The sequence below is a fragment of the Ochotona curzoniae genome, unplaced genomic scaffold (assembly GCF_017591425.1).
Source record: "Ochotona curzoniae isolate NIBS_2020 unplaced genomic scaffold, NIBS_Ocur_1.0 contig_2318, whole genome shotgun sequence".
Lineage (NCBI taxonomy): Eukaryota > Metazoa > Chordata > Mammalia > Lagomorpha > Ochotonidae > Ochotona > Ochotona curzoniae.
The window spans coordinates 5,192,048-5,336,226 of NW_024465419.1; the positions used below are offsets into that span (position 1 = coordinate 5,192,048).

Here is a 144,179-nt window from a genome sequence, read left to right on the forward strand (position 1 = left end):
TATCCGAGAAGGCTCATCTAATTACAAAGTCCTTAAGAGAAAGTCAGACAAATGAGTCAGAGGATGGACAATTGCTTGCTTGCAGATTCCCACTAAAAGCTGGGAAAGAAAGGTTCTCAATTTACAGTTAGCCAGAGAAGAAAAGGATTCCAGTGATTGACCAACAATGGCCTGCATTCTACCAACAGTTAGAGTAAGCAAGGAAATGAATTCTTACTTGGAATCTGAAAGGAGAACATGCCTTAGTCTTAGCCTTTTGGGAACACACCAAAACTTGGGCCCCTATAACTAGAAGACCACAAATTTGTGCTGTGTGGAACCACTGATTTTGCAAACACTTTTTACAGAACCAGTGAAAGATAAATACAGAGATTAAACCAATCAATAGATGGAACATATTTTATAGCTGGCAATATAAAGCCTAAGATGAGTTTCTTATGTTTTAATGAAGGCAACAATTTCTTGAGAGTTGAATATTGATACAAAGTCTGCTAGGTTTAGAGTATTCATTCTGTGGATTTCAGTGACAGTTGTGGCCAACTGACAGATTTCTTTCTTCTGCTTTGTGACAGTCCTCTTCAATTCTGCAAAGGATAGTTTTGTAAACACAGTGCCTCTGTCAACTGAGGTGTAAATGAGTGCCTGCTTTTTTGGAATCTTTGGTGTGTCTGTGTTTAACTGAGCATGGATAAGAGCAGGGAGTGCCAGAGGGGAATGGCCAGATCTCTGCAGAAGAATTCTGTCTTATGCTTGGAGAGGTGAATCTTAATGGTTCTACCTGCTGTTACCTACACATGGGGTAAGGTAGTCAGTTCACCTTACTTACTCTTCTCCATGTGTAAAATTGATAGTATTTTCCCCAATATGCTATTATGACCAAGTAAGATACATATAGATACTTATGAGAATGTCCACTCAATGAAAGTTCAGGAATGGTAGGCTGTATTCTTTTGAAAACTACTATATCACATCTCTATTTTGATAACATGGTAAATTAATCTTACCTTTTCCTGATAGCTGTTTCCACTTTCTCTTTGACATAGAAGTCATAAGTTAGGAGTATATGGATATATGTAGTTTAAAGTAAAAGGTGTTTAATAGAGCATTCTGGCAAATTCTGAGTAGAGTGAAGTATAGAAGCTAGGGACTGCATAGTTGTAAAAGATTGGAATCTTTCCTAGACAATTTTCTTTCTGAATTTGGAAAATTTATGTTTCTATTTTTTATTTGGCACCTATTCCTTAAAAAAGATCAATTTAAATCATAAGCTCTGTTTTTACATGTAAGCAAGATAAAAATAGACATTGAGAAAATTTTGACCATAAAATCTATTGTTTTGTATATTTTCTTTTTGTATTTGGGGAGCTGATATTTTCAACATAAGGAAAAACAAAATTCTAAATTCAGCTTAGCAAGTCTAGCAACCAGATAAAATCACTAATACATGGATACTGAATGTCTGGGATGTTTGTATTAAAGGCCAGTTAATGAGATGTTATCTTGATCATCTGAGATGTGTTATTTTTGCTTTATTTCAGCTCAATAATAAGGCACAGAGCACTTACTATGGCCATAAAATCATGCCAGCAAGGTCCCATCCATGAGTCACAACAAGTTCAAAACAAGTTCACAACAAAGTCACACCCATGAGTCACAAGAAGATCATAACAAGGTCACATCCATGAGTCCATATTCACCTAGGAAGAGAAAATGGCCATGAGTAAGTATAGATAGTGTAAGGCAGAATATAGCAATCAGGATGAAGGGGCCCACTAAAACAGTTGAAATAGAGAAATCTGGGCGATGCTGACAAGTACAACATGACTGGAAAAATATACGTTAGAAAGATAGATTTTGCAGTTTTGACACTGAAGGGAAAAATTCCTTTGAATATTTTGGATGAAATCAACATATTGTTTAACTAGCTGTTTCATTCAACTGTCTACTGATACATTGTTGAATCAAGTCAAGTACAGTTTCCACTATTGGTGTCTTCAGTTGGCTTTCTAAATCTCTTAGTGATGCATCTCTAAGGAATCATCATCCCTTGGAAGTTTTTTATTCACTGACCCTTCTGCCTCACTCTTACATAATCATTTTCAGGTCATGTTGGAATACTTTCTTCTATGGTTTTTCCCCTTGAGGACTTGAGTTATAATTTTTACATCTTTTTATGTCCACAATCCAATATGAAGCAATAGACAAATTGCTGTGTAACTAATCTGTTTTAACCTAGTAATAAGCATAATTTTTCAGAGAAAGATATTTGTTTTGAAACATGTATGAAATACTGTAATAAAAATAAAATCTAAAGAATACTCAAAACTGTAATATTTTATCAGCCTCAATAATTGACGATCATGTTATTCTTGGTAAATTTCAGAGAATCTCTTGCTTCGTATCTCATAGTCAAATGAGGGTAGATGTCTATATTATTTAATATAAATTCATATTTTCAGAACATGGTGAAGATTTTCATACAATACAAATAGCTACATTCAGGAAAAAAGCAGGCTTGTTTTTTTTAATCTAAAAAACCTCTTGAAAATGGATTAAAAAAATCAAAAATATCCAAGGATAGAAAGTATGTTGTGTAGCAATCCATATAAAATAACATAAATAGACAAAAATCCCCTTCACAGAACAAAGTCTTATTTCTGAATCAACAAGTGCTCTTTGCACTTTATTAAAAAAATGTTTTGACATTATAACACCATTTAGTACAGGTTTACTCAAAATAGCGCATTTAGAAGCAAACACAAGCCTTGAAGTTAAGTGGTTAGTTTAATAAAACAGAGTTTCCATAGTTACCACAGGAGAAAAGAGAACAACTTATTTCTTTGGAAGCCAGGAAGGTATTAGGGAGCAAAGCTGAAGCAGACACAGGCAGACTCACTATGTGGAACCCTGCACCTCTTTGGCTTTTGTCAGAGGAAACTTCTGCTTTTACAAAAGATTAAAGTTTTTTTTTCAGCAAAATTTATAGCAGTAGTGCTTGCACCCTCCCTGTTCCTGAACAGCTCAAAGTAGGTTCTGAGTCAGAGGGAAAACTATTTTAATAACATGTGCCTATGGAGATGTATTTTTGCTTACAGTGTTTGTCAATAAAATGTCCTAAATAAGTGATTTAAAATGCCACACCAGCTTTACACACCAGGTGTTGCAATATTATGTCTAACTTTACTATTCGTGATCAACATTTTGTTGAAAGGCTGGAAGAAAGAAATCGAAGCCCATGCTAGCAAGGATGCCTTCCCTTGCCAGCATCATTGTCTTCTCAGTTTAGCACTGAGGTGTGCTGTTTCTTAGTGTTAATGGAGGTCACTGTCATGCTGTCCTTTGCTGTATCCAACCCAAGGAGTTCTTCACACTTGGCTGTTGAGAAACAAAATGATGTGGTTTGTGGTATCTCACCTTCAGCTCGCCCGCCTTTAAAGCAGCAGTGATTAACAGGACTTTCACAAAGTTTCTATGTAGTTACAAGGACAGTTTCAATCTTCTGTCATTTTTTTGCATTAGCTATGATTATGCTTTTACCACAAAAATGCATTTGTTTTAAAGGTAACAATACAGACTGGGAGAATAGCTTATGTTTCATCTATATTTATCAGCACTCACTGTACATTTGTGTCTTCATTACCAGGAAATATTAAGGGACATTGTACCATCTATTCCTGTTTACAGTTTATTATGCAGAGATAGGAAACACTTAGCATGTAAAATGAATGTAGAAATTATTCCTGGATAGAAACACGGACATTTCCCACTCGTTGGCTCTTTCTCCTCCATCACCGGATCAGAGTGTAATTGTCAGTAATCAGGCCTGCTTGCTGCTGATAAAACCACTCTGAATGCTAGCAGCCTTCTTTGTGTGATGACTCAATTATTCCAGAAGTGCCTCATCAAATCTGCCCCATCAGCTGGGCTAATAAATAAGGAGAAGAAACTGGCCCCCCAAAGCAAATTATAAATCCATTTGCATTAACCATTTCGCTGGTCCATGATCTAGGCAGAAATAAGCATGGCAGATTGTGTTAAGCTTATTTGAATATGTTTATAATGTTTACAGCATGCAACTTTTTTCCCACAAGGTGTTGGAATTATTGGTCATGAATGGCATCTCAATGCAGTTATGTTAATTACAGCAAAGCTTTAAGTATCTTTGAGGGCTATTTTGTTACTTAAATCAAGTCAAAGTTAAATCATCCTGTGATGGAGAAATATAAGTCTTGTATAAGTTACTGGAATTGCTTCAGAGTTTAAGGATATTTGTGTTTTATTTTCCCAGATACTGGAAGGACAAAAATACAATAAGGTTTAGCACTGCAAATATAATTATTTTCTACATAGCAGAGTGAGGACTGGAAGTTATTTTGATGCCCTTCAGCTCTCTGTAAAGCAGAAAGTTCATTTTCTTGGTGAAGATCAGAGTTGTTACAGCACCCCTTTCGCTTAGAATTTCATAAAAATTCTGTAGGGCAGACATTTCAAAAGCTCAGGCAAGTCAGTATGATCAACTCAACCATCAATGGGAATTTGGTATGTTGCCTGACAAATCATACTTTATGTTTCTTTTTAAATAAAAAAAAAATCTTTTCTGAATCACAGGAAAGTTTTGTTTATGAAATACAGAGATCACTCCAGAAAGCAAAAGATTTAAAAAGGCGCCATGAAAAGCTCTTTGACTGCTAAATACTGAAGAACCACTCTTGTTGCATACACATTGATATATAAAATCAAAAATTTCCTCCCTAGAGGTAAAGGATGCCACTCTCCCACTTTGCAAGGGGAAGCTGAGTGGGTCTCCTGTCTCAAGGACCTAATTTTACATTAGTGGTAAAAGTAAAGGTGTGACTAATAAATAATATTTCTCTTTGCTTAATACATTTTTAATGAAACTTACTACTTATCTTCCATTGCGTCAGCCAGTGAAGTATATTCCCTAATACCAACCTGAAGAGTTAAGCATGTGATAGTCATTCTTGATAGTGTAAATATAAATTGGCAATAGATTTACATTACTTTGGTGCATCAGCTTCTAACTATGTACTCCTGTATTATGATGGAAGAGCTCAATTCTGTAGCTCACTGATTTGAACCGCCATAGTAAGAGGGTAAATGTTCCTTTAAGGGTAAATGGAAAGCTGAAGTGTCCCTTTGCTTTCCCTTGGACCAGAGATGTCATTAAAATCCAAACAAAATTTGACTGTAACTTATTAATCACGATTTAGGTAACAATCAATCTGGACTTAGAGTTGTAAAGAGTGTCGCTTTCCACTACATTTGGTGGAAATTCAATTGGTGAAAATTCTCAAGTTAGGAAAATGGATAAGAGAACAAAATTATTGGAAGTTGTGGAGAGAAGGCCTCAAGTTGATAGCAACATTAAAATAAACATGCAGACATTTTGCTGTTTACCTATTAAGATGAAATCTGAGTGGCCTTTGGAGATTCTTTCAGCATTTCAAACTTCAGAAGACTCTCTCCTGCGTTTTCATCCTCAGATAAAGGGATCTGGTTCCACTGGTAGGCAGGTTCCAAAAAGTTATTGGTCACAAAGATGACCTCATGTGAGTTATGTGACAAGAGAACAAATGCTAAAAGCCGTTCATGCTAAATCCATCTGCTGTTTCACCAAAATTTCACTTTGAACTTAGTCTGAACATTTTTCAGAAATGCATTATATCCATTTGAATTATCATAAGTGTAAGGCTCTCTATTTGGGGGATACAATTGACAGCTGTATCATTTTTTAATCATGCACTCCACCTATTAAAATATACTATTATTGATACATTGATACATTGAGTTGTATCAAAGGTTTAAAGAAATACCTTTTTTTTTCAGAAGTGCTTTTCTGTAAAGCAGCTTTTAAGAACTGCAAGCACCTAGTTTTTGGCAGACAATGAAGCAGGCAAATGAAGTACTCTATGAAGAATTTAGGTAACAAACCGAGCCAAATGGTGATCAGAGAGCACACTGAAGAACCTGAAGATCACTTCAGGGTAATTCCATCCTGGTTGTCACGTACTGTCATCTTTCAAGATTGCTGTTCCATAAAACTATGAGGTTCAGTGCAAAAGTATTCATACTGGCTGGTAGGGGAAGAACCAACTCTGATACAAGTTCTGGGAGCTTGGACAGATTGCAAATATCAGGTTAACTTGTTTTTGAAAGAGTCATTTTCCATAAATATTTTAGTAAATCCTTAGGTTGTACAAAATGATTCAATATACACACATACTAAAATACGGCAATTAATATAAGCAGCCTTTGGGAGGTCTCTGTCTCTTTGAGACAATGCTGCACATTCAGAGACCAGAAGGATCCAATTTCAGTGGATGATTTCTTTGGTGTCTGCATAGAGTGGGCTTGCCAGTAGCAGGTGGGTGGAGTTATTAATGACAGACACACGGAAGGGAGAGCCCCCCAAAGGGCTGCCTGCTGCCGTTTGTGTTTAGGTGTGCTTAGACATCCGGAGCCCTTGTGTGTCAAATCATATTTCTAAACTTATATTTTGTCAGCGCCCTCTGTGCACTCCCCCAAGCCGATCTCAGCTGTGCTGCCTTAACTGTCTTCCCCAGGGAGGGGAGCCATAGCAGATGGGGTTAGGGCAGAGGGCTGACGCATCTGACAGCAAACGGCCGGGTTGTTGAGTGGAAGCTGTGAGCGTCAGGAAGCTACTTTTCCCCTGAGAACCAACTAACCACTGAAGAAAGTTGAAAATGAGCCCTTTGAGAAACGCTATTAAAAGTAGTAAAAAATTGCAATTGTGCAGATGATGTGCTGCTGTGTGCTTATTCGGATGCTAATGAGTTTGACATTAGGGAACTCAGAGGCTGTACAGCTACTCCCTTATGTGATTCAGTCCTTTATTGGCAATCTTTGAGAAAATAAATGGAAAATGTATTGCTAATAAATACATAACACGATAGGGTATTAGACAAAAAAGCCATTACTTTCAGGATTTAGAAAGAGCTTTGTTCACCAATGTGACCGTTTTCCAGGATCTTTTGTTTTAGGTTAGTGTATAGCAAACAAAGGGAAATAGGCAGGTGGAAAGCTTCAAAACTCTTTCTGAACAGAGGGTGCAATAGACTGGGCCAAAAAAAAAGAGAGTCTCTTTTTTCTCCCAGTTGCAATCAAGCACAAACGAAGAATTCCCAAGCTCCTGTGCTGCTTTTCTATGCTTACATCATATGCAGTAATCTACTTTAGCTATCACTTGGAGATTTTTATCACCATTTTTTTCCCCAGGAACTACAATTGCTGACCTCAGTTGAAGAAGCATCTGCTTACTGTCTGGCCAATGCCTACCAGTAACCCAGAAATCTCTGGTTAAAAAGCTGGGCAACACATTGCACTGCAAAGGGTAAAAGGCAGGACCACAAACATCTTGTGCAAGGAAGGTTGGTGGTTTGCGTTTTACAGCTCAGAACAGCTAGATATGTTCATTTAAGTGTACATTAATGTAGATAGCATTTGTATTAACAAGGCCCTCCCTAGTATGCCTACTAATGTACTAGAATGGACTTCAATTATTTTCTCTCAAGGGCCTCATGACCTCATGGGAATAATTTGTTTCCCATCTTTAGGAACAAAGTGGGTATACCTTTTTGTGTTAAAACTGGACCCAGAGTCAACTAAAGGCAAATTGTCTCCTTGGACAACAAGTAAATACATCTTACAGGGGAATTGGTAGCGTTTTGTCATGGCCTTGTGAGAGTCAACCTGCATAACTATTTGGTGTGTTCCAAATCATCTTTTGTGACTTCTTCATTGTTGTATATCAGTATAGTCCAGATCTTGCTTCAATGTTTGCTTTTGGTGCTTAAGAATAAAAGTTGCTGTAACACTAATGGAGAGTTCCCCTTTATTCAATTCCTCAAGTAAATAGAAGACTGTACACATGAGAGAGGTCTTGAAACAGTTCATAGAAAATAAATATTGTAAAAACTATTCAAAAACCTTTTGTGGCTAAATAAGCTTATGTTTGAATTTGCTTTTTCAGCAACTTTTTAGCACCTTTGCATATATCTCAATAACAAAGCAAAAATATAATTGCCTTGTTTTTAATAATATAAAACTTTATTCTTATAGATAGGTAGTATAAATATTTTCATTCTCTTTGTAGTATCCTCAAACCAAATAATACTTAGCATGTCATATATTGCTAATTATTCACTTCAGTGTTTATTATTACTCTTCTATTGATTTGTCCACCCGTATAAGTCTTCTTTCTTTGTACTTTTTCTCTCTCTCAATAGAATGAATTTCAGGATTTTTCACTGAATCGGAAAAAGACACTTAGTTATTCTGACGGAGCAGGACAAACTGAGTTGGCAAACAAGTTAACTAGAGAAACAGAGGTACTGCTCCACTTTCACTCAGATAAAATCTCACTAAAAGAAGCAAACCTAATGAAATAATTTATGTAAAGTTTGTCCTACACTTTGTGTGATTGCTCTGAAATTTAATGTTACTGCTGTACTTAGGAGTTTTGTCAGAAGCACAGTCCATTTAATACTTACAAACATTAAGGAGGCAAAGTCTTATGAGCCTCCAAACCCTTTGGCATGTTGGTTGGTTATTTGCTGATATGTTAACTGCCAAAGAAAAGTTCACTGTTAAAATAAAGTAAAAATCCAATCTGAATGCATTTGTGGTAGAAATTAGTATGATAAAAGATTAAAAGAAAAAAAGTGGGATATTCTGAAAGCATGGTTTTAAAAGAATGAGTTAATTCCTACTAACAGCAAAAGCGGGGAACTGAGTTGTCCTTAGTAAAAATCTGTTCAATGTTTTCTTATGAAGGAATCTGATTTTCTAACATCTACATAGTTTGCAACAGATTTATCTCAAAATAACAGGAAGAAAAATGATTTAAAAGCCCTTTCCATGATTTACTTACCTGAGTCATCCTTAAATGGGGTAAAGTTTTTTAAAATACAAAAAAAAAAATAGCTAAAAAACATCTCCCTTGAAACATAAAGTTGGCAATTGCCCCCTGATGTCACAAATCTGTGACTTTGAGGCCTTGGTACAGCGACTAATAGAAATCCTTGGCACACACTGGTTACCTAAGGGAATAATAGAACTATTTGCTGGAGTCATTTGGCAAAAGGATGCAAGCATATGGCTTTGGTTTGTATTCAGCATTGCCAGTGGTGCAGAGTTGCAGGAGGAAGTTCACAACAACACTGGATCAGGGGTGAAAATCAGCAAAAATCATCTTCCTCACAGGGCTGATCTCAGGGTGAAGAATTCTGTTCTTGTGTTTTCCAAGAAACTCCAGAAAATTCTCTTTGAAAATCTCTCATCTCTGGGGGAGGTGAATGCGGGTGGCTCCCAGGAAGTGCTTTTTCTGAGGCAACTACCTTTAATCTGAAAGCAGATTGGATTTGCTTTTCCTTCTTGGTTTGGTGGTGTTGAGGTGTGGGGAGATAAGGATGGAATAGGAGGAATTAGGGAAAACAAGGAGAGTTGCTATAAATCCGAAACATACCCAGCAGTTTTTCATCTTTCTACATGGACTCAAAGACAGCACAGGAAGAGAGAAGTAGGAAATGTTTACGTCAAGGATACCGTGCCCCAAAGAAAGGGCAGAAAATTTAGAAAATCATCAATACATCGTCATGTTAGTTTAGATGTTTTGTGCTGAAGCTATTAGATTCTATTTCTAACTACATATAATAATTGTGCTTATTTATTGAGTATAATGTGCTATTGTGATACATGCACATAATGTATAATGAGTGTAATACTCTCAGGGTAATAAATGTATCACCTTAGGCATTTATCATTTCTTGGTGGTAAAACTTTCAGAATGTTCTATTCTGGTGATCTTCCAAGTACATGTTACTGTATTCTGTACTAATTCTGCTGTACAATAGAACCCCAGAACTTATTTCTACCACATAACAGTAACTTTGTACCTATTGGTCAGTTTATCCCAATAGCTCCCTGCCCAGCCCCTGTTAACTCACACTTTACTTATAAGGGATCAGCTTTCATTGATACCCCATAGGAGTCAGAACATGCAGTATGTGTCTTCACGAGTTTCAGCCTACTTTGTGATTGGATTCTTATTCTTTCTGAGTGATCAATAGTATATAAAAAGAAAATCAGAAAACTAAAAAGAAATAATAACAAATAAATAACATCCTTATACATTTTGTCCTCATTTGTTTCTTTGTCACCATTCTCTGTTGCATGCCACAGCTCATTTCCCCCATGATTTTAACTGGGAAACACATGAACATCCTTGCTGCTGTTTTGAGCTGACTCAGTTATGTTTAAGATAAACTGATGACAGCATCATTCAGACCAAGGGTGATCAGGGCAGGGTTCTGCATTCTTCAATCTGGCCAAATTTTAATTGTTTCATTTTCTGAGCATGGCTTTTTAAACTTCCTGAGTGTCTCTTTGTCTTGTGTGTGTGTGTTTACTATATCTATACATGTATGTGTGCATACATAATTGGTTTTTTTAAAAAAGATTTATTTATTCATTGGAAAGTCAGATATATAGAGAGGAGGAGAGACAGAGAGGAAGATCTTCTGTCCGATGATTCACTCCCCAAGTGAGCACAACGGCCGATGCTTATGCCGATCCGAAGCCAGGATCCAGGAACTTCTTCCCGGTCTCCCACACAGGTGCAGAGTCCCAAAGCTCTGGGCCGTCCTTGACTGCTTTCCCAGGCCACAAGCAGGGAGCTGGATGGGAAGTGGTGATGCCGAGACTAGAACCGGCGCCCATATTTAAGCTGAGGGCTTTAGCTGCTAGGCTACGGCGCCGGGCCCACATAATTGCTTTTTCAAGAAAGTATTTCTAAGAATGAATTTTCCTGAGGAGAGTGAACTCTGGCAACACTTCTCAACAGCTACAGAACTTCCTGGGCTCTTGACCATGATCTTCCCAGCACTGAAACATCTTTTTACACCGGGAATGAAACACCAAGAACTGCTCCACCAGTCCGGACAACTCAGGAGAGAAACACACAAAAAAATTTTAATAGGAAGTCACTGTAGATAGAAAGCATGAGAAGGACTTCTAAATTTGAAAGTAGCCACCTACAAGAGATGCCTACATAGGTCATGTTAAAACTGGTGGTATAAGGGTTTTCAGAAATATTCCCTCCAAATGTTGTAACCACTATACCTTTTTCCATAAGTATCAGGAATCTTAAGGGTGGTTGTGAATGCTGCTGCAAATATATATTGAGGATATTGGTACACGGAATTCTGTGGAAAGGAAAAATAAGCTTTAATATAACTAAGGAAATTGTTTTATGCAATTTTTAAGAAGTGATCAACTATTTAGTTGATTTAGTTTTATCATTAGTGAAAAATAGGATTTAGGGTGGAAAATGGAATTCAGAAGGAATGAAAGCGGTGATTGTCGTGTGGGAGTGAGAGCTAAGCAGGGTTTATGAACTATGTGCCCTGCTCCTTGAATCTAGCTTGGCATAGCAGCAATGCCACAACTTTCTATTCAACCCCAAAGAAGGTTTCAGCTCTTTGCAGTGGATGATATGAAAGAGATCACCTTCAAGACAGGACCTCATTTATTTATTATTTATATTTTCCATAGGCTTGATACTCCCTTAAGAAACATATCAACACATGCCAAAACTATAACAGAGAACAAAAAAGAAACAAGCAAACAAAAATCAAAACAAAACAAAACATTGTTCTTTGGGAGTATAAACAAAAGCTCTACACAATAATCAAATTTCAGAATGTCCCTCTTGAACCTATAGATTACATTTTTTTTACTATATAAATTAGTTATTTGAGATTAGGGAAATTATGTAATATTTATCCTTTGGAACAAAGCTTATTTTACTGAGCCATTATAATGGTTTCTAATTCATCCATTTAGTTGCAGAAGACAAGATTTCATTCTTTTTTATGGCTGAGTAACATTTTATGGCTGAGAATATATGTGCCATATTTTCTTTATTCATTCATTCTTGATTCCAAACCTAGCTACTGTAAATTGAGATGCTACAAACACAGGAATACAGATTACTCTCTCATTTGCTGATTTCATTTCCTTTGGTTAAATTCCCAAGAATAGATGGCTGGATCATATGACAGATCTATTTTAAGATATCTGAGGAATCTCCCTACTCCCTTTCACAATGGTCGTACTAATTAACAAGTCCACCAACAGGGAATTAGAACACTCTTATCCCACATCCTCACCAGAATTTATGATTTGTTTTTTGGGTTGATAGGCATTCTTACTAGGCTGAGGTGAAACTTCATTGTGCTTTTTATTTGCATTCACTGAATGATGGTGAACCAGAACATTTCCTCGTGTCTGTTGGCCATTTCCATTTTAGCCTTTGACAAATGTCTGTTCATGTCTTTTGCTCTTTTCCTAGCTGACTGAAAGTTCTCATAGTAAAAGCTAGTTAAGTAGGAGACCATAACTAGGAGACATAACTAGGAGACCTTAAGTACCTACATAGGCTTATAAGTGTATAAAATGCTTTTTTTAAGATTTATTTTTGTTGGAAAGTCAGATATACAAAGAGGAGGAGATACAGAGAGGAAGATCTTTCATCCAATGATTCACTCTCTAAGTCGCTGCAATGGCCAGAGCTGAGCTGATCTGAAGCCAGGAACCCAGAGGCTCTTCCAGGTCTCCCACATGGGTGCAGAGTCCTAAGGTTTTGGGCTGTCCTCGATTGCTTTCCCATGCCACAAGCAGGGAGCTGGATGGGAAGAAGGACTGTCTGGATTAGAACTGGCGCCCATATGAGAACCCAGCATGTGCAAGGCGAGGACTTTAGCTGCTATTAAGATGTTAAGTGAGAACTTTTAAAATTAAACAGTTGTATTTTATTTTAAGGTCATTTTCCTCTTTATCGTATATCTGCTGCTTTACATTTTCACTTTGATTCTCACACATTCTTCCTCCAAATATTGTTCTTTTTCTTTTTGTGAATTTGTGCCATGTTTTTGTATTCATTTCTGCCCCTAGAAAATTGGGCTGTGAAACCTTTAAAAAAGCTTTCTTCACGACTTTATTGTGATTTAGATACTGAGTAAGAATTGCTTTCTCCTTCCTGCATAGACACTATGCATAATATGTCCACACTTACTGGATATGCTGGACTTAGTGATTTCAGATCAGAAAATTAAGGATTGATGGAGTTCCCCTTGAATATGCCCATCTCTGTTGAGTAGTAGATTGATAAAGTCAGGAGGAACTCATTATAGTAATCCCAGAAAATGTTTTCTATTGACTACATTCAAAAATCATAACCTGTGGGAGGTGTGGGAACAAAATACAATATACGTAGACTGTGGCATTAACAGGACCTAGAAAATCTGGAGAAGGACAGCTTTTCAAACAATAAAATTTACTTTTTAAAAAAACATAAATGACCTAGAAACTCTTACAAAATTAATTGGAAGCTTTTCTTAAGTCATAATGAGCAAGTCTCTTTTCTTAGTGGAAAACAAAACAAAGTTCCCAATAATAAATGTAATTTTCCAGATTTCAATATAGGTCATCCATTCACTTTCCTGAATCACATTGCCATAATGGAACTTGTATATGAGCTTTTACCACTTGTGGGGTCTTAACACAGAAATAGGAATCATGTTAAATGCCCTGTGATTTTAAGAATATCCATTAAATATGAAACTTAATTTTCCAGAAGCTAGGCCAATCTATTGACAATACATCAAAGTCCATTAGAACAATCCAAGTTAAGAGTATTTAGAAACTCCCAGATACAAAGTTCTAGAGAATTGGAGACCTGTTGCTGACTTTAGATCCATGAGAAAAGAAAGCCATTACATGAACAGTAAAACTTCACTTCCCTAAATAAAACCACATGTCCTTGGGGTTTCTTATGTGTTGTTCCCCAATGAGCTATTTATCATGACTAGACACTGAACTTAACATTTTTTACCAGATAGGGAGAAAAGAAAATAAGTTGTACTGTACTGGTTGTAATGTTGTACTGGTTGTTATGTACTAGTTGTTATGTTGTAACCTTGATACATTTCACTACTTAGTTCACAAGTTAAGTTGGAAAACTGGGTTTTATGATTCCATTTACTTTGGAAATGTTTATAAAAATGTGTTATACCAAAAAGAGGACAAAAGCCCAGATACAATTATGAGACCAACTTACCAAACATGGTTGAAGAGAGTTCTCATGAATATTTATACATTCCTTCTAGTGATTTTAATGGAAATGTTGCTGTATGTGGTGGTAAGAAGACAGGCAGGGGCTTAAGCCTTAAAACAAAATTATGCTTCAAGCTATTACAAAGAGGGTTACATTTAGTGGTGCTTTTAAAATATTTGCAAGTGTCTAATGACTCTTTCTATAACTGGCGTTTCAGTTTTGGTAAAGTAACTCAAGGAATTCAAACTTATCTTGCTTTTTGGGGGGCTTTTTCAGAGTGACAGGGAGAATCTACTGTACCTGCATGTTAGGCAAACAATAGGCTCAAGTTATGTGGATGCTCCCTTAAGGGAGTGGCTTCCTCATTTGATGGATTTCATCATTTTAACACTCACATGGTACTGATGTCGCTTAATCTAAATGCTGGGCTAGCACATGGATGGACATCTGCAAGAGTTGAGCCACTTTACATGTGACAGAGTTACCCTTGGGAGGGGAGGATTTCACCATGCAGTCAGCACTCACCATCCTGAGTAAACCAAGCCACTTTCATCTCAGACTGTGTCACATCTGTCATGAGCTCAATGTGGTTTTAAAAGAAGAGACGTCAACAGAGGGAAAAAAATCACTTCTGCTTTATTGTTGTTTTCTCTTCTTTTGCAGTTCTAAAACATTCCTAACAATAAACCATTTTGTTTAGACTCAAGCAACTGCTGTTCAACAAAAGCAGAGCACACTTTTTTTTGTTCTCTAATTTAAGAAGCAGTTCAATGATCAGTATGGTGTTTATTTTAAATGATGACAAAAGAGTTCTGGTGGTTTTAATAGTTTGAGCTCACAAGAGCTGTTGTTAATTTTGCCTGTAGTGTTGCAGGTGAAAAAATGCACAATGGATAAATAGTCTATATTGGTTTAACTGAACATAATATATAGTGTGTTCTGGAGTTGTTTGTCTCAATAGACTATAGTAATCAAAAGTAATGAACCTATTATGTGCAGGACCTTGGAGAGCGTCGAATGGCAGTAAAAGTGTGGCACATAAAAGGTTTATTAAAGGAAATTAAAGTCCATCATTGCCACACCTGCTCCCCTATTATAAGTCTATGGCAGGTCAGTGCCTTCAATCACAACCCAGCCTCTGAGAGTGGAGACGCAGCTCCCATTACCATTGCAGTCACACTGCAGCCGGGCTCGTGTCAGGATTTAAGGATGGGGGCCATGGAGTGTGCCTTCTGCCTGCCTCTGATTCTCAACAAGCAAAGCAACTTATTTACATTTAAGAATTCCTTTTGATAATGTGCCTGAGTGAATTAAGCTCAGAGATGATTAGCAGATTCTAATGAAATGGATGGGTTCTTCGGGTCACAGCATATAGAAACATCAGGCTTTGAAAGTCTTTGCACCCCTTTGATAATGTATTTGATTAAATTTCAAATATTTAGAAAAGATGTCTCAGGGAATATGATACTGGTACCCCTCAGATTTCATCTGTGTATATGTGTGGATGATTAAAACCCATATCTTGTTCTCCAGATTCCTGGGGATAAATGTTTGTCCATATTTTGCTGAAAATTTCCAAAGTGTAATCTGGGGACATTTTAGGAGACTGCCTTCATGTTGTTTATTCACACAGGGAATATTTTTCCTGACTTAGGGAGAGATGTGTATCAGGCAGGGCCTAACAGTGCAAAGGAATTAAGTTTTTGTAAATCAGTCTGAAATCTTTTGGTTTGGCACTTGAGTTGTCATTTCCTGGACAATAGCTATTATTCAATCCTTGTTCTCTCTGTGTAATGTCAGAAATATTTGAATCACTAGCAAACAGTTGTGCACAAGAACAACAGCCCTCTCATCACTGTTCTCTCTGGTTACCATCATGTGTCCCTAAAACTGATGGCATGGCAAGGCAGTCATGTCTCCCTGAAACGACAGTATGGAATTCAAGACACACAATGCTGTTCTGTTTTTCCATACTGACCTTCAGAACTACTGATTGCATGATTTGGTATTTTGGTCAGTGCCACAGGAATGACCTCAAGACTCTGTATTCATCTTACAGATGGATGCAGAAACTGAAGATAAAACACTGCATACCCGAGCTAAAGGAACTGCAGGTGAGTTGGCAAGCAGGTTCCATGCCACCCTGTCTCCCCATAGCACTGAAGATGAGCATTCCAGGGATCCGTCCCCACTGAATCATCAGGATGATTATCGTTTTCCCAGTGGCTCTTTTCTCAAATCAAGCCAAAGCACTGAGTATGCTTTCAGAGAGATGAAACTAAAACAAAAGGTAAAGGGCTCAGTGAAGTCCAAATGATGCATGATTATAACTTTCACAAAACATAACCACCCTGAGGTTTGAGCATCATGCATAAGATAAAAGTGTGGCAAGAAAAGAATGCTCATGCAGACCTTTAGATTATAGAAGCAACAATTAATGATCAAAGGAAAAGATTGAATTTGTTGATTGCCAAAGCAGGTTTAAGTCTATGTTATCTTCTTTAGCAGCTCCCAGACTAAACTTTGTTCAAGTAGAATAATGGTGTTTGTTTTTTTAGCTATCCCTGCTGGGAATTTTCAGCAGCTCTGCAAAGTAATGTTTGGAAGGTTTAACTTGTCGGTTATCCCTCGCTTTTTGTAACCAACAGATGGTGATGTAATATTGAAATATAAACGGGCCCTTGATGATCTAAACATCTGGAAAGCAGGATTGACTGGCAATAATACCCCTCAAGGAGAATAAGTTTTATTATAATTATCTGTATTTTTGTGACTCTTAATTCTACATGGAAAATCATAGGCTCACAAGAGTCTCTGAAAACACTTGTAATACTCAAGAAAAGTGGTCCCTCTGCCCACCAACCTACCAGCCCATCATGGAATAACCCTTGCAGAGAAAAAGCCGAGTTAGGGCAGCTCCTTCCAAAGTGGTTTGAGATTCACAGTTACAAGGGGCTCATTATATGGAATGCTTTCATAACTGTGTGTTCATCAATGTAATCAAATAAGTTAACTCTTCTTATTTGAAAAGTCCAGGATCCCATGAATTTCAATAAATACAAGGATAATTCCTTTGGGTTAGAATGCAACCATGGATACCATGAGCTTTAGTACCAACATTGTAGAATAATGTAGCACATATTATGGGACTTTATGCAGACTTCTCTTTCACACTGTACTAGTTTTTAGATTCCGTTTAAATTACTTTCAGTAGGTATCAAATAACAGATAAAAAGAAGCCATCTCAAAGACTTCACAGCACAGATGGGAACTAGTGGTGACAATACCCTACTAGTATATTCACGAACAAACAGAAGAAAATAAGTCCACACCTGCATTCGTAAAGAATGTCAAGGAGGGGTTGATGGTTCCTCTGATTTGGCTGATATGTACTGAAGGCATGTGTAGTAATGTCATACTCTTGTCCATATGCCTGTGCAATTATTGCTAAGAAATTACAAATAAATAAGTTTTTAAAAATTACTTAGAACCACATTCTATATGCTTATATTTAGAAGTGTTTCTACATCTTCCTTTTTTATGCAGCAAGCTTCCTGATAGCATACAAGCTTAAAAAAAAGAATTTGTTTGATTATTTAAGATAAGCTCATGCTTGCCATAAATATCAGCATTCTGGAGACTGTATTTGGATGATTTGAATCTCTCATTTTGATGACTAAAAGGGACCATTCTATTGTGCTTTTAAAACGTGGGTCTTTTCGTTTGCAATCCTTTCTTGTCTTCAAATCCTTTGGCATATGCATATACACTCTTAAATAGAGCCAAAATGTTCTAGAAATGAAACAACTGTTTCTCGTGAAACATGAGTAATCTTTAAAGCCACCTGTTGTCTCTCCCAATATGCTGCTTATCCTCGTGTAGGCAGGTACTATAAACATGAACTTCTTCAGTGCCCATCATTTCAGGCAAAAAAAAAAAAAAACCAAAGCTCTTTTCTGAGTTCTTCCTGTTTTAGAAAGTTGTTGATATGAGCATGTCTGAAGATTATCTCTCCCTTTCTATCTGAAGGCAGTTTATAGAATAAAATCCTAGGACATTCATTTAGTCAAAGCTTTGTCAGTTTTTCCCTGGTATTTATTTAATGTATTTTAAAAAATATAATCCTGGGATTCTTTTGAATAATTTCCTTTCCAAACCAAAACTTGTTGATAAACTGAAAAGACTGGGGCTGTTAAGTTCCATCTGAGCAGTGCAGACCCAGGGGCCACCCGAGGCACCGAACCTAGAATGTGTTTGTTCTGGACCATGCCTATCCGCCCCCTTATCCCTAAAGAATTGGAATAAGAAATGGCAGAGACTCTGAGGAATTGTACAAGATATTTACTGCTGACTATCTTCAGGTATATAAGAATTTCAATCACACAGTTCTGAAACATCATCAACTAATTGAGTTTTCTTTTCTTTTTTGGTTTTTTGTTTGTTTGTTTTTGTTAACAGTGCCAATGGATTCTCTAATCCAGGAGCTCAGGTAAGGTTTGCACCAGCTACTTTTTCTCATGTGAATAATCCTTCCTAATAGAATGATTCGCATTTTCCAAGTACCAAAGTCCTTGTAGTGTGAAGAATATGTCAAGAAGCTCGTTTGGCTCTACGCAGGACCCGAAACAATTCAATTCCATATTCTGGCCAGAAAACAAAACCATTATTTTCTTATAAGGCAGGGCATTTCCCATTTTCTTCCAGAAGCACGTGCTATGCACCTTGCACGGCTGGATTTTGAGCAGATGATGAGTGAAAAACTCTCTCAGATACACATGATGTGCTTCATGAGCCTGATTAGCGAATAACTTAAATCTTAAACTATGCACTTTTTGCTTTAAATACTCACATAGTTCTATCCAGCAGCCAGGTTTGTTTTTTTTTTTTTTTAAGCCAAGATGTTACAGAGTCATGTAGCCAACAGGTTGTGGGTGTGGATCTCTGTCCCTGCATTTCCACCTTAAATATATTCTTAACTTCACCTCAAATAACATTCTGGAAAACCTAGGTTAAAAGGATTTACAGAATACATTCTAGTGCGGTTTTCTTTCACTGAGTCTTTGTTGAGTAACAATTTTCCAAAAAAAGTATCTTTTATAAGAAAAAACACATGCTGGTGATATATTTTGTATCAAAAACAAGATGATGCAGATGTCTCGTCTCTGAATTTGCTCCTACAAACCCTGAAAACCCAAAGCCACTATTTCATCCATCTTTCCAAAAAAGGGCAACAGCCTTATGTGATCCTGAGGGAATTGTTCGGAACATCGAGGATGTGGACCTGAGACTGGTACACTTGAACTTGAGGAGATGTGCCTTAGCAGTTTACATAACTGTTTCCAGGCACCTGTATTTTGTGTCCTTAAAGTACAGGCTGGCATAGCTGCTTCCAGGTTGTCTGATAGGCTTTGTCAGAGCTTTCTTTTACCTGGTTAGTGGAAGCTGTTTCTATCAGAATTCATGCTGCCGCTCTTTTATGTGGAAGTTTGTTACTAGAAAACTGCAGTCATGCTGGGGTGGCCCATTTTATAATTAATAATGGTAGTCTTCAAACTATTTTTATGAGATAATTACAGGCACATATTTGGACAGAATGAAAATGATTTCTTGTCTAATTTCTTATTTTTTAATAAACTATCTTTGACAAATCCAATCCCTAGTTTTGGGTGACTTTAAGTGCTCCACGTGTAACCAATATTTTCAATACTATGGGTTGCTTTTTCGGTTGTCTACTACAAGAACTGTGCTCATGAACACTTGGCCACGTGTCTGTGGGAGCATTGCCAGATCACCTGCTGCAGGAACTGCCAAGTCTTTGTAGGGAATCAAACCCTCAGAGGGAGAAAAGGGCCGCTTAAGAGATCTCTCTAGAGAAAAACAAGTTTTTAAAATTGTTCTTTGGTACAGTTTAGTTGGCGCTGGGGTCTCCCTTTCCCCTCCTCCAAGCTCCCTGCCCTCCTTTCTGTTCTCCCCTCCTGTCTCACAATGTGTGTCTTTCGTGAATTTTCCCAAGTCCATCATGCTGCCGCCGGAGTATACCAACCATGTAGGAGAAACAAGTTTTTATCCAAAACTTATTCAAGTGGCAAGTAACCCAGACTCAATTAGCTTCGGAACCAGCAAGCCCTGTTTTCTTTCACACAATTAATACTCTTTCGAAGTGTAAGTCAACCAGAAATATTTGTTCAAGTCTTCAACAAAATTCTTCATTTTGACCCTTCTGATATATGTTTCAATAGATTTGTTTTCTTAAACTTGGACAGCGGTATTATTCAAAAATCATCATGTTTTTTATTCTCCAAATTTTTTAAAATTTACCTTTTTGCCCAACATAATTTTCTCTAATTTGTTATTATAGTAACTTTAAATGGTTGTGATCATTTCTGAGAACTTCATAACAAAAATTAACTTGCCCATTTTTCTTTGAAAGGACTGGTTTATAAAAATTATTAAGTGAGCATCTCAAATTTTGTGAATATTTATATTCAACTTCATGACCATGATATCATGATTAGGTTAAGTAGGCATCAAACTACTTTTTAGATGCTTTAAGTGGCCAAGATATTTACCCTAATTATGTCTCCATATCAACCTTAAAAAAAGCAGTGTTGAATTGAATCAAAGAGTCTATTTTTCATGTCTTCTTATTTTCGGTACAACTCTATCCATTTTCTGCAACTGTTTTTCCAATTTATTTCAAGATCTGTTATGCCCCATAAGCACAGCTGTGTGTTGAATTCTGAGTATTGGAGGAAATACGCCATGTTTTTTAAGTTATAGTTATTTTGTAGAGAGCACTGACAACTTTGTGTAGTTTTTCTTTTTAGAATATACGGGACATATTATTGCTTCTGAAGCAACTACTAACAAAAATACTAATACAAATTAAGCTAATTTAAATATGCTGTATATTTTTCATAGCCCTAATAAAAATTGATACTGACATTCTCATCTTCTTATTATATTCAATGTCAGCCACTATCATCGCTATTAAAAAACCAATTTATAACTACAGGCACACCTTTAATCATATTCTTCATTAGCATTTCCAGTTTTCCTCTAACACAATGCAGGTTACAGGTGGTGTGGAGAAAGCTCCCTTGTGTCTTTGTAAATCATGAACATTGAATTATCTCTGCTCTTTCCTTTTATTACGATTATCCTTAATCTGTACCTCACGCTATTGCATCTACTAATATTGGTAATTGTCTCATGGGTTGGCAAAATGTTTTATACTCATCCAACCCCCTTCCTTTAATTAGAGAAATATATTCTAGCTTCTAAAATGGCCTTCCCGTGTAGCTACTTACAGAGACAAATGAAGTTAAGGCTCTTCAGTAAATTAGAGCCAAATCTCAGAGTCCTGCCGTTATTTATTGATGCTTACCAATTTGTTGTTTTAAGTTTTGTAATGCATATATTAATTTTAGTGTCTCTATTTTTATGTAATTTTTTACCGCATTTAAAACTTCATCATTTAGCATTTTCTTGGAAATTTGAAAAAGTTAAATATGTTAAGGACTCTCTTACAAGTAGAGGTTTGTTAGCATTTGCTTAGTCTGTGACAATATTTTTGACTAACAGATAAGACAGCTTCTCTTTTTTTCTCTATTACATCATTTACAATAGTCTTTTTCTAATTCAGTGAAATATTTTGTTTTGCTACCAATTTTCTTTCCAATTTTATTGCTGGATTTTTAAAGTATTTCATTTGAGAACTCTTTATTTCAAAATATTTTAAATTACTAAGCAAAAACTGTGAAGTAGCACAAAGAGTTCCTAGACACCTGCCCCCCTCATCAAGGTTCCTTTATTATTGGCAGCTTATTTGGTACGATATGTTTGTTGTGATCATGGAAGCATAGTCAGCTTCCTCCATTATTGACTCCTCATATTAGTATGCCGTATTTCTCACAATTACTGAACCACACCCAAGTTCCCTTCTCCCGTTTTTATTTTTGTTGTTGCTAATGTTTATAATGTATATAAAAGTGCAGTACAAAAAGCAAATTGTATTTCTTCTTTCTAACTTTGTTCATCAATGTAAAGAGAACAGATTTTATGTGCTCCAAGGGTGCAGTTCAAACACCACCACACTTTCCTTATTCCTCTACTTTCTTCCCAAACCTCTCCTTACCCCTCCTCTCTTTATCAATTTTTGCAAAGACGTAATTTTAATCCATCCTAAATTATATTTTAATTCATCAGTTATCATAATATTCAGCAAATAAAAAGTTGGAAAAAGAAAGTTCCACAAGAGTATAAACATGGGCTAAAAATGACAATCATGTCCCGAAGTCATCTTTTCATTCTTACAGCGTTTTTTATTATTATTATTATTCTGTTAGTTGCTACACATCTTTTTGAGACTTATTTCACTAAGTAGAATAGTTCATAGTTGGCAGTATATGTGACATCCATTACTGGTTCACCATCACCCCTTCTATGCCTCTTGCCAATGATGAGACTTGGTGTTGACCTTATGACATGGAAGCCTGAAACTAACAGGAGCATTGCAGGGAGATAACTAAATGTTTTCTGTAATGTAATATAGGGCATATAATGTGTTGGAAGAACTTTTGAAATGAATGAAAACAGAAACAAGTTTGTTCAATTACAGAAGAACTCAACAAACTATACAATTTTGGACAAATTTACACTTACATAGTCTTTGACACCATTTAGCAATAAATTTAATATTGAGCTCTGAGCTTCCAGAAAATGCACTTCCACCACTACTAGCCTCCATCACCAGCCTGACTATCGTGGCTTCCAATCTCGGACTGTGAACCTCCGAACTGCTAAGCCAAAGTCAAACTTTTTCACTCTGAAGATGCTCTTCTCAGATATTTTACTTAAAGTACTGAAAAGCTGACTAATACAAGGTGTATACATAATGATTGACTCTGATATTAATCCCAGGAAATCATTCAGCATCTTCACCAGGGGTTATACAAGCAAAATGCCAAAGGCAGTAAGAGGAAGACCCGGGAACTGGCTGACTCAGAGTCCTAACACTCCTCAGGAGCTAATTAGAATCATTGATTCTCAGGTTCCATCTCAAACTATTAGGTGTTCCTTTTAACAAATCTACAAGGAATTCATGTGTGTAGTAAAGTACAAGAAGCACAAGACTCAGGAACTGTTGGTAGACTTTACTGCTTCCTTAATCAAACCCTTCTCCTGATTGCTTAGTTTTGATGGCAAATACTGGCAGGAAAGTCAACAGTACTGGTTTCTTTGGAATTATCTTGGAGTTATCTCAAAAATGTTAGCGATTGCTTGCATTTTCATTTAATTCACAGTAACCAGACACGAAACAATTTCAAAAGTAATTAACAAAAAGCACAATCTGTTTTTTGGCTAAGCTTTATTTTTTTACCTTGTGTTTGGAACCAATCAGGTGTTTCTTAAATGTTCTTCACATAGAATGTTCTTCACAAATTTTGTGTGAAATAAAAATTATAGAAAAAGTTTAGGGAAGATTGTGGCTTAGCATGGGCTCAGCTGCCCCTTAGGTTGCCCACATCCCATGTTATTGGAATGTCTGCATTATATGCCTACGTGCATCCATGGGAAGCAGTGGACCAACGCTAAGCTACTTGAGTTTCTGCTACCCATGCGGAGATGTGGATTGAGCTTCCACTTTCTGGCTTCAACCTTGTTCAGCCCAACAGTTGAAGGGGTTCAGAGCGTGAACCACCAATTAGATATGTCTGTCTCTCTTTCTCTGTTACTCTGCCTTTCAAATATATTTTAAAAAATAAATGAATATTTTTAAAAAATATTTTATTTTGGTGCATAAAGAGTAAAGCTTATTTAATTTGATGGTAAAGATGGAATATGCAACCTTGAGGACCACTGAATGCCTATTGTTGGGGTCCTACAGGATGATTCCCTGTGTTATTCAAATCCTGATGTACATTTTCTGTAAACTCTTTGAAGTATCCTTGTGTCATTAGAAAGAATAGTTAGGAAAGAACATTTTCTAAATGTTATTTTGTATATCTTCTTGGGATACTCCAGAAGCATCTACATGGTGCCCTAGGAGTATCTATTTTGGATGTCTCAAATAGCTTGTAAAATCTTTGACAACCCTCCTGTGATTTTCAGGTATGTCATTAAAGTGTTGAGGCTCCTTTCAACTTGTTTAGGAACTTCACAGGTTGTGTGTACCTTTTTTGCTCTGTATCTTCTCCCTTTTTCTGTGCTGTTAAGTCTCCAATGAAACACGGGTTTATGTGATAGCATTTCTTCTTTCCTCAGTGTTCCTCAAGGGACTGCAAATGATTTGCATCCTCGGACAGGGCACTTCATTTCTTGATGTTATCTTTTTAGTAAACTAGACCTGTTTGAGCTCCTATTTCTACCACATCTTACGCTTGCAAACATACAAAGCTTCTGATACCTTGCACTCATCTAGTATGATGGAATGTTTTTCTAGATAACACTGCCAGGCCTGGTCCCCAGGTTCATGTTAATCAGCCTCTCAAAGCATACTGAAGTTTCACATCCACTCAGCCTTATTTTCTGAGCTGGACCTTATCTATGAACCTCTCCTTTGCTAGGTTTTCACTTGAGTTTTTCCATGTACACCTTTTTCCTCATTTACATTCATCCTATTGCAGAAGAAAATATTGTTTCTCAAACATCTTCTTGAAGTTTTATTTATTGAATCCCATCCCACTATTATTTTGTAAGAAAACTCTGCACCTGTTCATTTTTCATGTTATGAAACACTCTTTCCTTCTTAGTTCTACCACAGGTTATGCCTGGCAAACTCCTTTCCCTTCCATGTCTCCATATGGAGTTTATCTTCATGTTGTACAGCTCAAAACTAATATCACCTCCTCTGTGAAGAGTCAGTGACCTTCCAGACTGACTAGCATTTTGATCCATTCTGTTCTCAAACTGCATCTGCACTTGTCTGTTTGAAGCACTTATTAATTTGAATCATAGCTATTTTTCTTTCTTATTCATCCACCCATCTGTCTACCCATTCAAAGGAAAACAGAGGCTCTGTCGTTGAGTTTATGGTTTGGTTAGGGACATAAAAAATGGAACCATATTTTCTAAAAACTGTAATTTATCATATACAAATCTGCCTTTTTTATATGCTGCCAACTTCTTAAGGGCAAGGAATTTATCTCATTTCCTGTTGCAGCCCTCACACATGATGTTACTTGAGAAATATGAATTATTTTCAAAACTTAATGGAAGATGAAATTTTAAAAATAAGTTTTCCCTTGTACAAAATAATTTTTAATTCTTTACCAGGTCCAAGAAAATGTACACTGTGACAAAACTATTCATAGACTTCAAAATAGTTATACCATAACAAATTTGTCACTTAATTATATTTTCCAAATCAGTTCATGTTTATTTAATTTGTTTTTTTTTTTAAGAAAGAGATCCCATCTGCTGATTCATTGCTAAAATGCCCACAGTAGCTGCAAGAAGCCTTGCTGGGAACCAGAAACTCACGATGGCTCTCACGTGGAGTGGAAGAGATCCTGTTACTTGTACCATCACCTGCCTGCTTGGGTGCTCGCTAGCTATAACTGAGACCAGAGTCAGGATTTGAACCAAGGCATTCTGAGATAGGATAAAGACATCCCAACTAGTGGCTTAGTGTAAAAACAAATAGGCTGTCTCTCCAGAGACTCTTTTGTCTTCACATATTGTTTGAAATTTTCTTTTACGGGCCCAGCATGGTAGACTAGTGGCTAAAATCTTTGCCTTGCATGCCCCAGGATTGCATATGGCCATACTCCAGTGGCACCACTCCCCATCCAGCTCCCTGCCTGTGGCCTGGGAAAGCAGTCAGGACAGCCTAAAGCTCTGGGGCCTTGTACCTCCATAGGGGACATGTAAAAGCTCCTGGCTCCTGGCTTTGGATCAGCTCAGCTCCAGCCATTGAGGCCACTTGGGGAGTGGATTAGCCAACAGAAGACATTCCTCTCTTTCTCTCTGTCTGACTTTCCAATAGAAATAAATAAATCTTAAAAATACATAAATTTTCTTTCATTATTTCTTCAGAGAATTAGTAGTTAGAAGTTCACTATAAAGATATTTCCCCTTAACATGTAGTTTTTCTCAGGATTCAAAGTGCTTGCAACTTTTTTAGGTTTTTTTTTTTTTTTAATTAGAAAGGTAGTAACACAGAGAGAAAAAGATTCCGAGAGAAAGATCTTCCATCCAATGGTTCACTCCCCAAACAGCCACAATGACCAGAGCTGAACTGATCCAAAACCAGGAGACAGCTGCAATTTGTAAGGGCCTTCTTTTTGTACCAAAACATAGCTGAAGACACATGTGGCAAGCGAGCATGAAAGAGAGAAAAAGAGAGAGAAAGCGGTCACTCACTCTCCTTTGTAACTTATCTTAAAATGATAATCTCAATCCATTCACCAGAGCTCTGCCATTATGATCTAATAACCCCTTAAGGAAACCACTTCTCAATATTGGTACAGTGGCAATTAAACATGGTTTTGGAGGGGACATTCAAACCATGGCAGGGAAGAACAGTTTTAGAGTAGCCTACAATAGGTTGCAACATTTTCAAAAGGTATAATTTATTTTATTATTTGATGATACAGTTCTAAAGGCTCTGGAATGTTCCCCCAACAGATTTTCCCTATATCATTACAATAGTAAAGTCCATCATAAAGTGTATCTTGGCATTGTTGTATGGACAATGGCAGAATCCAGTATCCTATTATCAAGATACAGTAAACAGTTTCAATGGGAGTCCATCTTTGGTCTGGAAATAGAGATGCATACTGCACTGTATCTTCACACCTGGATATAATAGTCTCTATTATATAGTTACTATACATCCATTTAAATGAAAAGCCATAAAACAAACAAGAAGAAAAAATAGAAAATTTGCAACATGAATTTAAATTTAAAACTAAATAAACTTTATAAAATTATTAAATTAGTTAAATGTATTGATATTTATACATACAATGGTACATAAACATACTTTAAAGGAATTTCTAAAGAATTTAGTCAGGTTTTAAATCAAAAATGGGCTTGTAGTGTCAGTCTTTTAATTTATTAATAACTGAATATGTTTACAAAATGAAGTTTTAAAAATAGAAATATAGATTTTTGTCATACTATCTATACAAACCATTTGGATAATGTTTGTGGAAAGAACAAAGAAAATCATCTACATATTAACTCCCAAGAAGGAGTATTCTTAAAATTCATTACTATCTTTGATGTGGAGCATACATTTTTGAAAGACTTTTATAAACCTTTATAAACTTCAAAAGAATTCAATTTTCAGTTGAAAGAAAATAAGGTATAATATTAAATGATACAGATACTAATTAAATAGTCCCTCCCACCTCCACTGATGAATGAAAGTGGGGAACCACCACGTGTGTACCAGTGAGATCAGAAAACGTGTCCAGGCTGCCTAGAAGTGGGAAACGCCAAACCAGTGCAGGGTTACCTCTGTGTGACCGCCAGACACCTGCGGCTCCCCTGAGGAGAGACTTGGAGGATGTGGGCGAGAGAAGAGTTGTTCCTTAGTAGCTCTGGTGCCAGACATGAAGGAAGGCATGGGTATGTGTAGGGTTCAGAGTTTACAGAAGTGATCATGGGATTTGCAAATTATGCTTTTAGTTAAGCACTTCTAGACCAGGGACAGCCAGCTGTTTCTGATGCAGTAGGATGCAAGGTTACTAAAACACTTCTCAAATGTGTGTGTAAAAATGTACACACTTCCACATAAATGGGGATACTTTATATGGATACTTAATATATATAACGTTATAGTCATGTATTCATGTAGGTGATTCCAGATATTTAAACACATGAAACCTTATTTAAATATTGCTGCAGGATGTCCGTGAGTTCTGTCAAATGACTCACATTTCCTTGAAGTGGCGAGGGATGGCTGGGAGCATTCCCTATATTAGATAATTGTTTTTCATATTAAGCAAAGACTTTGTGTGCTTCTGTAGGTTTCCTGTTAGCTCAGTGAACTACAAAAGGAACCTAGATGTATGCTCAGAATCTCTGCATTCAGGTCAATGTCAAGGATTTAAACTGGGAAGGAGTAGCGCTGATACACTGGGTAAGACAGGATGTGAGCAATAGGGTCCTAATTGGAATGACTGCTTTATCTCCTGGCTCTGCTTCAGATTCAGCTTCCTGCTAATGAGTATCTTGGGCAAGCAGCAAATGACGGCTCAGGTGCCTGCTTCCCTGTAGAGGACCTGGATGGGCTCCTGCATCAGCCTAACCCATCCCTGCTGTTGCGGGTATTTGGCGCATAAATCAGCAAGTAAAGGATCTCTCTGTCTGTCTCCACCCTCTGCCTTTCAAAGAAAATCAAAAAGAATAGATACATTTTAAATGAAATTGGCATTTATGATAGTAGCTATAAAACAGCCATTTGGTCTTAAAAATCTTGTCTCTTAGTTACTTCAAAAGCCAAAAAATTACATGATTACTCATTTTTCTTGATGAAATTTTGTTTTTCTCTGTACATATGGGCCTGTTTTGCTTCAACTTTACCACAAATTTTTGTGTTTCCTAGTTTTTCTCTTTGGGGTTGCTGTGTTTGACTGCAATCTAATTTTTCTCTCTTTTACACAAATGATGCACACACACACACACAAACACACACACACATCTCATTTGGGCATCTACACTTTCTTTCCTTCTTTCTGGCCTCCTTGTTATCTTCCATCACATACACCTTCACTTCCCTCCACCCATCTTTTTTTTTTAAAGATTTATTTGTTTGGGGCCTGGTGCAGTGGCCTAGAGGCTAAAGTCCTCGCTTTGAATGCATCGGGACCCCATAAGGGTGCCAGTTCTAATCCCGGTGGCCTTGCTTCCTTTCCAGCTCCTTGCTTGCTTGAGGCCTGGGAAAGCAGTCGACCCAAAGCCTTGGGACCCTGCACCTACGTGGGAGACTTGGAAGAAGCTCCTGGCTCCTGGCTTCTGATCAGCTCAGTTTTGGCTGTTGGGGTCACTTGGAGAGTGAATCAACGGACAGAAGATGTTCCTCTCTGTCTCTTCTCCTCTCTATATATCTGGTGTAGCAATAAAAATAAATAAATCTTTAAAAAGGATTTATTTGTTTTTATTGGAAGGCAGATTGTGGAGGGAAGAGACAAGATCTACTGGTTCATTCCCTAAGTGGTTACAGTGGCTGGAACTGAGCTGATCTAAAGCCAAGAGCGAGGAGCCTCCTTCAGGTCTACCACCTTGATCAGGGACCCAAGGCTTGGGACACTCTTGACTGCTTTCCCAGGCCACAAACAGGGAGCTGGATGGGAAATTGATCATCCGGGACATGGACTGGCACCTATATGCTTGCCAGGGGAGTGTTTGTTAATTGAGCCATCCTGTCAGGCCCACCACTTCTCATCTTCTCTTCATTCTACCTTTTCTTCTGAAGGTTTCTATTCTAAAGAAGCATTCATGACAAAGAAAAAAAGAAAATCTCTATATTACCTATTACAGTATTAATAAGACCTTATGGTTGCTGCTCTAGTTACGGCCTCCTAAATTAATTCAGTTTTATTTAAGTGGCTCTGGTTTGATTGTTTTTTGGAGTGATTGACCCTTGATAACAAAAGAGCTTTAAACTCTATCAGTTAATGTTTTTCACTTCATAAACAATTGAGGTCGTTTTGATTAGTAAAGATATTCCTGCATCACAGACAAGAATTCACCCCCTGGTAGATTTGGTATGGACCGTAATGGATATTAATATTTACTAATTCAAACAAACTTAAGTTCATTTGTTTGTTCAAGAGTAACTTTAAAGCATATCTTTTTCTAGGTGCATTTTGCAGTCACTTCTACTCAGTTGTGATGCTCCCACTTGAAAATGGGAGTTGAAATAGAGTTTTTCAAATGAAGTTGTTAGTGCCTGGGGACTGACTCTATAGTCTATTTGAGGACACCCATCAAAATATCAAGCTCTTGTTTTGTTTACAGAGTTAATTTTAATTGCTCCAACTTTGGTGTCAATGTTAAGCGCCTTTCCTGTCTTAGAGGGCATACAAAGCTTCTCCTCCAGCTGCAGAAAAAACTCCCACTGGGCCAGCAAGAACTAACAGGCTGAAAGTTGTGGGAGCCCAGAACACTGAGTTACTTTGGGACACGAGGTCTGCAAGAAGACACCTGGGATGTCAGTCTTCACAAACCAGCAAAGATATTCACTAAGTAAGGCAAAATAGAGTGTAGGTGGGGAGAACTGAGTGATACTTTCTGCATCATTCATAGGGATGGGTTTGATAATTGGGAACTCATTGACTTACAATGGGATTAAGGCCCACAGTTCATGTCCCAGCTACTGACCATATCCTTAAATTGAACATGAGATGATTGAGCCTGAGCCACCATATCTTGCCATACCCACACACAGCTTGCTGTTGCAGCCGCAGCTTGTCTCGCTCCAGCCTCGGATACAGAAGACAGCCACATTAAAAGTCCTGAGCATGCTGTTCACGGCTTGTGCATCCAGTTCTCCCGGTCCTGGAGTTGAAAAATGGTTAAGTTGTACCAACCAAGGCAGGAGGTCTGTGGTATGAGGATATTAGTGTTTCATATTTCCTTTCCTTTCTGGTTGGAGGTTTGGGGATTCATAGTGTTTTCCCAAAACGAAGAATCTTTGGGGTTGGAGGTTCCACTTGTTTCCGATGCTGGAGACCCAGCCCAGGCAGCAGAGTGAAGCATGCAAACGGGGGAGACCACATCCACTCCAAAAACCCCGTCCCCTGCTTCAGAACACCCAGATTACTTGCTTTTTTTTTTTTATTCAAACATTTTGGTCAGCATACTCTGTTAACAAAATATCTGTTGGTGGCACAGTTGCTATTTCAGAGAATAAATGAAGCAAGGGAACAATTTGTAAATACATACCAAAAAACAAAATGTATGTGGTCTTGTAAGAATATAATATTAAAAACTACATGTATGGGTTTTATTAACATTATCGTGGAATTTCCCTGCTCCAATTCTTTTCTTTTCTTTTTAGAAATACAAACTTCAAGTGAAAGAAAAAGGAATTCAGATAATTGACTGAGTAGTTAAAGTAAAAAAGAGCCCCTTTTGAATTCAGTTCTATAAAGTCCTTTAACTGAAATTGCTAAGTTACTCTGTTATTCACCCACATTTAATTTTTCCAGAAGAAACAATCCATAGTGGAATACTTACCAAATTTCAACGAAGATGATGCAAAAATCTTTTAAAGTTGGTTTTAATGCAATGCTTCAGATGTAAGGTCATTTTAAAAATTTCTCTGCTCCACCAATTATTTTGGTACAACAAATGTTCATGCACATTCTTTGTGTTTTTCCATTATCAAAATAAAATCTATTTATTTTTTCATAAATTTAGGTTTATACTGCTGTTTGTCAAAATTAATTTTTAAAAAAGACACATAGGTGGGCTGAACATTTGGTACCGATGCTAAGGCACTCCTTGGCGTGTTGGCATTCTCTATTAGAGTTCCTGGGCTTGAGTCTCAGCTGTGCTTCCGATCCAGCATACTGCAAATGTGGGACCTGGGAGACAACAGGGGACGGCTCAGATACTAGCACTACGGCCACCCATAGACAGACTTCAGATTCAGCTCCAGGCTGCTGGCTTCATCCTGCCCCAGTCCCAGTTCTTGCAGCTGATTGGGAAGTATGCCAGCTCATGGAAAATCTCTGTCTCTCTTCCCGACTTCCAAATATGTGAAAGTAAATAAATAAAATTTTGAAAAGGAAAGCCACATACATAGGAAGTTCAAATATTTTGTGGAGGGTGGAATTAAAAGATAAGCTTATTTTGTTAGAAAAGTATTTTGAAATTTAGACATATTTTTTCATGGTACACATTTTCCCAAAAATATTTTGAAGACCAATAATGTAGATGGATTCAAAAATGTATTGTACCAAAATACATCACTCTTTAACAATAATACCTTACTAATTTAAACTGTACAGCTCTGGGAAGGTGGATGGATTCACTCCTCAAGTAGCCACAACAGTCAATTCCAGACCAGGCTGAAAACAGGAGCCAGGAATTCTATCTGAGTGTCCTCAGGGGGTGACAGGGGCCCAACCACTTGAGCCATGTTTTTCTGTCTCCCCGGGCATTAGCAGCCAGCTGGATAAAAAGTGGAGCAGCTGAGACTCAAATCATCTCTCTGATATAGGATGTCAGCATTGCAAGCAGTGCTTCAACCTCTGTGCCACAATGCTGACCCCAAAAATACTTATTTTTTGATTCCAGTTTCCCAGATATTTTAGGTAGTTTTGTGCATTTCATTATTTTGTATATTTAATGCAAACTTAATATAATTTTAAATCTACCTTTCGCGTGTTAATTATCAATGTAAAATCACAGAGCAATTTTATTGATGCCGTATTTACTAGGGGACAACAGTAATGAATCTCCCTTTGTATTTGCATTCTTTCCAGATTCTTATCTTGATTTTAATGTGTCTTGATTTTAAAATCCACATGATGTACACTTTCTATCATTCTCTAACTTTTTCTTAATATGTTCAACTTCTACTCTTTTGTAAAAATCCAAATGTCCCATGGGTACCATGTTTTTGAAGATGCTGGAGAACTATTTATGTCTTGTGGCCTTATATTAACTGAATTGTGTAATCTATTGGCAATTAAATAGAGTTTAGTGGCACTCACATTATGTAACTAATATATATTGATCACCTTTGGGTACAAATTAGAGCTAATTCATATTTTCTTTTGACTGGTGTTCTTAATTATTTTGTAAGTTGGTGTTTTCATTAATGATTGAATAATTGCATCTTTAAGAACTTGGTTCATGTGAAGACTATGTTGTCTCCAAACCTTCATGCTTCTCCCTCATTCAGGAGACTGATAGACTCACAAGATTGTGTACGTTTGGTCAAACTTGGGATTTCACAACTTACTTGCTACTGCTAACTTAACTCCTATCTATATTTCATTTGTCTCTCTCTCTCTCTCTTTTTTTTGATCATTTTGCCAAAACACACCCTAAGAAATGCAAAACGATCAGCCAACACTTTTATTTTCCTCAGGCAGGTGGGCTAGTCCCCTCATCTGGACACTCACTGGGTGGCTTTTGATGCATCTGCTAGGGAAAGGCAGTGTTGGCACCAAATTCCATTTTGTGTGCTTGAGTGTGTGCTTACATCTGGGTGGAATTCAACTTTAATGAATATGTATCTAATACGTTAGTAAAGCACAAGTAGGATACTATGCACAGAAGATAAGAAAAATGAATGAGAAACATCATCTGTTCTATTTTACATGTTTCCAGGTTACTGGGGTTGATAATAATTCAGACAGATAACTTTATAACCAAGGTAAATGTCAAACGCTATGTTGAAATAGAAGCAAAGTATTGCCAGAATAAATCAGAAAAGAGGGTATTCAACAGGCATGGAAGGTCATTGTAGGTTTATGGGGGAAACATCCTTGGAGGAGACAACATCACTTAACTATTACCCTGGGTTCAAAGGAAGTTTCTTATTCACTTTAATATCATTACAGTTTGGCTTTTAATTGTGGGTTCATTTCCTAGAAAAACTCTGTTGTGGATGTTATGAATAAATTGGTCATTCATAAAATTTAATCCCACTTAAATGAAGAAAAGCTTCTATTGGCCTTATCGGAAAAAAAATTCTCCCTCTTATAAACTTGATATTATCAGATAACCTTGCCAATGGAATCAGTGTTCCATGACAGCAAACCAACCATTGATAAATAGCAACAACTTATTAGAAGCTGGATTTATGACTTGAGTAATAGGAAATCTCAAATTACAGGTTTACGGCTAGGCACTATAGCTTGACAGAGCTCTGTAAACAGGAATGCAGGCACAAAGTTTTTAAGACATAGCTGGGAGCAGTGGCTCACAGATTCCTGGAATTATCTATACCGAATGAACACTAGCTCCACAGTCTTCACTGTGTAAACATGAAACTGATATTTTCCGGTTGACCATTAATTCTGCTAGAAAGCTGCAGGTCTCTCGAATGAATGCACGGGGATTACATTTGAAATTTTCTCCAAGATCACATCTCCCCATTGCATAAAAGTACACATCAATTAGGGTGTGACGATAGTGTCCCAGGGAGGAAAGATGCAACAAGTAGAATGACCATGCCCCCAAGATTACGCAAATCAAAGTACATTGAAACTAATATATCATCAAATGTGGAACCATGTCTCACCATGTTGTCTAAGTTCTTACCAGAAGTGATTCAAGCATTTGGGATGCTCTGTTTATTTTGTTAAAATGTAGTATTAAAATTATATTACCTTTAAAACAGTGAGGTTCTCAGATGTTAGTGAGGGGTATTTTTTAAAAGTTGATTTGGTTACCTGTTAGAACTACCTGATCCAACTCCTGTTTCTCTCCTGTGTCACCTACTGCTTGTGTCATTTGTTTAAAATCTAATTGCATATTCTTTCCTGTTGGTTATTGCTGTCTCATGTGTTGGTTTCTCCCCAGTTCCATTATGCGTTAATGACAAAAGGAAAATGTGTGTCATTACACTGATCTAACAGCAGCATTTTTATTAAAAAAAATCACTAAAATATGTGATATCTTTTCATATTTAAAAATTGCATTTATGATTTTGAAGACTTTACATGACTGGATACCCCACTGGAACCATATGACAAGTGTATAGCAGTGAAATCCACTGTGCTGTCAAATATCCTGGTATGTTTTTTTCACCATCAGTCTTTCAAGTCAAAAGTATCTTTATCTTTTGATTTTCTAAGCGGATTATAATGAATTCTGACCTCACCTTCTGACCTCAGATGGAATCAAAAGCAAGCCCCCATACCGCATGCCTTCACCTTACCCTCCTGATTCAGGGCCCTGGAAAGTAATCCACCAGAACAAAGATCTAAAAAGCAGTATGCCCGTAACACCCAAGATCTCTTGCATCTTGACCTCAGTGGAGATCAGACTCTGAGGCAGGAATTTAAATGCATGTGTTTGGGTGTCCTGCTGTTGGAAACCATGTGTGTTACGCATAATAAACATTAGCTTTGAAGAGGGAGAAGTTGAATTTCCATGCTGATGTACCCAAAGCCTCAGTCAATCCTGTTGAAAGTTTCAGTACGGAATTGCTCTGCAGAGTTGGCCTTTCATAAGGCCAGGGTGAGTACAGGCTGCTCCATGAGAATGTGATTAAGGATTAAATGTCTCTCCAGCTAAAGGAAATTTAAAAATACTGACTCAGGGAAGGCACGTGGGATCCCAATACTATTAACAGATGGGAGAATGAGTATTGTAGTCCTGGGGGGGTTGGGGGGGTGGGGGAGAAGGTGGAGGCATTCCACAGTATCCATTAAACACTGTACCTTCACAGCTCAAATCTCCTTACTTTTTATGTTAAGATCATTCTCTTCTTGTTTTCAACCATTCCCTTCATCTTTGCTGTACCTCTGCTGTGTTAAATGGCTTACTTGGTGGCATGACTCAGATGTCCTTCATTTCTAAGAATATGAGCTCTTTGTCATTATTACCTGCAGACTCTTGTTGCAACCCTGTTCATTTGCTGTTAATTTGTGGCAGGACCCAAAACATTCCATTGTAACATTGTTGAATCCCTTGGCTGCCAAGTGCATCCTTTTGTGCCTGCCCTCAATATGCAGTAGCAGCTGTGTCACAGCCAGTGATCAGCACCAATCCCTCCTGACAGTATGGTGACTTTTTTCTTTGTCTGATGGTCTATTAGCACAAGAAGCCAAGTGAGGAATGGTCATCTCAGCTAAGAATTTAACAGGCTGCTACTTTGGCACCTAGTGGAACCATTCTCCCCTTGGGAAAGTTTAGACCCGTAGAACCTACTTTGAAAGTCCCTTAAGTTACCTACTGGGAGTCATGATAAGCCAAGTCACTCCTAATTCCTCTTCTTAGTTCTTGGACCTGTACGTTTATGACTATTGAAAACACAGCCTTATATGGTGCCATTTATTTGAAAGAGTACTTTTAATATCACCAGGGCCAGCACTGTGGTGGGAGGCTAAGCCACCATTTGCAGTGCCAGCATTCTGTGTGAGCACTCGTTGGAGTCCTGGCTGCTGCTCTTCTGATCCAACTCCCTGCTGGTGTATTAGAAAAAGCACTGAAGGATGACCTAAGTGTTTGGACCCATGCACTCATGTGGGAAACCCGAATGAAGCTCGTGTAATTAGCCTGGCCCAGCCCAATCATTGTAGTCAATGGTTCTCTATGTATTTTTCTCTCTATTTCTCTCTCTTGTCTCCATCTTTCTCTTTATCTCCCTCCCTTCCTCTATGTCTTTCAAATGAATTTAAAAAGAAATAAAGAAAGTACATATTGCCTCCAAGGCAATTGCCTGTTGAGCTATTGCCTCCAAGCTAGCATCTAACCTATGCTTTCAAGAGACCATCCCATGTCTCCATCAGGCCAGTGAGTGTCCTGATTGTGTCCCAATGGCTGTGGAACTCAATGTGGCCTTTGGTCTGAGGAGATGTCCCAAGATTTCTTGTTAATAGGTAAGGATTCTTTCAGCTCTCAGCTGCTGATATTAACTGAGACTTCAAAGGCAGTCAAGGCAAACCCCTTAATCCAGAATCTGTGCTGATTGCATTTAGACTAAACTGCTATGCCTTCTAGGTTAGTACAGGACTAGTGTCTGATTGGTTTCCTTCGGAACTGATCCCATAGTGGGGAGCAGATTTGAATTGGAGCTGTGGGAGTAATTGATTCAGTTCTCACGGGAGCCTGGGCTAGTGGGCTCATTCAGTGTTTCAGTTGTTAATGCCAGCATTTATTTCATTCATGACCCTATTGTGCCATTCCTGGAAAGGCTAAAGACAGAGGATGGATGACCAACAGATCGTGTTACTATGTTTGGATTCCAGTTTAATTCCTTTCCCATGGCATATGCATTCTGTAGCTGTTACTATGCATAATTAAGACCTTCGCATTTCATGTTGTTCTAAATCTACCTACATATGAACCTTTTCCTCAGACTTCCTTGTTCCTAAATTTCTAGCCAAACCATTTATCTTTTAGTCCCTCTCTGGCCATCTAAGCTATTCAGTTTGCTCATGAATTGATTTGTTGTTGTTGCTGTTGTTTTACCATGTCCATGTTTACCACCACACAAAATGGAGAATGAGATCCAGCCCTGCCTAGCCCAGTAGGGCTGTAAGAAGGATTTCTCTGCTCCTTTCATATTTCACTCATGTGCTAAGTCAACACATTTATAAGCTGCATTTCCCCTTTTATTCCTTTATGGATAGTATTCAGGTGTTCTCCCAGAAACTTCACCTGTGGTAGTTGAAGGAAAGCTAGCACAGTAAAGGTTTTCCAAGGGTCTGAACTTTCTACACGTATGGCATATGCTTCCTCCTGAAATTGTTTTAAACTAACCTTATCCAAAGTGTGGAATAGGTAATCCTCAAGACCTACAAAAAAATAATTTGTCATTATTCTTCCTTCTTGGTGTTGAAAATGTGAGATGCAACACCATAATGTTTATCATCAGCCTACAGATAATTTCTTAGTATAATGATTGGTGGGATGTTGGGATTATCCAGCTCCATTCAAACTATACCGTGACAAAGGGCAGTAGAGTTCACACAGCCTTCAGCTAGATCATAGATCTACACTCTTCTTATCACCAGGATGGTAACTGCTCCAGGTTCAGCATCCTGATATGGATGGAAAAGAATGTATTCGCCTTATCAGGTACTTGCACAGGTTGAATATCTCTTATCTGAAATGCTGGGGAGTACAGTTGCTTCTGATCTCAGCTTTCTTTTTGGATTTTGGAATATTTACATCAGCATAATGAGATAATTTGGGGAGGGGATCCAAGTATAAGCAAATAAACCAACAACATGTGTTTCAAGTTTACTTTCTACACATATCCTGGAGGTAATTCAATACTTTATAGTGCATTTATTTTTTTTTTCTTTGAATTTATTTTATCTTTATTTAAAAGGTGGAGCCACAGAGAGAGAGGAGACAGACAGGTCTTCCATTTGCAGGGTACTCCCTAAATAACTGCAACAGCCAGAGCTGAGCTGATCTGAATCTAGGAAGCAGGAGCTTCTTCTGGGTCTCCCACATGTATACAGGGCCCAAAACATGAGTCATTCCCCACTGCTTTTCCAGAGCATAAAAAGGAAACTGGATAGCACATGGAGCCAGGACTGAAAGTGCTGTCCATATGGGATGCTGATGCCATGGGCAGAGGCTTAGATTACTATAACACAAGCACTCTCCCCCTGTGGATCGTTTTTTTTAACTTAAAGATTTATATATTTGAAAGTTACAGAGAGAACAGAAGAAATATATACACAGAGAGAGCAAGAACAAGTGCATATGCACATGCAAGAAAGAGAGAGAGAAGGGAGAGGATCATTCTTCTGTTTACTTCCTAGATGGCTGCAAAGTTGAGGACTTGGCCAGGCTGATGCCAGGAAATCCATCCAGGTCTCCCGAATGGGTGACAGGGACCCAGACATCTTGACCTTCTTATGTTGATTTTTCAAGGCCATTTGCGGACACCTGGATTACAATTGGAGTGACCAGGATACAAACCAGCACCCATAAGGGATGCTGGGATTACAGGCTGCTTTACTTACCATGCTACAAAGCCAACCCTGCACTTGTGTTTTGACTGGGTTCATCATATAAAATCAGGAGAAGAATTTTCCCCTTGAGGCATTTTTGAGCATTTCAGATTTCAGATTATTTGAGTAGTGATTCTCAACCTGTATGACAGCCTGTATTTATCCACTCAGGCAAGGAACCCATATTTTGGCCTAGCAGCTACAGTTGAAATTACTGCTTGTCTGCGTTTGGGGTAACCTGTTGTCCACCTTCAGGATCATTTTTGTAAGATCTACACTGGCAAATTAAATGGAAAAATGATAGGGTCCACTGGCCATACATTGTTTAAATTTTAAGGATTATACTACTCTGTATTGGTACCTGCAAAATGTAACATTTTGAATCTACAATATTGGTGATAGAAAGAAGTTCTAGCTGATTCACTTAGAATTTCCACTGTATTAGTGGGCTATATCCCAGTGTGTCCCTATGTTAGTACACATACACACACACACACACACACACACACACACACACACACACACCCCTACCTGTTCATGCTGAGACTAGAGGCACAGCCCTGAGATAACTTCAAAGATAAGGGCACATATTGGGACAAACATGTATATATCAGACTACTCTTCTCTCCCAATATCCTCCTACTGTAAAAAGTGCCACCATAAAGCTACAACCCTTAGGAAAGATCTTTCTGGACACTGGATCCATCGTCTTTAAAGTACATGTGCAATCATTTCTCTTTGGGGAAAGGAGATTGGATTATTTTCTAGCCAAATGGTCATAAGTTGCACAGGAAAGGACTGGGGAGGAAGAAAGGTCGCATAAGCCTAGATGCTGTTTGATGCTTCAAAGGCCTTCCCCCAGTGGAACTGGCTTCTTCTTTGATCATTGAGTTCTGGACTTAGAAAGTGATTGTGACATTTTTGGGGGTGGCAAAGTAGCATTTCTTTGAACCTTTTGATTCTTTCCTTATTATTAGTTCTCGAATTTCTAATCAGTGTGAACTGTTGCTTCTCTAACTTGCAAGAGCCAATCTACTGCCTGAGAGTACAGTCCCCAGGGTCCTTGACAGGGTGATAAATCCTTTTTCATGAGAGGTGGCTTCCACATCAAGTATCCATTATCCAACTTGATAATCAGTTGTTTTGATTCAGCACGCCAGGATCCAATCCATATGCACTTTTTTTAAAAAGATTTATTTATTTATTGGAAAGTCAGACATACATAGAGGAGGAGAGACAGAGGGGAAGATCCTCCATCCGATGATTCACTCCCTAAGTGAGCACAACAGCCGATGCTTATGCCAATCCGAAGCCAGGAACCAGGAACTTCTTCCAGGTATCCCACATGGGTGCAGAGTCCCAAGGTTTTGGGTCATCCTCAATTGCTTTCCCAGGCCACAAGCAGGGAGCTGGATGGGAAGTGGAGCTGCTGGGATTAGAACTGGCGCCCATATGGGATCCCGGGGCATTCAAGGTGAGGATTGTAGCCGCTAGGCCACGCCGCTGGGCCCCATATGCACTTCTACGTCTGCTGTACATAATATCTTGATCCTACAGTTGTTTTGAAATTCTTATATCCTTTCCACCATTAGAAAGCCAAATGATACCATGTATTATCCTTGTTCATGTTCAGAGAGCAAAAACAGGGGGTGTGGCATGCATATTCTTGCAAAATAGAAACTTCTTCATTATCAACATCGTGATACAGGAAAAAGGGACTTTTGAAGGTCATTGGTGTCCATGGCACTCTGGGACTTTGATATGTTGAGTAGATCAACTGAAACACTCCCATTCTGCTTCTGTATGCAGTGAACATGTAAGCCTTAACATATTGAATTTAACAGATTGAATTTCTGGTCATTCTCTTCCCAAGATCCTGTTTGTCTGAGCCTTTCCATTTCAGCGATGGTAACCTCCGGGTTTCAAATCTTAAGAAGAAAACCTTGCTGTTCTCCTTGCTTCTTCACTTTCTCTTACATTGTGTATCTAGTATTCCATTAACTTCATTTGCTTCCTCTTTAAAGTATATCCAAATCTGACTACCTTTTCTTTCCTCATCATACACACACACACACACACACACACACACACACACACACACACACACTCTACTGTAGTGCAAACACTCCATCATCTTTCATCATTTTTTTGCATCTATCCCCTATCTTTGTTGATGACCGTGCTACCTTCAGTGGGTTCTCCATAAAGAAACCAGATCATGTCAAAACCCTACACAATCTTCATTCATTACAGAATGAAAGTTCCAAAAATGGTCTGTGATCCTCCACACTACCAAATTGGATACATTGTTTTGTTAACCTTGTCTCCTACAGGCCAAGCACAGCTGTGCCGGGGAAAGCCATGCTCTTACTTCTTTTGTTGCCTACAATTCCATGCTCCCATGTTATGTTTTTTCCCTTTCTTTCTTCAGATGTTACCAAAATTTAATTTTCTGATGAAGTCTTTCCTGAACACCTTCTCTAAAGCTGATCCTTTCCTAGCATGCATTCCTTACAACTGTTGTTTTATTTTGCCTAGAAGTATGCAAAAACAGTTTCAAGGAAGTCAGTGGTGTTAATTAATAATCACTGTTCTAAATAAAGGTTGCATTTGTTTTACTATTACAATGTGGAGTGCAAATGAATTTACATGCAGCTCTTTAATAATTTGCACATTGGGTACTTAGGGTAAATATGTACATCAATATTCACTTGAGAACTTTTGCAAAATGAACTCTACCAAAGAATAATATCACCTTTCTTTAAACTTGCTTTAGTTTGTACTCAGTGCATGAAGATAGTCTATCCCATATTAGACCCATACAAATATTTTTTCTAGCAGCTTTCCTTTAAGAATAAGTTGAGGATTATAATTCTGAATTGAGTGAATTTCATCAATTGGCTTCAATTCTTAACAAAGTAAGACTGTTGGTCTGGAAATATTTTGAGGTTCTTCCAGGACTGGCTGTGTTTCCCCACTTGGAGTCAGTCATATCTGTTCATTGAATTAAATAGTTGAATCTATATAGAAGGGCAAACTGATCCCATAAAGGCGAGATGTTTGAAGACATTGCTTTACTTTTTCTTCCAGAGCCATAATTGTTTTCCAGTGCATAATTTATTTTTTTGTTTCCTCATTTTTAAATTATATATATTTTCCAGTGCATAGTTTAAATCTGTGATCTTCATAGAACCGTGCTGTTCCGTGTCTCTCCCTTTGCCTTTGGGAAATAAACGTCAAGACCCCTAGACAAATGCCTGAAACCATGGACAGTGCCTAACCCCTCGCAATACTCCGTGCCTATTGTCCTATTTAATACAGAGCTTTAAACTTTTTTTTAACACTTTAAACCTTTAACAGCTTTAAACTGTTTTTAAAAGAGCATTGGAAAGCAGTTTTTAGTTTCAGTTGACCATATGCAAGTTACTGGCATTGCCACTCAAGTTTCTGGGCCTTTGTTAAAAAGTAAAGATTACCAGAGCACAAATATTGTGGTACAGCAGCAATTGACATGGCATCTAGGTATCTTGTACAAGACTAAGGGGCAGATAGCACAGTGTGCACCCTGGATGAGAAAAGATGGTGTACACCTTAAATGGAATGCATGATGCTGTGAGGTTTCATCACATTATTCACAATGGCATTCAACTGGACACTTATGAATCATTTCTTTCTGTAATTTCCCCTTAACATTTCTTGGATTGTGGCTGATCATAGGTTACTGAAACCGTGGAAAGTTAGATAGCAGATGAGGGTGGACAATGATTGTGGGAAGTACAAGCTGAGGCTTTTTAAAGCTACGTGTCCAATTGTTCAACACCATTGCTGAGCAAAACACACTCTCCAAAGACCCTTTTGTTGCAATTGATTACATATTTTGGGCTTATTTCTATGGGGTCTATTTCTAGACACCAAAGATGGATCATCTATTCTGATCCGTTTGTCCCTTTATTTGTGACTGTATCACTCACACCCTATTCCAGGAATGCAATTTTACAATAAGCTTCGCATCCAAGATTACAGAAAGTAGTCCTAAAGTTCATGGAAAAGAGCACTGTGAAAAAATGCACATGAATTCCCATTATTTTTGCACAAAATAAGTTTACTTTTACACTTGATCTTAGCCAAAAGGCCGAGAAACAATAAAATAGGTTACTTTCAATTTTATTTTTCATAAATTTTGAAAGACCCTCACAATAAACCTTTCAGTTTGCTTCTAGTTCCTCTTAACCATCGCCTTTGTTGTTCTTGGCACTTACAATTTCCACAAGCGTTGTTGAAACAGTTTACTAGTTTCTAAAAAAATCCCCTGAAGTTTTGATGTGAATTGAATCAAAAAGAATTTTGGAAACAATTTTTATCTCTTTCTTTATTTAGAGAACATTACTTCCATAATGTTCTCTGCATTTTCTTTGTTTTGTATGCATTTTGCACATGTAGTGTTAAATTTACTCCTTGAAACTTCATATTTCTGTTCTAAGTGCTTTTGTTTCTGAAGTTTTATTTTCTAATTGCTTATTAATGGTTTATAGAAACAATTTTTGAATAGTGACCTCATACAATTTATTTTCTTTACTTGTGAATTATTTGGTCTTTTTTAAAAGATCTATTTATTTTAATTGCAAAGTCAGATATATAGAGAGGAGGAGAGACAGAGAGGAAGAACTTTCATCCAATGATTTACTCCCCAAGTGGCCGCAATGGCCAGAGCTGAGCCAATCCAAAGCCAAGAGCCTCCTCCAGGTCCCCAGGTACAGGGTTCAAAGGCTTTGGGCCATCCTCGATTGCTTCCCCAGGCTGCAAGCAGGGAGCTGGATGGGAAGTGTGGCTGCCGGGATTAGAACCAGCGCCCATATGGGATCCTGAGCCTGCAAGGTCAGGAGTTGAGCCATTAGGCTACTGCGCTGGGCTCCTATTTTGTCTTTTAATACAATCTTTTCTAGAAATAAAATTTATTATTCTTTCTCAATCATCATAGCCTTTTTTTCTGTCAATCTACTTTTAAGTTCACGCTCACTTCTGGCTTCTTTGAGTGTGCAGGGCTGTGCCTAATTGGGGAAATCAGTCAGAATAGCTACTTATGAATTTCTATGAAAATGTTGGAGCGTGTTAACAATTTCTTTGGACTTGGAAGTTCACAATATCCAGTTTCTCTTCTGTTTCACTATTTGAGGGAATATATACTCAGAGTATCTATTGATGAACTTACATTTTAAAACATCTGTTACATAACTTGCACAGAAAATTTATTACTATAGAAAATAAGCTGAAATTGCTTATTGGATAGGTATTTGGGTCTCATGGTTTCCTAATTAATTGTAACTTTTCTGGAACTAAAAGGTTAATACATTTGACTTTTAGCTGTGGCCCTGTGTTCTCTGCCATTCATTTTATCTGATTATGGCTTGCCTCAACAATTTTTCCAAGCAATGTGCAGCCATACGTTTTGATAAAAAAAAAAATACTGTTTCAAAATAGAATTCAAATTTCTAAAAGGAAGCATTTCTCAAATATGAATCCTTAAGTTGCTTCTTGGATGAAATTACAGATATTTTAGTAGAATCAAAACCTGAAATGTGGTGTGCAAAGATACTTGGTACATTGATAAACTTCCCTCGGGGGCTCTGAATGTTTAAAGCAACAGTTTGATTGAATAGAACAATAAATGCAGGACTGAGTGTATTTTTTCTCTTTTTTCTCATCTACTAGAAAAATATAGATAATAGAGCTCATTTATTTCCTTAACATTTCAGAGCTCCGCAGATGGGAAAACACAACCCAGTGGAAATGATTTCTGGCAACCTTGAGAAGATTTGTTAGCATTTTGTGGCATTTCTCTCAGTGACATGTAAAGCATGGCTTTTCCTCATTGCAGTGTCACAGTGAAGTGTCACAATAAAGCCAAAATAGTGTGCCCTCGGGGAAAACTGGGAAAAGGGACCATTTTTCCATGCGCACACAAAGGGTAATATTTATTATAAAGCCTTTCATTTTAGCTCCAAATGCTGCCTGGGCTGTGGCTATTTTGCAAGGGAGACACGCACAGAATGTGAGATTTAAAGCAAATATTATGTGTAAATCTAATGCAATTTATATAAATATAAATAATATGCTAAAAGAGGAGAACACATTTATCGACATGCAGGCATGCATGTGTCTGTGTTGTGTGTCTAAATGAGAGTTTGCAATGCTACAAAGTGACAGCTCAGCCAGTGCTGGTGTAGTGCAGGGGGCACCAAGGCACAAATGAAGTGACTCAACTTTCACCTGTTTTGTTACTTCTATTACGGATATGGTCTCTGTCTCGTTCATCTACAAAACTTGTAGTATCATAAAACTTGGAGTTGAATGTTTCAAAGAATTAACCATGTGTTGTACACTACACAGCTAATTCTGTACAGTTGTTTTCTATACACTTAGTATGAAACGTAAGTAGTTTATTAGATACTAAATATGTACTTTGGATAAAAAAATCTTACATAACCAATCCATCCTACACTTGTGCAGCTATTATTGGACTCAAATATTGGACTTCACTTTTGTTACCAGATAATGCCATCTCACTGGGTCCTACACGCTCTAGGCTATGGCCATTTGATGGTGGAAGTGTTTGGAGACTGGACTCCATTACGGTTTGCAATTTGTCTTTTATTAACACAGACCAGCATCATCCTCAGATTAAATGACTGTCCTATATTTCCCTGTGTAATCACTGGCAAGATTGGGACAGGCACCTTCTTTCCATGTTCCTACATATTCTGGGTCTCCATTTTATTTAGGTTCTATTTCAACCATTTGTCAAATACAAACGGACATTATCCAAATCGGTTGTCCTCATCTGATAGCATGAAGAAAGAGTTGAAATTCTGGGATTCAGTAGAGATGGTCCAAGCATTACATCATCAATAAAGTATTCATATGATTTTGGAGAATGTTATTTGCATTTCTAAGTAAATTTGGAAGATAATATTAACCAGATAAAGTTTATAAAGAGGTTAGAGGTAATATGTGTTCAGTACCATTCATCACCTTAATCATTAAGAAAAACAAAGGAAAGAAAAGGCATTTTGATGACCCCCTAGTCCTTGTCGGTCACTCACAGCATCTCTGATCTCATCGAACAACCTTCCTTTATGCTGCAAAGCCATGTTCCCGTTTCTCTTCCTGCTTCTCTTTCTTCCCCTCCTTCTCCTTTACTCTTCCTCCTCTTACTTTTTTTTTATGATTAGTTGTCTATTTTTGTTAATTTAAAAGGCACAGTAGCACAAAGAGACAAAGGGATCTTTCACCTGCTTGTTCACCTCCCAAATGCCAACAACAGTTGGATAAGATGTAGATGCAGAAATCATATCCACACACTTCATAGAGAATGTGGCTATCTCAACTGGTGATTTAACCTAATAAACTGCAGTGTCTGCCCTTTCTTGTCTTTTGTTTAAGTGTTTGAATGTGTCATACATTCAGCATCCTCAATGACTGCAGGCGCAGTGTTTTTCTGTAGGTCTTTAGGATTTGGCCATCTTGCTTTGATGGAAACGTTAAGCTTGTTGATGAGTAACTAAGCTTCCTCTCCCTCACCCCAAGCAAAATCTCCACATTTTGGTTTGGCCACTACAAATATTCACATAAATGGAATATATGGGATGATTGTTTTTATTGGTCTATCTTATTTTACTAAGCATAATGTCCTGAAGCTTCATTCTTATTGCTACATACTGAAATAGCCCCTTCTTATTTTTTAAGACTGAATAATGTGCCATTGTATATACACATCAGATGTTCTTTATCCATTCAGCTATCCATGGCAATTTATGTTATTTTCATATTTTGACTACTGTAAATAGTGTTGCCATGAAAATAGTTTAGAATTTCCTAAAATATAGAACTACCAGTGAGCAAACAAGCATTCTATTTCTGGTTTCTTACATAGAACACTTTAAATCAGAGATCTGACAAATTTTCAATCATATACACTTGGCTAGCCTCTTTCTCAATATGAGTGATGTGTTTAATTCATTCTGATGTTTAAGATTCATGTTTTTTTTTCCTTCTTTGGTTTCTCAATAGCCTAATAGCTGTCCTGTTCCATACAGGTTCTGGATTTGTGATTGTGGTTTAGTGATCTTAACTAATGTATTTTCTGAGCATACTTTTGGTGGAAAGTCACTTGATCAAGAAGACTATTTAAGGGAACTTGTTGAGAGCTCTCATCACAAATATGGGAACTTTATACCCACTGGGAAATTCTTCACTCTGCCTTTCAGAAGCTGGTCCTCCTGAAAGGCTGGTGGAAGTGTCCTTGTGCTTCTTAGGCACATGCTAATCACATCACCACTGTGGGATGCAGATCTGCGTTTTTCTTGACAAGCCATCAGACTTAGCCTTCTCGGGTCTTTACTCATAGTCTTCTTAGAAGACTGGTTTTGGTTGTTATTGTCATTGGGTTTTATTTTATTTTACTCCATCTTCTCTACATAAGGACTTTAAATTAGTTTCAGGGCCTGGAATAATGGCTCAGTGGCTAAATCGTGCCTTGCGTGTGCTGGGATCCCATAGAGGTGCCAGTTCATGTCCCAGTTGCTCCACTTCCCATCTAGCTCCCTGCTTGTGGCCTTGGAAAGTGGTGGAGAATGGCTCTAAGCTGTGGGACCCTGCACCTTCCTGGGAGTCCTGGGAGAAGCGCCTGGCTCCTGGCTTCAGAATGGCTCCAGCTGTTGTGGCCACTTGTGGAGTGAAGCAGCAAACAGAAGATATTTTTCTCTGTTTCTCCTTCTCTCTGTAAATCTGCCTTTCCAATAAAAAAAAAAAAAAGAAACCAAGTCCTTAAAAATGGATTCATCAGAGATCTTTTGTGAAAGCATGTTTGTTTAAGAACTTCATTCTTTTTTATCAGGAAAATTTTCAGTTCCCTAACTCTTCAGCTTTTGGGAGGGTAGTAGTTTTCTAACTCTTGAGCTACCTCTCCTTCCAGGATCTTTTATTTTTCCTATAAGGAGGAGCACTTTCTCCACTTGGCATTGATCTATATTTCAGAATCCACATGTGACAGAAACCCAGTAACTTTTATGAACAAGTCACCATCATTACACTGCTGTTTATTACACTGCTGTTTTAAAGCAACAATTTAAAATATTTGTCTGCTTAGTGATATTACTGTGAATTATATCACCTTTTAGAGATGGAGAAAGCCATATCTTGTTATTATGAGTTTAGAATTCTTTCCAATAAAACTTTAACATTTTTTTCTTCAAAAAACATTTAATATATATCTCATACAGACTCCCTGTAGGCTAAGCCCTCTGGTCTTCACGGGTCTTGCCAAGAGAATGTTTCTTAACTTTACCCACACAGCGATCTGCATTAATTCTGAGTGAGCTCTTTGCAGGAAATCTATTTGAAAAAGCTACCCTCAGGAGCATTTCCAAATAAAACCATGTGAGAACAGGAATAAGGATAAACTATTGTCCATTTCTGTGAAATGCAATCTTATTTCTGTGCCTTTTATTTGTTTGTTCTCTGTGCCAAGTGGGTGAAACTCAAAAGGCAGCATGCCATGTAGCATCTTTTCGCTATTTGAATGTGTTTGGATGACTGGAGATGGGTTGATTGAGTGTTCTTAGCTTGTTCCCCCAGCTTGCTTGTCATTCCTTTCTTTCAAGTCAAAGCCCAGGACGTGTGGCATCTCAAGTTTGAGGCGCAACTGTGATAGAGATAAGCAGTTTCAGTAGCAAGCCACTATTTGGAAGCGTGAGATCTATTCATACTGGACACATTTTTTTTTGCATCTGGTGGTATATTTTCCACATTAGCTGTTTCTTAGGATTAGCAAGCCAGTGCAAATCTTGTTTCATCCTTCCCTGGGTATTTAGCATAGTGCCAGGCAAAGCACAGATTAACATATGCTTACTCAGGATTAAGGATGATTTATCATAAAGAAAAAAAAGAAAACTCTTATGATAGGCAGTAAAATAGAGTCTATGTAGTTCAATGGATTCTCTGGATGAGCTGCTTCTGTCAGTGCCAGCCACTAACCCTAAACCCCAAGTCCCATGTTGCCAAAGGTCTTGAGTTCTACCACACGAAAGTCCAGTGTGAACACTTTTTTTTTTTAACCATGTTCTCAATTTGCTTCAATCATTACAGTGTCGCATATGATTGCTCCATGGCAAAGAAGAGGAGAGCAGAGGAACAGGCTCTGGGCGTGCCAGTAAACAAAAGGAAATCCCTGCTGATGAAACCCCGACACTACAGCCCGAACTTGGACTGCAAAGAGGAAAGAGATGACAAAGCCGAGGAAGATGGCATGGTGGAAACAAGTGATCATTCCACTGCAGGTAGCATGGAGTGGCCTAAACCATCTCCATCCCCTGGTACCCAAGAACCAGTGGGAATTGTTGTAGTCTCATACTCAGTATGGTTGTAAAGGTATCCTTGAATTTCAAAGTGAAAACCTTTGTTTGAAGCAGCAAACATTTATTAAGGGCCTGATGTTTTGTTTCTGTGTCTTTGTTGTTTGTTTGTGGTTCTGGAGAGTCTATTGATAAATAACAGAATTCTGTCCTAAATCCATTTTCAAAAGCAAGAGACTGAACTAAACTATCTTTTGAAGAAAATAATGGTATCCCTAAAAGCTTAAGAACATTATGTCAGGTCAATAGAATGGATGGCTAGTTCCTGAAAGCATCCTTAGATTAAAGAACATATTTAAGCTTTAATATACTTTTCAATAATCAAGTTCTAAATAAATGTTCATCAATAACTGTAATATATATGTAACCATATATGCAGTGAAAACACTTATTTTTGCTTTATAAGCTACCTAAAGTGTTATTTGGCCATTCAAAACTAGTAATAACAGAACAGAGTAATTGTAATGGTCTGTGACTTTAATATTCTTCACTCAGTCATTTCATGTACTTGATACGCCAAGTGAAACGTAATTACTGTTTTGAAACTTTACAACTTGTTACTTGCAGTTTGGTTACTTTCGTTAGTTCCCAGTGGTCACCTGCATCTAGGAGCTGGGATTTTACTGATCATTGTCCATGAGATCAAATTTGAAGAACATAAAAAAACTCCTGATAATTTACAAAACTAAACTAAGGTATAAAATCAATTTAGGGGAAAGTGAGATTAAGTGCACACATGTTGTATTAAATACATTTTCTTCTGAATATGAGTTTAAAAAATTGAGTAGCTTAAAAATTTGAAATTTTGAAAGAGGCATTTGTTATATAAATAAAAGGCAGTGAGACTCTTGGTTATGTATATTGACTATAGATTATAGCAGTAGTGACAAGTAGTAATTGAATAGCAGATGTGTATTGATTGAACACAGATCCTGGACCTGAAGCTTCTTTTCTCCAAGTTTCCTTATTTAGGACTGTTAGGAAATTCTGTGATTAAAACACTTATATTCTGAACTGAACATGTTCTAGTAAGATCCCTGACATTTCTCTATTTCTCTTGAAGCCTCGTGAATCATCTATAAATTATAGTCATATCTGTTTATTTTGTTTCCTTGAGCTGATCAATTTTATTTGTTGCTTAATGAAATCTGCAGGTTAGAACTAGAGAAATTCCTGGAATTATTGTGGCTAGAAATAAAGCACAACTCATCCATCCAGCATTCATTGGCTGATTAGTTATCAAAATGGGCATTGTTTGGCATCAGTGTATTCTTGTGCCACGAGAACAAAGTTTCCATCTGGCTGATGATTTCCCAACTGCCATTGTACTTGTTTGATTATCATAGATGCTTAAGATTAACCACTAACATATGTAGTCAAAAAGTACTTGGTCAAGCATTTATTTATTTATAAGTACTAATGAACATCTTCAAGGGGTCTTTTTAAAAAGTTCATAGAAGATGTATATTATAAAGAAATGTGCATTTCCAATTTTTCTTTGGAAACTGTAAAATTTCTTTGCACCAAAATAAATTTATCTTTTAATTCCATTTTCTATTAACTTTTCAATTAAAATTTATTTGTATTCATTTAAAAGACTCAGTGATAGAACAGGAGAGATGGAAACAGAGACGAAAAAAGGTCTTCCATGTACTCCCCAAATGGCTACAGTGCCTGGGGCTCGAAAACCTCAGCCTGAAACTCATCTGGATGTCTCATGTGGTTGGCATAGGCCCAAGTACCTAGCCATCCATCTTCCACTGCTTTCCAACGTGCCTTAGCAGGAAGTTGGGTCATCCAGGACTTGAACTGGTGCTGATATTATATGTCAACAACACAGGTGTTTCTTAACTTGTTGTGCAACAACACCAGGCCCCTCATGAACTTTGTGAAGTACCATCACATTTTCATATTTCTATGTATCAACTATTTTTATTTGAAATATCAGAACCATTGCCAACAATGAATATACTGAAATTATTACAGCTGTGAATATTGCTTTTGAGTTCTTAGTGTATTCCAGGCACATAATTTGTCTCATGTAAACCACACAATGCCACAATGTGTGTAAGACCATGATCACGGTTTCAAAGATGTCATTGAAGACTGTAGAGATTTCATGTGAAGACAGCCCAGATTTTAGGTGATGTGAGGGAGGTAATTAATAAACAATTGGAAGGGCAGTGAAATTAGCATTTCTCAGATAACCATATGTGATGCTACAATTCTCCCCATGCTCAAACATCCTTCAGAATTCAGGAAGAGCAGTTTCTACAACTACAGATCATGAAGCCAAAGCTTCTAGAAATGAAAGATCACAGGGTTTTTGTTTTTGTTGTTGTTGAACACAGCAAAGATTCTAAGTTACCTGCCCTGAGCAACTTTCTCCCTATTTTAGAAACTATGACATGAGTGATTGCCCAAGCCCAATGCAGGGATTTTTATCTAATCTCTGGTTTAATATAGGTATCATAATGTCTTTATCTGGCCATGTGTGTATCTAATTATGTCTGGCTGGGAAGCTCAGGTGATGAGAATACATGGTGCTCATGAAAGCTAAGGTCATGAGCTTGGATACTGTAAAGGCTTTTATTGCGTTTTGTGGCACAAAATATGCCGCACACACTCTTGTAGTTGTTTTCAAAGGGATGAATATGAACAACACAATGCACACATCTTCACTGGGTAGATGATCCAGTGAAGATGGGGAGGTGAGAACCCCTTGAAGTGGGTGTAATCCAGCCAGGGTGTGAAACATTAGTAACACAACCACAGAACCACAGACATGTGACTTGAACATCTGTGACTGTCACAGGTATAAATGTTGTAGGGGCAAGGGCTACACTTTCAACACATATTACATCTCAATAAACAGCAAATAAAGGGTAGGCCACTATGTTCTGGACTCTGAAAGAGGAATTTATGTTTCTACCACTTTTATTTCTATTGAAGCTTACATATTCAAGGGGCCTAGCAAACCAATTTGCCTATAAAAGTAAACGACTAGTTACAGAAACACAAATGAAACCCAGGTATAATAAAGTCAGCTTACACTAAGGAGTCAAATTGCATTGTGATTTGGGGTCATTTTTGAAAGCTATTTTGTCTCAGAATAACTGACATAAATGCACAAATTCATTAACATGTACCTATATGGTTAACAACAGGGCAAAATGGATAAAAATATTGGCCTCTATCTATCAGAGAACAGCATTTATGTTTTCTTTTACTATCCATACAGGGAAAGCATCCTAGTTCCAGGACCTCTCTGGTCCCTCTCCAACTGTAAAATGCACACAGGGAGAAGGACCTGACCAGTGACCTGTGTGTGGTCTGACTAAAGCTAACTGGTTATATTTCCCAGGAGTTAACCCTAGGAATTTTCTATCTTACTATCATTGCAGTGTTCAGATTGTTGACTTGTTAATTTTTGTATTGTTGTGTTGTTTATTTCTTTTTATGTATGTTTGTTAGGAGCCATGATTTTGGTTGTTGTATGTGGGTGTCTCCTTATAAATTTGCTCTGAAAATGTGCAAACGTGGGAAATGAGAAGGCTGTTAGGATTCTCCACAGTTTCTCTTAAGGATTGGTGAAGCCATACTGTTAGGTCTAGAATCTGGTAGTAGCACATTGCGGGGGAAAGATAGCAGAACAGGAGCCATGAGGCCCGAGTTCAGTTCTCAGACCTCTATTGTGTAGCAGTGTCATCAGCCTTGAGAACTGTTGTTCCCCTTCTGTAGAATGCAAGATAAAGAACTTCTCTATGACTACTGTGAAGATCAAATGGAATAAAGAACAACGTGAGAGCATATCAGTGCATTGCTTTGGGAAGGATGCTGGAGTCATCCACCCACTTGGTTGTTTAATCTCTGTATTATGTAGCTGAGAACTTAGGTCTAAGAGGACCAAGGGCATACTCAAGGTCACACAAGCAGACATGGTTCGACCAACAGCAGCACCCCAGTATTCAATCTCAAGCCCCGATAGGCATTTCCTGCTTGCTAAGTGTTAGTCTCTGAATCCTGACTTTCGATGGCTGTGGGTGGGCAATGGCAGAGTGTGTGCAGATGTGGGTGTTGACTCTACCTGAGCTATATTAACCCCACGGCCCATGCTTTTCGACAGGGAACACTTTTGCTAATAACCTTACAAGAAGGGCAGATCCTCTTCATTCATGGTCAGGATCCTGGGCACTCTGTGCTCTGGTTATCTTTTAAAACAGTAGTCATAGAATGTGAAGAGAGTCTACTGCTGTGTGTTTCTGCATGGTACCATGTGCATTCACTTTGAGAATGGAGCCCCAGGCCCACACAGGCCAAGCATCCTGTCTGAGTGAACACAGAGTGGAGGCATGCATCAGAACTCAAACCCACATACTTCTAACTCAAGGGACAGGGTTCTGTTTATGATTATGGTAGCAGGGACACAAAATACATGACTAGATGACCAGGGAAAATAAAGACACACTCACATGAACTTTAAAAAGCAGGCAGCCCATTACACGGCCAGGCAAAACAAATGCCTCTCCCTAGAGCTGCAAGTTCCAAGCCAGCTCACCTTTTTTCTTGTGGCCACAGGGAAACCCAGGGTGGCATGGAGCTGTGCAAAATCAGTGTAGAAATCAGCGTGTACGGTGCACGTAGGCACCTCTGTCGGCAGGATTCCTCTTTTTCTGAAGAATAATTAATAAATATTTTCTTTTAGCATATAACAAACAGTTGAACCAAACAATTATGTAAACTGGAAATGACCCAAAATGCTAGCAGTTGGCAGCGGCACAGTGAAACGCATTGTCATGCACATGTGCATTTTTGTCACTCCCGCCTCTCTGGTGATCTGCACTTAATAGGAATATTTTAAACTATGTAGCTAAGCAACAGAGGTAATTGTTGCTTTCTAGAGCTTTTGTTAGCACTCTAACACAGCCCAAATATGCATAATTAGGTATAATGTCTATAAATCATTATTGTACACATGTGGGTAGTTAAGTGGAGTGAGAGAATAGTTCAATGAATTGAGCATATTCACTGAAAATGCTTTTTATTTGTTTTCTGTAGTTCATAATACTTTAAAATTATCATAACCCTTTACACTTTCTCTTAATAGCTAGCCGTGATATTGAGAAAAATTTCATTTGCATTTTAGACTATGTTTAATATATTATTTAAACCTTGAGTTCCTGTGATACGGCCAGGAGAGGATAGGCCTGTCTTATCCCATATTATGTGCTTGTTTATGCAGCCTCTTTTCTAGGAACTAAAATGTTAAATTTTTCAGTTTACGTTGAATAGATCCCAACAAAAGACTGCACCCTATAATCAGCATTATTTACAGGGGCTAGTGTTGTGACTGAATTCTTCCCTTCGTCCAAAAATGCTTTTAGTTACTATGGCAATATTTACTTGATCCTGGCAGTCCAGTGTTGATTTAGGGAGATAATTACCAGAAAGGAAGATGATGGAGATGTATTTTTGAGTGTCCTTGTCAGAGACAATGTTTATAAAAAATTAAATGAGACAAAAAAAGGCACATTGTCTTCCTCCCAGGCCCCCTCTCCCCAGCCTGTGCACCAATGGCTGTGCCTTTCTTCCCTCCAAAGATGTTGATTAACACAGAATGTGCTTCACTTGGTGTCTCTAACAGTCTTCAAGGGACTTATTATTTTGCATTTCCTGTCCCTTGACTTCTCTCTGTCTCCACTCTCCTTTCTCTATTTCTCTCTCTCCTGCTTTCTTACTTCTTGTTAATATCTTGGTCTTAGTGTGTGTCCCAGGGCCCTGGCTGGAATGCTGAGTGTGTTTCATAGCCCACTGTATGTTGGGCACTGCATGAGTCTGAATCAGGGTGTCAGTAGTCTGCACTCTGTTGATTTGCACTGAAACAAGCATGGTTGGGCTGACCACACATCTAGAGAGCCTGTGACACTCAAGGCCATTCCTGAGACTGAGGAGAGAGAGCCCTGGGATGACAGCCAGCCCTTGGGACATTGTGGATAGACTGGCATTTAACGCCTCATCTCAGGGTGCCTTGTTGTTCAAAACCCAAGATGGCCCAGTTTTGAAAACAACCCATTCAGGTTCAGCATCCTCCAGCCATCGCACTTCTTGTCTCATCTGCTTTTTACAGAAATGCATGCAAGTATGAGACCAGAATACATGCTACTGTTTAGGATATTACTTGATCATGTTAATTTTCTGCTCTGTGTTATTTCTGAATGTTGAATTTCAGTTTGACTATTAAACAAGTAAACAGGAAGTCTTGAAAGCTTCAGAATTCTAGTAGTTATCATCTCCCTGTAAATGCATTTCATGTCAGTCAACATTTCATACAGTTTCTGTTATACTAGCAGAAATCTAATGAATAATTGAATTTCAAAACATATAATATTATGTATATTTGACATCCTTCTGATTGGCTCAGATTTGGAAATATCTGAGGTGCAATAACAAGGACTTCACATTCAGCATCCACACTCCATTACTGTTAAGTATTTATTTCGTGTTTTGCTCAGATCTCTGGAAGTGATTAGCTGTCAATTGTATTCAAATTATCACTGCTCATTGAAAAAAACTCAGAAGATTGAACCTTAAGTTCTGTTTCATTTTAAGAAGATGTATATATTTTCTCATTAATGTTTGTAAAACAGGGCTCAACATTACACATGTTATCTGGACATATGTATTTATATGTACATGTTAGCATGTATGTATGTGAATATGTGTTACAGTGCTTCAGGAACTATGGAAAATGAAATTTAAAAATGAGTTTATTTTGTGAAAAAAAAAACAATTTAAACCCATGTGTATGAGAGGTTTTCAAAAACGTTGGCAGAAAATGCACTCTATGAAAATACTTATTGTGGATTACAAATCTTTTCACACTAAAACAAAACATCTCTTTCAATTCTAATTTTTTCATGAACTTCTTGAAGTACCCTCACATTTATACATACATATACATGGAAATATGTGTGTGTGTGTGTGTGTGTGTGTGTAAAATCTTGGTGGATTTCCTCAAAATATTTTTTGCTTCTACTTTTCCAATACTGGTTTTCTTTTTCCATAGAGGATATCGAGGTAAAACCTGTGGATGAGAAACTTCATTCAGCAGCTCAAGAAAACTGCCATAGGAAGGAAGAAAGATATGCTTGTTACCAAGAAATCATGGTCAAATCCTTAATGCACTTGGGGAAGTTTGAAAAGAACATGTCTGTCCAGAATGTAAGTGAAAGCTTAAATGACAGTGGCATCCAGTCTTTAAAAACAGAAAGCGACGAAGCGGATGAGTGCTTTCTTGTTCATTCTGATGATGGAAGAGAGAAAATTGAGGACTCCCAGCCACTGTTCTGCTCCTCTGATGACAGCGAGAGTAACTCGGAGAGTGCCGAGAACGGGTGGGACAGCGGCTCCAACTTCTCAGAGGAAACCAAACCACGCAGAGGTCCAAAGTACATGTTAGCAGATAATAAGAAAGATCTATCAGAAGCTCCTGAAATAAAAAGTGAAGATGACAGATTTCTCCCTTGTGAGAACAAGTGTGATGTTGATGCAGAAAGGAGAGACCCACAGAATGCACACAGGGAGCCCTCGGAAGCCAAAGCCCAGGCATCCTTCCCTGAACCTGAGGAGCGGGACTGTGAGAGCCTGGCAGCCTTGACTGCAGAGCCCGGGGATCTGGACAGAGCCAAGGGAAACTTGAGTCTGTTGGAGCAGGCAATTGCTCTGCAAGCGGAGCGAGGCTGCGTTTTCCATAGCACCTATAAAGAGCTGGACAGGTTCCTCCTGGGGCACTTACCAGGGGAGAGGAGGCAAACCAAAGTCATTGACACGGGTGGAAGACAAATCTTTAACAATAAACGTAAGACACATTTTTGCATTTGCTTTTGGGGTTTTCAAAATCAAAATCAAAAAAAGATACTTTCGATGATTCCTTTCAGATATCTTTTGACAACTGAATGCAGTTTAAAAAATTAATTAATAAACAGTTACTCCCCCCCCACCAATGTCTTCACATTGGAGAGAAAGTTCATTCCATGTATTTTTTTTCATTGAAGTATTTCTTAAAAACTGTTATCCCAGTAAATGTACTTTACTAGATATTCTTAGAAATACATTGGTACTATATTTCAGTTGTCTTAAGAACCATAACTTGCACAATTTAGTATCTCCAAAATTAGAAAGGGTTGCAATAGTTAATTTGTAATAGTTTTTCTTTCTGAATAGCACATATAATAATGTCCATCCTACAGCTGATGATGTCATAGCCAATGAGATCCAATAGTTGAGAAACTGTATTTGAATCCTAGTTCATGATATTTGATGACCTTTTGGCATTTTTAGAGCACATTGGAAGCCTTTTGTTGTTGTTTTCAGAGGTTGCCAAGGCAATAGAATCCGTGTAAGGGTATGGTCACACTGGAGACTTAGGGAGCTCCTCATAGGATGGGTCGAGTGAATAGAAGTCTAACCACTGTGTGGGGCAAGAGTCTGTCCTGGGGAATTAAAAGCCTCTGGGAGGAGATCAAACTCAGGCTGGTATGAAAAAGGTAAAGAAGGTACCCTCTTCACTGCAAAGGAGTTACAGGGCTTAGTCTAGACTAAGGATACCACTGGGGTCCAAATTAAGGATTCCCTTTCCTGTTCCTTATTGCTGATATGGGAGCCAGTGGAACAATAGGATTTTTTTTTCCTCTACTGTACATCCCATGCTTGTAAGTGAACACTCAGTACAGCTGGCCGCCATCTTCCCCAGCTATCCTGAGGCCCTGCGCACCTAACACGTGCAACTCCGCTATTCAGAAGAGAAAACTGGGATTGTAAGATTCCATTTTACTGAAGCCTTTTAATGAGTTGTCAGTTGTCAAATGTTTGGCTACACTGCTGCTACTTAGAATTTAGTGAGACTTCAGGTGCTAAGTCACCATGTAATTTATTGTATAACTATAGTAGTAAATGGATGACAGCGCAATCACATGAGTCCATAAGTTTACTATGATCTGAGGGTTAACTTACTGCAATTTCAGTTATCCATAATCAAATACAATCCAGAATATTAGGTGGAAAAATCCAGAAGTAAACGATTTTTAAGCAACTTTCAGACAGTACATTTTAGTAGTTAGTTCATGCTATTATGAGTTTCTGCTGCTAACCTCTTCATGTGCCTAATTTAGAAATTAAACCTTATTATGATAAAGTTTATATGTGTAGGAAAATGCATAGTTTTTGCACATAAGGTGTCTTCAACAGTTCATGAAAATACATATTATGACATCTTTCTGCCCAAAAGTGGATTATCTTTTCCATTTTTTCATGAACATTTTGAATTACTCTATTTTATATAGAGTTTGGTACAATCTAGTGTTTTAAGCCTCCGCGGGGGTATTGTGGCCTATTTCTCACTGTCTATCACCTGTGAGTGAGGATAGTCCTCGCCAGGCCAGGATGTGGCATCACCAGTCTGAGGTCACACCCGTTGGCAGGCTTCGGAGTGACTTCCAGAACCCACAGCTCTGGCTTCTTATCATGCAAACAGGTTTTGGCTTCCAGAGTGTTTCCTCCGCATCTTTATTTGGCCCAGTTGAGGAGAGACTAGCAGACAAAGGTGCATGATCAGTGGGCCCCACCTGGGCAGTTGCCAGCCTGCGTTATCTACAACACGCTCTCTGGCTTCCTATACACAAACAGCATGGCGAGGAAGAGAAACACACGCGCCAACCCTTTCAATGCGGTTTAGAAATGTGGCCTCCACTGGACGAGAGCCAAGGGGGAAGGGCATCAACATGCATGCGCTGCTTTTGTTCTCCCCACCACACACTCCCATGGGGTCGGCCCTCCCCAGTTCACTGTGATCAAACTTTGAGGATTTTGACTGTGATCCACAAATTTTGCAGGCCCATATCCACCCAAAATTTGGCACAACTGTGGAAATAGAGATCCACAAACTTGCAGAATGTCACAGACTGTTCATAGATCCCTCCTAGTCTTATAAAATACAGAGCAAGTATCAACACCATCACACTGAAGTCCTGCCACCCACTAACAAATGCTTGCCACTGGAAACATCCCTACCTCTGCCTGTGCCTTGTTCTCCCACAACTCCACAGCTGTTGTTCTCCTAACCCTGACAGGCTTGAAAAATCCTTGGCCCCACCCCCTTTATTGATACTATGCCCCGTATAATTGCATTACATGACACCTGCTGTGCCCCATCTGCCCAGACCATTTCCAGTGCCACAACTGGGGTGCCATGGGCATGCCTGCTCTCACAGTATACTGTGCAGGAGGTGGTTATCACCTCTGCTCTGGGTGTTGGGCACCAAACAGAAACAAGATGGGCTAGGCAGAGCCCTTCTTGGAATTCTACCTCCCAGCAGGTTGTTGGGCAGAACCATATGGATATTACTTCTTTTTCTTTCTAGCATCCAGGTTGCTGGTTATTCTGAATGTCCCCTGCTCTGAGAATCCCAGTAAGTCTTCCTTTACTTACACGGGGCTGCCTCGGCTCCACTCCCAGAAGGCCGAGAGACAGACTTTCTCTAGTTCAGAGTGTCCTCGTGAGCAGGAGTCATGGGACAGTTTTGGCCATGAGAATTTATTTTAGGTTTGTTCATCATCTCATTCACAAACATTCCTGAATAAGGTTTCATTTGCATGAGTTCTGTCTCAATTTTCCAGTTTAGTCTTCACTTCAGTTATATATTTATGTAAGTCTTTCTCTAAGTCATGGGAATGCATATCCTGAAAAAAACTACCTCGTGCACTAAAATAAACTTATCTTTTTATTCCATTTTTCACAAACATTTTGTAAGTTCCCCACTTTCTCTAACCCTTGGTAAAAATTATACCCCTCCCCTTCTGCCCTGCTCTGTTCTCGATCTTTGGTCTCTCCCGACAACCTGACCAAGCAGGTTGCAAAGTGGCCCTTTCTGTTGTCTTCAGCACCTGTGAATTCACTCCACCTGAGCTCTAGGCCACATTCTCCGGAGCCCTGGGAAGACAACTTCTCATCCCTGTGCTTCCATTTCCAGCAACTCTGTCCTTCCCACATATCATCATCTTGTTGTCTCAGCTTTCACTTTCTATATAAAGTAGAATCAGCAGCTTATGCCCGTAGCCATTGCAGCTTGCCCCTAAGTGGTAACTGTGGGTTTTGGAGTTGTGATTCTCTTTAGCCCTTCTGGTAGGAACCGCATCCAGAATCTCTGGGCCTCACTCCTGTCTGCTGCTGTACAGAAACAGGCTATGTGATGAGTGGCTGGCTGATCCATCCTCAACCCAGGGGCCATCTGCTGCCAAGGATGCTCAGTGACAAGGCCAGAGTGGCACTTTTCAGATATGGTAGCTTCCTTGCTTTGTCAATTTTGAATCTTGCTTTTTCTTGATTCTTTGAATAGAAGATGGCTTGAGTTTAAATCAATTCTTTCTTCTTCCTCACTCTTTTTATTTCTTTTCAGGGCAGAGGGTTGACTTTTCATAATGAGGTTGTAACTAAAATATATGACACAACAACAAAAAAATCATTTCTGCATTTTAACACTCTTGCCCTATGTCAGCCTTTGCTTAGAAAACCAAGAAAATTGAAAACATGTTTTATGTCTGCACAGCTCTAGCTGAGGGTCTTATTCAAGGCAATGTGTGAAGAATGTTGAGGATGGCAAACCTGAATAAAGTGTAAATGTCACTCTGCAAGGCCACACTGTTGAATGGGAAGGCAGAGAATAACCACATGAGTTCTTTAATTTCATTTTTTGTAGATTCGCCAAGGCCTGAAAAAAGAGAGACCAAGTGCCCCATCCCTGGGTGTGACGGCACAGGACACGTGACAGGGCTCTACCCCCACCACCGCAGTCTTTCGGGGTGCCCTCACAAAGTCAGGGTTCCCCTGGAAAGTAAGTATTTCTTGCTCTCTGGAGAAGGTGTATGCTACAACTTCACAATGTCCCTTTTTTGTCTTCAAATTTAGAACTTGGATTGGAAGCATGAAGCTTTCTCTCAGGATAATCTCCATTCAATCATGTGTTTTGAAGCATAACATATTTCTAGAACATTTGAGGTATGACAGGAACAATGCATCAGGAAATGATGCCCATAAAGAAAACAGCATATAACTCACTATATCCAGGAGGAAAGAGAATGCCATGCCATGGACAGGGCATTAGCCTCGATGCAGCATGGTGACGTTACTGATGTTGCTCTGCTGCCCTCACAGGTGTTCTTAGTGTTATACCTTCTACCCTGCTACACCTGAGTGTGCTGAGTAAGAGCAGGCCTTCTTTTGTGTCTCCCCCACAGCACTCTGCGAGCTGCCACACCTGTACAGTGCAAATGCGCTACATCTCTACTTGTTGGACCTATTGACTGAGACATCTCTTGGGTCCTATAGGCCACCAAAGTGGGGATTCCCCAGCATTACCTTTCTCTAGAAGACTTTCCGAGTCACCAATTCTCTCTGGGTCATGCTAATGCTGCCAGACTTTCACCTTGCTTTACCCATTGTGCCCTCACCTCTATGCTTCCCCTTGACCCTTATCCATTTACTGGTCACCAAATACCAGTGGGGAGAAAGGACAGCAAAGAAAACGATGTATCACTTAGGAGAGAAAGAAGGTGGTGTGCAGGATTTCAGAGTATGCGAAAAGATGGAAATAATATTTGACAGATAATGTCTTTATCCTCTCCACTAAGGAAAAGCTCTAAAAATGAAAAGAAGATTATGAGCCATTCGGCTTAAATAAAAATGAGCAGAATAGTCTTCTTTAGGCTTACTCTGAAGCATACATGCTAGAGAAATTAAAACTTGAAGAAGCCCATTGGATTTAACTGCTGAAGTTCTTAAGTGCCCGTTTGTGTCTTCTGGATGTGAATGCAGTTCAAAATGTTCACTTATCAAATTGAATGCAAAAAAAGTTTGTTTTGGTGCAGAAAAATTTTGACATCTATGTGTAGTTTTCTCATAATACATGTTCTTGAGAATTTTTTGAAGAACTCATCTACATGAATTTCAAAAATGTTTACACCACTATAAGGTTAAAGTTGAATTTCACTTAATAAGTGAACTTTAAAATATGTGAGTGTGTATATGTGTATATATGTATATATATATATATATATGCATATATGTAGGAAGCCTGCTGTGACAAATGTCATTTGGATATGAAATTAAGAAATCAGTTTCTTAGTATACTATGTACTTATGGCAAATTTTTCTTTCCTTTTTTGTGATAATCTCTACTTAGTTCTGGCCATGCATGAAAATGTGCTCAAGTGCCCCACTCCAGGATGCACAGGAAGGGGGCATGTAAACAGCAACCGCAACACCCATAGGAGGTAATGCCCATTGGATGCTGACTGCTCCGCCAAAAAAGAAAAAGGTGGGAGGGGGGAGGACTGTCACCGATCAAATAACCAACTGAGATTGTGCTGCCAAAGCCATGCATCACTGTCAGTTACGTTACCATGTAGAGAGAATAATACAGCACATTCTCAATGTATGAAGAAAAAAGAAGAGGATCCCTTCAGTATTTCCTTTCCTGAGCCTTTTTATGTTAGGAGCCAATTAGGGTAACCAAAGGTATCTTATGGTGCTGGGCTGGATTGTCTATCCATATAGACGGACAGAGTGCCCTCTTTTCTCTCTGGAACCTCACCGTTGCAGTTTTGACACTGAGAACAGTTGTTCAAGAGTTTTCATTTATGCCATCCATCCCACCCAGAGGGGCCTCAAAATACAGTGATTCTGATTGTAAACCAAGAGGAGTGTGTACACTATGTGAGATTACAACTGACATAAAACATATGTGTGCTTATATATATATATAAATCTGTGTGCATATATTTTATGAAAATGCTATTTTACATGTGCATTTTACCCTACTTAGATTATGATGTATATTCATTTTACCAGAAAATTGGTTAGTCCATCCTTCCAATTTAAGCATGGGTATGAAATTCAGATCCTAAAATTTGAGTAACAATATGAAGATCAAGTATCCATGGAGTCACTATGTTAAATTTTGTTGTTTGACACACTGCAGTTAAAAGTATCCTGTTGTATCTAAATTATGATGATGTTTTCTCCTTTAGTTATTGTCCCATGATAGTGTTTTGACTGCAGAAATGGGTTTCTTACATTTTGCCTCTGAGATGAGGACAGGAAGCAAGTGTTGATATTGTAGTTCGCAAGACCCTTTGGGATCTGTTAGTTTGAGAACAGTGCTAAGTGAACTATTAATATGACTTAACATTTAGTGTGTGCCAAGTGTGCTGTGAGGCACATGCCAAATTAAATTTCCATTTCAACTCAGATCCTCCTGCTTCTCTTTTTTGAAACAGTCTCTCTGGTTGCCCAATTGCTGCAGCTGAAAAATTGGCAATGTCCCAGGATAAAAGTCACCTTGATTCTTCCCAGACCGGGCAGTGTCCTGACCAGGCCCACAGGTACGTAACTCCCACCAAGCTCCTGATACACTGTTTATGTCACACTCCTGCCCGGGTGGACCTCTTGTCCCTCATCTGTCACTCCACTGTGACCTGCTTTTTATTCTCAGCTGCCAGCAGACCTGCATGGGCCGCCAGTTGGAAAGGAAAGTCTACTATCATTGCTTAAATGAACTACTAGAGCCACCAAAAGTTTCATTCAAAACTCATCCTTTGTCAAAGTAGCATACAGCAGGCCAATCTCAAAGAAATAAAGCACATGATGACATGTATTGATCAAAATGTCAATTCACTCTTGTGTAACATAGCTACTGAGTCAGGGAGAACTTCCCTTTCTGATTAAAGTCAGCTTTCTTCAGCTCCCCTCAAAATATGTGATACTAAGTATTCATCCCGCAGAACCATATATATACATGATTTCTTACAAACAAAAATTCTTGCAATGCATAAAATATCCTCCTTTTGTCCCACTCCAATTGGTCCTTTTACTAGTCCCAAGTTTTTGAATACTGTTAGATGTGTGATTATGCTTGTTTTTAAGTTATAAGATCATTACTATAAAAACTATATGTGTGTGTGCATGTATTTAAAAAATTACTTTAGGAATAAGATAACCAGATAACTGTTTTTTCCTAGTCACTGAAAGGCAAAAACAGCAATTAGGTGTTTCATTATATTCAGGATATGACTTCCCTTAATATTTTTGCTTCCAAATATTTAATTAAGAGCTAAAATTGGCATTCAAAGTATGAGAGAAAACATGTCACTGAGCAATGTGAATTAATGAATCTGTAACAATTTTAAAAATCTTAAAATAGAATCCTTGGTTAATGTTCCTTTTCTTTAGGCTTTTGCTAAGTAGACTTATTTATCAAATATAAAAACAACGTCATTTGATTTTATGCATTTCCTTAAATTAGTATTGTTTTAGGACACTTGTATAATTTTAAAGTTATAAACCAAATTATGTATGGCAACATCAGCTAGTCACTCAAAAAATATTTTATTTATATGAAAGAGTTACAGAGAGAGGGCTACACACACACACACACACACACACACACACACACACACACACACACACACACATACACCTTCCATTTGTTGGTCACTCTTGAAAAGGTCTCAGTGGCCAGGACTGGGTTGAGCTGAAACCCAGGTGAATGGAACTCAGGTTGTGGGTAGCAGAGGCCCAACTACTGGGCCATTTTCCAATGCTTTCCTAGGTACATTGGCAGGAATCTGGAATGGAAGCTGATGAGCTGGGACTTGAATCAATGATCACATGAGAAGCCAGGGTCTCAGACACTGGACCAACTCATTGTGCCACAAGGTTGACCCACTCAAATGTTTTTATATAGCAACCCAAAATAAAATGCTTTACCTAATTCAGAAAGAATAATTGAAACATGATATTCTAATGAATCAGATGTGTTTTGCTGGGAAATAAAGGAAAAGGTATTTCTGATATTTATTCTGAAAGATGACATTTTCTATTCTTTTGCTGTTAGACTACAACAGATAGCCATTTATCTTTTCTTTTGCTGAATTTAATGTTGCACAGTTATGTTACTCTTGTTTAAGCAAAATATAACTCTAAAGGAGTATGGGAGCTGGGTTGGGAAAGCTACACTGAAAAAATTGGAGAATACATTAAGTAGTAATGTAGTGATTTTGATTTATATTGAAACAATGGCAATTTAATAAATGAACTGTTTAAATACTATTTAAAATATTACTTAAATTAGAAAATCCAGTTATACTGAAAATGGAGGGAAATGGTAAGAAACTGGAGACACTCACAATTCCAGAATCACAGTTGTGATGTCTGCACTGCTCCTCGTGGGTGTCAAGCTTCTGCTAGCCCTCCAGAATACAACAGAGCGCAGTGCCACTTCTGAGAAGGAGAGAAACAGCACGTTTCTTCCCCAGTCACTGTCATGAGTATTTGCAGAAATCTGATGAGCAGTTCTAACATGCAGAATGTGCATACCTTGTCGGTGCCTTACCCAGTACATCTGATAGTTCTATGACACTTTTCTCTAAGGTGCTGAAAGTGCTAACAAATAGCAGATGCTTGTTCCTCATGACTTTCTGTTTTACCAGTGGTGCACTGGGGTGCAGAACACACAGCAGTGGTGCAAGTATGCATAGCCCGCAGCGTTTCCTCTCATTCCTGCTCTGGGACCCTCTGCTATTACACTGTAACCATGTCTCTGTGATTATTCAGACAGTGAAGTACCTGTCCACTGTCAATGTTGACACTAACATGCTCACTAATAATTTCACTGCACTTCTTTTGAACTGCTACCTCTTTGTGTCTAGGACAAGCTTGGTGAAGCAAATTGAATTCAATTTCCGATCACAAGCCATCACCTCTCCCAGAGCCACAGTGTCAAAAGAGCAGGAGAAGTTCGGAAAAATCCCATTTGATTATGCCAGTTTTGATGCACAAGTTTTTGGTAAACGACCACTCATCTCAACAGGGCAAGGATGCAAAACACCGCCATTTTCTGAATGTAAGTGTTGAGTCCTAACCTTTCCTTTCTGTAAGTTGTATCTTACATATGTGTGTGTATGTGTGGGGAGGTGTTGGTAGGAAGGATGTCATAAAATACAAAATACTTCAAAAAGTTCATGGAAATGCATATTATAAAAATATTATTCATGACTTTGTCCACCAAATTAACTTGTCTTTTAATTGCGTTCTGCAGGAACTTTTTGAAGCTTTCTCATATATGGTATCCTACATAAAGCCAACAGGAGGGAAAATATATTATACAGTGAAATGAAGTAAAGAAAATAATAGTACGGTGATCAGTGTTACTAAAGTGATATAAAAGTTTTATAAAAATTTACATGAAGTTATATAGTTTTATATTAATGGTGGAATAGTTTATGGGTAAAATGGTGAATAGTTCATGGGTAAAACATGAATAGTTCATGTCATATGATGCTATTATTGAATCTAAATATAATAATTATAAACAAATATTTAACTCACATTTAGCTGGAAATGGGTTTAATGAAAATGTGTAGCTATTGTAATATAATACTTTTGATTACTATTGAAATTATGAAAATCTAAAATACACAATGTTGAAATATTATTTAAAAGATTTAAATCAGCAAAAGCGCTCAGATTGAAGGTTGGAAGGAAAGTCTAAGAGGAAACTCACAATTCAGGAATTAAGACTATTTTAGCGAAAAATGTGGTGGTTGAGATGCATAATCACAAATTTAGGAATTAACAGAAACTTCTTAATGCTGACATAGCCAGATGAAGAACATAATTCAGATAACCTAATATATAAAACTGAGTGTTTCTACATTTCTTATAAAGTAGCTTACACATTTCTTTATGTTTCTATGTTTTAAAATATTCTGATGAAAAGGGGGAAAAGGAATCATTAGGAACAAGCACAGGAAGTGTTTCCTACATTACAGGGACTTAACATCCCCTAAGGAAAAAACAAGTCCTTTGTATACTGATTTTTTGCCTCATTCTCCGAGTTCATGGAATCTCGGGGATCTCATACCAGGCTCCCCAGAACACAGCATGCTTGCTGCAGGGTGACCAGCACTTTCAGAGCAGTAGTTAGCTGTGTAAAACCCAGCAGTGGATCAACTGACTTGTTTATCTTTGAGAAGTATGCTCCACTTCAAAGACATTCTTGCCAAAATAGTCCCAGCTAACATAAATAACCACTTACAAACTACTAGATTTGAGAAAAATATGTATACACAGACTTTAGATATAATATTTTATACACACAACACATACTGTTTAATAAAGTGACGTTTAAAAATATTCTGTACACTCAGAGTGGGGATAATGATTTTAAAAATCCACAAAACATTCAGTGACATTTTCAACTCCTTGTAATTGTTGGGACAATATTTAGCAATATTCTAAATTTTTGTCTTATAAAAGATAACAATGAAGTTGTTTCAAATAAGCAATCTGTAATCAAAACAAATAGCTAAATGTTGTGCTCTGAGCCCACATTATATCTTGAGTGTTTCTCCCATAACTTTGAGTGATGTCTACAGATAGCCCACAGTGAGGAGAAATCTGGTTAATTCTCTCTGCAATGCATTGTTACCCACAACAGAAATGTAAAAGGCAAGCTCAGCCTTGGTACCTAAGTTGCCTTTCTGTTCACCTTGAGAGCTTTTTCTGCCTGTGCTTTGCTCTCTGCATCACCCCAACCACACTGAATGCCAGCTCACTGAGCACTCCACCATTTATTTAGTCCCATCTGGTTGGATGGAAACAAGAATAAGCCCAAAGCAAAGCTTTGTCTTAAATAACAAAAAATGCAAAGTAATATCTTAATCTGCAGAAAAAAAGCACTGAAAAGATATATTTTTTCCTCCACTAGAGATACTCAATTCTTAGATGTCACTGCATCTGTAGTCCCTTTCCAGGGTTTTCTGATGTTCATTAAATCCACATTTTTTTCCACACATGTTGCCAGTGCACCTGCCCCATAGTATTGGTTATATCATTCTTGATATATGAAGGGTAAATACAAAAAATATTAAGAGAATAAGCCCAGCATTCACATTGTCTGACGTGTAGTCTCTGTGGAAACCTTTCTGAATGATCTTAAGGTACTAACATAATGGAGTATGCAGTATTCCTCACACATTTTAATGTAAGAAGTTCTATCTTTAACAGACAAATCTGTTTGATAACTAAAACTGCTTACGTGCAATTGCTAATCAAGTCTCTCTTCAACAGCAAAGCATTTTTCAAATCCAGTGAAATTTCCTAATCGACTGCCTAGTACAGGCGCCCACACACAGAGCCCGAGCCGTGCCAGCTCTTATAGCTACGGTCAATGTAGTGAAGACACCCACATAGCAGCAGCTGCTGCCATCCTGAACCTTTCCACCCGCTGCAGGGAAGCTGCAGACATCCTCTCCAACAAACCACACAGCCTGCATGCCAAGGTAGGCCACTCCAACAGCCCCGAGGGTGGGCCAGCGACTGAACCGTGAGAATAAACTGCCTTTCATGTTCCTAACTACATTCACTGTCACTCCATTCCCTGCCCCTGGAACACGGCTGGCCCTCCCTGTCTTAGGGAGGGGAGTCAGGATAGGGACGAGTGATGGGTCCAGAACCGAATAAGCAAGGCTAGGTCTCATCTGGGGACTCTTATTGAAGGTGGCACACCAAAGCTTGGAGGCGACTTGTGTTAGAGGGACCAGTCAGAGAGAATTTACAAATTTCAAAGGTGTTTTTGTTCTGGGAGTCTGGCACATGAGCAAAAGGGGAGTGGTGCTGCTAAAACATACGAGCTGAAGAAACTTTGCTGCCCGCAAACTGAAGATAATTAGACAGGTTTGGTGACACCAAATTGGTGGAACACTGGCAAGATTGATCCTTGGAATGTAGACAAGATGTGTGACTTAAGGTCGTCTCAGTCATTGTGATGGTCCAGGAAGGTCTGAAAGCTTGGGGCATTCAATCTTGTGACATTTTCTCCGAAGCCCAGAGAATGAATTTTGTTACTTTAAGAACCTCTCCCAGCCACATAACAATGAGACGTACACATCCCACATTTATAGTAGGCAACCAGATGGAAACAAAAACCAGACATCCTCCATGCTTTGCCTTTTCCAGCTAGTGCCTTACCATGTGAGAATTATAGAAATCCACAGCAGACACGGTGAGAAGTACCTAGGCACTTGTGCCCACAGTCAGCTGGGCCAGTAACTTCGAATCTCCCTGAACCCAGCTGACATAATTTGTCCATTCTTCTCTGAGACAAGATTTTCTCCTTGTTTCAAAAGGGGAGAGTCCTCATGTTAGACTCTGGCCCTGGAACTCAGCGATTAGGATCGGTACTCTTTTCGCATTGTAAGTACAACCCACGCTGGCGTGGTCAGCTGCCTGCCTGGGCCGTGCCAGGCCTTCAGGAGAACAGGTAGCAGTGCCACTGTGCATTTGACAGAAGAAGCAGAATCAGCTTCTGGACTAAACAGAGCCAAGTAAGCCGCAGGAAGAGCTGGTAGCCAAAAACCACTCAAAAACAATTTTTAATCAAATGAGGTGCTTCAACAAAGAAAAACGTATCCTCTGCAGATATAATAAAATATCAAGTGATCGAAACTCAAAGGAATTATAGCCACAAACCATTTACACACACGAGTGCCTCGGGAAATTTTTAAATGCAGCTGTACTTATTTTAAATGTTTAAAATTTGCTATATAAATGGGAACATTTTCATGTATTTCATACACACAGTTTTCAGAAACTATCCTACCCTAACCACCCCACCCTCTCTCCTCTTACCCTTCACCTTTCTTCCTTTTTAAATTTTGTTTTCTTTTTTGCAATAAAATATTCTGTTTATATTGAAAGTTCGGTTTTTAAACCCTGAATACAATTCTCCTTTTTCAGTGGATATTCTCTCATATATTTAGCTGGGGTGCTTTGGGACTTGACTGCCTAGGCTGCTCTAGGAAAATGAAAGCACTAATATTGTAGTCATTCATTTTACTTAAATTATCATGGTGACATCTGCATTTGTAGATGTTTTTCTCCTTTTCTGAATTCTGCATTTCAAGTTCATCCTTAAAATGTCTCCATGTTCTATGAAATCACTGATGTCAAACAATGGAACAACGATGGCTAAAACAGTCAATCAACAAGGGTAGCTCAAAGAAGTTCATAGAAAATGGGATGAAAGGATGTTTATTTTGGACCCCAAAACATTAGAAGCCCAGGCATAGCTGTTTTATGATTCACATTTCCTCAAACTATTTGAAGAGTTCCTCGTGTGTTCTTCTCTTTTGAAAACATATTTGTAGCCCAGAAAGTGACTTAAATAATCAATTTCCATCATGTGTTGTCCCACACCTACTGGGAGCACTAAGTGCCCACCTGCTGTGTGGAGCAGATCAGACAAGCCAGGTGACAGGAAGCAGGTCTTGGCCACCTATGGCCAACAACCTTGCCCTTCCTATGGAAGCCAAACTAGTGTTGCAATGAAAGAAATGGGACACAAACAGCCCAGAGACTTCTAAAAGGAGTTCATGAGGTTGTTACTAAAATTATTTTCTCACCAAAATTGCTTGCCTCTCTTGACAAAGTGATTACCAACATAGGCGGCACCCCACGAGATCACTTTGTGTGAAGTACTTTGCCAGTATGTACTACTTGCACAAAACTGTACATATTTGTAGATATCTGTCCTGTTGGATTCTATGTTTTAATACAGAAGAGAAACTCATAAATTCCTATACCAAAAAAAAAAAAATACATACACTAGTAAAAAGAAAAAAAAGCCAGGTGATTAACCCCATAAAATACCCTCTGATCACCTTGCCTGCTGCAAGCCTTTTCCATTGCCAGTGCTGCACTTGCGGTATGCTTTGCATCTTCTCCTCCATACTTCCTACTTACCGTATTCTCTTTGCAATATGATTATCTTGTGTGCAACATGGCAGATTGGTAGTGTGTTCATTTCTGGTATCTCAAAGCTATCTCTCAGGTTGCTTATTTAGAATTAAGGATATAGAAAAATCCAACTTTTCTCTACCATAGACCTTTATAGCAGAGCTCCTGGATGGTGTACTCAACAGTACAACCACAAGGCCTCTAAGTGCCAGAATGTTCCAGTAACAGGACACATTTAGGCACATGCTTTGCCTTCAAGGAGTTTACAAAGCCAGGTACAGAAAGTGACCCTCTAGTCGTCATAGCTGCCTTGCATTGTTCCAAGGAGAAAGTTGGGGTCAAAGGACAGGCACTGCTGGCATTGCAGAAAGTTTAATCAGAATTTTGTTAGAGCCAGTTTCTCGTTTTCCTTTTGTTACTATCCAGTTGATTCTTTTATGCAATGAAAGTCTCTTCAGTTGCTTAACCAAGTTGGAAGTCATGCTATCGTCCGTAAGCACAGCATTTTAAAAACCAGGCTAAAGCACTCTAACCTTGATATTACCTTCATGCCTACTTGCTGGGGACTGATGCAGGTCCCAATTGACTTCATTTTACTGGGAGATTTGCAAAAATCACTGTCTTTCAGTGATTTTTAATGATCATGGGAACCAGTTGATTTTCAGACTGGCAAAGAAACTTCAACTCTTATACACATTAAAAAAAAAAACGAATGGTGACATGGATATTCCAGAATATGTTTCCCCTCTCAAAATATCTTTGCCACATAACATTAGAAGACTTTCCCCATCTACTCCTTTCCAGCACTTCAGCCTAGTCTTGTGTACACATTATTGTCCATTCATTCACCAAGCATCCATGAGGCTCCAGGTGCAAGTCCATATGGAGGATATCAGGGTGTGTCTGTCAAATCACTGCCGAAAACAGAGCCTCTTATCTCTTAAAAGATTTTAAAAGAAATTACTTTTTGTTAAAAATACAATCTGGCATGCACCTCATACACTGGCCCTGCCAGAACTGCCTGTAGGTTCTTTCAGGATCCAGTTGAGGAATCAAGTCAGGAGAAAGCAACTGGTACTCTGAATATTTAGCCATTACCAAGTGATTAGTGGTAAGTTGTCTGAACTATTAGCTTTCTCTTAGTCCTAATAGTTTTGCTGGTTCTGAAATGCACAAGAGTTCCTCAAAAGTTTGTGGCAAATGCAGCTGAGAGAAATCTATAATGTTTGTTGATGCGCATGGATTGCTTTTTTGTAGTGTTTTTCACAAACTTTTGAAGACATCAGGTCTGCCCAGATTTCAAAGAATATGATTCTGTTTGAAGCGCTCTGGTCAATTACACTCTTCATTGTAATTTAGTACTAATAGGAGTGGTCAAAAGTCAATGGGCCCTGCTTCAAGCCCCTCCCCTGTCATCAAGCCATTGTTAGTCCTGACACAAGCACAGCACACAGGGTACACATGGTCGGCGGGCAAGGATGAAACAGCCTGGCTGCCTCCCACCCCCAAAAGCTGCATGGCCAGCACTGAAACTGAGTAACCCCGGGAGCTGCACCAGTATCAGTCCAATACATTCCCCACTTTCCTTCCTTCCTCCCACCCTGTTCAGCAGAGGTAGGAACCCGCTTCTCAGTCTATCTTTATCCTCATCGCCACTGCTTGCCAAGCGTTCTGTTGTTTGTTTTGGCGTTTCCCCCACCTGTTTAGACAAAATGACATATGCACAGTGTGCCTTAAAAGAAAACAGAAATTGACACTTACTTGAAATGTTTAAAGTTCAAAGTCTGTCTTGTGCTTAAACAGGGCCCAGACACACCATGATGTTGCCTCACCATTCTTGCTGCCTGATACCAAAAGTAGCCTGTTGGCCCTAGTTAGAACCCAGAGCAGCCTTGCCAACAACTTTTTACACCAGAATGGATAGACTATATTTTGTAAGTAAAGTGTTCCCAGGGTCTGGCTCAGGGATCATAAGGAACTGACTGTGTAGGTATAGGACAACTACATACTTAACAGTTGGCTCTTCATCCATGGCTGCAGTATCCTAGGAGTATCTGCGTCAGTCTTCGGAAATCCATTCAAATGATTACCATGTTTAGGCAGCATTTGTAGAGTACCTACAACACACAAGACACTGTGAAGAAGCAACTGGCCTGCAGTAATCCTTTTTACTCTTTCTAGAAACTCTGTAAGGGAGATCATTACCATTCCAGTTTATAGGTGAAGAAAAGGACAGAGACATTAAGAACTTTTCTCTGAGCATGAAAGCTTTATCTGTTGCAACTGAAATGTGATTTCATGTCTGACTTACTCTTTTCTTGAAGATCTTATGAGTTGTCATGACTCCAAGTCACAAATAGGGAGAGTGACTATAAATGTCATGGTAGCCATTTCTCCTTTGAATTCTGTCATTTTTACTCCTATTTCACAAATCTGTCATCTTCAAACTCAGTTACCATTGAGTGAGAAATGTCCTTTTTATTTGTTTATTTATTTCCTGTATTCTTTGAAAGTGTATTTAAGCTCATTTTCATTTTAAAGCTATCCTCTCCCCCTCCCACAAACAAATCCCCAAGAGACAAAAATAAAGGAACAAAAGCTGTTTGCAGTAGAAACCTGAACAGTGAGCACGGAGCATTCTACACCCTCAGTCAGGTCAACAGAAGACAACACGTGATCCCACAAACCTCGCACAAACTGGCCACATATGAAGCCTAATGCTGCCTTTTAAAATCAAGGTCTTCAAAACAAATAAGTCTTACAATGAGGACATTTAAGGCAAAATTCATAATTTTTCTCCTAGTTCATCACCATCTTTGAATGTATCATTACCTGTGATGGTTAGAACAATGTAATGTTAGCATTTTCCAGGAAATATGGAGACAAACAGCCTGTTCTCAAAATACAAGTAAAACAAATTTTGTATTGACCTGTTTGCTTTTCAGAAAATAAACTTTTCTCTAGTAAGTACAGCAGGAATACGACTGTTTCCTGTTCTCAATTTCCCGTGTCACTACACTAGCTTCATAATTACTTTACTCACTACACAATGTGCCATTTAATAAAAGTAGCATAATTCATTAATCATTTCTGTATTAGTGAACAAACAAGTTACTTCTTATTTCCTAAACAAACAAGATGACATGGAATTATCCATTACATTTTCAGTTTAAAAATAATTTACGGTGTATTTGTTAAATTATCTTTCACTGAAAAATACGCATCAAATAAGCTTTTTGAACTAAGAACAGACTGTTTCAATTTTTGTTTCTCCAGAATAGAGTGTCTTTAAAGTACCTGGTGCTTTCTCAGTAACTTAATGATTGTACAAATAAGAAGTAGCTCCTGTACCTTAAAAGGAATGACATACATGGTTGTTGACACTCCAAAGTTGGAAGCTAAGTTAATGGATAATGAAACTAAGAAATAAGTGTTTTGGTGCCCCCCCAAAGTTGAAATCCATGCCTATGAGAGATCCACAAAAAAACTCATGAAAAATGAAAAAAAAAAGCATGGATTTCACAATGTTTTTTTTTAAACAAAATAAACATCTTTCAGTTCCATTTTCCATTAACCATTTGAAGTACTCTTGACAATCAGACTAATACCTAGACTCTAAAGAAACCTCGGTATTTACATGTAAGTATTTAAGAATACAAAATAGCACTTGGAGAATTCAGAATATTGGAAGTTGTGGAGGTGATGAGGCAGGCGAGCAAGAGAGAAAATCCCTGTCAGCTGCAGCTTTTACTCCTCCTGCTCCTGGGCCTCTCCCGCCCCTCCCTCCTCCTCTGGCTGCCGTTTAGAGTTTCAAACACAGAGAAGCCGCTGATACTGCTCTGAATAAAACCATACTATAAACGTGTGAGCCCGACTATGGGCAGAGCGGGACCCTTCTCGGTTACTGTGGGTAATTGTTGAATGCATCTGCGCGCTCACTTAAAGGCCATCTGCGCAGCGCTCCGAGTCCGGCCACTCGCCCTCTCCCGGGGAAGTCAGGTGCATGCGGCAGCCAACCAGCTGGGATGTGCAGGGCGCAGAAAGGCGCCCCCTTTGAAGATTAAGAATGATTTTTTTTTTTTCGCTCCAGCCCTCCTGACTTGAAATGCGTAATTATTACAACTCTCAGATTCTCTTGTATTTTTTTAATCGACCTTTTAGAATTTTTTTCCTGTAAAAACTCAAATATTTCTGAGTGTTGTTTTGGAATAGTTGATTTTTTTCAGAGAGATGGATTCTGCACTATTTATGGGGTTTACACTATAAAACTCCGCAGCCCAGTCACGTGCCTGCTTTTTCCTGAGCCATCTGTCACAGAGGTCTGGAATTGTATGTGAATGTTGGTTGTGCAGTCTTAACCCGTTTTTTTTTTTTTAATAAAAAATGTCAGCAACTACAATATTTAGCATTTTGCTTTACGTTGGCCATTAAGCTTGATTACTATTGCTCTGTTTCATGGCTATAGTTACATATCATCTCTGAAGCCAAAACTTGTTTTGATGTGCTACTGGCAGAACACATTGTGAGATCCTGAGGAGAGAGAGTATGTGGCACTGATATAGTTAATATCTTGGATTTTTGTAACTAAGGTTCACTAATGCTGGTATAAAAACGTATCTGATATTATACAGATGGCATAAGATGTTGTGGTTACTAAGTTATTATCCTGGATAAGCTGTACTGACAAATTCAGGGCTTAAAACTATCACAGGAGATTAAACTATTTACTAAAAAAAGGGACAGAAAGATATGGCCAAAGCATCTTAGTACAACATATTAGAAGTGTATTTACCTCCCACAAATACAATGCAGCCTATCTTTCTGGTAGGCTGGGTGATTGAAAATCTAAACTTTGCATGTGAAACAAGCAAATACAAGAGGTGTATTTATTTTCCAAATCAGGCACAGGCGGCAAGCACAGCCACTGCAGCCCATGGCACACTGGTATTCATGAGAGATGATGAAGTGATTATAAAGAGAGGTTGAACAAATCCCCTGGGAGCTTCCATCAGAATTGGGGGTCTTGCTTACACAGTCAAAAGAAACTCCTGCTCTGTTAACCAGAGGGTACAGAAATGGTCAAGAGCTGACTTGTGAGATGCTGGATGATGGTGACCAGACCAGAATGGTGTTATTCAATCCATCTGGGAAAACTGCAGGCATATTCTTCCACTGGAGGCTGCATGGTCATGGTAACAGAAGATCCTGACCCCATAGGCAAGGCAGTAGGTTGGGGACCAAATATAGAATGAAGTCACATTTCCTAAAATTAATATGGATTATATATTTTATGTGTGTGTGCCTCAAAAACTTAGGCAAAAACATTCCAAAGAAGAATAATATGAAGTAGAATTAGCTCTAAGTCTTATATTATCTGATAAGAAAAAGTGTGTTTTTTATTCTCGCTTTATAACTTAACCCCCAAGTAGTCAGGCCATCAGCTGTTACCAGTAAAGTATGGTGTACAACATCCACCTTCTTGCCCCTGGTCCACTTAGGAAAGCCTTTCTGGTTCAGAAAACCTGGAGTAAACTTTTGCTTTCATCTTCATCTAATATTTCAATGAAGATTCTCTTTCAGTTGGTCATGTCTGCATATTTCTCATGTTAGATTAATATTGCAATGGGGAAAATTATATAGACCTTTTATAGACACAAATGTTAATGCTTTCAGTGATGAATTGGGAGCAATAATTCTGTAAACCAGCAAAGGAGATTTACAGTTAAATTTCAAGAATATTTATGTATAGAAAACAGTCTCAGCCAGTACATCTAGTATTTGGAACAACTTACTTGCATTAAGCGTACTTTGTTTAAACCCAAAAACATGAAGCTCACTAATGGGGCTGTTTTTAAAAGTCCGCCTTCTAAGAATTGGGCATTTGGACATTGCAAATCAGGAAGCTAGATTTAAAAGCAGATATACTTCCACAACAGCTTACATTTAAAATGATCCTTTAAAAGCCCCACATGGCAAGGCTATAACTGCAAACTGCTTAAATGTTTTTCTGTTTCCTGTTGTACACCAGGGAGCCGAGATAGAAGTGGATGAAAATGGCACATTGGACTTAAGCATGAAAAAAAATCGAATCCTGGACAAGGCTGCACCCCTAACTTCCTCTAACACTTCCATCCCAACTCCTTCCACTTCCCCATTCAAAGCCAGCAGCATTCTGGTCAATGCAGCATTCTATCAGGCCCTGTGTGACCAAGAGGGCTGGGACACTCCTATCAACTATAGCAAACCTCATGGGAAGCCAGAGGAGGAGAAAGAGGTATTGTTTCTGTATGTCCATCACTAAGTTGAAGACAGCATGATTGCAGAATTTTACTAGCTTTTCCTCCTTAATTATACTCCATATTCCTGTTTAGATAGCATGTCATTTTATTTTAGACTTTGGTAAAGTGATGATTTTAAATTTCAGACAAGATTTGTAAGCAAATCCAACTTTCTCTGTCAGTTACCTAAAACAATGTGTCAGAGTGAATTTGCTCCCAATGACAGCTGCCATGACACAGGGTGGCACCAGAGATTCTATTCTGTATCCTCAGCAAGAACCTTCTGTAAAAGGCAACCCATCGCCTGACACTGAAATGCCGTGCCACTGATTCCTTCTAAACCAGGAGTTCAAAATGAAATTTGACGAGATTTGAAGATAAGTAAGAATCTTCAAGTCAAATCTCCTTTCTTCCTTTGGTTTTGTAAAGGAACTACTTCAACATGCCTACTTATGGGGCCTTTGTTTGGGTTCCAGAATCCTGAACACTGGGAGATGAAGTTTATCAGTCCCAAAGTCACAAAGGCATATTTGTGTGTTTGGTTATCACAGAGGTGGACTCACTCCCCAAATCCAAATGGTGTAAGTGTGCAGAACACATTTTGCCTCATCACTGCAATTGTAACCCCACCCTTTGTCCAGATCAGCCATGAATAAATTACTATCATTCAGGAGATCTCATAACCAAAGTCTCATTTTCTACTGTCTATGTAGCTTCATTTATTACAGTAGGTGATCCTAGTTTGATGGTTTGCAGGGAAGATATTGATGGGTTTGTCCACTGATGTACTGAAAAACTAAAGTAGCCATTTGCTATGGAGGCACAACTTTTTGTTTTTAGCTTTGTAAATTTAGAGGACTTGAGTTGAGGGATCTAGTTTGATTTTAATAAGTGAAGTAATGTAAATACAGTTTAGCCACAGTAAAGGATTGTCCCATCATCTTCTGACTGCCTCCTGTCATTTCCTTTATGACACTGTTGCTGACATCTCCAAGATCAGGGAGTGAGATGGATTCTGGAGATGCCACAAAAACGCAGGCACACTCCCACCATGCATCTTCAACCTGGTCATGTGTGTGCTCGCCCTGGTAGGATCTAAGACAGCCTTTGTATGATCAGCACTCCCCACTATCCTATGAAAGGGTGATGGGACTCACTGAAGGCAGTTTGGGACTAGATGCTGCCTCACTGCCCTTGTTCGTCTTGTTTTGCATGTTTTAGATTTTTTCACATATATCCCCCATTATACTCCTCACCCTGTTTCGCCTACTAGCATCTCTTATTAGTATCTTTGTCGCAGTTAATGAAAGACGCTCTGATTGTCCTGTTTTCTTTAATCCGAAAACATCTCATTCCTTCTATTCCTCTTAGCCTGTAGTAATCAAGCTTCTGTGGTCAGATTAGCTCCCACATCTAAGGTACTTATCTTTCCATTTCTTATTTATTTTATTCAACATTATCTCCTCCAGTTCCTTTCATTTTGTTGAGTATGTATAGCAGATTTTATTCTTTCCTGCGGCTGAAGAGTTTTTCCTTGTGCATATATGCAAGAGTCCCTATCTGTTCATCTGATGATAAACATCTTGGTTTATTGTGAATAAATACATATATTTGGTTGTTGTGAACAATGCTACAATGCACATGGAAGAGCAGATATGTTTTTGATACAATGAGTTTATGCTTTTTGGGTATATACTCAATAGTGAGACTTTGGGGTCACATGGCATAAACATTTCTGGTTTGTTTGTTTTGTCAAGGAATGCTTCACACTCTTTTCCACAGTAGCTGTACTAGTTTTTAGCCACTGTAAATTAGAGAGCAAAAAAGCTCTTTCTCCACTTCCTTGTCAGCATTTGTTACAATTTTTTATACAATTAGCAAATTCTACTTTTAAAAATTCTGGAGATGAACCTAACAAATCTATCAAACTGCTAATTTATAGGAATATTTTACTAAAATAATGCATGTGTGACTACAACATGAAATTGACACCTTCAAAACACAAGAAGCTTATTAACCTTCAGTGATGAGCATGAGCTGACCAACCTGTGCTTCTCTTCTCCACTGTGTCAGCTCCCACCTCTGACTTCTGGGAAAGAACACTAGTTACACCTAACTCCCTTCTGTTCGGATAGAAATCTGTGAATGTCCATATTAATTGATCATTCTACACAATTTGCCTGAAATAGAAGTAAGGAGTAAGCTGGGGAATGGGTAGGTTGGTGGGTTGGTCGAAGGCACAATCTTAATAAGATCAACACTAATGATTCAACTGTAATATGCAAGCTAAATGTAGAAATACGGGAGACCCTGCAACACACACGACTGGCATGCTCGATTTCCAGTTGGAACACTGCATCTTGCACCTGTACCTGTACCCAAAGGGAAACCTAACTCTAGACCTTTTTCCTCATAAGACAATTGACTTGTTTGAATGGCTCAGTTACAGAGAGGGGATGGAGGTGGAGATCACTCCCCAAATGACTGCAATTCCAGGAGCCAGAGTTTCTTCTGGGTCCTTTACATGAATGTAGAGTCCCAGGCACCTGGCCCATCTTTAATTGCTTTCCTATGCACATTTTTAAAAAGCTGGATCTGAAATGGAGAAGCCAGGACTCAAAGTGGCACACATATGGGATATTGGCACTGCAGGCAGCTGCTTAACTCCACTATACCACAACTCCAAATTGTACACCACGCCTTTATCTGTGGATATAGGTGACTAGAAGTCATGTTTTCCAAGGGACATTACTTTGCAAAATAACTAAATCTGCATCCCTATTCTCACAAGAGCTGTGCCAAGACAAATCCCACTGTGTTCTAATTTCCAGGAATATCTCAGTGCCAAACGCAGAGTGACACTTGGGCTTTCTGTCCTCATGCATGTGACTATGCTATAAACGAACCATGCTCAATGTGTTCATCAGAAATCTTTCTCTTCATACTCAGTGTCTGGCATATGGGTCCAAACCTGATTACTTACAAAGCAAATTTGCCCCAGGCGGGTTCTCATTTTCCTTTAGTGTGTCTTGTGTTGTTTGACATTGATCATGCTTTTGTGCTCTCAGCGATACTGTCAATACACACCCTTTACATTCCGAGAAATTTCCTCCAACTGCCTTCCTGGTTGTGCGTCACTTCACTCAGAGAATGAGAACATGAAGATTCATAACATGCATTTTATCCTTACTTTTCGTTCTTGTTTTTTGCCTAAATCCAAAAACATCTTGATTCATTTTGGCAATTTCAGAGATTCAGCGAGAGTATGTTTTTATCTAATGTGTAGAGATCTGGCAGTACTTCATTTCCCAGAATATTTGCAGGGAAAAAAATATGGTTTCTTTAGACTGGCTGTTTTTCTGTATGGCTTACTTCAGGTCTCACAGCACAGCCTTTTAGCGCTACAGTTTTTAACCTAAGTAATCTGAAAATATGAACTTTAGAAGCACTGTGTATTCCATGACATCAGAAGTGACAGAGACTTTGCAGCTAGCGTGAGAGAACTTGTGCTTGTCCTGGGTTTGAGTTGACAGAATGTGTTTTTAAGTTGGCCATCACAGCTGTCTGCACAGGGTGTTTCCTTACTTGGGGAAGCTGTAGCTGATGGGAACACACACAGAAGTGCATCTGAGTCATTGTAACTACCAGGTGCAATTTCTCACCTTTGTTGTTTGTATCCATGCCAAATAGTTTTCACATTCTTTTCTGAATCTTAAAAGAAAAAAAAAAGATAAATGTGAGACTTGATAGGTCTTTCAATCAAGTGTCCTCTCTGAGAAGCAACACAATGTTCAAGATATGCAACACAGTCTAAGATGAGGAATCGTTATACAGTGTCTCACAATCCTAGCAGTCTTACAAGACTGGGTGATCATCAGGTTTTTGTTTTGTTTTAAAGAAAAAAAAAAAGCTTCAGAAGGTGGGTTGTTGGCCCTGGCTCTATAGAAACTAAGGGATAAGTTTAGGGGCTTCCTAATATTTAAAAGAAGAAGAAATAGAAATAAAAGAAAGCTTAAGATACACTGAAAAAAAAACACAAACAAGAAAAATCAGAATATACTAATGAAGATCACGTGCATATGGCAAGATGGGGTAGAAGCCATCATTGTCTCTGATGCTACAAAGATGCAAGGCCAAAGTTCTCAGGAAGTCATGACCTGACCATGGAAACCAATGATAGGACTGGGGCATTCTGGTCACCTTCCCATAGTTGTCCTAGAATAGCTCCATGTGGCCCAGAGGCCATAATGCAACTTATTCCTGATCCCACCCAATCCTTCCTTTGTCACTCCCTCAGCACACAATCACAAACTGAGTGATAATTTCTAATCTATTATTATCTAGCTCATATGCACAACAGTTGCTTCATTTGGGTGGTAATTTTCAGAAAATATTGTTTGTCTCTTAACGAAATAGCCTGTCCAGATGCCCCTTTAAAAAAAGAAAAAAGGAAAAAAAACAAAATATAAAAACCTGAATCTGGAAGAAAGTCAAAATATCTCAAAAGAGCTGAGAAATAACCAGCAATGGCCAGTGCTGTCAGTTTCATTCAACTGTCAGTTCTCCAAAGATTTCAGGGCTTAAAATGTTCAAAGTGCCAGATGCTATTAGATGTCATTCATGTTACCATTATGTTCTAGTCTTTACTGAAATCAATATTAACATCCATCTGTACATTAAAGAAGTTTCATTCCATGCATGTATTGCAAACATATACATATAGACTACATTGTCTTATACATTGACAGGATATAGCTATTATTTTCCAAGTAATACTGTAAATTTTAAAAATAAATAATAAATAGGACTGATTCAGTTTGCAAATGGATACTGTTCAGGAATTTGTCCAATGCAAAAATACTTGTTTAACAAAGTAATCCAAGAATTCTTTTTATGTGTTTCAACATATACACTCTCTGTAAGTTTGTGGAACAAAGAAACAGCAAAATAGCAAGTATTTCATCATACAATGGCATATATCGAGTCTGTAAGTCTGTAGCTTTTATAAAACTTTTTCAATATGTTAAAGTTGAGAGCCAGGAAAATCACCCTGATAAAACATTACCCTGAGTTACTATACCAAACGAAATACGATGTACTCTATAAGCATTAATTTTCATGCATTTTGTCATAATAAGCTTTCATAATTGGCCAGTTCTCACAAAAATTTATCATTCTCCTGCTTTCCCTATGTAAAACTTCATTCCAAAAACCAAGACTGGAAATTTCTATATACTGATCTAGAAAGATACATTTTTAGAGACTTAATGATTATCATTGATGAATAATAAACGTTTTTGTTATTTCACACTATTTTATGGAAAATTCAAAATCTAAGTAGAAAATCAAAGGTACATTGAAAAAACATTGGATTTAATCATCTAAAATTCTAAATTATGGTAGAAGATACAACCAAGTCCAATCCTAAAAGTCACAACTGAATGAATGATGGAATTATCTGGAATAAGTTCTACAAACTAAGAACTGTTCCACGTTAGCCAGCTAGACTACTGCAAAGACGTTGATTCAACCATCCATTTTGCAATAGGAACTTACAGTGACAGCGTTAAAATGACATTTCTCTTTGTATCCTGGCACAGAGCCAATCATATTTTTCTCTTTATTTTTCTTTTTTTTTCTTTATTTTTCAACAATGTATTATAGATTATCTTTGTCAAATATGTATCAGTAAATAAAATGGGTTGCTAAGCATTATAAATAATCTAAGATAATTTATATCAACTAATTTTTTATTAATATGAATGGAAGATACAGTCTCTAAAAATAGTTAACCATATTTACTCCAGTAAGCTCTTGTGTGAAATGATTGAATTACTACTCATACAACAAAAGAGATCAAATCACCTTGATGATTGATATCATCATTTACAATTTTTATTTGGCTGGGAAAAATCCAGGGGTTTTTGTTTTTCCATTACTTTAGGACATAAACTCAGAAGTATTAAAATAACATTATACTGTGGTATTTTATATCTATTTAATTTAAATGAGATTTACCTTGAATAATTAAAATAATTTATTCATCTTTGATAGATCAGTACCTTTGAAATTTAAATATAGTTTTCCATCTATATTAATCTGATTTTAACATTAAATCTAGAAAGCATTATATTTACTGAACATAAGATAATGATGAAAGTAGTTAATTATCTGATTTAAAGAAAAACCACCCATGATTTTTTGTAAGATAATCTATCACTTATTAAATAAACTATTTGAAAGGATTAGTGAGTGTCTTTAGAGATCAAGATCACCAGCAAAAAACAGAGGCCGTAAACAAAGCTAACATCCAGCTAACAATTCCATCCAATGTGCAAAAATACTTTGAGATACTGATTTAGCAAAGGAGGTTACTGACAAACACTGGGAAGGGATATGAACATCAAGGCAATTTTCTAGAAAAATTAAATGCCTAAAATGGTTGCCTCACTCCACATTTTAAGTAAATAATCTAACTCTTAATTATTTGAATATCAGAAATAATAATCCATTGAAAATGAAGTTTAATTTCTAGAAAAATTAAATGCCTGAAATGGTTGTCTCACTTAGCCCATATTTGAAGTAAGTAATCTAGGTCTTAATTATTTGAATATCAGAATTAATACTCTATTGACCTTAACTTACTTCTTCCTTTTCTGCTTACAAATATATGTGTCATGATATTTAAGGAGTGAACCAGCAGATAGAAGACCTCACTCTGTCTATTATCTACCACCTATCCTATCCATCTCCCCTTCATTCTGTCTCTCAAACAAATAAAATAAATCTTCAAAGAAAAAAAATATGTGATTCAGGGCAGGCATTTGGCTTTGGAGTTAAAAAGCCTGTTAAGGTAACTAAGTCCCACATTGGCAAGTCTGGATATAATTGTTAACACAGACACCTGACTCCAGTTCCCTGCTAATATATACCTTGAAGGCAACAGGTGAAGCCTCAAGTCATTGGATTCCTACCAGCAGTGTGGGAGACATGGATAGTGTTTCTGGCTTTGTTTAACCCAGCCCTCACCAATATGGGTACTGGGGAAGTGAATCAGTGGATGGAAGTATGCTTTCCTCTCCCCGTCTTCCCACCCCATATGTCTCTCTGTGTCTCAAACTTTTAACCTTTTTAAAAATTTATTTGGATTTACCTCAATTATAAGATTTATAGAGAACTAATCTGATCTCTTTGACACATTTTGTTATACAATAAAACTTGAAACGTAGTAAAATATTGGTTGAATACATAGCTCGAGAAATACCCCTGTAATTATATTTTCCAAAATGTTAACTTTTAAAAAGTCTTCTTTATAACTTGTCAGTCCTCACTGCTCACTTAGCATAAATGTACATACAATTAGGACATAACCATATTCATGATCTTATTTATTTCTTTTAGGAGGAGCTTTCAAAAAGTTCATGGGAAATGAGTGTTATGAAAAAATTGTGCAGGAGTTTCAAAAACGTTCTACAATAAGATAAGCCTCTCTTTTTGGGGGGGTTCATTTTATTATTAATCACATTGCATTATGTGGCACAGTTTCATAGGCTCTGGAATTCCCCCAACCCCTCCAAGATAAGCTTCTCTTAATCCTATAGCCCATGAACCTTTTGAAATTCCCTTGTAAGACTCCTCTGCAGTAGTTCACTAACTCTTTAAACCAAAGTTCAAACCTTACCCAATAATTTCAACCACAGTGGTCTTTTCAGGCTTCTCTAATGAATTTTTGTGTGTTTATCTTTGTTTTCCTTTTCCAGAAAGACCCGGTGAACCCTCTAGAAAATGTAGAGGAGAAAAAGTTTCCTGGAGAGGCTTCGATACCAAGCCCTAAACCCAAACTCCACTCAAGAGATCTCAAAAAGGAACTAATCACGTGAGTGATACAGTGCCATTCTAGCATCTGGAGCTAAGAGATTCTCGTTCCTGTTTCTGGATGCAGTGTTCTTACTTGTACAGTTGGCTTTGTATGGCTGCTTTTGGATAGTTTCAAATAGTTGGTAGCTAAATGTTAAAAAATGTACTTAATCATTGCACCAAACTAAAAGGGCTCTTTAAAAAGTGTATGTGACATGGTATTTTAGCTAAAATTAGTTGATTAAAAACAAAGTAAGACAAAAAACAAATCAAAAATGTTTATGATTTGGTCCCAGATTTTAAGTTAGATCTCAACTACTGTAGAATTCCTAAGTCTTGGTTTCAGGGAGCATATTAACCTCCTAAAACTGGATGCAAACTATGATTCAGATGAGAGTTAGAGGTTTACACACAATCTCTTAGGGTTCTACTATTCAGAATCTAGACATTATTTACTCTGATTTGATCATTATACAATGTATGTAGATATCAAACCTTCTTATTGTACCGCACAAACATACACACACACAACAATTATTATATAACAGTGAAAAACAGAAATAAACAAAATATGTAAGACACCTGAAGGTATTAAGTGCTACTTAGGTAGCAGTGAGTAAGTGAGCGAATTTGGGAAAGTAGTTTCTAGATGTAAATAATTAACTATTAATCAAGTCTTTCCATGCAGAAACACATTTATTACTGCCAGATAGTGAACATTCCCAGCTAAGAGACTTCCTCCAATTCACACCTGCACCTACAACGTCTCTTCTGGACCCTCGGTGCAAATATTTTTTTTTTAACTTTTGCATTAAAACTTCATTTTAGATCTCTCTCAACACATCTTGCACCCCAGTTCTTTGCCTTCCATTGTGTTCAAGCTGAACTCATCAAGAATGCTGTCACTACTTTGTGTGGCTCAGTTTCCCGCCTGAGACTTTCCCATACAGGCTGTTATGCTTCCACCAAAACCACTCTTATCAGGCGATCCAAACCACCCATACTTGATCTAAATATTGGTTCTTGGTGCTCTTGCTGGACAGAGGGATGTCACGGAGTTGATCACTCCGTCTTTCTAATCTACCCTCCATACTTGGCTTCTGGGGTATCTCAGCTGGAGACTTGTCTCGCACTTCGTTTTTATCTCTTCTTAGCCTTCTTGGCATCCTTCTAAAGATTACAATGCTCCGGCATGCAGTCCTAGATGTGCTCTTTTCCATCCACACTCATAGGGGATGCCACCCCCAGCTGTGACTTCCAGCTGCAAATCTTCCATCCTATCACTCCCAGGCACACCAAAATGCACTTGCCTTAGAGACATTCCCTGTGTCAGAAATGTTTTCCATTGGCCTTCAGGTCTTCCCTCAAAAGTCAGTTACCTGAGAGGACTTCAGCAGTTGTAGGTCTCCACGCTTCAGCTCTGATACACCTAGCCCCCTTTCAAGAGATTTTCTCTGTCAATATTTGTGGCTTCACCTTTGCCTCTCTAACAAAAGACAGGACCCCAGAATGCACGAGTGTGGTGTTTCTCCACTGTGGTTTCTCTACCATATCCAGGTCATTTTTGTACAAAGTGTTTCCTGTGCTGCTTATTTCCCTAATGACATGGACAGGGACTCGGAAGAATGGAGCACATCTCAATTGCCAGTGCCATACAGGGAGCCTTTCTCCCTGCAGAAGGTCAATAAAAGTTATTTGTCACCCAACTCAAGTATCTTAGAATCAGTGCTCTCTAAGGATTTTCTATACAAACATTCCAGGCTTAGATATCATGCTCCTTTACAAGATTCATATTAACCTAGAGGCTCGTGGGTGGAACAACATGATCGATGGTGTCCAACGGTGGAAATTAAATCTCACAGAACCATGTCTTTTTCTTTTTTTCCACAAGGAGCCATGTGGCTCAGCCACACACTGATGTCACATGGACCTATTGAGAGAGTATGGTCAACTTTTTATAAATTGTTTTTCCACCTGATATTTTTGAAAATATATAACTTCTGAATTTTTTGTATACTACCAATTTGAAAGGAGAAGCCACTTTGTAATTTGTTGAGCAGAATGCATGACATGATTAAATGCACTTGACTCCACTGATAACATTTTTCCTCCACCTAGCTGCCCGACACCAGGTTGTGATGGAAGTGGCCACGTCACAGGAAACTATGCATCTCATCGCAGGTACCTCAACAATCTCATGTATTGTCTGTTTGTCTTCTTCCGGTTTTATTATTGTTGTTGATTTTAATTTGAGAGAAAAAGAGAACCACAAAGGTGGAAAAACAAATAGGCGACCATCTACTGCCATATGCCTAAAATGACCCCAATGGCTTGAGTGACAAGCTGGAAGCAGCAAACTCTATCTAGGTCTCAGGTGGATGTTGCAGATGCAACTATTTGAGTCTCCTTAGTTCCACAGGAGCAGGAAACTGGAATTGAGAGCCTGAGCTGGGATATAAACGTAGGCAGCTTGACAGTTTTTCCAAAATAAAGATATATGGTATAGAAACCATGCTAAATCATTTTCTGATTCAATATGCTTGATAATTAAGCAAAAGTTAAAGCACGCGTCAGGCTTTGTGACTATTTTGGAACAAAACAAACCTGTCTGAATGGTACGAATCAGCTGTTCTCCCTGAGCAAATAGGTCAAGGTGCTGAAGACTCCAACAGCAAGTAAAGGCTTGGTTATTCTCTTTTCAAGTTACTTTCTTACTGATTTGATTTGCTTTCCTGTGGGCACTGGCTGAAATATTCAAGCCATCATCACCTGTCAGTGCAACAGGGAACATGTTCTATGTCAATGTCACTGTTTCACTGAACTCCAGATTTAGGTTGTCTCGCTGGAAAAACTCTTCTTTTGATAAATAGCAAGTCTGACTCTATGCGAAATAACTGAAATACCCAGGTTAGAGAAACAAAGTCAGATCTAGATCCAGTCACTTTTCCCCAATCCCCAGTTACATGTTTACAGTCTCAGAAAGCCAATGGAGTCTGATTTGTTAACGTCAGTTCTGTTTTCTTCTGTCTTTTTAGTGTTTCTGGATGCCCGTTAGCAGATAAAACTCTCAAGTCCCTCATGGCTGCAAACTCTCAGGAGCTTAAGTAAGTGTTGACAGCCTTGGCACCTCACCCTTCCCGCACCTTCCCAAACCTTCCTGCACCGGGATGCCACTCTGTCACCTAGCCTCCCTGTGATAAACCGTAACAAGCATCCAACTAAATTGTAACAAAGGCCTTATCTCCAGAAAGATAGAACAAGCAAAGCCAATTCACTCTAATCTACCTTAGTGGATTAGGGGCATTAATTTCTAAGGGAATGATAATCAAGAGGTCTATGAGAGTGTTGTGAAGACTTTTCTTCATCTAATTTTGAAAAAATTGTGTAGTATTTTTAAGGCAACATGTGTGTATCTGCAGAAAGTTTAGGATCTTTTAAAATGATGCAGCTGCCTCTCGCTTTGGAGACAGCTTTCATTTCGCCTTGTGTTACCTAGCTTAAAAAAATCTCAGTTACATATACATTAATTTTACATATTGATTTTTTCTGCTTTTTATCTTCTTTCATCCCATTTATTTTCATATCTTGTTAAATTATGCATATAGCACAGTATATAACTCATTTATTGTTAATGGATATTATAGGTCAGTACCAGAGATACCAAAAATAAACTATGGAATATAGTTTTTCTCATTTTGAAAGTGTAAACTGCAATTTAAAATGTCAATATAGATTCTAGACAAATTTTATTGACTTCCATATATCTAGGCTGAAATTATAAGAATGTTAGATAATGATGAATAATCACTACATGATTATTGAGTAGTAAAGATGAATAGTGAGGCATGCAACAGTGTTTTATTCAATTACTGTACATTTCCAATGTCACATTTTAATTGCAGTAATTGGCTCCCTTAATTTCTTTCTCTAAACATTATTTATTTAAAAAGTTAATAGTATCTTGAAAGAATGCAGATTGAGAAGTCCTATTTTAATATTCTATATTTAGATTTTATAGAGCCATCAAATAAATAATTTCTTTGATTTTTGCAATATAAGGAAAAATAGATACATTTCATTGGCCTCTTGTCTAGCTGTTCAAGAGAATCTCCAAAATGGTTATTTGCACAGCTGCTTCAATAATTACAACTTGCTAGTAAAAGCACTAACATACTAAAAAAAAAAGTCACTAGAAATAAGATCAGCATGCAACCCCTTTCTTACAGTAGAAAATACAAATTATGTTTTTAAAGAGGACAACTAAAGACTCAATGTATACTTTTTAGGTTAGCTAGAAGAGATGTATGGCGATTTTTTGTTTCACTGGGGAGGGGGCAAGATTTATGGTCTATTTCATGCCTTAGTACCAAATATGAAGGCATCCTGAGAAATTTAAGTGGGATAAAATTTTTTTTAAAACTATTTTATCAATTTGAAAGGCAAAATTATAGACAGGGGAGACTTGTTTTCCACCTCTTCGTTCACTCTCTAAATGGCAGCAAAGATAGGAACTGTGCCAGGCTGAAATGAGGAACGTCTATTCAGGTTTCCCAAATGGATCGCAAGGCCCCGAGTATTTGAGCTGCCTTTTGCTCCTGTCCCGGTACATTACCAGGAACCTTGGTAGGAAAATGGATCATCTAGGAGTCTAGCTCGTGCTCAACTGGAACGCTGACCTTTCAGACAAAGGCTTAACCTTCTCCACCTCAATGCCAGCTCCATCCATAGGGCAGAATTCAGGGAAAGGGATGACGTCATGCTTTTCTCTGGTTATTATTTTGTTTCATATGGAACTCCTCTGTTTGAATAGAGAATTGATGTAAAATCATAACAGGTGGTAATATCAGTAGGAGCCTTCACAAAAGGAGGTATTTTGTGATGACTTGAGTGTTTTCATTTGTATTGGGGAGTTTTTCATTTGTATTGGGGAGTTTTTTTAGGGTCACAAAACAATGAAAACCCATGTATATTTTTGTCTTCAAGTTCACTACATGAAATCTATTTCTAATCAGTATTCCAAATGGAAATGAATTCCTTTCTTTTTCATCTTTTTGCAGTTGAACATCAGTAATAGTCATTGATAGTGTTTTCCCAAAAGATCATTTAGCCTTGGTCATGAGGCAGAATAGACTAGGTGTTAATTCTTCAGAATTTTTGGAAATCATATTTCTGCTCCATGCCTCTGAAATTCACACATACCACCACTCTTCACCTGGAACAAATGCACTGTCAAGTAGCTCAGCATATCAGAGAAAACAAATTACTCATAAAAGAAATTTGGAAAACTTTCCTTCTCCCATGATTACATGATGTATACAAAAGCCCAGCTGTAAGTCTTGAGCTACTTTTCAAGTTTCTTGTAATATAAGGTATCCAAGGACAAACTAATTGTACAAAAGGCAACAACTAATACATTGTGTACCAAGCATCTCCTAGAAGTTATTCATATTAACATTCAAGCATGAATTCCTAGACCAAAGCTAATGGTGCTTAAAAAGAGAGTGAACCTTGAAAAAAGCGAGTGCCTTGGTGGAGTTCTGCTTGAACATGCTGTGATTTTTCCCCAACCACACACTTCACACTCTGTTTGTGTTCCCCAGGTGTCCGACTCCTGGCTGTGACGGTTCAGGACATGTGACAGGAAACTATGCTTCCCACAGAAGGTAGGACTGACCCCATTTCTGGGAACTGCAAATCAGCAGTACTCAGTGAGATCACATGGTTTTGCATTATTCTTTCTTGGATATGTTTTTTAGTTTGTCTGGCTGTCCCCGAGCAAGGAAAGGTGGTGTCAAGATGACCCCCACCAAGGAAGAGAAAGAAGACCCTGAACTTAAGTAAGTGCAACAGCTGGATCTTTGCCCAATGGAAGGGACCTTAATGTTGACCTGAAGTTGAGCATCATCAGAGTTTGGGGGAGGGTTTGACCTGATAAAACAGAGGATTCTGATGAGAACTTTTCTATGTAGAGCTATTTCCACATTTCTTTGATGATGGGAAAGCAGAGGAGGTGGGTTATGCCTTCTCCAGTGGTTTTTAAAGGAGGTAGCAATGTGAAAGTTCTTTGGAAAGGCAAATAATGGCACCATTCTCCTTGAAACTTTAAGGCAGAATTACATCTAAACTGAACGGCTTCTACTCTAAGAAAAATGCTACAGTCTTGGGCAATATGAGGATACTTTAAAACTAATGGAAAATGGAACTACAAAGTTTATTTTGGTGCAAAATAATGATGAAATCCAAGCATGCTTTTTTCTGTAATATGCATCTTCCCCTCGATTTTTTGAAGACTCCTTATAAACATAGCTATAAATGTTGAAATTTAAATTGCTTCTAAATACAAGGTCTAAATGCAAAATTTAATCATTGAGAAATCCAGATTTTATTCCTGTGAGTGTACTGCCATATCACAATGGTCAAGGCAGTTAACATTTCATAATCCTTGGTCTTTGTTCAAAAGTAATTTAACATGGTGCTTACATTACTGGCTCTAGAGCTAAAAATGTGTGGCCATTAACTTGGCTCCACTTCTTATAAAATTCCTGGAAGGTCATCTAAGCTTTATAAGCCTCATGTTTTCCACCTATAAAATGGGATTATAACATTCGCCACTCAGATCTTCATGGTGAATATTAAATGAGCTCATACACAAAATTTGCTTAACATAGGGCCTGCTGACCACTAATGCTACTTAAAAAAGAAAAAAAGATCTATTTGTTTGAAAGTCAAAGTTAAAAAGAGAGAAAGAGAAGATAAATATCTTTCATCTATCTGCTGGTTCATTCCCCAAATGGCTGCTATGTTGAAGCTGGGTTAGGATGAAACCAGATGCCAGAAACTTCTGGATATACCAAGTGAATGACAGGAGCCAAGGTACTTGAGTCATCTTCACTGCTTTTCTCAGGCAACTTTAAGCGAGTTTGATCAGAAATGGAGCAGTCAGGACACAAACTAGCTCACATGTAAGAAACCACTGTCACAAGCAGTGACTTCAACTGCTATGTCTCAACGCTGGTTCCCCCTGGGGTTACAAACGCTATGCTGTCTGGCTAGCTGTGATGGTTTCTTCTAAAACTGCAATTTCACTGTGTGTCCTCTGGATAGGCAAGAACTGTCATCACCTTCTTCCCAACCAGTAATGTCTTTTGTCTCTCCAGATGTCCTGTGATGGGATGTGATGGCCAAGGTCACATATCAGGTAAATACACATCACACCGCACAGCTTCTGGCTGTCCCCTGGCTGCCAAAAGACAGAAGGAGAATCCTCTCAATGGAACACCCCTCTCCTGGAAACTGAACAAGCAGGAACTGCCACATTGTCCCTTGCCAGGCTGCAATGGGCTGGGCCACGTAAATAATGTCTTCGTCACCCACAGAAGGTAACATCTGTGTTCTGTCTTTTTGCTGTGTCATTGGGACTGGTTGTCAACTAGGATACTTTGGTGAGGGAAATACTCCTAAACAACATTAGTTGTAGCGTTTTCAATGTTATAATGTTGTATCCTGCTAAATAGATACAATCTGAAGAGTGAAAATGCTATTTTCTCCATGTCTGAAAACACAACATGCCTTTCAAGGGATCTTAAAAAACTGTACCTTTGGATTTTGAATTCCAAAATGTTGTTGCTATTTTTATATGGTTCAGTCTTTTAATGGTTTGCATCAGGTGCAAGCAGTGATATCTATTCTATTGTATTGTACAATTGTAAATGTTCACCTTGTGTATTTATATCATTCCTTCCCTCTCATGAACTGGCTCAGTTTCAAGCCAAAATTGCAGTCATTTGCTGTTGAGGAGATGTGATTCAGCCACAACATCCAGAAAGAAAATGGCACAGTCACCAACACTAAGAATATAATATAGGCACTCTTTAATAATCCCACAATCACTTAGTTCTTTTGTCTTTGAGTGTTGGCTATTTCATCCAAGGCCTTTGTTAGGAAAGAGTGATCTCAGTCCAGCTCTTTGGTTCACATTCCGTCCAAAGGAAAAGAATTTGGAAGATTTGCCACACGTGTGTCCTACCAGTGCACCCTCTTTCAGTCATGCAGGCCTCTGCACAAGATGCCAGTTTTAAAACCATTGAAGCTTTTAGGGAGCCACATATGCTTTGCTGATGAGTACTGTATAAAGTGAGTAAAATTGGGGCATTCTGACATTGTTCAGTACTGAAGATTTATATCAATGCTATCAGAAAATTAAGTCTTCCAAAAGTCTTGTAATTTTTTTATAAAAGTACAAGTACGTTTCAAAGCATTCTTGGAAAAGTGAAATAAAAAAAATGTTTATTTGGGAGCCAATGTGGTACATGGGTAAGGTCATCACCTGCAATGCCATCATCCCATATGGGTGTCAGTCAGTTTGTAACCTGACTGCTCCGTTTCCTATTAAGCTCTCCTGATGGTGGCCTAGCAAGCATCACAAGTTGGCCCAAGTGCTCAGGCCCTGCAATCATATTAGGGAACACCAAGAAGCTCCTGATTGCTGCTTTTGACCTGACTTAGCCTCGGATATTGCAGCATAGTGAACCAGCTGATGGAAGGCACCTCTCTCTCTCCCTTTCTCAAGAAACAAAATATTTTTGTGTGTGTTTCAAAAGATTTGAAATATATGTTTTTTTCATAATATCCATTACCAGTAGACTTTTTGAAGAGCTTTTGTATGCATGGATTTCATTTTTTTTCCACCAAAATAAACTTACTTGTAAATTCTATTATCCACCCCATTATTCCCACTGGTGAGCATGAGAGCTGGGATGGGGGCAGACCAGGCCCTGGCAGAGCTACAACACCTGTTGGCCTGCATGTGAGCTGGGTCAGAGGAAAACCAGGCTGGATTGTCTGTACCTAGTGGTGCATGCATAAACCAGAGTTGGAGAGAGTTGACTGGGATTTGCTGCAGCATCAGCTGGCAGTTGTTGGTACAGGGGACTAATTCTGTCAAGCTAAACTGCAGAACTGCCTGGAGAGTGCAAGATCTGGGAGTGGAAGTGGGCACATTGGGGAAACAGTAGGTTATCTCCCTCTTGGATTACTATTTGCATTTGTGAACAAGAGAATCAGGACTAGGGGCAGGCATGATTAGACAGAAAATGGCATCCGTAAGCACCAGAGTGGACTGGATAGTGGAGCTGGTTGGGTCCAACTAGGCTTCAATGCCTATTGACATGTATAAGAGCACAATGTTGTACATACTGGCAAGTATAGGAACCAGGGCAGGGGCAGACCTGAAGGGGGTAATTGGAGGTTACTCTGACTAGGCTACAGCTCCCACTGGTTTATGTGAAGGCTGAATGTGTGGTGGGCAGGACCAGGCTGGACTGCAATACCCATTGGTTTGCATAGAAGACAGGACTGGAAATAACTGACCCAGTAATTTCAACTAACAGTATCTGCATACACTGATTTGGACAATGGGCTGTGCCGGACCTTGCTTTGGCAAACACACACAAGAATCAGATCTGAGATAACCTCAGATGCTATTTCATTGGGGATCCACTCACCTGAATCGCTGGACTTAGAACTCCAACCTTGGAAAAAATCGCATGGTCTGATTATGGAGTGCACGTGCAGAGCTGGGCCTCCTCAGTGGCTTAGAGGGAGCAGTAGACAGCATATCCAGATGCACATTTAGGATATGACAGTACATTGGAGTTTTCAGAGGACACCTGGTGCCATAACAGAGGATAGAGGACAGAACAAACTGATCAACTACCCCAGTCAAGTATTGGCAGTGATTATTTGGGCAGAGATTCTAAGGTGGACTATGTCAGTCAGTGGAGTCTGGAGAGGTTTAACCATGCTTGGAGTGATGAGATCGGCAGAAATTCAGAACTGTTGAACTCTCAAAACCACTTTAGTAGGATCCTCTGAGTATGCCCCACATTTGGAGGCCCTGGCATGGTTGGGAGGTTGAATGTGGCTTCTCCCTTATCTTTCCCCTTCCCCCAGATACAGAAAGGGAAAAAAGAGAATGTGGAAACGGTTCTCTAGCCCCTGACCCTTCACACCCTACTCAACTATGTAAAACTCATCAAAAATAAAATTAATTAAAAAATTTTCTATTATCCAAAAACTTTTTACAATGCCCTCATGTATGAAAGAAAACAGTTGCTAGAAAAAACTTGAATCATTCAAGTCATTTATTTGTTGATGCTTTTCAATTTCATGCCCATGTGTATCACATTTGCCTTCATTATGAATTTAGATCATTATTTCATATTGAAAACAGCACTCACTAATCAAGTCTCCTTATGGAAGAGTTTCTGCTCAGTGGCTTCACTGTCTTGCAGTGACTTCACTAATAATCATGTGCACAATGATAGAAAATATTAGAAATTGGAATTTTGCCTATCCATTAAGAAAGTGGATATTGAATTACCTGAGTTCATTTCCTGGTTCCAGCTCCTAACTCCAGCTTTTTGTTGGTGCAGGCTCTGGGAGACAGCTGGAAGCTATGGTGGCTCAAGTAGTTGGAGGCCCTGTGGCCCATGTGCAAGACCTGAGCTGAGTTCCTAACTTCAGCTGCAGCCTGACCTGTCCCTGCCCTTGCAGATATTTGTAGGAGTGAATCAGTGGATGGAAATTCTTCTGGGAGAGATACTGATATTTTGTGTTTTACATCATAATTACATCTTCTAGTATTTTTTAAATTTTACATTTATAAAAATGAAAATACACAGACATAAACAGAAATATATAGTTATTATAAAAGTGTGTAATTACTATTAATCTAGCTTTATATCTTACAATAAAAGTTCCTTTGAAAACATAACAGTCTGAGAAGGCTAATGCTATATTAAAGCACACAGATGTACAGTCATTGTAATGGAATTCTAGCTTCAAAAAGTTAAATAATAGCTAAAAATCAGTTTGTGCTTTGTATTTTTACTTTATTTTTTAAGATTTATCTATTTTTATTGAAAAATTAAAAAAAATTTATTTACAGAGAGAAGGAGATACAGAAAGATCTTCCATCCAATGGTTCACTCCCCAAATTGCCACAACTACCAGAACTGAGCCGATCTGAAGCCAGGAGCCAGAAGCTTCTTCCAGATCTTCTGTGTGGCCACAAGGCCCAAGGCTGTCCTATGATGCTTTCCCAAGTCACAAGGGAACTCGATGGAAAGTAGAGTAGCCAGGATAAGAACCAGTGCACCAGTGCCAGTGCTTTGCTAGGGGAAGATTAGCCAACTGTGCCATTGAGCTTCGGCTGCATATGTTGCATTTTTACTGAAATTTGTTTGTGCACTGTAATCAAGGTTTTCATTGAATAAGTTATCGTCCATCAATTCTTCTTAAGAAGGAAACTAAAGATACAGCATAAAATTGCTGGGGTGTACAATAAACTTTCATGCTTGGCCAAAACCAGATAGGACCTTGTTGTTTTCAGCATCTCCATTCAATGTGGGACTATATATATAACTAATTGCATTAGACAATACAACAAAGCAAGTGGAATTTTTGAAATGAGAGCCTTGTTTTCATATCTTAGCAGGCTATTCACAAGAATGCTACTAGACAGCACATTAGCAAAATGAATGAAATCATGAAAGTATATCAGCAGCAAATATCCCTACTTTATCTTAATGGGTAAAATAGTGTTTTAGTATAAGGACTTTTGTTGTCATTTGGTATTACTGCAAAGTGCATGTGGCTATTATTACTATTATCAGATAGTTACAAAAAGATAAAAAGATAGAGGGAAAAGACTTTCTATTCTTTATAATAATACACTTTTCACACATGGGCGTAATTTATTTATTTATTTTTTCCAGCTTATCTGGGTGTCCTCTCAATGCACAAGCTATCAAGAAAGGCAAGGTATCTGAAGAATTGATGACCATCAAGCTCAAAGCCACTGGGGGTAAGGTTGCATGGAAATGACCAGCCCATCAGGGTCTGGGTCACAGCCCCCATGTGTCTTCTAGATAAGAAGAATAACAGTAATATATTTAAGAAAATACTTTTTCATATTTGAACTACAACGATAATTTTACTAAAAACCAATTTCTTGATTTCTCCCATGCATTCCAATAAGGCTATCCAGCAGAAACAGCTAAGAACTAGTGTGCAGAGCATTCAGATGTACTGACAGAGGTCATGAGCATCTGTCTTTGCTATGCTAGTTACTCTTGCATGTGCCAGTGTATGCGTGTGTGTGCTAACCTGTGCTTTATTGGTACATATCCTATCAGAAACAATTCTTGCATCTATACTTGAATCCTTTGGTTTTGTTTTTCAGTACTTAGAGAAATCTTCAGCTTGAGACTGGATGATTTAAATTGGCTATCTATGAAAATTTCTCTATCCACTTCTCTACATCTTTATCAATGTTTTATCAGTTAGCATAGCATTTCTGAGTTCTGCATTTTCAACCCTCTAGTTTCGCTTTGATTGTTGAATAGTTTCTATGTTTTTCAGATTTCTAATCAGCATTGTCTCAGGTTGCTGTTGACTTCCATATCTGAGATCATTCTGAAGCATCTGAAGAATGATTGCAAGGCTTCACTTTGGAGATTCTATTAGATGCTTCTTTAGCACATAACTGTAATTGAGCTGCAATTAGCTGCTGTAATTTAATCTTTAATGTTTAATAATGTATGTGTGATTTAAAGAAAATAGAATAGATGTAGTACCCAAGAGAGGAAAACCCTTCTTGCTATTTTTCTGCTAAGAACTCCATCTGTTTTGTTTGAGGAGGCTCCTTAGGTGTGAGCATTTAGTCTAATGCTTAAGATGGTGATTAAGATATCACCCTGTAGCCCGTGACCCTTTGTACCCTAATAAACTAAGATTATTAAAAAAAAAAAAAAAAAAAGATATCCAGGTTCCATATCAGAGTGCCAAGGACTGAATCCTGGCTCAAGTAATTAGGTCCCGGTCACCCACCTAAGAAATGTGGATGACATTTCCAGATTCTTTACTTTGTCCCAACTCAGCACTGGTCTTTTTAGCATTTCAGGAGGAAACAAGCAAATGATAGTGTCTCTCTCTCACTCTCTCACTCTCTCTTTCTTTCTCCCTCCCTTCCTCTCTCTCTCCCTGTGTACTTGTGTATGTCTATTTCTTTCTCTCTTTCTCAAATAAATAAAAAACAGATAAATAAATACAGCCAGCAGGTGCTGTTCTTCTCTGTGAGTGCGCCACACAGAGCTACAGAGGGGAGGGCAGTGCACATACTGAAGGTGGAGGAGACTCAGGACGGCAGGGGCAAGATGCAGGCTCCGCTGTTTCCAGGCTCAAGATGTTCAGGGCTGGAGCTCTCTGCCCCTGCCACAGAAATGCTCTCCAAGCCTGCATGCCTGTCACAGAGAGGCACTTCAAAATGTTTATGAAAGTGAAATACAAATATAAGTTTTTTCTTGGTTCTAGACAATTTGAAATCCATGCTTAGATTTTTCCATAACATGATTTTCATGCATTGTTTGAAATTCCTAAACACATATTTTAAAAAAGTTGGAGCATTTTAATGTGTATTCATTTACATGTCACTTTATTTTAAACTATATATAAAGGCCAGAAAATCCAAGTTACAGATAGTAAAACAAAGCAATTTAAAACATAATTTAAATACCAGACAAAAGAAACACAAAGACAAGAAAGCAAGATGGGGCAAACTGAAGATCGTAGAGTATGTGAAGTAAGCTATTTATCTTGCACTAAGTAGGAATCTCAACTCTGACTCTGCCTTTTAGAAGCTGAAAAAAATAGGTTAAATAATCCCAGTGAGAACTATATTCTCAGTCAATAATTTCAGAGCAAAAACTCTTTCCTTTTTATTTATTTTGAAGTCAGAGTAACAGAGTGAAGGATGAACACACACACACACACACACACACACACACACACACACAGAGTGAGAGAGAGCTTGAGAGAGAAATTGAGAGAGAGAGATCTCCCATGAGCTGTTTCACTACACAGGTGGCCACAACAACTAGGGATGGTCCAGAGCCAAGAACTTGCTATGAGTATCTCTTATGGGGGCAGGAACTCAAGAACTTAGATTATATTCTACTGCTTTTGTGAGACACTAAGGGGAACTGCATCAGAAGTAAAGATGCCAAGACTTAAAGGACACCTATACGGAATGCTAGCATCACAGGTGGCACACTTTAGTCATTATTCCACAATGCCAATCCCTGAATTCCAGAATCAAACACATATGAAAAATATTTCCCATTAGTCCTCAATCAAACCCTTCTCTAAATACAATGTAAACCGCAAGGCTGCTGCCACTAAAAGTAGGAGCAGAACAGGCGGCAGATGCCATTGTTTAAGTTAGGGCTTTATCAGGGACTGAGTGCTGGGAAACTCACACAGTGAACCAAGAGCACAGGGACCAGCAAACACTCTTCAGCATACCCTCAATCTAGCACCTTCCACTGAGCATTCAAGGATGTGGAAAAGCAGTGAAAAGGGTTGAGTGTATTGTCCAGATTCCTGAGGTAGTTAATTCGTGTGGCCAGATGGTTGGAAAAATGTTTGTAAACTCTTAAAGTGGGGGCTAAAATCAGCATTCTGATATGGGATGATGGCACTGCAGATAGGAATTTAACCCTTTGCACCACCACGCTGGCCCCTCCTTTCTGAATATTAATCATCTTCAATCCTCTAAACTAAAATAGTCAACTTTACATTAATTCATTTTCCCCTAAATAAAAAAACTAAAATTTTAGCCTGTGAACTCAATATGAAAATAGAATTTTATTCAAGATACTTAATAGAATTTGTTTGTGTAACAACTGAAAAGCCTTTATAAGTTGAGCACTCCTGTATATGCCAGTTTGCAATCACTTATATAATTAGATGAAATATAAAGAAAATGTTGTAATTCATAACTACTCCAATTATTCAAATAGGTGCAGGTTAGTTTCAGGTAAAAATTAGAACCTTTGAGTGAAAATAAAGCATGTTCTACATTTTTAACTATATGCTTTAACAAAGAAAAAGGGTTGTTGATGGTTAACTAAAACATTTAGTGGATGGGCAGGCACAGTGGTGCAGCATGCCCATCCTCCACCCTATGGCATTGGTATCTCATACAGGCACCAGTTAGTATCCTGGCCGCTCCACTTCTGATCCAGCTCTCTGCTTACGGCTGGAAAAACAGTGGAAGAAAGCACAAGTCCTTGAGCTGTTCCTCCTACATAGGAGACCTGGAGGAGGCTCCTAGCTCCCAGCTTCAGATCAACTCACCTCTGGTGGTTGTGGCCATTTGGGGAGTGAAGCAGCAGAAGGAAGACTTTCTCTGTAAAACCTGCATTACAAATAGAAATAAATATTTTTAAAAAGAACAAACAAAAATTTAGTGCAAAATTTCTATGACTTTCTTACACCCTTCTAAGCATGCCTGTAAGAGAATGTCAGTGCCCACTGCTGAGTGGCACTTGGAAACATTAGGAACCTGTGAGTAAAGGTGACATTAGGGTAGAAACCACTTTTAATGATATAGGGGAACTCAGGGGGAGGGGGGATTGAGGATGGAATAAGGGAAATCCCAGGAACATATGGAAATGTACCATAAAATAATAATCAAAATAATTAAAAATAAGACAAAAAAAGAAGCCACTTTCACCCATGATAAACTTTTTCCAAGTCTCCACTGGACACATGGTGCCACAGACAACAAATATGTATTATACAGCACGTTTTTCATATACATACTTATGATAAATTCTAATTTGTAAATTAGGTGTCATAAAATATTAAAAAGTACTAATTGAGTAAGACAGTTGCAGTTATATGCTGCCATAAATGTTATCTACAACTTACCAATTATGTCTGTAATTTTGCAATTAATATTAAATCATAATGAAAAATAACAACTCACTCAGCTATTAATTTCACAAGAATTTATGGAGAGCCTATTGAGCATTGAATCCTGTGACGACGTTTATTATTTGAGGTTCTCGTCTCAAAGTCCTCCATTCCCACTAACTCCTAACCCTTGTTGATACAGGACATCTTCCAAGTGGCCTTGTCTTGACTAAGGGTTTGGGTGTCCTCACTGACATTGGGAAAACATAATCCTAACTAAGTCCCAGGACCAAGTGCCTTACTGTCACAAGCACCTTTAACTTGGTTCAAACCAAACTTTAATCATCCAACTGCAGGTTACTCTACCCAGTCTTCTCTCTCACAGAGCAGCATTACAGTCGCCAAGCTGCTCTCCTAGAAGTAGCCGATCTCCTCTGCGTCTCACCTCCAGCCCCCCATTCATCACATGTCTTGCACATTCTACCTTTCCTTAGCCATTTTTAATTTATTTTTAATTTATAAAATTTTATACAATTATGAAGTACCATATACATATCCATTGTGTCATGTTTAAATCAGAGTTAATATATCTCTGTCTTCAAATATTTACCATTTAAGTATGATAGAAATATTTGAAACCATTTCTTACAGATTCACAGATTCTTTGTTTATAGAAAAATGTATGCTATGCTACTGTTTTTCTGCTGCCAACCCACTGTTGAATATCACAATAGAATTCCCTAATGCTAGCTGTAACTTTCTGCCCTTTGCTCAACCTTTCTTCATCTGAACTTCCAAACTTTCCCCAGTCTCTGGTGACTGCCGTTCTACTCTCATCCTCTTTAAAATCAACTTGCACATTCCACATATGTGTGACATCATGAAGTATATGTCTTTCTTCTTAAATTTTGTTTATCTGAAAAGCATAGAGAAAGAAAGAGAGGGAGGTGGAAAGAGAAACAGAGAGAGATAGATAGAAAGATTTTCCATCTACTGGTTCACTCTCCAAATGGTTATATTGCTGGGGCTGGGTCAGACTGAAGCTTCGTCTGAGTTTTCCACGTGGGTGTAGGAGCCCAAGCACTTGAGCTGCTTTTCTAATGGTGTTAACAGAGAGTTTTATCAGAGCTGGGGCCCCTGGCACTCTAGCCAGTGCCCATGTGGGATGATGGTGTCCACAGTTGATGTCTTAACTTGCTATGCCACAACATTAGCCCCATAGGTACCACTGAGTTTATTATACTTAACATAATGGCATCCATTCCCTTCAATGTGGTTGCACTTCACAAGAGGTCATCCTTTTTGTGGCTGACTAGCATTTAATTGTGCACATGCTCAATTGTCATGCTCACATGTCCTGACCTACTCAGCAGTGGATAGACACTGAGACTGTTTCCATGTAGAGGTTATGGTGAACACTGCTGCAGTCAACATGAGGGTGCACATAGACCAATCCCCTTTTCAATGGATAGATATCTAACAGTGGAATTGCTGTACCGTATGGTGGCTTTATTTTTAAATTTTGGAGAAATCGCCATACCATTTCCATAATGTCTGAACTAATTTATATTTCCACTGATGGTGAGCAAATGTTCCGTTTCTCCACACCCTCATCACCACTTATTACCTTTTTTCTTCTTGAAAGCAGCAACTATCTCATTTTAATTTCATTTTACGACACAGTTCCACAGACCCTGGGATTCTCCAACCCCTCCCCAAGACCTCCAAGTAGTACAGCTCATAACCAGTCAAAATGCCACCATTGCGGGCATGGATCATGCAGAGTCCAGCATCTTACTATCAAGATAAATTCAGCAATTTTATTGGGAGACCATCTTTGATTTGAGAGTAATGGCAGAATATCATTCCCTCAAATGAAAAGCCACAATCCTCTAACTACTTCATGGACATCTCAATTTTAGTTTATACATAACCAACTGCTATAAACCTTAAAATGGTTATAGGGTACTATTCAGCTGTCTTGTGTCTTTTTTTCATATTTATATTTAGCAGCTTATAGTATTCAAGCATGATTTTACTGAACTTTGAGAATTTTAGGATAATCCAAACAGGCTTATAATTCTAACAAGCCATGTGTTAACTACGGAGGAGCAGAACAGTTTTAGGAGGGGTGTGCAGAGAAATCTTTAATACCTTAGTGAAGAGTATGATCTTTGTGTCCTACTTAGTGAGGTATATGAGAGTTCATGCTGACGTTTTCTTGTCTGTACTAAGCTTTCTTACTGGTCTCTCTCTGTCTATCTGATCTAATTCGGGAGGCTCTGGAGCGACCCTGATGGTCACTGCAAGAGAGGGTGGGGAGCCAAAGTTGGTACTAAGTAAGGACCAGAGAAAGCTCCTCTCCTGATTTCTGAAGGAAGTTATCTGTTCTGTTTCTGAGGACCACTTGGGGCTCCTAGCTGTTGTTCTGATGTCATTAGAACCTGTGAGGAGGGTTTTGGGCTTCATCCATCCTGTGTGGGAGATCAGATAGGGAATGGTTGACCTCAGAGTGCTCGTGCCCATACTGATTGTCCTTGATGAGTTATCCATTGCTTCTGTGGTTAAAGCACTTGGGAGGTTACCAGGAGTCTCCGGGGTTGGGATACAAGCCTCCTCCCGTCCTCCTGTTCCACTCTGGGGTCCCCTCCTGCTCTGTGCATATGACCTCCTGTCAAGAGGCTGTCAGGAACGCTGTTGGATCCCATTGTATGTCTTTACAGATTTTTCTAATGTCTAATGCAGATTCGAGTCTGCTGTCTATAATTTACCTATTACAATCTTGTTGGATTATACTTAACATCTTCCTTACACACTCTAAGAAGGTGGAAGATTTCTGAGTTCTCCTGACCCATTGCAGAATAACAGGGTATTAAAAGCATATGAGGCTTTTCAGTTATTTGATAAAGATCATAAACAGTCTGTTTCTCTCATTGGTTACTGGTTCATTGGTTACATCACAATATCTTACTGCATGTGATACAGGCTGTTTGAGGGTGTAATAATATTACAATTTCAGGTACGACTGACATAATTTCATCTTAAATTAAGGCAAAAATGTGGTATCTAACCTTTTGGGATTGGCTCATTTCTCTTAGCATAATGGTTTCTGGTTGGACCCATTTGGCCATGAAGAAACGCATTTCATCTTTTTTAATAGCTGAGTAATATTCCATGGAATAGATGAACCATAGTTTCTTTATCCAGTCTTCCAAGTTTTTGCTATTATTGATTGTGCAGTCAATTATCTCTTTCACCTACTTCCACCGCTGTGGAGTAAGGAGCCTGTCAAACTTAGCCAGGGCTTAGCAATTGTCTCCTTCATGGTTCTCTGGCTTCTACTGTTCCTCCTTTGATCCATTGTCCGCTCCAAATTCAAGTTACATTTTGAAACAATCAGCTCACACTAATTCCCATGTCTCCACTGGCTCCTGGTGTACATGAGGTAAGCTGGAGCTTCCTGGGGGTGGGGCCACATGACCTTCTATTTCCACCTCGCCCTCTTATACTCCTGGAGCATCCACTTCCTTCCCACAGGACACAGTTGCCTTCTGTTTTATCTATCTGGAACGCATGTCTTATCCCCTGGATCCTGTCCCTGCTCCTCTGCAAAGGCTCAGGAGAAGCATGTGGCTTAATCCCAGATGACTTCTGTGATATTTTGCATCAATCTCCTATTGTACATATGCAGTTATTTGTCTCAGATGTGTGCCTAGCTGTGGAGTTGTTGAATCATAGAGAATGTGAATGTTCACCTGCAATCAATGTCCTGATCTGCTTTCTGTTACAACAAAATGCCTAAGAGTGGGTATTCTATAAAGAATAGGATTGTATTTGGCTCACAGTCCCGCAAGTCAGGAAGTCCCAAGAGCACAATACCCAGAACCTGCATCATAGCCATGCGGGGTCAGTTGAAGAGTTAGGGTGAGTGTGCCAGCTCAGGTCCATCTTCCTCTCTTCCTAGGCTGCTCTTACCATCATGGGTCCTCCACCCCCATGAACTCATCTAATTACCTCCCAAAAGTCCCACCCATAAATATATTTGAAAATAACCTTGGTGGTGGGGGGGTAGATTTCTTTTTTTATTATTATTACATTTGATTTTATAACACAGTTTCATAGGATTCCCCCAACCCCTTCCTGTACCCTCCCCCCACCCATGGTGGATTTCTCCACCTACTTGCAGTATTGCAGTTCAAATCCAATCATACTTCTTTCATTGCAAGCATGTACTTTGCATAGTGTCCAGCATCTTACTGTCCAGATAAATCAACATTTTTGGGGGGAGACCATTTCTAACAATCTTTTGAGGAGATCAAAATTATTCTCTACAGAGATAGGTAGTGAACTATTCCAAACACAGGAGAATGGATCTCTTTGAAATAAATTGTCATGCGAAGTCTCTCTAAGCCTGGTTTCATGCAAATGATTGTATCAAAGCTAAATGAAGAAAAGTTAACATTTCTTGTTCTTCATTTTCTCACTGGCTCAGTCGTATTCTCCTGAACTGTGGATATTACTTTTCATCCTGCTTCTGTCATCCTTGATACTAACTTTCTCAATTTCTTAAAATGTTAAAGATGTGTTCAAACTCCCTCCAAAAAATAATTATGGGAAAATACAGCCACTCATTGGGAGCTCACCATGTCCTGTCCAGCAATTCTTATGATCTTGCCTTTACTCTCATAACCTAGACACTATATGCATTTTGTAGAAGAACTGAAGCACAAAGTAAAACAGCAGGTTGACTCAATTCAGGAACAGGAGTGGAGGCCAGTGGTCAGTCTCCAATGTAAATAGTCTTTCCTGTAAATTATGTGTGCTTCTCACTCAGGTCAACACAGGCAACCTAACTGTATCTCTCTGTGCATTAACTCACTGGCCAGACCCCCAGCTGGCACTTCTAGAGTGTGACAGGTCCATCTCCAAGAGACTCACTCACTCAGTAGAATTCACATTCTGACTATTTTTGCAGCAAATGAGCAAGAGAGTGCACAGGCACTGGAGTTTAATGTCAGCTCTGTCTCTGACTATGAATTCATGCAGCTTATTTAACTTCTCATCAGTGATTCCTGGAGCTGCACTTAAGCTCTCTGAGGCTCAATGCTTTCACATGTGGAAAAGGAACCGTGTGGAGTGTCCCACAATCCTGTGCAGTGTGGGTGATAACACGTGAGCAAAGAGTCAGGCAACACTTCTGGAACAGAGCTGAGATGCACTGACAAGCAATGTTCTTCCTTTTCTCTCTTCATTTCTTACAAGGCAATTAAATTTTATAACATCGTTAACTCTGTTTTGCAGAATTCTGTATCTATGTGCTTTGGGTAAAAGAATTTTGAATTGAAGTCTAATTTTCAACCAGCAAACCATAAATTAAACATTAAAGAACTCATCATTGTACAAGCCTCATATTTTCAGGTTGAACTAAGGCAACCTGACTTTCTTTTCAAGGTATAGAGAGTGATGAAGAAATTCGGCATTTGGATGAAGAAATCAAGGAACTGAATGAATCTAACCTTAAAATTGAAGCAGATATGATGAAACTTCAGACCCAGGTAAGATAAAATAGTAATCTTTACAGTAATCATGATAGTAACAATTTTGTTTTGTAATTTTTCATCTTTTAACTCCTTTGTTAAACGTATTCTTAGGTAATGTGTTCTTTGGGGTACTAATTATAAACAAATTTTCTTTCTCAAAAAATAAAGTGATAATGATGTTTTTCAAAAATTTCAACTGAAAATACACTGAAATCTCAAATGAAATATAGCAACAAGATAGTTGTAAATTCCTGAGTAGGTGGGTTTCCTGTCGTTGTCAGTTTGGGCAGAGCTAGTTGTGTTTTTCCCCAATTGCTTCAAAAGTTCTGTAAACAAATACAGACGATAATCCTACAGTTGGAGTCCTATAGGGCACACGGTGCTTTAGGAAAATTCATAATGGGAACTCTATAACATTATTAAAAATTAAAGCAAAACATCACAACTTGTTAACCTGATTTTTCAAGAAGACTTTTGAATGCTTCAGTATTAGGAATAGATCTTCCTGGATATTTTCGTGAGCAAATTCTTTACCCCTTCCCCAATCCAAACAATATCTCAATCTTGCCCTCTTCTTTGTAGTGTCTGTACATCTCCTAAACAGATTTATCCAAACAGAAATGGAAAGTTCTATACAAGAATTTGTGTTGCTAATAATAACTATTGCAGCAACACAGAAGAAAAAGAATGCAACAAAGTACAAATAAGTCCCAGAGTCTTTTCCCCATTATTTTCTTCCATCACAGGGGTTACTGATACTCAGCACATCCAGTACACAGCAGCTGGGGACAAAGCAAATTCTAATGCATCCAAATTGCAATCGCAGTTTCCTTACCTGGCATGACCTTTGGCGCAGTCTCCCATTGATAATCACTGGGTCCACAAAAAGAATTTGATGTTTTGGTTTAGAAATCATAGGAATTTTTTTTAAATCACTAGCAAAGAATGCAGAGCTTTCTATCCTCACGGAGCTTAAATTCTAGAAGGGGGTGGGGGAAAAAACAAAGAATCAAACATCCCTCATAATAAAGTATATTGTTTCTGGAAACAGGAAGGGGTAGATGAGAAGCTACTTTCAATCCTAAGCAGGACAAGTGGACCCCCACCCCTGCCAAAAAGAAAAAGTCAGCAAACAGGTGTAGGGAGGAGGATTTCAGACATGAAGACCAAAAAAGGCCAAAACTCTAAATCACATTCAGGCTCTGAGATTTGAGAAATAACACTAAGGGGGTGTCTGAAGGTGACTGGGCTGAGCAGGGAGCAGGGAGCAGGAGGATGGCCTCAGTGGGAGAACAAGACCACTCACATGTTCAGATGGACTATCCTCGGCTGTTTTTAAAGAACGTCAACTTTCATTGCAAATGAGCTTAGATCAAACTCATGGGTTTGACCTAAGAGATAACATGATGGAATTTCACTAACAACATAAGAAACTTGATCTCATATCTGTTGAGGAAGGATCCAAAAGGGAGTAAGTGGAGGAAAAGCAGTGGCAGGACTACCCATGAGATGGTGGCACACCCACTCTGGTGTCTGGGCCCAGGTGGCAGCCAAGCAGGTAGTATCAATGGTAACATTCATCCTGAATTCATTGAAGGAAGTGCCCAGAGAATTTGGGGTATGAGAGAAAGTACCACAGGGTTACCACCAATCTCAGAGACATATAAACTGCCATGTCTGGAAAGGAGAAGACTGTGGGTGAAATGGGTTTGGTGAAACAGCTGATGTTTACCTGTGGGCACAGTGTGTTTGAAATATCCATTATGTAGTCCTGGGGGAGGAAGACTTGAATGTGTAATTAATGTGGTTCCAACACCCAAAGCAGTAAAAAGGGGTGTACATTCATGCAGACAAATTGTGCATGCATCTTGGCATTTACATTCAACTGATGTGTCTTCCTGCAGGGAAGACGTTTGTACACCTTACAAATTCAATTCATATTCCATTTTAGATCACATCCATGGAGAGCAACTTAAAGACGATAGAGGAAGAAAACAAGCTCATAGAACAGAATAATGAGAGTCTGCTGAAGGAGCTGGCAGGTCTGAGCCAAGCTCTCATTTCAAGCCTAGCAGACATCCAGCTTCCACAGATGGTAAGTTCAAGGCCAAAACTTTGGGATTCCATGATAAGTGTTTTCAATGTCTTCCCACAATTAAGCCATGGGGCTGCCAGTTAGACACATGTACTTTAAGGAGACCTGTCAGCAGTAATCAGAGTGATCACCATTTCATCATGTTCTCACTTATTCTGTTTTCCCCATTGTACCCATAGTTTATAAAGTTTATAAAGTCAGGACTCTTCCAAAAGTTCATGGAAAATGCATAGAATGGGAAACAAAAATTCATATGGGCCAATACAAACTTGTCTTTAACTCCTTTTTTATTCTGTGAACTTTGGGAAATACTCATGTATGTTTAAAGTAGATTAAGGCCAAGCTTGTTCTGTTAAGATCAGGGTCATTTCAGATTGGCATTTGATATGACGTGTAGTTTATAAGGTAATATGAAGCTTGAGGGCCAGTTCTGCAAAACTGCAAATATATGTACAAATAAATATTGCCAGTTCTTGGCATCATTCCACCCCTTTACTGAAAAATTGTATAAAAAGTTTAGTCCAATCGATATGGTCCTTATATCCTACTTCAGTTTTCACACCACAAAGTAAAAACTTGAAAGTGATAAAATATCCTTATTTTAAAAGTCTAAATATGTCATCTATTCAACTACTTATGATTTGTATGACATTAATTTCCTTCTCCTTTTCTTAAATATAAATAAATCTTTGAAGGAGGCACTGCATTGTTGAAAGCTTTCAATTTCTTCACAGCTTGCTTTCTTACAACAAGTTTCCCAAAGCTGGCATTTTATCGATGATGGTTTAATGAGGCAACAACATGATGAGGAAATAGAACAGATTTTGTTTAATATAGTAATTCCCTCAATTTACCCACCTTCTCAGCCTGAGCCCTGATCTTAACTAGTTCTAAATGTGTTTCTTGACCTCCCTGAAATATCAATAAAGAAAATGAAATTATTATGCTATTGCTTTGTGTCTATAAAGGTAATAATTAGATGATATATTATTTATGAACATTTGTGTGATACCTTCTTTCAATATGGATGTGTAAGTATGTTCCTCTTTGCCAGGGCCATTAAAAGCAATGATACTACATGAGATACTTTGTGCCTTGTGCCTTTGGCATCCAAGACTCTTTAGGGTAACCTGTAGGGTTGATCTCACAAGAGCACCAAGTCAAGTAAGCATGGAGATTCCCATTCTACCGTCAAATAAATGAAGCCTCAGAGTGTTCTATCATTTGATCAAAACTCTAAAGCTAGAACAAGCCAAATGACCTGGCTTTCTGATATTGCCCTTACCCACTCTACAACTCAAATCTTCTAGAAACAAATACATGGTACAGCAAAGGCAGAAACTAAAGAGCAGCAGTCAATCATGATTGACCAACACTAATAATTTAGACAGGCATTTTGCTTAGCTTATCCAGCCTTCACATTTGCATAATTTACTCCCTACATAACAACAATAACAATAATTTCCTGCCTATCTGTAGTATTTAGACCTTTTTTAAGATTTAATTTTTAGTTATTTGAAAGGTAGAACTGCAAACAAAGAGATAAACACACAGACATCTTCCGCCCACTAGTTCATTAGTTCACTCCCCAAATGGCTGCAGTGTCTGGGGCTGGGTCAGGTTGAAGCCAAGAGTCTGGAGCTCCATCTCAGTCTCTCATATGGGTAAAAGGGTCTCAAGTATTTGGATCATCTTCCACTTCTACCCAGGATGCATTAACCAGGAGCTCAATCATAAATGGAACAACCAGGACTTGAAGTGGCACTCATATGGGATGCTGGTCTCACAAGCAACAACTTAACCTGCTGTGTCACAGCACAGCCCACTATTTAGACCTCTTAATCACCGTTTCTTCCAAGCCCTCTGTGTTTGGCAAGTGATGAGGAAGTGGAGGTCCCAGCAGTGCTGAAATAGTATGCCCTCTTTGTCCTTTATCTTCCTTCATGCACTGTGACATTCATATTGCCCCAGTGAGCGCTTCACAGAGCATCATGTTAGACAAGGAAGATACCAAAAGAATAACACATGAAGAAGCCTTGACTGTGGAACTGCTGGTCAAGCTAAAAGGCAGGTAGAGAATGTGATAAGTATGTAATAATGATGCTACAGGGAAAACTCAACAAGGTGCTTGAATGTAGAGGAGGAAAGCTTTCCACCAAAATTGGCTAATGAGCAACCTGCTGGACTCTTACATTCCTTAAATTCCAGCACACAGAGCTGTTAGACAATCAGCTTTGCTCCCCTTCCCACCCTATTTCTTCAACCTCAACCAGGAAGGTTCATCTGTGCTGAGCACTTGCAGCTGTGGCTGAGGCTGCCTCCCAAATGAAGAAGTACAAGTTTGAGGATTCCAGCCCAGCCACTATTCACACATCTTACATGGTCCCCAAATGAGCTTCAACACTGTACAATCAAGACTCATTAATCCCAGGAACTTACTGAAGGACAGGTGAGGCCTGGCATGATGGCTCAATGGCTAAATCCTTACATTACAACTGCCAAGATTCCATTTGGGCACTGGTTCATGTCCTCACTGCACCCCACTTCCCATCAAGCTCCCTGTTTGTGACCTGGGAAACCAGTAGAGGATGGTTCAAAACCTTGGGATCCTGCATTTATGTGAAAGAATCAGAAGAAGCTCCTGATTTTTGGGTTTGGATCAGTTCAGCTCCATTCAGTGCAGCCATTTGGGGAGTGAACCGAAAGATGGAACATCTTTCAGTCTCTCCCTTTCTCTGTAGGTTTGCCTTTCCAATAAAAATAATCAAATTTTTAAAGAAAGAAAAAAGGAGGGAATGAAGGAAGGAAGGAAAGAAGGAGAGAGAGAGGGAGGGAAGGAAGGAGGGAAGAAAGGAAAGAAGAAAGGAGGGAGAAAAGGACAGAAGGAAGGGAGGAAGGGAAGAAGATGGGAAGAGAGGAAGAGAGGGAGGGAGGGAGGGAGGGAGGGGGGGAGGGAGGAAGGAAGGAAGGAAGGAAGGAAGGAAGGAAGGAAGGAAGGAAGGAAGGAAGGAAGGAAGGAAGGAAGGAAGGAAGGAAAAAAGAAAAGTGAATCTCAACATACCCTCAAAGCTTCTTTATCCCCTCAACTGGCAACCTTCCCTCCCACACCATGGCCATTAATGTTCTGGAGTGTTTAATGGCCCCTCTTTTGCCTCTGCCTGAACCCCTGTGATTGGCTCAATGTGTTTTGTCTCCATTTAGGGACCTATCAGTGAGCAGAATTTTGAAGCCTATGTAAATACACTCACAGACATGTACAGCAATCTGGAGCAGGACTATTCCCCGGAATGCAAAGCTCTACTGGAGAGTATCAAACAAGCAGTGAAGGGCATCCATGTGTAGGATCGCAGCGCTACTGGGCCGCACAAGTCACCACAGCAGTAAACTCCAGATGGATCTGTCAGGGGTTTGTATACTGCTAAGGCATGGAGCTTGCCCTACTGCATTTACAACTGCAACATTGCACTAATATTTTCCCCCAACTGACACGAAAAAATAAAGTAAAACTATGATAGACTCTTTGGATTTAAAAACAATGCAGTCAATTCTTAGATCTTATTTATTTTCATATGTTTTTCTTTTATTTCTCCATTGCACACTTTCTTTTGTAAAGTATATGTAAAGTAAATGTGACATTTTTATATTTTATTTATTACTAATCAAAGAGTTTTTTATCTTTTAACTGCATTTTGAAGTCTGCCATATTTTTACAAGTGTGTTTATTAATTTATTTGCCAATAGGATTTACATAGAAATGTTATTCTCAAATCACCTCTCTCACTGGATCTAGATGAGTGAACAGGAAGATGTGAAAGAAAATCCTTGTTGAAGAACTGCACTATGGCCAAGTTCGATTTTGATTGCACACTTCTCCCTTTCCTCTTTGCCCTACTTTTTATAGTTATGAGTTTGCAGTATGGTGAGTTGCATGGAAGGAGTAAGATAAATGGCGCCCACTAGTGGGCAATTCGCACTCACAAAAGCACAGGATGCTGGAAAACCGCCTGCTCAGAATTTGCTAGCAATAATTAAACACAGCAATCAGCAAAGTATTTGACTTGGCTGTATGGTTTTCATTATTATGCATTATTCATTTGAAACGTTTTAAAGAAACACAAGCCTTTAGCAATGCAGATTTGTCTGTTTTCCACATCATACCAGAGATTTGGCATTTTATCCCAAGATGAGTTTATGTGACCAGCCAGGATTTCCCTCCATATGTTGGTACAATATACAAGAAAAATATTGATGTAGACTTGTATTTAGCAAATACAAACACATCCAAATGGAAAACTTTGTAGATACCATATCCCTTGAAATAGCATTTATCTTACTGGGTTGACTGGAAAGGAATGGAAAATAGAGCAAGACACGAAAAACATTAACTCCAGTGATTTCACTGAATATTGGAAACACTGGTTTTACCTTATTTGAAAACAAGACAATTTTCAGTGTGGTAAAAGAAAGTCTTGCCCTCGAACTACAAATACTGCAAAGTACAAATACGTACACACACACACACACACACACACACACACACACACACATACAGTCTTGGGCACAGTCACAAGACACACTCATTCACACGAAATTGAGCCCACAATTGTGAGTTTCTGAAAGGGTCAGAGCTTCGTAGTTGCTATAGTAAAGGCAATGTCTATTTCAGGGACTGTAAAGTAGTTAAGCATTGTTTCAAAGGTTTTTTTATATTTATTTTTTTTATAAGGAAAAGGTATAAACAACCAGCTAAACTGCCTTTTTGGTGTGCACACACATTTCATGTGCGGACGTGCCTCTGTGTAAATGCACACATGAATTTGGTGTGGACTTAATTTTCTGTGCTATAACAAAAGTGTTTATTTTTGATTAGCCTCATGGATATTTAGATTGAATGTGATGGCATTCACAAGCTTGATATATTCTGCTGTTGTTACGGTTACCTGCACAAATGAAGAGTAATACCCAACAGTAATTCCACACTCATAAAAGTTTGGTCACTGTTATGCATTAAGTGGGGCTTATCTTTGGTTTGGGGTTCGTTTGAACTCTCGAATCTTAGTTTAGTGAAAATGAAATGTCTGTTCTTAGGTAGAAACAGTGTTTACTTAAAAATCAATTTTAAAGAAGAAAGAGCTACTGTATTTGCTGTCTATTATAAATGGGACGCCAAACAAAATTTTCTATTAAAGTTATGTACTTGCAAACATTTTGCTATACAGTACTTCATAGATGCATACAGATGAGTTCACTTATTACAAAGACAAAAGTTTAATTTGCTAAATATTTTAACAGTTTGTTATATATTTAATTTAAAAGAAATCTCTTACCAACCTACGTATTTATTACTATAATTTACTATGACTTCAGGTTAATTTATTTGTGTTTGCATAGTTTAAGCAAGATGTTTTGTGATGTTTGTATTTATTTGCCTCCTTTGTACTTGATGTGTTTTGTAATGTGCACTGAATTTTTTTTTTGTTTTAACTATGTTGATGATTGATACTGTAAATTGGGTCTTTTGTAAACAACAAAAAGGCAATGATGTATGCATTTTTTAATTTGAAGTAGTTTGTTTGTATACTGTTTATCCAAACAATTAATATTTCTTATATCAAAGCAACAAAATTGTGTTCAGTGCTGTATATTTGGTGTATGGTAGGAAATAAACATTGATGATGAGTTCTGCCATGGTCTTTCTCAGGCTGCTATGTATGGACCAGGATCATCATCCTACTGAAACCACAGCTCTGGAGGGAGCTCGGAGGGGCAGATAGAGTGTGTTTGTGCCTGCAAAAGATTCTCATGCTTTTCTGCCTCGTGCAGCGGTCTGCCTGGCTCTGTATGAACTGCAGGCAGGCAAACTTTCTGCCTGTGTGGTGTCATCTTGACTTCGTGTGGTCTCCACTTCCAGACCCAAGGATGCCTTTGGCATAGGAACATCCCACAGGATCCTGAGCAGTAAGATGTAGGTCTCACCTGTATTGCTGAGAGTACGAAACAGAACTTAAAGACTAGTTTACTAATGTGTACACACGCACGCACACACACACAATATCAAATTAGTTTACTCATCTTTTAATTTTGAAAAATGTGAAACCCACGCATGATTTCTTTTCATAGCACACATTTCACAAACTTTTTTGAAGAAGCCTCAAATACAGCAATTTCAATAATGGTTTTCACCAAAATAAATGTATAAGCCCACTTTCCATGAAATTTTTGAAGTCTGTCTGTATCTATCTATACATGCACATAAGTCAAACTCTTCAAACGAAGAAAACAATTAACCCTTGATTTTTGCCTCTGTGTTTTTCCTACCTAATGTCAAACACTCTAATTTTCTCATTTATGCCCAGATATAAACATTGCTGGGAATGGCTGCCATTTATACTTACTGTGGTAAAAATCCATGTAATTCATTAGGTCATGAAGCAAATTGACTGAAGGAAGGCCTGGGTCCGCAGGGGAACGCCAGGCAATGCCTGCGTAAGTGTTTCTATCACAGGAGTTGTCACTGAATGGTTAGTGCATACCTTTGCTTCTTTCAGTCACCAAGTGCACTTTTCCATGGCTTGCAGGTGCTGGATTCAGTGGCAGTAGCCTGCCAGGATTCCAGGATCCCAGCTTAACCTTTGCCAATTGTGTGCATCTTTCCTTGATGGGAATCTGCAGCACTGAGTGGAGCCTACAAATCTGTCTCCAAATGTGATACAAGGACCACCCATCCTATTAGAAAGAAGAAAATAATGAGTGTAAACTTTCCACACATAGACCATGTAGTTAGAGCACACGTGCACCAAGCCCACTTTCCAAACTTTAAGTTTAGCCTAATGGAACACAATGAAATTCGCAGTAGATGCTGTGATACACAGGTAACTGTGGGAACAATAGGAGGGCTACCCAACAAGCTTTGATTTCCTGGGAGAAGTATCAGCTTGAGATTTGTTGGGAAGTTTTGAGAAACAGCAATGCAAGTGGCATGCACTTCATGTGCATAGGCATCACTGTGAGCTAGGTCTGCAAGAAGGCAGTTCACTATACTTCTAATAGCCAAAGTGTGGTGAGAAGCAAGAAGATACAAGAACCCTGCAAAGTAGCAGCAGGGGTAAGGGGGAAATCAGTGTATGAACTGCCGATGTTTACGAGCAGACAAAGGTATGCCAAGAAGCAGCTAAAATCAAAGAACATTATGACACTTCCGTAGCAGATGGTTTATTCAACAGTTCAGATGATGAACACTTCTGAAATCAAGGATGGCTTAATCTAAGAAAACCATATCCAGTGCTGTCCATGAGGACTATGGTCAGGAAGAAAAAAATCAATAGTGGCTCTTCTCCTGGTCATTTTCAGAATACCATGTGGAGATGCAGTTCATCAGTCCATGAAAATTCCTGAGGCCTTTAGAAACAGGACAGAGATACTTCTACAGGAACCAAAGCCCTGACTGAAAAGGGGACAAATGAAATGATGCTTTGATTTGCTCCATCAGAAGAAATTTTAAAGATTATCTTGCTATGCTACATAAATATTTTATTAATAGCCATAATATTAATGTTTTCTATGTCTGTCTTCATTGTGTCCATTTTGTTATGGTCTGGGAATTGTACTCTGTCTTTGCTCTCATTATTGAGCAGATATTTATTAAGTAAGCAGACTTACTTGGCTAATGATTATCTGCACTGTCACACACAGTCAGGGATACTTTGTCTACTTCTTTTCACAAAATTCTCAGATTTGTGGAGCCAGAAATACCATCCCTGTTAAACTCGTGAGGAAACCCGATACTCAGAAACGTTAGAAACACAAACTTTACCCAAATCATAAAACTAGCAAATCATAAAGCCAGCAAACAGTACAATCAGAATTCAAGCTCAGATGGGTTTGATTGGAAAGCAAACTATAGCCTCTTTCCACCATTTTGAATAAACCCACTGGATGTGGTATTATGAGAATAACAATGACTTGCCCTTTCACACATGAGGAAGCCCACAGTAGATTTCTGGACTGGCTTCTGTAACCAGAGGGATGTGTCAATCTTCTATCGGAATTCTTCTCATCTGGAGGAAAGAAAATAAGAAATCAGTACGATAAAGAACACATGTTAGGGCCCAGACATCTTCCAGCAATGCTAAGGCATAGCACTGTGATACTGCCTGTCCACACTGCCACCCCACCCGAACCCCCAGTCATTCCGAGAAGTATTCTTTTCACATTTAGACCAACTATAGGATGTAGTTTTCTTGTGAAGGCATATCATAAATATGTGATGGTTTAAGCATTTATCTGATGAAATGGAATTTTAACAAGTCTTAACATATGTTATTAGCAGTCAAAATAAGGAAAATGAAAGGAATTTTTTCGTTGTTCTTCTTAGAACAAAGCAAAATAATTACTTTTTTCTCTGTGCATGTTTGACACTTTTGAATTGGCTCCCAGTAACAAAAGTGACACTTTCTACTGACCTTTAGCAGCTATTAAATATTTTTAAACCTAGAGAGAATTTCAAGTTCCCTGCTTTTAAGAAGCAGCTGCCATGTGACTAGAATATTCCACTCAGATACATATTACCATATGCAAAAGTAGTCATTTTCTCCCTGCATTGGATTGCCTTGTTCAGTATTAAATGCAATCTTGTGAATTTATTGGTGAGCCATTTTAAAGGACAGATAGTGCTTTGGGGGATATGTCACTCTCATGATGGTTTTAAAGAACAGAACTTATAACCCTCAGAATTATTTGTAAATATCAGTCTCTGAGACTGATGTACTTGAATTTCAAAACAGGAGAGACAATGTTTCAAAGTTTTGTGCCTCATCAAAGTCCTGAGGGCCCAAAACATCCACACCTATGCAGCTGGCTGTGCACACCACCATGGTTTACTGCTGCAGTGCACCAGCCTTGAATACTGTGTTGTTCACATAACAAGTGTTAGTCTTTGAAACTCCAGTCCAGAAAAGCAGAAAATATCTGCATGATTTATTCCAGAACAGTCCACTTATCTGGACTAGAAAGAGCTAGAACTACTTTCCAAAAAAGATGATTTCTCAGTATATTAGATGGCATCAAATGATTGTTTTATTCCTGGAGACTCATCATGAAATCCTGGCTTTGCTGTGAGTGTCTCCCAAATTGTTGAGACACAAACGTGTCCCATTCTCATCATGTCCTCATGTTGAAAGGCCTTTGAGCCATATAAATAACCTTTTCTGTCCACCCTCGATGCTAAGGTTAAGTTTTTTATTAGCACATTATTTTGTTTGAATTCTTTTGGGAATAGCATTTGGATGACCCAGCCATGTTTGGATATATCCATGAATGTTTCTGAAATCTATACACATACATTTAAGGTACCTAAGTGGCTTCATTTTGAATCATCAGAAACTCTAAAATATCAAAGGTTTTCAACCACTTTCCCACTTCTATAAACATAAAACAAATATGTTTTAAATTAAACATTTCTTATTTTACTTGAATGAGTTACAGAGATAAAGAGGGGAGACAGAGAGCTCTTCCATGTATTTGTTCACTCTGCAACAGCCAGAACTGACTCCACCTGACGCCAGCAAGCAGGTGTGTGTTTTTTAAAAATTGCCAAAGGGGGCACAGGAGGAATTTTTTTAATATATAAGATTTTTTTTAAATTTTGTTTACTTGAAAGACAGAATGGAGAATGGGTAAGAGAAAAAGAAGGATAACAGAAAAAGGGAGACATCTTCCATTCACAGGTTATTCCACAAAATGACCTAAATGACAGCAGCTGAACCAGGCAGAAGTCAGGATCCAGGAACTCCAGCCACATCTTTCACTTGAGTGGCAGGAGGCCAAGTACTTCAGCCTTCTTCTGTTGCTCTCCTAAGCACATTAGCAGGGGATTCGATGGGAAGCTGAACATCTGGGATTAGAACAATGACTACAGGTGACGCCAGCATCGCCTATATACTGAGCCATAACGCTGACTTCAGTGAGTTGATTTTATCAATTGAAGAGGTTGAATAAATCAGAAAAAAAATAAGTTTTTAAAAAAGGAAATCAGGAACAGCATTGTGGCATGGTAGAGAGTCTCACTATGCAGGTATCTCAAGTGGATGATGGTCTGAGTCTTGGATGCTACACTTTCAATCCAGTTCCCTGTTATTTTGCCTGAGAAAGCACAGAAAATGGCCCACATACATAGGTCCTGCATCCACATGGCAGATCCAGATTAAGAATCTGACAGCCCTGTCCAACCACTACCATTGTAGCCATGTGGGGAGTGAATCAGTAGATGGAAGATCTTTCTTCTCTGTCTTTCCTTCCTGTATAATTCTTTCAAATAAGTAAATAAATCCTTATATAAAAAAGGAACTTCTCACTTCCAAGTTAACTTTCCTGGTAAAAGGGGACAGGGACATCAAAATAAATAAAAAATTTGTATATAACAGGTCATTCCTGATTACTTTGTTTATAAAGATTGAGACAGAGGGAACTTCATTGTCCTGTGGATCAGAACTAGCCTGTTTGGGAAATTTGGCTGTTGCTCCTCTCATCTTGATTTCTTCAAAGTTCAGAAGACAAGTAGGTTTTGGTATGATGACATAAATCTTTAGTGTCAGTGACTAGATTTTTATGTTATTCTGGTCTACAAAGGCCCAGGTGGGAGTTTAACCCAAAACAGTGTGTCCTGTTAGTTTTTTAACAAGACAGATATTTGTGATTTTAATTTATTTGGACCATTGAGCCTTAATTTAAGGCTTAAAAATGTCAGTTAGTTGGGTGAGGTGTTTGGTGTAGCAGTTAAGACACTGTTTAGGATGGCCACATCCCACATCAGGGTGCTTGGTTCAAGTCCTGACTAAAATTCAATTCCAGCTTTCTTCTAGTACACATACTGGGAAGTAATACAGATTGACACCAGCACTTTTATTCCTGCCACTCTTGTGGGAGACCTGAATGGAATTCTGTGTACTGGCGAGAGAGGGGAGTAAAACTGATGGAGATTCTTTCTCTCTCTCTCTCTCTCTCTCTCTCTCTCTCTATTTCCTTCCACCGGGTAAACAAAAACCCAATAACTTGTGCAAGCTATATATGAAATAGTTAGAATTCCATCTGAGCTCTCTCTGACACCAAGTATCCTGGTTCTTACATACTGTTTACTGAATCTGATCTCTGACTGAGGAGAAATTCCAGACCTGCATGGGGGAAAGAAGCAGAGGACAGAGACTGAATTCAGACAACCTGTGAAGCTGCTGTAGAGGTTGTAAAGAAGGGCCTTGGCAAAGGCATGCATCACAAAGGAAAAACAGGACACATTCTAAAGACAGATTTCTCACAACTTTTACATGGATTTAGAAAAGTAACACTTTGTTTCATTTTTGCATTTATTGCTTGGGATGTTATTATTATTAGTATTAATTCCAGGGGGGAAAAGAAGCCCAGTTTTCCCCTGAGCATTTGATGCCAGGGCTTTTAAATGGTGGGAGGCTGTCACAGGGAGCCCAAGAATATGCACAAGAGGAGACAGAGTTAGCCAGAGGGGAAAATTTAATCAAATGCATCTGACAAATTCAGAATAGAATCTAAATTATTATTTTCCACAGAAATCCAATTTGTCATTACTGAGAATTGCAAATGAGGTACAGGATGGCTTCAGTTTGCGTTCACAAGCTAACGTTGCATTGTGGGGTGCAGTTCATCTCAGAAACTGTGTTTTCATGTCATTTGTGCCCAATTGTTTAAGTTGATTACATATTCATTGTCATTTTGCAGTATTATATCCCTGATACACACAAAAAATGAATCAAGCACTCCAAATTGATTTGTTGAAATGAAAATTAAAATGTGATAATTCCAACATAAATATTGCAGCTTATGTTTGGCCATCATGGTGCAGTGAGTTAAACAATTACTTGAGAAGTCTATATCACGTCTCAGAGTTCTTGGTTGAAAATCTACCTACTACACTCTTCCAGTTCAGCTTTCTGCTAAATCATCTTGGGAAGTAGCAAATGATGTCCCAAGTACTTGGACTGTTGGGAGCCCTGAATGATCCTGGCTCCTCACTTCAGCATGGCTTAGTCCCAGCTATTGCAGGTGTTTGGGGAGTGAAATCTCTCTCTCTTTGTGTGTGTGTGTTCTCTGCTACCTTGACATTCAAATAAATAAACATGTATATGTATTTTAAAAGATTTCTAAAAAATATTTCAACTTAGAAAATGCACCATCATGAATGAAATGCTAGCACTTTCCCCATGACAGATGGGGAAACTGAGGCACGGTCTCAGTACGTTAGGGCTATATTGAATGGCTTATAAACAACAGACACTTCTCACTGGTGTGCATGCTGGGAAGCCCATGGGCAAGGCTTCAGCGGACAGTTTTCTTCCTGGTTCATGGGTGGATTTTGTTTCACTGTGTCCTAAAATGGCAGGAGACAAGAAGCTGTCTGGAATCTCTTTCATAAGGGAACTGTCTTATCCAAGAGGGCTTCACCCTCAGCACCTGTTTATTGGCTTCCCGAAGAACCCTTCTTCTGATGCCATCGCCTAGACAGTTGAGATTTCAGGACATGAATTTAGGGGAATACAAACATGCAGCCTAAAGCAGGCACACAAAGGTTTCTGAAATTAGGATTACAAAGTGCCTCAGTGCTAGAGCTGAAATTTGAACTCCAGCATGCGGTCTGGAGCTCACACTTGGAAGCTCTGTGATATGCTTCCACATGGCTAATGTGAAAATTGACTCTGTTATCACTCAAAACTTTGTGAGACTTTCAGCTGAATTAATTATGTTTTGATCCATGCTTCAGATTTTGTATCAGTACTAATGACATACCAACTAAGTGTGGATTTTTTTTTAAAGCCATTAGTTCTGGGATAAGAATGACTAAACTTGGATGCTAGTTCACAAAGGACTCCAGACACAGAGAACAGCTGCTAGTGTAACCTCCCTCTTCTTCAATCTCACTATTGTGCTGGAGGAAAGAGTGGAGACTGAATATGTATTTTGGATGATGAGCATACTTTTAGCATGCTTGGTGAAGAATTAGGGAGTGAGTTTACTTATTCTCCCTGAGGTGTTTTATTCAATAGAGATGAAGGTGTAGGTGCTAGTCCAAGAATCATTTTAATGAAGTGTAAGATTCTTCAAAACCATCTCTAAAATTTCATGAAGCGTTATCAATTTTGGACTTCAAAGATACGCCTTGTCTTACCTATATAAGACTTCTTACTGCCCAGCTGTTTGGGTCAGCCTTGCGGTGCCTCAGGTTAAGTAACCACCTGATGCTGGCATCCCTGAGGAGTGTTGATTCGACTTCCATTTGCGCCACTTTTAACCCAGCTTCCTGTTAATGCATCTGGAAGAAGCAGCACAAGATGATCCAGGAACTTGAGCCGCTGCCACTGATGTGGAGACCCAGGAGTTCCTGACTCCCGGCTGTGACGTATCCTGGACCTGGCTGTTATGAGTCATTTGGAGCATAAAACTACAAAGATCGATCTCTCTCTCTCTTTCTCTCTCTCTCTCCCTCCCTCCCTCTCTTACTCTGCCTTTCAGGTAAAAAAAAAATCAAATTTAAAAAAAAAATTCAAATTTTCATAGATTTTAATATTGAGGATAAGAAAGCAGAATTTTGTAAATAAAACAAACTGTATCAAAGAATCCAATCATTTAGAGTCAAATTTTTCGCAGTATTTCATTATGTTTTCACCTGTTGAAGAAAGAAATCAATTGTCCATTTTCAGTTTATAGATTCAAAAAAAGATTTAAGAACAAAAACTCTCCAAATTGTTTTCATGAACATCTAATTAACACTGGATCTCTCAGTGTTTGAGTATAAGGAGTCTGTAATCTTGACACCTTGGAGGAACTGAGATTAAAAACAATTTTGCACAAATATTCTGGGTTCAGGTTTCAAAGAAGTAAGTAAAATTAAAAAAAAATAATACTAACAGCCCCACCTCTGCAGTATTTAAAATCATTGTTTAAATGTTCCTTAATATCTTTCTTCCTAAAAATAGACATTTGCAGTGGCTGGACACACATTCACTCAACTATATATAACATACATTTAACCACGCTACTCAGTCTGAAGGAACTGGCAATCCCAGGCTCCCTGGACACCAGGCTGAGTCCACTGAGTCCACTTTCCACTGCCAGAGCCACAGGATGATTGCTCTCAGCTTAATGATTTATTAAATTGCAATATTAAATTCCTAATTTGACAAATAAAAAATAATACACTTAATTGTATTAAATTTAGTTCATCTGATTATAACAGTATGGCCCCCAGGAAGAGTAGTTCATGACTTAGGAAAAGCCCCTCCCCCTTTTTCTGTGTGTGTGTGTCACTCACTTTCTCTCTGCTCCTCGTATAACCCAGAAGGTAGGCAGTTCAATGTAACTCTATCTGCCTTTCTAGCCTGTCATTCTGTCACCAACACTACATCCTTAAGGTTATGACATCACACAGTATGGCTGAAATGTATTGAGCCAGCTCACCAGCATCCTAGGCAATGAGAAAAAAGATTAAAAAACAAAACAAATAAAAAAGATGTGTTAGCCAGGTCACTTCATCACTCATGTCAGACTTCACCTATAGCATGGCTGCTGCTTTTACATTAACCCATTTAACCACACACCTTACTAACTCCAGAGAAAACCTCTTTCTTTTAGGTAGCAATGTACACAGTCAAGATTGGGGTACCATGACTTAGTAGGAGAGAAGTAGGGATTTCACTATAACAGAAGCCAACCTTATATGTATGAAATATGAACTGGTTCACTTATCTAAGGTACAATTACATGGAAATTCTCCAAGAATAGCAAGCCTGGGGCAAGCATCATGATTGAGCAGGTAATGTCATACTTGCAACACTAGCATCCCATTTGGGCAACACTTCATGTCCTTACTGACCCAATTATGACCCAGCTTCCTAGAAAAGAAATGGAATATGGTCCAAGTCGTTGGACCACTGGCACCTAACTCCTGGCTTCGGCCCCCTGGTTGTTACAGGCATTTGGGTAATGAACCAGTGGATGGAAGATCTCTATCACTCCCTTTCTATTTGAAACACTGACTTTCAAACAAGTAAATAGATTTTTAAAATAATAATAGCAAATGCAGCCCCACCTCTGCAGTGTTTATAATCATTGTTTAAATGTTCTTTATTATCTCTCTTCTTAAAAATAGACATTTGCAGTTGCTTGGCACATATTCAATCGATCACATATACTCAAAGTATAACAAGCATTTCATCATACTACTCAGTCTAAAGGGGCTGACAATCCCAGGCTCACTGGACACAAGGCCCACCGAGTCCACAGTCCACTGATTCTAAAATCCCCACCAAGGGGATAAGAACGTGTGTTTTGAAAAATCGCTTATGCACCTGATGTTGCAAATGCCCCTCTCACACTGGTTTTGCGACACCTCATGGACACTGATATTCTTGTTTTTATTCTCATTCAGTGCCACATGGGTTTTGCAGTAGCATCATTTTCTAGAAAAAGATATTTGGGGCCCGGCACGGTGGCGCAAGTGGTTAAAGGTCCTCACCTTGCACGCCCGGGATCCCATATGGGCGCCGGTTCTAATCCCGGCAGCCCCGCTTCCCTTCCAGCTCCCTGCCTGTGGCCTGGGAAAGCAGTCGAGGACAGCCCAAAGCTTTGGGAACCTGCACCCGCGTGGGAGACCCGGAAGAGGCTCCTGGCTGCGGATCGGCATAGTATCGGCCCGTTGCGCTCACTTGGGGAGTGAATCATCGGACGGAAGATCTTCCTCTCTGTCTCTCCTCTCTGTATATCCGCCTTTCCAATGAAAAAATAATAAAAATAAATCTTTAAAAAAGAAAAAGATATTTGATTTTCTTTTTTTTCACTTTAGTGATACATTGGTCATTCTGAAGCATGTTGTTTAACTTCATGCTTATGTAAATTTCCTGTTTTTCTCCTTGTTGTGGATTGTATTTTCTGGTTCCATATTTAAGAGGATGTATAACAAACGTGTAGTAGAAACTGACATGTCCAGATATGGAGGCATAGTGCAGTATGCATCTCTGCATCCAGACTGGAGATGTACTCCCAGTGAAACTGTTGACTATATCCTGACAGTAGGATACTGCACTCTCTGACATTGTCCATGCCTGTAATGTCAGGAAACTCTTCAACATCAGAATGATGGAGACTGTTCATGAAGGAGTACCCACTGTAACATTAGAGAGCAAATCAGTAGGGGGAGGAGGAGGGAACTTGGGGAAGGGGATGGGAAATCCCAGAGTCTATGGAACTGTATCATAAAATAATAATAATGTTAATAATAATAATAATAATAATAAAAGGAAAAATTGCTTATGATTATTTCCCCAGCTTTAGCTAGATGAGGGTGTCAGGCAGACCTCTGCATAGTCACACCCATTTCCTAGAAGAAGAGAGAGTCCTGACTTTGATCCTACCCTGATATAATCCTGAGCCTGACTTAATCCTGGCACAGTTTGAGTATGTAAGTAAGCACGTGGAGAATGGGCCTCATCTTTGCAATGTGTTTTTCCAAGCATAAAGAGAATTCAAGTCTCCTCAAACTTCTGTTATAACAAAAGTGAGAACATGTGGAAAATTTTTAAAAAGTAAAATTACACAACTCATTACATTGCACTGTATTATATGTCCAAAAGGTTTATGGATTTGGTTTTTGGACAGATTTTACATGGATTTCCAAAATTTATTTCAAGGCAAATCTGTCTTTTCATTCAATTTTCCCCACTCTTTTCAAACTCCCTGGTGCATTATGTATCAATTGGGATTACTGTTAAGCTTCAGTGCAGTTATGCCTTTCGTTTTGGAAATGTTTGGGGTGACTTGAGAACATATCTCTCTTCCATCATCACCAAAAGAAACTGAAATTGGGCCCGGCGCAGTGGCGCAAGTGGTTAAAGGTCCTCACCTTGCACGCCCAGGATCCCATGTGGGCGCCGGTTCTAATCCCAGCAGCCCCGCTTCCCTTCCAGCTCCCTGCCTGTGGCCTGGGAAAGCAGTCGAGGACGGCCCAAAAGCTTTGGGAACCTGCACCCGCGTGGGAGACCCGGAAGAGGCTCCTGGCTTCGGATCGGCATAGTATCGGCCCGTTGCACTCACTTGGGGAGTGAATCATCGGATGGAAGATCTTCCTCTCTGTCTCTCCTCTCTGTATATCCGCCTTTCCAATGAAAAAATAATAAAAATAAATCTTTAAAAAAAAAAAAAGAAAAGAAACTGAAATAATCGCACACGTTGTGTGATGCAATCACATGATCTGGGATGTATGCCCATTTCCTCCACTCTTGGTGCCATTGTTCAGCAAATAAGAGAGCAGCGGAGGTGCCGAACTTGATCAGACTGCAGTGCCTTCTCCTATGAAATGCAAAAATAAACATTTCAAGTTCTTGAAAATGTGGAAGCTGAGGGCATAGGCAAAAGGATGGTGAAAAGAATCAGGGGCGTTGCCTGAGCTTGGGAGGGTCTGTGTCCTCCCAGCCTGCCAGTGACTGTTGTCCAGGGAAGGAGCTGCCCCATGGTCCTCAGGTCTCCCTAGTGAAACTGAGCCACGGTTCCAGTCCATGAACCCCCTCTAGAGACTCTGCTCACTGCCACCCACTAACCTGCGATAGTGTCCATCTTTGTATGTCTCACTCCTCCATCCACAGAAATCCTGGTCTCAGGAACCACTGAAGAGCACAGATAGATTTTTTTTAAAAAAAAAGCTGGAATAACAAAACTATGGGCAGAGGATGGGTGTGGCCAAACCCAGATTGTGCATTCGTCACCTTCCTCACCACTGAGGTCTGATCTCTGACTCTTCAGATATTGGAAACCAGGCATCCACAGAGACAGCCAATGGAAGAATTGTCAGCTTCCATGCCCCACTTCATCAAATTCTGCTTTTTAGTCAAATCATTCATTTTTCACACCCAAAACGTGTGTAAGGCTGATTCATATTAGCAGAAACTGTAAGGTCTTTGGAAGGAATATTTGGTATCTTGGATCTAAAAACATCTGCATCTGTGTGATTACAGTTTTTACTTTTTAGGCGAAGCTTTTTGGCACTAAGTAGGCAGAGCTTGAAAAATGTTATAGCCTAACTCATCTTAGTTAATGCTATATACATTTAGAAAAACAAATTGGCCAAGATGTAGGTTTTCAAAACTGCTATGCAATAATGTAATGCTAATTTCTCCACTGCAATTATATTTGGATCTGGCACTAAGCAAAGAGTAAATCAACTTTTCAATAGCCCTTAGTAGCCTATTCCTATGATTGAATTATATGCATTTCCTAAAATGCTCTTAATTACAAAACTCATTTCCCATCATAGTGGTCATCATTTTGCTGAATGTCTTCTCATGATTTTGAGGCTGTTTCCACATTTGTTTCCTCAAACTTCTAACTTAGTTTGGACACACAACGTAAGAAAACTTTATGTCAAGATAGAGACATGTTTTAAGCTTTTGTTTAAGCATTGGCTGCAATGACTTATGGATATGAATTCATTAAAATGGGAGGGCATTGGAATTAAGCTTTATTTTATAGACAGTAACAACAGCAACTCAGTTTTAACACCTTTAATGTGGAGGAATCCAACAAGGGGGGAGGGTATGGGGAGGGACTGGGGGAATCCCAAAGCCTATGAAACTGTGTCATAAAACAAAATTAACTTAAAAAAAGGAAAAAAATTAACTTGTTTTATATTTCTTGTGCTCCAACAATTCTCTTTAAATCAAGCCTGCATAATTCATTATTTAAAGATTATACATAACTTATTCCATGATTTAATTTGTCAAAAATTCTAGTAAGTATATGTATAATCACTTGATATTTAATCTCCCATTTTGTAGATCTAAGCCCATTTCTCTAAGTAATTTCCTTTAATTATATTTTAAATTTGTGGGGGTTTCCTATAAAATGCCCATAGTAAAGCATATTTATGTTAGCTTTTGACATGACTAATCCTGTTAGCAATTTTGTTAGTGTTTGGATATAAGTAATTCTAAAGCTTTGGCATGTCACATTTCACTTAAGGATGTCCAAATGAATGTCATTTAGTTGTGAGTGAGCCTTAGTGAGTAATTCCTTTTGGAGGACTCTCCCAAGTAAATGGCCCCTGACACCCTCATGGGAGATCTAGTTGGAGTTCTGAGCTCTTGGCCTTGGCTTTTACCAGCTTAGGCCATTGCGTCACTTGGACAGTGAACCAGCAGACTAATGTCCCCCACCCTCGTCATTTAGCCTTCCAAATACATAAAATAAATCTTAGAAACAAAATAATTTGAGCCATTCAGTTAAGCCCCCTTACAGCCGATGTTACCAAGCTAAGTCAATGTGTGTTCATTGTATAATATGTAAGTTCAAAATAGAATTTGATCAATTTGAATCAATTCCAAACTCATCAAAAGTCACCAGGCTGTGTCTCCCAGAGTCATGTCACTTATTGAGCTCTGAATGAGTCTTATAACAACTTTTTTACAGTTCCTATTTATTTCTTGCTCAAATGTTTTGATATCAGTTTTATACTACCTTTCTTTTTCTTTAAGATTTATTATTTATAATGGAAAGGCAGATCTACAGAGAGGAGAGAGAAAGATCTTCCATCCACCGCTTCACTCTCCAAATGGTTGTAATGGACAGAGCTGAGGTGACTAGAAGACAGGAGTCAGGAGCTTCCCCCAGGGTCTTGAAGCTTTGGGGTCATGCTCCACAGCTCTCCCGGGCCACAGGCAGGGAGCTGGATGGGAAGGGTAATAACCGCAACGTGAAGTAGCGCCCACACAGGATGCTGATGCTTGGAGGTGGAGGGTTATCCAACAGCGTCATCGCACTAGTTCCGTTTTGCTGAATTAGAAGTATCCTATTAAAGCAGCAAAACGGAACTGATAGAGTAACAACACTGGACACTGTCAAGTTTTTTTCTCATTTCTGCCAGCATCTCAGAGCTCCTTATACCAGCGACCGCATTCCCACGTAGGAAAGTCTAGAATCTGACTGACAGATGAAAGTTGAGTGCCCACTGGGCAGAGGGAGGTATGTTTATGCTGTGGGTCAAGTGTTCCTGGTCTGAAGTTCCGGTACTCTATCATGGATGCTAGATACTATGGCCTGTGACTCTGTGTGCCAAAGTAAATTCTTAAAGCTATCACTAGAGACAACCATAAAAGAGACCAAGATTTGGAGAGACATGGAATGTTGGATTGTAGTTTATTGGCAAAGTTGTAACTGAAACATAAAATCAGATTGGAACTAAAATTTGCATTCTTTCTTCTTGCAAAAAAACAATTATTTTCTTTTTAGAAATATCTGTTAGCTCTTTTGCCTATTTTTTCATTGAGCTACTTGTTTGCTTGTCAAGAAGGTGAGGATCATCAAGGATCAAACAAACCCATATCCATGACAGAATGCTGTACAGCTGTGCAGGTTGTGCACTGGCTCAACTACACGAGACATTAATGAGGGTGAAGCCTAGTCCTCAACAAAAGTGTGCCTTGGCCTGGCATAAAGTTTCATGAAGAGATGGCTGCTTTGTCTTAACTCATCATCTAGAGGATGCAATCAATTCACACAGAGCTAGGGATCAGGGTCACAAGGGGGTGGTGTTGGACAAAGGCAAGCAGTTGCACTTGAATGCTTTAGTACAGCCTCCAGCTCTTGGATGGAAGAGATCCAAACATGACTTTAGGTTAGGGGAGGGACATTTGCAAAGAAATGCCCTCTAATGACAGTTTTGAGATCTTTCTAATTTCTGTTTCACCTTCTTTCAATTTTATATTTCACATTTATGTGATTGCCATCATACTATTACTTTCCTGAAACATTTAGACTTCTGATCTTTTAATATCTGTTTATTACAATCATTAGTGTAATTTCTTATAAATGGCATCTCATTGGGATAATTTTATATTATGAAAAGTACTTGAAATGTATAGATGTTCCAGGAAACATTAATTCTCTTTGTAAATAAAAATTTTACAAGCCAAATAGACTTTTAATTAACGGTTCTTTTTATATTACCGCCAAGGTCATCACATTAGCTTAGTATATCTGTTTGTATTTATTATCAGGTCATGCAGTGGAGAGTTAGTTTCAAGCAAATAGGGAAGGATTAGTCCAGAGCTTCTAAATGAGAATTGCTTCCTACCAGCCTCACCAAGACTAGGTACTGGTCCAAGAGAAATGAAAGCCTGTGAAGTAAAAGGATGTGCACATAAATGCTTGAAATAGCCTTGTTCACCATAGTTCTATTCTAGGGGCAGCGCAAGTGTCAGCAGCAGGAGGTTGAGCGAACAAGTGTGAAATCTCAGCCAGGGAAGACAGACCCATCAGCTCAGGAACCAACACTACCCAAGTCAAAGTAGCCAGGCAAGCAAAGAAATGGAACATTCTCTATGATAGCATTTATAAAAAAATCTAGGAAATGCGAAATAACTTAGTGTGCTAGAAAATAAGTCAGCAGTGGCAAGAATAAATCAGCATACTTTTTCTAGGCAATAAGCATGTGATTCTACTAAGCCTTTTGTTCTAGGGCAAATGTTTGCTTGATTCAGTTTCCTTAAGAACCCAACTATTGAGAACATTGAAAGTGCTAGAAATTAAATTCTCTTAATTTCTGTGAAGTTTAATAATATTCAATTTATATAAATGCACATTTGTCTCTAAACCAGAGTAGTGTTCCTGGAATTTAAGAGGTAATTTATTATCACCACCTGGAGGTAAGAAAATATTAGATGTTAAAACAATGAGAAGAAAAGAACTGTCTGAGTTAGAGACATACAAACATTCAACACACAGGGAGAAAGCTCATTGCTTCAATTCAAATTTTAGCCATGCATCAGGGGCAAACACAGAACAACAAAACTCACTGGCCCATGTCAGCAAGCTGTTCTCTTCCTGGAGAGTTGAATTCTTATTGGAGTAGAACTCAAAATGCACAGTAAAAAAACTATTAGATTCTCTGTCATCTTTCACCAGACAGATTAAATCATCAGCTTATTTACAAAGAATGCTAAGCAAGTAGATCATAAAACCCCAAATAGTCTGAACAGAAGGTTTTCATATAACAGAAGCATTCTCAAGAATATGGATAGGAGTATAGGTAAGTCTGAGCAGTGGGTGGCTGTCTAAATCCCCAGCCATGTATGTGGCTATAGCTGGGGGAACCTGTGTCTGGCCAGGCTTCCTGCTGAAGATCGTAGTTCCACATCCACCATTGCTAGGTGGGGTGGAGGGTTGTGAGCTTGTGGACCGCTAGAGTGTCAACTGGTGCCGGGTTTTGCCTGCTGTCCGTACAGGGGTGAACTCTAAGGTTTGGGGGGTATGGAATTACTGCTTAGGGATATCCATGGATATGGCCACTGTACATGTAGGTGAGGAATGAATCCTGAGGGACACCCAATGACAGGGGCACTGCCTTTACAGGTAAGCAAGGGGACTGAGACCTGGTGGTTTGGAGGGGAGTAAGCTGAAGATCTTTGTGGGTCATACTGATGCACCAGCTCACATGGAAGACCTGGGTTGAGCTTGAAGCATGAAACATGGCTGACCACTACACACCAGTGCACACACAAGCTATTGCTGAGGGTCTGTCTGGAAGGGCTAGACTCCAGTATCTGACAGTTTGTGTCAGATCAGGGATGGGTCACTTTAGACTTGAACTAACACCAACAAGCACACAGGAGAACCAGGTCTGGGCGTAGGTTATATAGGGAATATGTGGGCCCAGTCCTATGGAACTATATGTTCTGCTAGTAAGCTTGACAGTTGGGATGGTGATGGATTGAGCTAGGTGTGACCATCAAACTTACCAATGCTCACCAGTACTGGGGCTGGAAACAAACAGGTCAGGTCCAGACTGCAGCACCAGCATGAGCACCCTATAACAGGGCGTGGGGTGGTCCAGGCCACACCAGCTCATACAAAGACTAGGATGAATAGGGCAGTCCATGTTCGTTAAAGGGCGAGCAACTGCTGGCATACATGAGATATGGGTTTGGCAGTGGCCCTAGTGGTGGAACCTGGAAAACTCCCCTAGTGGGTGATAGTTCCTGCTGATAAGCACTTGGTTCAGGCCTGGCTGTTGGGCAGGCTAGGCAGGGTAGCTCCATTCATCAGCAAGTATGTGAATTGATTTTGAAAGGGGGTGGATCAGGCAGGACAGATCAAACCATAGCCCACTGGCAAGTGCAGACACCAGGAGGGCGTGCACGTCATGCTGGGCTAGGCTGTCATACCTACCGTTTGCACGAGCAAGGAATGATAGCAAATTTTATAAAGAGAAGACAAAGAAAAAAATCTCTTATCTGCTGCTTCACTCCACAAATGGCCACAATACCTTGAGCTGAGCCAATCTGAAGCCAGGAGCTTCTTCCAGGTCTCCCAAGTGGGTGCAGGGTCCCAAGTGTTGCTTTCTCAGGCCACAAGAAGTGAGCTGGATGGGAAGTGGAACAGCTGGGACATGGCCAGCACCTATAAGGGATGCTAACACTTATAAGTACAAGGATTAGGCAATTGAGCCATATACCACAACTTCACCACTTCTCCACCCCATCCCTTCCCACCACCATGAACAGCTTTCTAGGATATGATCTAAGGTCTTACTTGTGCCTCTCAAGGTCAAGAGAAGGCTCAGCGAACCAGAAGCAGAATTCACATGCTGTGAATGTTTTGCATTTGTGTGTTAGCTGATGACCATTGACAAGTCAAACAGACGTCAGATTCTTACCTCAGAGTCCTGGGAAGTGCCCAAAACCTTGATCTCAGACCTCTTTCCTCAAAGGCTAAGAAACAATAAAACACCTGCTGTGTAATCCTCACCATTTTGTACTCTGGTTTAGTAGCCCTTGCAATGAAGCACAATCTCCCACACAATGACTCTGTCTATACCATATGAGATAAAAACAAACAAACAAACAAACAAAAACTTAATGAAACAGTTACAAAGTTGACTGTCATCTTAACTATACAGTCTTAACTAACTATACAACTAAGTAGAAGCAGCAATCTGGCAAAGTGATTATCTTGTTTCTTCCCTAGTGCTGAAAAAGCATTTAAGAGAGGAACATCTGGGCAGTGCTCACAGCAGCTGCTCTAGCCCTATCAGCACGTGTCTGCCACAGTGGAGGTCACTGCAGTGAGCGGCACAGGCATGGGAGCAGGTGCTGCTCTCCCCATACCAGGCCAGGGGTGCCCTTCTGGCAGCAATACAAAGACAGCAAGTTTTTGATTCAGTCAAAAAGTATTTGTGCCGTTCTACAATCCATAGGAAACTTTCCTGGTGTGAAAAGTATATATTTTGTTAGAGGGAAAAATCTTTTTTTTTTCATTTTATGACAGAGTTTCATAAGCTCTGGGATTACCCAGCCCTTCCCCAAGCCCTCCCCCCATATTGAATTCTTCCATATTGTTGCAGTAGTACAGATCATAACCAGTCATGATTCCTTCATTGTGGGCATGGACCATGTGGAGAGTCCAGCATCTTATTGTCCAGACAAATTCAACAGTTTCATTGGAAGACTATCCTTGGTATGAAAGTAGAGTTGGCAGGATATCATCCCCACCAATGAAAAGCTACTGCATAATTTTAACAACAGGAAAAAAACATGGAAATTAACAACATCATGAAGTCAATGAACATGATATTGAGTGACCAATATGCTACAAAATGCAAGTTTTTAACCCCATCCTATAACTGCTTCTTTGACATCTCAATTTTAGTTATATACAGCCAGCTACTATAACACTAAAAATGGATATAGGGTGCTATTCAGCTGTCTCGTGTCTATTTTAATTTCAACCACAAGAATCTTCCCTAAGTAACCACCTATTAGCTAAACTCAGGTTTGGCTTCAAGGCTTGGATCCTTGCTAGAGTTAGCAATATTGAAATAAAAGTTGCAATGAGTGACCTGCCCAGTTTCTTACAGAGCATATGGAGCTTCTCAAAAGGCCAACACAGAGGTCTTAAATGGCTTCAGGTCTACCAAGAAAGATAAATTGCCAAGTCCAGAGAAATGGGAGTGGGGTAATAAAAGGAAATCAGAGGCAAGAAGAGGAAGGAGTGGGAGGAAGGGGTAAAGAGAACACCACAGGTGAGTTCAGGAGTGTGGCAGACTAACCTCAAGGCGCGGATGTGAGGCGGATAGCATTTCAAATAGAGCGAAACGAAATTTACTGCTCTAGGTTGAGGTGAGTAGCTTGTCTGACCCAAGAGTAGAACTCATTCTTCCTCAGCTTCTGTCAAAGTGATGGGACAGTACATGAGTTGAACAGTAGCAGTATATACTGCTTTTGAAATTACTCAATGACCATCACCCCTCCTGTGCTTGGTCAATGTGGAAACAGATGTATTGCATCAGCAGTGATGTGAATTCTTCCAGTTAGCAGCTTCCTCCCTCAGTCTCCTCAGCTATACAAACTTCTTGAGTCAGAAGTTGAGAAGTAACACAAACTATGATTCCCTAAATTAATTTACTGTGTAGTTAAAACAGTACTTGGTACAGTGGCTTTGGGTATTTATTTTGTTACTTAATATCCTTAGAAAAAATCATGAAAGTATATTCTTTATCTATAACATCTAAAACAAACAAACAAAATAACCAAAACAACAAACTTTCGTTTAAATTTGGAAATAATGTAGGCCAAATAGGGACTTAGTCATCTATCGTTAACTGCTTAGCATCTGAATATGTTTCTGGACCTCACATCTGAGGCATCTGTCACACAAGTGGCTTATTCATCAAGTAGCTTTTATTTCTTTGGTGGGTTGATGATTAGTAGCAAATTAATTAAGACTGATCCAGATGACAAAAACATGTCGAGGTAAGTGACGTACAATTTAATTCCTGAAGTTGAAATAAATGAATTCTTTCTTCTTCGTTTTTAGCAAACCATGTTAATATTATTTCAAAATTCTCAATTTATTGTAATGCTTAAGGTCATATATTTTGGAGGAAATTGTTTTAAATTTTAAATACTTTCAAAAGACAAGTTACTTCAGGAAACTACACTGCAAATCACACATACATTCACACACAGAGAGAAAACCACAGTACCAAGCACACTGGGGAGATGAGTGTATTGGTGGATGTACAGACAGACAGATCAAAGTAGAAAGACTAAATTAAACTCGGTTGACACATAGCCTGTCTTGGATCCTCAACACTGGATAAACCATTTATGTTCTCTAGCTGTACTTGCTACAATAGTAATAGATTGGATTAGGTGATCTCTTGGGTATTTTCTTCTTCTAAGGACATATTATTAAAATCTTCCTGGTGAAATAATTTCAAGCCTGCGGCCATCTTGTTGCCACTTTATTGTTTGTTTTAGCTATCCCTAAGAGACTCTCTCTTTAATACTATCACTGATGACAGAAGCTAATACTCTTAGAACAGGATTCATCTGGCCAAAGCTATAGAGTATAATGGATAAGTCAGATCAAAACAAAACTAAGAAGGTTAGAATTTGCTTTAAAAAAAACATATTGAAGCAAACAAAAGAAATTCTATGCCCATCATGAGAATTGTTATGGAACTAGTAAGCTCATTTAATGTAATAATTCCACATTAATGTAATTTTCCCTTTGTAACTGAGCCACATGAAAGCATATTTTTGCAGGAACAGATCAAATCAGCATCTCCATTCTGGACTCTTCAGACACTACGATGGCCTCAGGGAAGTCATTTTAGTAATGACAAGTTTACTAGAATATCAAATACACAGTTGGAAAAACATGGAAATATCTGTTGAAATTCTTACAAGGTGGGTACCATCTAACTTTTTTTTTTAAGATTTATTTATTTTTTTTTTTTAGAAAGGCAGAGTTACACACACACACACACACACACACACACACACACACACACACACATCTTCCATTCACTGGTTCTCTCTCCAGATTACTGCAATAACCAAGACTGGGTCGGACTAAAACCAGGAACGTGGAATTCTACCTGGTCTCCCACATGGGTAGCAAGGGCCCAATCACGTGGTCCACCTCTGCTGCATTAGCAGAGCTGTATCAGAAGTAAAGCAGCTGAAACTTGATGTGGTCCTCACATGGAATGCTGGCATCATAAGTAGCAGGGAATCTGCTGCACTACAATGTCAGCCCCAATACATTTGTTCCATATTTCTGCATGCAGAGATCCAGTTTTCCGACAACATTTGTTGAGGACATTGGATTTCCATTGTATTTTTTACTAGCAGACTGTCTTTATATTCTTTCATGATATTGATTATCTTCCTCTGTTTGTGTGTATAGTGTATCATCAAGTGCTAGTGGTAAAGCTGGATGAATGGTGGTAAAATTTTTCAACTTTTTATTTTGAAAGATCTTCATTTAACCTTCATTTATAAATCAGAGCTTCATTTATAAATACCCATACAGTGTTATGTTTTGACAAGTTTTTTTTCTTCTTTCAGGACTTAAAATAGGATCTCCATTTTTCTGAGCCTGTGGGGCTGTCAGACAATTTGGACATCCTTTGAGGGTAAATTGGCACATTTTAGGTTCTTTTTTATGTCTCACTTTTGGAAGTTTGACTGGGCTGTTGCATTTTCAAGATCTTTTCTGATCCTATTAGTTCTAAGTAACTTCTCTACTGGGACATCTCTGTAGTTCTCCAAATTAGTGAAGTTTTCTACTATTATTTCTCTGAACAGATCTTCTTAATTTATTCTGTGTTTCAACACCTTCAGGAATGTCAAAGATACATAATTTGGTCATTTTGTCATTTGACAGTATCTCACAAACCTCAAACACTAATTTGGGTTTTTCTTCTTTTATTTCTTTTCTATCGCTAAAGATTTCTCTTCTAGCTCAGATGTCCTTTGTTCTGCTTCACAGAATCTATTTTTAAGACTTCCTCTGTATTTTTTATTTGACACACTAAATTCTTCATTTCCAGTATTTCATCGTCATTGCTCTTCAGTATCTTGGTGTCCTAGTAGAATTTCCCATCCATGTCACGGTTGTACTTCTTTGTTTCGTGTATTTACTCCTTTGTGTTGCTGAGTGATCTTGTGATCATCCTTTTGAATTCCTTTTCAGGCATTTCATCAAACTCTTCATCACCACGTGCTAATACCGAGGCTTCCTTGTGTTTCTAGGTTTATATTTAGGCATTTGCTTTTCTCCTTTGGGCTTTTATCTTTGTTCAATGCCTCTCAGTTTTACTGGAATGTCTGCTGCTTTAGCAGATATCCCAGGCGTGTGTTAGGTTGGGCCAGGGGGCTCCATCCAGTGATTGAGGATGGAGCAGCAGTGCAGAGTGACACCCTGGCTGGGCATGATAGAGCTTGTTAACTATCAAAACAGGAGCTATGGCAACCAGCTGACATGATTGCAGTCTCACTCCCCGTCTGCCAAGAACCAACTCTTTCAGATGAGTCCATAGTGGCTACACACACCACACAGGCAGGCAAATTATTTTTTTTAATTACTGTGTGTATGTGTGTGTGTGTTTTATTGTCAGAGAGACATACTCCATCTGCTGATTAGCTCCCAAATGCTCACAGCAGCTGGAGCTGGTCAAACTAAAGCCAACAGTCAGGAACCCCCTCTAGATCTCCCACATGAAGAGCAGGGACCCAAATACTCGAGTCATGATCCATTGCCTTCTTGGGGAGCACATTCGCAGGAAGTTGAACCAAAATCAGAGCTAGAACTCAAACCAAGCACTCCTATAAAGAATATGATCAACAGAATGACAACCACAACACCAACTATCCATGTCTATAGATATCATTTTAAAGTCAAAACATAGTATCTTAAAATGTTTATGTTCTAGAATTTAACTTTTTAAATTGGTAAAGATGTGGTAAAAGTCGATGAAACTAATCTTAAGGGTTTTGGATATAAACTTTGTATTATGTTGCCATCAGCAGCATAATTTGCTTCATTTCTGGAAGAAGACTTGCCAATATATTATCAAAAGTTTTAAAACTGCTAACACCATTGACATGGCAACTTTATTCCTAAAAATAAGATATAATACTAGGAGATGGGGGTATGGATGTTCAACACAGCATTGTTTATAAGAAAAAAAAAATGGGAATATCTTCCTGTTTAGGGCAAGCATTTGACACAGCAGTTAAATCACTGTTTGGGACACCGCATCCTATGTTGGAATGTGTGGTTTTGAGTTCTAGCCGGTGAGGTTTAAATCCTGTTTTCTGCTAATGCACATTCTTGGAAGCAGGAAATGATGGTTCTAGTACTTACTTTCCTGCCATTCACTTGAAATATCTGGATATGGTTTTATACTCTTTAGAACTGACCTGACCCAGCACAGCTACAGATATTTGGGATATAAACCAATGGTTGCTAGAATTCTCTCTGCCCCCGTCCAGTGGAAAATTTAAATAAATAATAAAAGAAATCTCTAATTTTGTGGTCAAACAAAAGGATAATAAAGTCTTAAGTCTGGTATATATGCTAGAATACTATGTGACCACTTATAGGTAATTAAAAGAAGACATAAAGAAAAATATTTCTAAATTTTCCTAAGGAAAAAATGGATAGACCAATACTATTGTGCAGTGAGTTAAGCCATTTTCCACAGTGCCAGCCTTCCAAATGGATACTAATTCTAATTCAGCCAGGAGCTGAATTAGAAACCAACAAATGATGTTCCTCCCTCTCTACAACTGCCTTCCAAAAAAATACACGTATTTTAAAAAAGAAAATATATAAACTGTAAAGCAATATACAATTTTAGCAAAAAGTTGCCTTTGATTAACTTTGGTTAGCAAAATTAAACATTGAAAATTTTTAAACATTTTTACATAAATTTTTCACTTTTTCTACCATAAACTTACATAATATCTTCTAACAATTTCCTTTAAGATCTTTGTGTTGGTTCTATTTCAAAGGTGCCATTATTCTTAACATAACTCCTCCAAAATAATATTTAGAAAAATTATGGGGAAGACAAATCAACTTCTTCAGATGCAAAAACAAAAGCTAACAAAGGCATGAGTAATTAAATTCCAGAGGTAATGTAAAATTTATCTTCATGTCTTCTCTTCTTAACCAAACAGGCAAAGAAAATAGTTACTGAGTTTAATTTCAGTAATGCCTTGTGTTCTCTAAAATTTTCATGAAACATGAAAGATTCCAACTTGGGGATTTATGTTGAGTGAACTGGAGCAAGAAGAATCATGAGCTCATTTACCCAGATCTCAAAATCTCTTTGTATCAAAACAAACTTAACTTTTCATTCATTTTTTATTAACTTCTTAAAGTACATTCCAACATAGACAACCAGTTATGAATATACAGACACATTTGTTAGATTTGGTTATAATCCTTATTTTAAAAAAATAAAACAAAAGAAAACATAGTTTTCTTTTAAGATATTGCCTTGTTCTTCAAAAATGGGAAGATAAAAGTTACTAGAATCACTTGATAGGTAATCAACATTTATATTAATTGGTTGAGGAAGAGCAATTCTGGGGTTCTGTCTCTAGAGTGAACTGTTAAGAAGTGAGGTATAGGCACCCACTGGACTTGCATTTGACCTTCAAAATCGTTATATCTATCTCCCGTTTGACTACAAACTGTTAAAAGGAAGGCACACATCTCTTCTCATGCCTGCATTTCCACTTTCCTCAACAGGCATGGTTTGGCCACCTTGACATTGCACTGCATTGTTGGACGAATCAATCAATAAGGAGCACCTGTTACTCAACTCTTCCTGGAGTAGCAGGTATCCTAAACCTTCAGTTTCTGCTGCCCTCACACACTGAAGGACATCTTGAACAACGTCCCTTTGCCTGCTTGCTCTCCCTTGCTCAGCCTCTGTGTCTTCCTCCAATAGAGCAATCTGAACCATACTGGGGAAACTGCAGGGGGGTCAAGCAGCCACAGGAGCTCCTGAGGACTTAACCCCCTTGCACACTTCCCCACCAAGGTCCCCTGTCCTTGGTAAATATCATTTCTGTTTTACCTCTCCTCTCTGGGTAAAAATTCCAACCAGAAAGTTTGATATGCTAATTTGTAACTGAGAAGAGAAAGCAAGTGGCTTTACCAGTGCTTTAATTCAATTCCATGCATTTCTTAGTCCTAGAATATCTCAAATGAGAGGACTGGCCTGAAAATATTCCCTCAGCAATTCTCCAAACTGTCATTTGGCGCCTAGATAATGATTAACACCAATCTAATAATAGGAGGACAATCTATTTGTAGGTATTTTCCTGGCAGTGGTTCTGATGGTTTTATTCCATTTAGAAGCCTCGTATTTTAATGCCATCAGCTTGCTAATTTTTATATCTAGGACATTTTCCTTCTATGTACTTAATTCTTTCACCCAACTACACTGATTTTTTTCTTTAGCAATAGAAAATTACCTATGTATCCTTAAATTTTACATATACTTTTTCCCTTAGATTTTAAGACATGCTCCCTATTCTTTTAGCTCTTTTATAAATAAAAAATCATGAGCCATGTATCATCTAGTTCTTTGTGTCTTCTCTGGATTTTTTTTAAGAGTTATTTTATTTATTTGAGAGGCAGAGTGACTGAGAGAATGGGAGAGAGAGATGCAGGTACTCTAGCTGCTAATTCATGCCCCCAAATGGATGCAATGTGTGGGGTTGAGCCACAAAGAAGCCAGGAGCCAGAAACTCCATCCAGATTTTCCCACATGGGTGGTAGGGACCTTGAGCCATCTCTTGCTGCTTTTCCTGCATTGGCAGGAAACCAGATTGCAAGTGGAATATCCATGAAAAACCCATGGCTCTGACAGAGGATGCCAGCCTCACAAGCAATGGCTTAACCCATTGTGCCACAATATTGGCCCCCGAACTGTTCTATTTTTCCTTAGCCTTTTTATAACTTTTCCTTCATGATACGGATTTATAAGCATAGGGAATCATCGCTTCCTCCTCCCTCTCCCAGTCTCTCTCTTCCCTCCCTATCTTAGTTGTTACCATCAACATCAAAAAAAAAAAAAAGGTTTTCTTATGGTTTCAGCATTGACATATATATTTGTTTTTATGTTTTCTAAAATTTTATTTTGTATGAAATAACACAAAATCTTTTAATAGCAATGAATTATACAAGTTAAAAAGTTGAAAATCAGTGATCACATCTGACTGTGGTTTGATTAAACATGCTATTCCCACATGATTCCTCCAAGTTGATTCTACAACTTGCTCCCAGACATGCCAGCTAGAATCAGACGAACACCTTCATAAAACAACTATTTACACTGCTAGTAATTGTGATGGCTGCACTTCCACTTGCTTTCTTTCCTGCCTTGTGTTGGTATTACACCCACCCATCACAGAATTGCTGTTTCCCTTCTTTTTTTTTTAAGATTTTATTTATTCATTGGAAAGTCAGATATACAGAGAGGAAGATCTTCCGTCCGATGATTCACTCCCCAAGTAAGCACAACAGCTGATGCTATGCCGATCCAAAGCCAGGAGCCAGGAACTTCTTCTGGGTCTCCCACGTGGGTGCAGGGTCCCAAAGCTTTGGGCTGTCCTCGACTGGTTTCCCAGGCCACAAGCAGGGAGCTGGAAGGGGAAGTGGAGCTGCTGGGATTAGAACCAGCACCCATATGGGATCCTGGAGTGTTCAAGGTGAGGACTTTAGCCGCTAGGCCATGCTGCCGGGCCCAGAATTGCTGTTTCCAAACATCCCATTTTGGTTTCATGGTAACTCTGAGGTTCCCCAAAGGCCCAGGTATTAGGAGCAGGGGCCTTAATGTCTTGTATGAGGAATTATTGGATGAATAGTAATGGGTGATGGTTAGAGGAAAGGTTTGATTTAACCATGATGTCTGGAAGTGGTGGCTTTGGAAGTGTGGGAGTGGGTTGCTAGGGTGGAGCCCCCATGACTGGGCGGTGATGGAGAGAGCCCAGAGAGGGTAAAGGAAGAATGATTTCATCGCCTCTTGGCCTTTGGCTAAGATCAAGTGTAGGAAAAATGCATTCCCTGCATCTCTCAGTCCTGACCTGCATCTGGTGCTCTATGGCTTTGCCAGATGGTAGAAGCAATGGACTCTCTGATCTTGGACTGTGAACTTCTTTACAAGTTAGCTCATGTGTGTATTTTAGTTGAAGTGACCAAAGTTAACTAATAGATATCCCTTACGTTTCATGTAGAATCTGAGGTCACTAAGTGTCACCTGTGTTGTTTAAAGTGAGCCTAACTTCACCGTTTCTGAGACAACATATCTTGACTTTCCATTACAGACTTAGTACTCCACTAAAGTGTTCAACAAATAAAAAGACCATGGTTCAGCAGGAATCTAAACAAGGCCTATAAACAGTAATCCAATAAAAACATGTTCAACTTTGCTGATATACATTCTAAATTTTAATTAATCACAAAATCATTAGAGCTATAATGATGTATAATTCTTAGTAAAATTTTTGACAAAGGTACAAAGTTTGGCAAAGCATGACATTTGCAACAAAACTAATACACACAGGCATCACTTTATTGCTTTATTTTGTTTTTATTTTTTGAAAATTGTGTTTCCCACACACCCAGGAGAACATGTAGTGTTTTCTTTCTGGGCCAATTTGAATATGCCTTTTGCTGAGAGTCCCCAAGGCAAGCTTTCATTCCTGGTAATACATGAAACTTCAACAGCAAATCCAACAGCATATCTACCGTCTGTACCTGACTAAAGAACATTCCAAGTTCAACAAACTGCAAACACAGTTGTATGTATAAGCTGCTAAATGCAGTAACTCTGAAGCCTTCCACCTAAATTTCTGAACCTGCAAACCAATAATAGTATAAACTTCTCATCACTCATTCTGCACAGCCCATCTAAATAAATCTCAGGGTAATCCATTTCTCATCTCAGTTGAACTACAATGGAGCTTCTTTTTAATTATCATTCTGCATATCATTCTACTATCACCAGCCAAAATGACTTTGATATTTTGATAGAGTATTTGTACGAGTGTTTCAACTCTTAACAACTATTTAAGTCTTCAAACTTTCTGCTTTGTAGTTAAAAAAAAAAAGTCAGAGTTGTTTTCTGATTAAATAATACTTGTACCCTATCAGGCATAATCAGGCAGCTAGAGGTCAAAACAATGCTTCCTCTTGTAATACTGTCTGGGAAACACAGCTTCAGCTTCTCCCTGTGGGCAAGCACGGCTGCCGAGCCGTCCCAGCTGCCCTGCACTACAGCAATTCACCGCCCTGGCCTCCACAGAGGAGTAGCCAGCCTTCAGAGCATGATAAAGTGAGGACCAGCACGCCCTCTGCTGGCAGGTGGATCTCCCAACAATCAGAGCCAAAAGGTCAAGTTTGCTCCTTGATTCCCTAAGATGGAGAGAAGCTGAAGTCTAACCATATGGATACACAGGACATACCCCCTCAGTGTTCCCATGGCTACAGGCACCTCTCCATGCTCCCCTTGTGGCTCCTCTACCCCCACAGAACTCCTTCAACGCACTTCAACCAGATTTATCTGGTTCTTTTCTTCTTAGAATTGCTGTCTACTTTTGAATTCAGGCTGTGCCAGAGACTTAATTAAAAGAACATGGTAGGAAAGCTGCTCTGCTCAGCAGCTAACCTTGATAAGTTCTCAATGCTTCTACATTTGTAGTCTTCAAAAGCATTAACTTCTGCGTGAACAGTTTGCCCAGTTTTCTGGAAAGACCATGTGAATAATGGGCCCAATGCAATGGCCTTGAGGATAAATGCTTACCTTGCATGTGCTGGGATCCCATATGTGTGCAGGTTCAGACCATAACTGCACCACTTCCCACCCAGCTACCTGCTGTGGCCTAGGAGAGCAATAGAGGATGACCCAAAGCCTTGAGGACCATGCACCCATGTGGGAGCCAAGCAGAAGCTCCTGACTCCTAGCTTTAGATCAGCTCAGTTCTGGTCATTCACTTGGGGAGTGAGCCAACAGACAGGAGATCTTCCTGTTTCTCCTCATCTCTGTGAATCTGCCTTTCCAATAAAAATAATAAAATAACTCTTTAAAAAAATGTGAACAAGCAACAAGCCGTGTGGTAAGACAACGTGGACAGGCTTCCAGGAGGTTGGGTTTTGGAGGTATGGTAAAATGCAAATTTAAAGCTTCATCCATGAATCCTTGAAAATTTTACACAATTCTGGGTCCAGCACAGTGGCTCAGTGGCTGAATCCTTGCCTTGCAAGCGCTGGGATTCCATATGGGCAAAAGTTTGTCCCAGCACTCCACCTTTCATCCAGTTCCCTGTTTGTGGCCTGGGAAACGGGACCCTGCACTCACATTGAAGACGTAGAGGAGGCTCCTGGCTCCTGGCTCCTGGCTCCTGGCTCCTGGCTCCTGGCTCCTGGCTCCTAGCTCCTGGCTTAGGATCAGCTCAGCTCTGGCTATTGTGGCTACCTGACGAGTGAAGCAGAAGACGGAAGATCTTTCCCTCCGTAGCTCCTCTGTAAACCTGCCTTTCCAAAAATAGTAAATGAATTTAAAACAATTAAAATTTACAAAGTTCTACAAGGAATGCATCTATTTCATTTTTCACAAATAAGAAAGTTTTCTTTAGAATAAATTTATTGCTTGAATCAACTATTACGTGAGACTATTTCAGAGAAAAATAACCCATTGCAAAATATTATCTGCATAAGCCAAGTGATAGGTGAAAAAGACATGAAAGCTCC

At 38.8% G+C, this 144,179-nt stretch overlaps 1 protein-coding gene across 4 annotated transcripts; it reads left to right on the forward strand.

Annotated features, from left to right (window-relative positions):
• The first annotated feature begins 16,206 nt into the window (after nt 1-16,206).
• ST18 (ST18 C2H2C-type zinc finger transcription factor) lies at nt 16,207-114,280 on the forward strand. Of its 4 annotated transcripts, XM_040972712.1 has the most exons (20): nt 16,207-16,269; nt 18,614-18,644; nt 48,910-49,100; nt 56,242-57,033; nt 60,929-61,063; nt 62,411-62,501; nt 63,507-63,611; nt 65,937-66,130; nt 68,359-68,570; nt 77,054-77,299; nt 85,064-85,179; nt 87,279-87,341; nt 88,196-88,264; nt 90,761-90,823; nt 90,917-90,997; nt 92,318-92,539; nt 96,938-97,026; nt 106,371-106,474; nt 108,411-108,554; nt 111,756-114,280. In XM_040972712.1, the coding sequence occupies exons 1-20, from the start codon at nt 16,215-16,217 to the stop codon at nt 111,894-111,896; spliced, it is 3,144 nt and encodes a 1,047-aa protein (XP_040828646.1). In that variant the 5' UTR covers nt 16,207-16,214; the 3' UTR covers nt 111,897-114,280. The 4 variants fall into 4 exon arrangements, with proteins under 4 accessions (XP_040828646.1, XP_040828647.1, XP_040828649.1 ...); XM_040972715.1 differs by lacking the exons at nt 16,207-16,269; nt 18,614-18,644 and having other exon boundaries at nt 48,917-49,100; nt 56,242-56,623; nt 56,690-57,033; nt 111,756-111,896; XM_040972713.1 differs by lacking the exons at nt 16,207-16,269; nt 77,054-77,299.
• The last annotated feature ends 29,899 nt before the right edge of the window (nt 114,281-144,179 follow it).

Bases quoted from the DNA above. Each gene is read 5' to 3' on its own strand.
- ST18 (XM_040972712.1), top strand. From the start codon at position 16,215: ATGGATGCAGAAACTGAAGATAAAACACTGCATACCCGAGCTAAAGGA. The intron at 85,180-87,278 runs GTGAGTGATACA...TCCTCCACCTAG, and splicing joins CTCAAAAAGGAACTAATCAC to CTGCCCGACACCAGGTTGTG. The intron at 88,265-90,760 runs GTAAGTGTTGAC...TGTGTTCCCCAG, and splicing joins GCAAACTCTCAGGAGCTTAA to GTGTCCGACTCCTGGCTGTG.